At 45.8% G+C, this 144,179-nt stretch overlaps 3 protein-coding genes across 3 annotated transcripts in view; 2 read left to right on the forward strand and 1 right to left on the reverse strand.

The window, feature by feature from the left end:
• Window positions 1-6,046: 6,046 nt before the first annotated feature.
• On the reverse strand, window positions 6,047-11,267 carry SOCS4 (suppressor of cytokine signaling 4). Its single transcript, XM_038756368.1, has 2 exons — window positions 11,030-11,267; window positions 6,047-7,735 (listed from the first exon to the last, which is right to left on the reverse strand). Exon 2 carries the CDS (start codon window positions 7,654-7,656, stop codon window positions 6,541-6,543), a length of 1,116 nt encoding a protein of 371 aa, XP_038612296.1. The 5' UTR covers window positions 7,657-7,735; window positions 11,030-11,267; the 3' UTR covers window positions 6,047-6,540.
• Window positions 11,268-12,690: 1,423 nt separating this feature from the next.
• On the forward strand, window positions 12,691-77,803 carry WDHD1 (WD repeat and HMG-box DNA binding protein 1). Its single transcript, XM_038756805.1, has 26 exons — window positions 12,691-12,743; window positions 21,361-21,449; window positions 23,972-24,083; window positions 31,224-31,375; window positions 34,072-34,183; window positions 36,321-36,371; window positions 37,436-37,531; window positions 38,353-38,445; window positions 39,323-39,429; window positions 40,937-41,078; window positions 41,166-41,364; window positions 42,685-42,851; window positions 47,144-47,328; window positions 48,700-48,941; window positions 50,290-50,427; window positions 52,065-52,221; window positions 55,237-55,351; window positions 57,194-57,325; window positions 61,512-61,747; window positions 63,802-63,932; window positions 66,174-66,230; window positions 66,588-66,631; window positions 68,054-68,224; window positions 73,219-73,349; window positions 76,174-76,312; window positions 77,272-77,803. Exons 2-26 carry the CDS (start codon window positions 21,373-21,375, stop codon window positions 77,470-77,472), a joined length of 3,387 nt encoding a protein of 1,128 aa, XP_038612733.1. The 5' UTR covers window positions 12,691-12,743; window positions 21,361-21,372; the 3' UTR covers window positions 77,473-77,803.
• Window positions 77,804-100,302: 22,499 nt separating this feature from the next.
• Window positions 100,303-144,179, forward strand: part of GCH1 (GTP cyclohydrolase 1) — a 52,193-nt gene continuing 8,316 nt past the window's right edge. The window contains exons 1-4 of the mRNA XM_038756765.1: window positions 100,303-100,649; window positions 100,692-100,872; window positions 135,375-135,484; window positions 143,594-143,649. Of these exons, the coding sequence (XP_038612693.1) occupies window positions 100,593-100,649; window positions 100,692-100,872; window positions 135,375-135,484; window positions 143,594-143,649 (404 nt within the window). The 5' untranslated portion in view covers window positions 100,303-100,592. The remainder of the gene's footprint in view (window positions 100,650-100,691; window positions 100,873-135,374; window positions 135,485-143,593; window positions 143,650-144,179) is intronic.

The raw sequence follows: 144,179 nt of genomic DNA on the forward strand, positions 1-144,179 counted from the left end.
CTCATATTCTCACTTCCCACATTTCTCAATCCATCAGGTACAGAGCAGTGTACTAAGCACCGGGGAGAGGACAATATTCCAATATTCGGTAGATAGAATCCTGCCCTCAAGGGGCTTTCGGTCCAGAGCGACGGAAGCTAAGGTCGGAGGTCGATCGGCTTCGTGTCGCCCCATCCTCGTTTTTTGCGATTTACGTCACGACGAGCTACGTACGGCAGCGTAGGACTGATTTCCCGACGTCGGTACTTGGCAGAGGAGAAGCAGACGGGGAAAATCCGCAGGTGTATCAGAAGAAGCACAAAAAAATCCGTCCGGATGAAGCTACGCCGAGAAGTGGCTTAAAAGAGGACTTCCCTTCCTTATTAAAAATTCGTTTTTGCCCATCGCCAAAGGCCACCATAAACCAGTCCGCTCTTTTCCGACACAAATTACCTCGGGAGACGGGCTTCGGCCAACCTTCGAAGTACGGACGGGTAACTGGGATAAGAAAACTGACACGTAACATCGTTTGTTTCACGGAAACAGAACGCTTCGTTATCCAAACTCTGACAGACGTTTAATAAAGGACGGGGTCGCCGCGTGAGGAAGACGAAGAGGTGTTTACAACAGTGCCCAGCGCTTAGATTGGTGCTCGGCACATAGTAGGCTCCTAGCAAATAACCATTACTGTTATTATTCTTAAAAAATATTTGGGAAAAGTAGTAAGCACACCGGTAAACGGGGCAATGGCCTCGGCTGTCTCTAAAAGAAGCACAATGAGGGGAAATAGCTCATCGCGTCCTTTCTTTTGAAGTCAAGAAAGGACCTGTGGTCGGTTTCTTCTAGTTGACCTCTGTCCACTTCAGCCACTGAGATCACGAATAATAATAATAATAATAATAATAATAATAATAATAATAATAATAATATTGCTCATCGTGTCCTCGCTTTTAAAGTCAAGAAAGGACCTGTGGCCGGTTTCTTCTAGTTGACCTCTGTCCACTTCAGCCACTGAGATCACGAATAATAATAATAATAATGATATCGCTCATCGTGTCCTCGCTTTTAAAGTCAAGAAAGGACCTGTGGTCGGTTTGTTCTAGTTGACCTCTGTCCACTTCAGCCACTGAGATCACGAATAATAATAATAATAATATCGCTCATCGTGTCCTCGCTTTTAAAGTCAAGAAAGGACCTGTGGTCGGTTTGTTCTAGTTGACCTCTGTCCACTTCAGCCACTGAGATCATGAATAATAATAATAATAATATCGCTCATCGTGTCCTCACTTTTAAAGTCAAGAAAGGACCTGTGGTCGGTTTGTTCTAGTTGACTTCTGTCCACTTCAGCCACTGAGATCACGAATCATAATAATAATAATAATAATATCGCTCATAGTGTCCTCGCTTTTAAAGTCAAGAAAGGACCTGTGGTCGGTTTGTTCTAGTTGACCTCTGTCCACTTCAGCCACTGAGATCACGAATAATAATAATAATAATAATGATATCGCTCATCGTGTCCTCGCTTTTAAAGTCAAGAAAGGACCTGTGGTCGGTTTCTTCTAGTTGACCTCTGTCCACTTCAGCCACTGAGATCACGAATAATAATAATAATAATGATATCGCTCATCGTGTCCTCGCTTTTAAAGTCAAGAAAGGACCTGTGGTCGGTTTCTTCTAGTTGACCTCTGTCCACTTCAGCCACTGAGATCAAGAATAAAAATAATAATAATAATATCGCTCATCGTGTCCTCGCTTTTAAAGTCAAGAAAGGACCTGTGGTCGGTTTGTTCTAGTTGACCTCTGTCCACTTCAGCCACTGAGATCACGAATAATAATAATAATAATATCGCTCATCGTGTCCTCGCTTTTAAAGTCAAGAAAGGACCTGTGGTCAGTTTCTTCTAGTTGACCTCTGTCCACTTCAGCCACTGAGATCACGAATAATAATAATAATAATAATAATAATATCGCTCATAGTGTCCTCGCTTTTAAAGTCAAGAAAGGACCTGTGGTCGGTTTGTTCTAGTTGACCTCTGTCCACTTCAGCCACTGAGATCACGAATAATAATAATAATAATAATAATAATAATAATATCGCTCATCGTGTCCTCGCTTTTAAAGTCAAGAAAGGACCTGTGGTCGGTTTGTTCTAGTTGACCTCTGTCCACTTCAGCCACTGAGATCACGAATAATAATAATAATAATAATAATAATATCGCTCATCGTGTCCTCGCTTTTAAAGTCAAGAAAGGACCTGTGGTCGGTTTCTTCTAGTTGACCTCTGTCCACTTCAGCCACTGAGATCAAGAATAAAAATAATAATAATAATATCGCTCATCATGTCCTCGCTTTTAAAGTCAAGAAAGGACCTGTGGTCGGTTTGTTCTAGTTGACCTCTGTCCACTTCAGCCACTGAGATCACGAATAATAATAATAATAATAATGATATCGCTCATCGTGTCCTCGCTTTTAAAGTCAAGAAAGGACCTGTGGTCGGTTTCTTCTAGTTGACCTCTGTCCACTTCAGCCACTGAGATCACGAATAATAATAATAATAATGGTATCGCTCATCGTGTCCTCGCTTTTAAAGTCAAGAAAGGACCTGTGGTCGGTTTCTTCTAGTTGACCTCTGTCCACTTCAGCCACTGAGATCACGAATAATAATAATAATAATAATAATAATATCGCTCATCGTGTCCTCGCTTTTAAAGTCAAGAAAGGACCTGTGGTCGGTTTCTTCTAGTTGACCTCTGTCCACTTCAGCCACTGAGATCAAGAATAAAAATAATAATAATGATATCGCTCATCGTGTCCTCGCTTTTAAAGTCAAGAAAGGACCTGTGGTCGGTTTGTTCTAGTTGACCTCTGTCCACTTCAGCCACTGAGATCACGAATAATAATAATAATAATGATATCGCTCATCGTGTCCTCGCTTTTAAAGTCAAGAAAGGACCTGTGGTCGGTTTCTTCTAGTTGACCTCTGTCCACTTCAGCCACTGAGATCAAGAATAAAAATAATAATAATAATATCGCTCATCGTGTCCTCGCTTTTAAAGTCAAGAAAGGACCTGTGGTCGGTTTGTTCTAGTTGACCTCTGTCCACTTCAGCCACTGAGATCACGAATAATAATAATAATAATATCGCTCATCGTGTCCTCGCTTTTAAAGTCAAGAAAGGACCTGTGGTCAGTTTCTTCTAGTTGACCTCTGTCCACTTCAGCCACTGAGATCACGAATAATAATAATAATAATAATAATAATAATATCGCTCATAGTGTCCTCGCTTTTAAAGTCAAGAAAGGACCTGTGGTCGGTTTGTTCTAGTTGACCTCTGTCCACTTCAGCCACTGAGATCACGAATAATAATAATAATAATAATAATAATAATAATAATAATAAATATCGCTCATCGTGTCCTCGCTTTTAAAGTCAAGAAAGGACCTGTGGTCGGTTTGTTCTAGTTGACCTCTGTCCACTTCAGCCACTGAGATCACGAATAATAATAATAATAATAATAATAATAATATCGCTCATCGTGTCCTCGCTTTTAAAGTCAAGAAAGGACCTGTGGTCGGTTTCTTCTAGTTGACCTCTGTCCACTTCAGCCACTGAGATCAAGAATAAAAATAATAATAATAATATCGCTCATCGTGTCCTCGCTTTTAAAGTCAAGAAAGGACCTGTGGTCGGTTTGTTCTAGTTGACCTCTGTCCACTTCAGCCACTGAGATCACGAATAATAATAATAATAATAATAATATCGCTCATAGTGTCCTCGCTTTTAAAGTCAAGAAAGGACCTGTGGTCGGTTTGTTCTAGTTGACCTCTGTCCACTTCAGCCACTGAGATCACGAATAATAATAATGATATCGCTCATCGTGTCCTCGCTTTTAAAGTCAAGAAAGGACCTGTGGTCGGTTTCTTCTAGTTGACCTCTGTCCACTTCAGCCACTGAGATCACGAATAATAATAATAATATTAATGACGATGGCATTTATTAAGCGCTTACTATGTGCCAAGTCTAACTTCAAAGAGCAATTAGTAAAAGATAAAATTGGCCTTTAAAAAGGTCAAGTTTTAAAAGGGTTATCCATTTTCTTTTTGGGCGAGAACTGCCGAAAAAAGTAGATGAAATACAAGCCAAATACGAAGGTTAAAACCGGGAGAACACGTCAAGCCGGCGGCGCTTTGCTCGTGAAGGATCCTCAGTTCGACTTGGGATTTCCGACGGAGACTACCGCTTCGATCACAGGGGGTTTAATTGGGGAGTCGTGGATGAGGTTGTTCGTGGTCGTCTATCTTACTACTTAATAAAAGGAGAAGGTTGTCCAAAAAATAAAGCGACGGTAATGAAATATACGACCGTGAGTCACCTTAGAACGATTCCTGTCTTAATATCTGACAGTCAGACGCCCGCCCACGCAGAGAACGGGTCTGCTCCGGGGCGGACGGGAACGCGTAAGGGGATCTGAAAAGAAACAAAGGCCATTCCCGAATTTCAGCCCGGATTTCAAGGTTGGTGCCCGGAAACTCCCGCGTACGTGTCGGGAATTTCAGACCAACCAAGCAACCGACCACGCCCGGCTGTGTGACCCTGGGCAAGTCGCCTCGCTTCTCTGGACCTCGGTAAAATGGGGTTTAAGACCGTGAGCCCTGTGTGGGACGTGAACCGGTCCGACGTCAGCTGTGTGACTTCGGGCAGGTCACTTGACTTCTCTGTGCCTCATCTGTAAAATGGGGATTAAGACTGCGAGCCCCCCGTGGGACAACCCGATCGCCTTGGAACCTCCCCAGTGCTTAGGGCGGTGCTTTGCACATAGTAAGCGCTTAATAAATGCCATCATCATCATTAGCTTGTCTCTACTCCAGCGCTCATACGGTGCCCGGCACACAGTAAGCGCTTAACAAGTACCGTTAAAAAAAAAAAGCGGTAATGCGACACTAGTTTCCTCGAGAGTCCTAACCCGTGGATGTGAAACGCCGCTATTTGTACAACTTGTACTTCCCAAGCGCTTAGTACAGCGCTCTGCACACAGTAAGCGCTCAATAAATACGATCGAATGAGTTGAATGAATGGAAGCCGTTTCCCGGGATCAATCCCGGGCTTCCGCAGTCGGGAAGGGAACACCGTTCACCTTTGGGGAGTGGTTTCAACCCATCCAGACCCCCCGAGGAAAGCCATCTCTTTCGATGCCGGGACGGCCCCGGGTCCCAGAGGTTTGACCGACTTCCTCTTTCTTTCGGGCGGATCCCGGCTCGGGTCGAGAAGACGGGATGAAATGGGACAGAGTTGGATGGCGGAGTTTACGGAGAGTTGGGAGACGGGGGAAGTGACGTGGCCTGGCGGATAGAGCCCGGGAATCGGAAGGATCCCGGCTCCGCCCCTCGACTGCTGTGTGACCTCGGGCAAGTGACTTCACTTCTCTGGGCCTCAGTTCCCTCATCTGTAAAATGGGGTTTAAGACTGTGAGCCCCACGTGGGACAGGGACTCTGCCCCACCTGAGCAGCTAGTATCTCCCCCAGCGCTTAGTACGGCGCCCGGCACATAGTAAGTGCTTAACAAATACCGTTAAATTAAAAAAAAAAAGTTCACCTGCACGGCAAGTTACCAACGGAGGCAATGCTTCCTCAGCAGGTAAATGAGATTTCTTTCACTGCCTTAAAAATCTCGTTAATAAAGACGAACGTTAGCCAGGCGAGAAGGAGCCAGGGAGACGGGATAGTTGGGCTTCCTGGAACGTGAGAAGCTGAAATGCCTCCCAGTAATTTATAGAATAACAATAATAACGATGATGGCATTTATTAAGCGCTTACTATAAGCAAAACACTGTTCTAAGCGCCGAGGAGGTTACAAGGTGATCAGGTTGTCCCACGTGCGCCTCACGGTCTTCATCCTCATTTTACAGATGAGGGAACTGAGGCCCAGAGAAGTGAAGTGGCTTGCCCAAAGTCACACAGCTGGGATTTGAACCCACGACCTCCGACTCCAAAGCCCAGGCTCTTTCCCTAAAAAAAGATGATGATGGCGGGGAAAACATTCGGTGACCGGGGAAGAGGGACGGCCAGAGATGAATTAACGAAGGACTTTACTTTTTTTTTTAACACGCGAGACGGGGCGAGAGTTTTACAGAAACGTATAAAATACAGAATACTCCACGTTTAGTCCGCAGTGCATACAGAGCGCCAAACATGCCTGGAACGTACGCCGACACGATACAAAAGACGGATCCAAAAACGCCAGTCTAAAGACGGACCGCTGCACGGCTTCACGAGGCCGACTCCGAAAGGCTCCACGCGAGCCCGTCGAGGACGGAGGCGAACGCCAGAACCGGGGATCGGCGATGGTTCGACGGAGAGAGGGGAGAGGAGACGAACCCACCTCGGAAAAGAAACCTCCGGGGCGGGAGGGAATCCGGACGCCGGCCGCTCCCGTAGAAAAACTCAGAGTGCCTCGGAAAAGAAACCCTCGGGGCGGGAGGGAATCCGGACGCCGGACGCGCTCCCGTAGAAAAATTCGAAGCGCCGTGAAGAGGGGGGGGGGAAGAGGGACGGGGTCCCGCCCTAGATCTGGCGCTCCGGCCCGTCGATCCGGAGCACCCGGACCTTGGACTTGTAATGGTACTCTTTCAGGTAGAGTTTCAGAGCCGACGGGATGGGCAGGGCGTCCACGCCGTCGTACGTGGTGCTGTGGCAGATGACCGTCCGGCAGATGTGCTGCAGGGAGAAGGGGAAGGTCCGCTGCAGCGGCGTGGACAGCAGCGGCTCGAAGAACATACAGGAGCCGGGGTCTTTGTAGTGCTCCAGGAGGCCCGTGACGTCGGGCGAGTGGAAGACGCACGGGTCGTGGGCGTCGAAGCTGAAGTTGTGGTTCCACTGCTCGATGCGGGCGTGCAGGGAGCGGCTGTAGCGGCGGAAGCTGACCGAGAAGAGGTAGTCCTCCTGGGCCGAGTCGCGCAGCAGGAAGGTGCCCTCGGGCTTCCCGTCCAGCAGGGCCTCGGCCGCGTACTTGTCCATCACCCCCCAGTAGCAGGGGTTGTTGTTGATCCGCAGCAGGTCCGGCACCAGGCAGTGGACGTAGTCGATCTGGCTGTGATAGCGCGGGGGCGTCTCCGGCCGCGGCCCGCCGCGCGGGCGGGAGGCCGGGGGCGTCCCCGCCGCCTCCTCGTCCTCGTCCTCCTCGTCCTCCTCCTCCTCCTCCTCCTCGTCGTCCGAGCCCGCCGCCCCGGCGCCCGGGCCGGGGTCCGGCCGGGGGCTGGGCGGCGCCGTGTGGCGTTTGATGAGGTGCCAGCGGAAGGCCAGGTCGGAGCGGGGCGGGAAGGGGCACTGGTCCAGCAGGAGCTCGCTGATGTGGATCTTCCTCTTGGCCGGCAGCGCCAGGGACGCGTGGCGACCGCCGCAGGGCCGGAGGGGAAAGCACTGGCCCACGGCGTCCTGCAGCTTCTGCTTCAGGGAGCGGCCCGGGAGCCGGGGGCCGTCCGGCTCGGCGGGCTTCCCCTCCCGGGCCCCGGACGCCCCCGCCGCCGCCGCCTCCGGGCGGGCCTCCCCCCTGCGGGACCACGACAGCTTCTTGCCGCTCCACACGTAGCCGTCCTTCCGGTCGGCGCTCCGGCTGCGGGGGGTCTTGGGCCTCGCGTCCGCCGCCGCCGCCGCGGGGAGCCCGTCGGCGGGCTCCGCCATCGCCGCGGACCGCCCTTAGGGACGGCCGCCTTTCCGCGGCTCCGGCGGGGACCGTCTTCCGGGAGCCTTCCGCAGGGATCTGGAGAGGGACACCGGACAGAAAGGGAAAAAGGACAGAGGAAAAAGCCCCCGTCGACCGTGTCCTCCACACCCGGCTCCGCCACGCGACCGCCGGGGGACCCTGGGAACGTCACTTCACTGCTCTGGGCCTCGGTTCCCTCATCTGTCAAATGGGGATGGAGACCGTGACCACCCCCCAGCATGGGACGGGGACCGTGTCCAACTCGGTTATCATTCCTTTCATATTAAGTAAGCGCTTAACAAGTACCGCGATCATTATGATGATTACTTTTCCTGGGAGGGCACCGCTATTGGACGATAACAGTAATAATAATAATGGCATCAATATTATTTCATATCATTCGGGGGTTCATTCATTCGTTTGTATTTACTGAGCGCTTATTACGTGCAGAGCACTTTACTAAGCGCTTGGGAAAGTACAATGCAGCAACCGGTAGAGACAGTCCCTGCCCACAGCGGGCTACAGTAATAATAATAATGGCATCAATATTATTTCATATCATTCAGGGGTTCATTCATTCATTTGTATTTATTGAGCGCTTCCTACGTGCACAGCACTTTACTAAGCGCTTGGGAAAGTACAATGCAGCAAGAGGTAGAGACAGTCCCTGCCCACAATGGGCTACAGGGAGGCGGGGGTGTCTTATCATTCATAGAGAAGCAGCGTGGCTCAGTGGAAAGAGCCCGGGGCTTTGGAGTCAGAGGTCGTGGGTTCAAATCCCGGCTCCACCAATTGTCAGCTGTGTGACTTTGGGCGAGTCACTTCACTTCTCTGGGCCTCGGTTCCCTCATCTGTCAAATGGGGATGGAGACCGTGACCACCCCCCAGCGTGGGACGGGGACCGTGTCCAACTCGGTTATCATTCGTTTCATATTAAGTAAGCGCTTAACAAGTACCGCGATGATTACTTTTCCTGGGAGGGCACCGCTATTGGACGATAACAGTGATAATAATAATGGCATCAATATTATTTCATATCATTCGGGGGTTCATTCATTCATTTGTATTTATTGAGCGCTTATTATGTGCAGAGCACTTTAAGATTAAGACTGTGAGCCCCCAGTGGGGCAGCCTGATCGCCTTGGAACCTCCCCAGCGCTTAGAACAGTGCTTTGCACGTAGTAAGCGCTTAATAAATGCCATTATTATTATTATTATTAAAACTGTGAGCTCCTCGTGGGACAACCTGATCACCTGGTATCCCCCCCAGCGCTTAGAACAGTGCTTTGCACATAGTAAGCGCTTAATAAACGCCATCATCATTATTATTATTATTATTGGGAGAGGACGACAGAGTCGGCAGGCACGTTCCCTGCCCATTAGACAATTTTTCTCTGATCTAACGGGGGGATAAAAAAATCTCTCGACAGACCCGATCGGCTTCTTTAAATCCTGTCCCCTGGAACTGTCGGAAAACAGTTATGCCAGTTGCCACATTTACAAGTTTCTCGGGTTTTTAGGTTAATGAAGCATTAGCTTTTCCCAAGTATTTTTTTTTTTATTTTTGGCACGGGGTAGTCCTGGCAATTTTTTAAAGCTATGACCCACGCACGTCTTACTTTTGCATTCATCTTTTCCCAGTCGGCACGACACGTTCACAACTACCGGCTGTTCGGTCCTTCGTTCATTTAATAACAATAATAATGGCATTTGTTAAGCGCTTTAATCATATTTATTGAGCACTTACGGCGTGCAGAGAACAGTACTAAGCGCTTGGGACAGTACAACAGAACAATAAACAGACCCATTCCCTGCCCAAGGCAATTAGGGAAGCAGCGTGGCTCAGCGGAAAGAGCCCGGGCTTTGGAGTCAGAGGTCATGGGTTCAAATCCCGACTCCGCCAACTGTCAGCTGGGTGACTTTGGGCAAGTCACTTCACTTCTCTGGGCCTCAGTTCCCTCATCTGGAAAATGGGGATTAAGACTGTGAGCCCCACATGGGACAGCCTCATCACCTTGTCACCTCCCCAGCGCTTAGAACAGTGCTTTGCACGTAGTAAGTGCTTAATAAATGCCATTATCATTATTATTAATTTTTTTAAAAAACCACTAAAATCATTACTAAGCTGCTGTGGTTTCTTTTGACCCCCCAGGCCTCACAAACTCCCGATATCTTATGGAATGAAATAAGGCCAGATTACAACCCGCCTCACTTCTACGAGCATTTGGGTTTGATTCCCTTCCTCCCTTCGTGACTAAAGCGGCAAACTGACTTCCCGGGACGTTTTTCCATAATTTGAAAACGCAAAACACAAATAATAATGATGGCATTTGTTAAGCGCTTACTATGTGCAAAGCATGATATCTGTTGGGCGCTCACTATAATAATGATGATGGTATTTGTTAAGCGCTTACGATGTGCCAGGCGCTGTACTAATAATAATAACACTAATAATAATGATGGTATTTGTTAAGCACTTACTATGTGCCAGGCACTGTACTGATAATAACAGTAATAATAATAATAATGTTGGTATTTGTTAAGCGCTGTTAAGCGGAAGTCCAAGTTGGCAACACATAGAGACGGTCCCTACCCAACAGTGGGCTCACAGTCTAGAAGGGGGAGACGGACAACAAACCATATTAACAAAATAAAATAAATAGAATAAATATGTACAAATAAAATAAACAAATAGAGTAATATTTATATATATATTGATGATGATGATATATCATTCGTTCATTCATTCAATCGTATTTATTGAGCGCTTACTGTGTGCAGAGCACTGTACTGAACGCTTGGGAAGTCCAAGTTGGCAACATATCATCATCATCAATCGTATTTATTGAGCGCTTACTGTGTGCAGAGCACTGTACTAAGCGCTTGGGAAGTACAAATTGGCAACATATAGAGACAGTCCCTACCCAACAGCGGGCTCACAGTCTAGAAGGGGGAGACACACAACAAAACATATTAACAAAATAAAATAAATAGAATAAATATGTACAAATAAAATTAATTAATAGAGTAATAAATATGTACAAACATATACATAGTAAGCACTTAATAAATGCCATTATTATTATTACTAAGGACAGATCCCCTCTTGGCCGCCAGGTGGAGCCCGAGAGGAGGGGGGCCCCACGCTCCCCGCGCAGGCGCTCTGGCGCCCCGCCGCGGCCGCCCCGGGAACAGCAGGAGGTGGGGGGGGGGTCCAGGGAGGCAGTGCGCATGCGCGGGAGCCACGGCGGGAGGGGGAAGGGATGGGGAGGGTCCCGTGGCCCCCCCCAGCCGTGGGCCGGGCCCGGGGGGATGATGGGGGATGGGGAGGGGTCCGCGACTACCGCTCACCTGCCCGGCCGCCGCTTAACCCTCGCCGCCATCCCCCGGCCGCCGGACAAGGCGGGGAGGCCCGAGGATGGAGGCTGACTTCCGGGAAGGCCTCCTCCTCCTCCTCCTCTTCGTCGTCGTCGGCCCCGCCGCCGGGCCTTCGCCGCCACTTCCGCGTTCGACTCCTCCTCCTCTTCCTCCCTCTTCCGACTCGTCGCCTAGCAACGCGCGCCGCGACGGTGACGCGCGCCGCCGGCGCCCCCATCCTCCCTCCGCGGCAGGGGGCGGGGCCGCGCAGGCGCCTTGGTGCGAGGGGAGGGGAGCACGTGGAGGGGGAAGTCCGCGCAGGCGCCTTGGTGCAAGGGGAGGGGAGCACGTGGAGGGGGGAATCCGCGCAGGCGCCTTGGTGTCAGGGGAGGGGAGCACGTGGAGGGGGGGGAGTCCGCGCAGGCGCCTTGGTGTCAGGGGAGGGGAGCACGTGGAGGGGGGAATCCGCGCAGGCGCCTTGGTGCAAGGGGAGGTGAGCACGTGGAGGGGGGGAGTCCGCGCAGGCGCCTTGGTGTCATGGGAGGGGAGCACGTGGAGGGGGTAGTCTGCGCAGGCGCCTTGGTGTCAGGGCAGGTGAGCACGTGGAGGGGGTATATCCGCGCAGGCGCCTTGGTGTCAGGGCAGGTGAGCACGTGGAGGGGGTATGTCCGCGCAGGCGCCTTGGTGCCAGGGGAGGGGAGCACGTGGAGGGGGGGAAAGTCCGCGCAGGCGCCTTGGTGTGAGAGGAGGGGAGCATGGGAGGGGGGAGTTCGCGCAGGCGCCTTGGTGTGAGAGGAGGGGAGCATGGGGGGGGGAGTTCGCGCAGGCGCCTTGGTGGGAGGGAAGGGGAGGGCGGGGAGGGGAGAAAGTCCGCGCAGGCGCCTTGGTGTAAAGGGAGGGGAGCACGGGGAGGGGGAATGTCCACGCAGGCGCCTTGGTGTGAGGGGTGGGGAGCCACGTGGAGGGGGGAATGTCTGCGCAGGCGCCTTGGTGAAATGGGAGGGGAGCACGTGCGGGAGGGAGTCTGCGCAGGCGCATGGTTGTAAGGGGCGGGGGGCGCGGGGAGGGGGAAGGTCCGCGCAGGCGCCTTGGTGTGAGGGGCAGAAAGAGCGGGGAGGAAGAATCAATCAGTCAATCGTATTTATTGAGCGCTTAGGCAACATATAGAGACGGTCCCTACCCAGTAGTGGGCTCAGAGTCTAGAAGGGGGAGACAGAGAACAAAACAAAACATATTAATAAAATAAATAGAATAGATGTGTACAAGTAAAACAGAGTAATAATAAATAAATAGGGGGAATGTCCGCGCAAGCGCCTTAGGCTGAGGGGCGGGGCGAGGAGGGAGGGGGCGTATTCGCGCAGGCGCTTTAGGGTGCAGGGGGGCGTGGCAAGAAGAGAGGGGGCGTGTCCGCGCCGGCGCCTTGGGGAGAAGGGGGAGTGACGAGAGGGGGCGTGTCTGCGCAGGCGCCTTGGGGAGAAGGGGGCGTGGCGAGAAGGGAGGGGGTGTGTCCGCGCAGGCGCCTTGGGGATAAGGGGCGTGGCGAGAAAGGAAGGGGCGTGACCGCGCAGGCGCCTTGGGGAGAAGGGGCGTGGCGAGAAGTGAGGGGGCGTGTCCGCGCAGGCGCCTTGGGGCGAGGGGGCGCGGAGCGCGGGAAACATCCGGGTCCCCGCGCGCGGCGTCGGCTCTCGGTCCGGCTGGGTCCCGCGCGGTGAGTGCCGGGAAAACGGTCCTCAGACGAACGCTGCGCTCCACGGCTCTGGGGGAGGGGAAACTGAGGCGGTGGGTCTGCTCGCCACAAGCGCTCAGCACAGCGCTCTGCGCACAGCAAGCGCTCAATAAGTACCGTTGGGTGAATGAATGAATGCTCATCCATTCATTCCCTCAGTCGTATCTATTGAGCGCCTCTTCTGTGCAGAGCACTGTGCTAAGCGCTGCGCAGCGCGCACTGTGACGGGCAGGCCGTCAGCACGCTGTATGGTGCTAAGCTGTACTTCCCAAGCGCTCAGTACAGTGCTCTGCACACAGCAAGCGCTCAGTAAATACCGTTGGATGAATGAATGAATGCCCATCCATTTGTTCCCTCAGTCCTATCTATTGAGCGCCTCTTCTGTGCAGAGCACTGTGCTAAACGCTGGGCAGCACGCTGTATGTTGCCAGCTTGCACTTCCCAAGTGCTCAGTACAGTGCTCTGCGCACAGCAAGCGCTCAGTAAATACCGTTGGATGAATGAATGAATGCTCATCCATTCGTTCCATCTTCTGCGCTCAGTAAATACCGGTGAATGAATGAATGCTCATCCATTCGTTCCCTCAGTCATATCTATTGAGCGCCTCTTCTGTGCAGAGCACTGTGCTAAGCGCTGGGCAGCGCGCATGGTGACGGGCAGGCCGTCAGCACGCTGTAGGTTGCTAACTTGTACTTCCCAAGCGCTCAGTACAGTGCTCTGCACACAGCAAGCGCTCAGTAAATACCGTTGGGTGAATGAATGAATACTCATCCATTCGTTCCCTCAGTCGTATCTATTGAGCACCTCTTCTGTGCAGAGCACTGTGCTAAGCGCTGGGCAGCGGGCATGGTGACGGGCAGGCCGTCAGCAGGCTGTAGGTTGCTAAGTTGTACTTCCCAAGCGCTCAGTACAGTGCTCTGCACACAGCAAGCGCTCAGTAAATACCGTTGGGTGAATGAATGAATGCCCATCCATTCATTCCCTCAGTCCTATCTATTGAGCGCCTCTTCTGTGCAGAGCACTGTGCTAAACGCTGGGCAGCACGCTGTATGTTGCCAGCTTGCACTTCCCAAGCGCTCAGTACGGTGCTCTGCACACAGTAAGCGCTCAATAAATACCATTGGATGAATGAATGAATGCCCATCCATTCATTCCATTGTATGCGCTCAATAAATACCGTTGAATGAATGAATGCCCATCCATTCATTCCCTCAGTCGTATATATTGAGCGCCTCTTCTGTGCAGAGCACTGTGCTAAGCGCTGCGCAGCGCGCATGGTGACGGGCAGGCCGTCAGCAGGCTGTAGGTTGCTAAGTTGTACTTCCCAAGCGCTCAGTACAGTGCTCTGCACACAGCAAGCGCTCAGTAAATACCGTTGGATGAATGAATGAATACTCATCCATTCATTCCCGCAGTCGTATCTATTGAGCGCCTCTTCTGTGCAGAGCACTGTGCTAAGCGCTGGGCAGCGGACATTGTGACGGGCAGGCCATCAGCACGCTGTATGTGGCTAAGTTGTACTTTCCAAGCGCTCAGTACAGTGCTCTGCACACAGCAAGCGCTCAGTAAATACCGTTGGATGAATGAATGAATGCTCATCCATTCATTCCCTCAGTCCTATCTATTGAGAGCCTCTTCTGTGCAGAGCACTGTGCTAAACGCTGGGCAGCACGCTGTATGTTGCCAGCTTGCACTTCCCAAGCGCTCAGTACGGTGCTCTGCACACAGCAAGCGCTCAATAAATGCCATTGGATGAATGAATGAATGCCCATCCATTCATTCCGTCGCATGCGCTCAATAAATACCATTGAATGAATGAATGCCCATCCATTCGTTCCCTCAGTCGTATCTATTGAGTGCCTCTTCTGTGCAGAGCACTGTGCTAAGCGCTGCGCAGCGCGCATGGTGACGGGCAGGCCGTCAGCAGGCTGTAGGTTGCTAAGTTGTACTTCCCAAGCGCTCAGTACAGTGCTCTGCACACAGCAAGCGCTCAGTAAATACCGTTGGGTGAATGAATGAATGCCCATCCATTCATTCCCTCAGTCCTATCTATTGAGCGCCTCTTCTGTGCAGAGCACTGTGCTAAACGCTGGGCAGCACGCTGTATGTTGCCAGCTTGCACTTCCCAAGCGCTCAGTACGGTGCTCTGCACACAGTAAGCGCTCAATAAATACCATTGGATGAATGAATGAATGCCCATCCATTCATTCCATTGTATGCGCTCAATAAATACCGTTGAATGAATGAATGCCCATCCATTCATTCCCTCAGTCGTATATATTGAGCGCCTCTTCTGTGCAGAGCACTGTGCTAAGCGCTGCGCAGCGCGCATGGTGACGGGCAGGCCGTCAGCAGGCTGTAGGTTGCTAAGTTGTACTTCCCAAGCGCTCAGTACAGTGCTCTGCACACAGCAAGCGCTCAGTAAATACCGTTGGATGAATGAATGAATACTCATCCATTCATTCCCGCAGTCGTATCTATTGAGCGCCTCTTCTGTGCAGAGCACTGTGCTAAGCGCTGGGCAGCGGACATTGTGACGGGCAGGCCATCAGCACGCTGTATGTGGCTAAGTTGTACTTTCCAAGCGCTCAGTACAGTGCTCTGCACACAGCAAGCGCTCAGTAAATACCGTTGGATGAATGAATGAATGCTCATCCATTCATTCCCTCAGTCCTATCTATTGAGAGCCTCTTCTGTGCAGAGCACTGTGCTAAACGCTGGGCAGCACGCTGTATGTTGCCAGCTTGCACTTCCCAAGCGCTCAGTACGGTGCTCTGCACACAGCAAGCGCTCAATAAATGCCATTGGATGAATGAATGAATGCCCATCCATTCATTCCGTCGCATGCGCTCAATAAATACCATTGAATGAATGAATGCCCATCCATTCGTTCCCTCAGTCGTATCTATTGAGTGCCTCTTCTGTGCAGAGCACTGTGCTAAGCGCTGGGCAGCGCGCATGGTGACGGGCAGGCCGTCAGCACGCTGTATGTTGCTAAGTTGTACTTCCCAAGCGCTCAGTACAGTGCTCTGCACACAGCAAGCGCTCAGTAAATACCGTTGGGTGAATGAATGAATGCTCATCTATTCATTCTATCATCTGCACTCATTAGCGTTGAATGAATGAATGCTCACCATTTGTTCCCTCAGTCGTATCTATTGAGCGCCTCTTCTGTGCAGAGCACTGTGCTAAACATTGGGCAGCGCGCATTGTGACGAGCAGGCCGTCAGCACGCTGTATGTGGCTAAGTTGTACTTCCCAAGCGCTCAGTACAGTGCTCTGCACACAACAAGCGCTCAGTAAATACCGTTGGATGAATGAATGAATGCTCATCCATTCATTCCATCGTCTGCTCTCGATAAATACCATTGAATGAATGAATGCTCATCCATTCATTCCTTCAGTCGTATCTATTGAGCGCCTCTTCTGTGCAGAGCACTGTGCTAAGCGCTGCGCAGCGCGCATTGTGACGGGCAGGCCGTCAGCACGCTGTAGGTTGGTAACTTGTACTTTCCAAGCGCTCAGTACAGTGCTCTGCACACAGTAAGCGCTCAATAAATATGACTGAATGAATGAATGAATGTGGGCAGGGAGTGCGTCCGTTACAGTGGTCAGTTGTCATCTGCACAGTGCTCTGCGCATAGGAAGTGCTCTATAAATACGATTGGTTGATTAATAATAATAATTAATAATAATGGTTGTATTTGTCAAGCGCTTAATGCACGCGAAGCACTGCTCTAAGCGCCTTCGGCGATAATGATGGCATTTATTAAGCGCTTACTATGTGCCAAGCGCTGTTCTAAGCGCTGGGGAGGTTACAAGGTGATCGGGTTGTCCCACAGTCTTCACCCCGTTTTACAGATGAGGGAACTGAGGCCTAGAGAATAACAATAATAATAATGATAGCGGTTATTAAGTGCTTACTATGTGCGAAGCGCTGTTCTAAGCGCTGGGGAGGATACAAGGTGATCAGGTTGTCCCAAAGGGGGGCTCTTTAAGTAAGCGCTTAACAAATGCCATTATTGGTATTATTATTCTCTGTGCCTCAGTTCCCTCATCTGTCAAATGGGGATGGAGACTGTGAGCCCCCCGTGGGACAACCTGATCACCTTGTAACCTCCCCAGCGCTCAGAACGGTGCTCGGCACATAGTAAGCGCTTAACAAATGCCATTATTAGTATTATTATTCTCTGTGCCTCAGTTCCCTCATCTGTCAAATGGGGATGAAGCCTGTGAGCCCCCGTGGGGCAACCTGATCACCTTGTAACCTCCCCAGTGCTTAGAACAGTGCTTGGCACATAGTAAGCACTTAATAAATGCCCTTATTATTGTTATTATTATTTCATCAGCAAGGAAGTCGCGTTCTAGTTGCTCTGCACGTCTTAAAAAATAAAGCGCGGTCTCATTTTGTGTAAAATGGGGACTAAAAGTGTGAGCCCCATGTGGGACAACCTGATCACCTAACCTCTCCAGTGCTTAGAACAGTGCTTTGCACATAGTAAGCGCTTAATAAATGCCATTATCATTACTATGACTACTATATTTATTTTGTTAATGATGTGCATATAGCTGTAATTCTATTTATTCTGACGGTTTTGACACCCGTCTCCGTGTTTTGTTTTGTTGGGTGCCTCCCCCTTCTAAACCGTCTCTACGTGTTGTCGACTTGTACTTCCCAAGCGCTTAGTCCAGTGCTCTGCACACAGTAAGCGCTCAATAAATACGACTGAATGAATGAATGAATTACCCCGCGTCTCCCCCAGCGCTTAGAACAATGCTTGGCCCAGAGTAAGCGCTTAACACATACCACAATTATTATTATTATTTATTTATTTATAACCCTTTACTTAGGCCAAGGGGAATGAATGAATGAATGAATGAATGACCCCGCGTCTCCCCCAGCACTTAGAACAATGCTTGGCCCAGAGTAAGCGCTTAACAGATACCACAATTATTATTATTTATTTATTTATTTATAACCCTTTACTTAGGCCAAGGGGAATGAATGAATGAATGAATGAATTACCCCACGTCTCCCCCAGCGCTTAGAACAATGCTTGGCCCAGAGTAAGCGCTTAACAGATACCACAATTATTATTATTATTTATTTATGACCCTTTACTTAGGCCAAGGGGAATGAATGAATGAATGAATGAATGAATGAATGAATTACCCCGCGTCTCCCCCAGCACTTAGAACAATGCTTGGCACAGAGTAAGCGCTTAACAGATACCACAATTATTATTATTATTTATTTATTTATAACCCTTTACTTAGGCCAAGGGGAATGAATGAATGAATGAATGAATGACCCCGCGTCTCCCCCAGCACTTAGAACAATGCTTGGCCCAGAGTAAGCGCTTAACAGGTACCACAATTATTATTATTATTTATTTATGACCCTTTACTTAGGCCAAGGGGAATGAATGAATGAATGAATGAATGAATGAATTACCCCGCGTCTCCCCCAGCGCTTAGAACAATGCTTGGAACAGAGTAAGCGCTTAACAGATACCACAATTATTATTATTATTTATTTATGACCTTTTACTTAGGCCAAGGGGAATGAATGAATGAATGAATGAATTACCCCACGTCTCCCCCAGCGCTTAGAACAATGCTTGGCCCAGAGTAAGCGCTTAACAGATACCACAATTATTATTATTATTTATTTATTTATAACCCTTTACTTAGGCCAAGGGGAATGAATGAATGAATTAATGAATTAATTAATTAATTACCCCAGGTCTCCCCCAGCGCTTAGAACAATGCTTGGCCCAGAGTAAGCGCTTAACAGATACCACAATTATTATTATTATTTATTTATTTATAACCCTTTACTTAGGCCAAGGGGAATGAATGAATGAATGAATGAATTACCCCGCATCTCCCCCAGCACTTAGAACAATGCTTGGCCCAGAGTAAGCGCTTAAAAGATACCACAATTATTATTATTATTATTTATTTATAACCCTTTACTTAGGCCAAGGGGAATGAATGAATGAATGAATTACCCCACGTCTCCCCCAGCGCTTAGAACAATGCTTGGCCCAGAGTAAGCGCTTAACAGATACCACAAATATTATTATTATTTATTTATGACCCTTTACTTAGGCCAAGGGGAATGAATGAATGAATGAATGAATGAATTCCCCACGTCTCCCCCAGCACTTAGAACAATGCTTGGCCCAGAGTAAGCGCTTAACAGATACCACAATTATTATTATTATTTATTTATGACCCTTTACTTAGGCCAAGGGGAATGAATGAATGAATGAATGAATTACCCCACGTCTCCCCCAGCGCTTAGAACAATGCTTGGCCCAGAGTAAGCGCTTAACAGATACCACAATTATTATTATTATTTATTTATGACCCTTTACTTAGGCCAAGGGGAATGAATGAATGAATGAATGAATTACCCCGCGTCTCCCCCAGCGCTTAGAACAATGCTTGGCCCAGAGTAAGCGCTTAACAGATACCACAATTATTATTATTTATTTATAACCCTTTACTTAGGCCAAGGGGAATGAATGAATGAATGAATGAATGAATTACCCCACGTCTCCCCCAGCGCTTAGAACAATGCTTGGCCCAGAGTAAGCGCTTAACAGATATCACAATTATTATTATTATTTATTTATGACCCTTTACTTAGGCCAAGGGGAATGAATGAATGAATGAATGAATGAATTACCCCGCGTCTCCCCCAGCGCTTAGAACAATGCTTGGCCCAGAGTAAGCGCTTAACAGATACCACAATTATTATTATTATTGTTTATTTATTTATAACCCTTTACTTAGGCCAAGGGGAATGAATGAATGAATGAATGAATGAATTACCCCACGTCTCCCCCAGCGCTTAGAACAATGCTTGGCCCAGAGTAAGCGCTTAACAGATACCACAATTATTATTATTATTATTTATTTATAACCCTTTACTTAGGCCAAGGGGAATGAATGAATGAATGAATGAATTACCCCACGTCTCCCCCAGCGCTTAGAACAATGCTTGGCCCAGAGTAAGCGCTTAACAGATACCACAATTATTATTATTATTATTTATTTATAACCCTTTACTTAGGCCAAGGGGAATGAATGAATGAATGAATGAATTACCCCGCGTCTCCCCCAGCACTTAGAACAATGTTTGGCCCAGAGTAAGCACTTAACAGATACCACAATTATTATTATTATTATTTATTTATAACCCTTTACTTAGGCCAAGGGGAATGAATGAATGAATGAATGAATTACCCCACGTCTCCCCCAGCGCTTAGAACAATGCTTGGCCCAGAGTAAGCGCTTAACAGATACCACAATTATTATTATTATTTATTTATGACCCTTTACTTAGGCCAAGGGGAATGAATGAATGAATGAATGAATTACCCCACGTCTCCCCCAGCGCTTAGAACAATGCTTGGCCCAGAGTAAGCGCTTAACAGATACCACAATTATTATTATTATTTATTTATGACCCTTTACTTAGGCCAAGGGGAATGAATGAATGAATGAATGAATTACCCCGCGTCTCCCCCAGCGCTTAGAACAATGCTTGGCCCAGAGTAAGCGCTTAACAGATACCACAATTATTATTATTATTATTTATTTATAACCCTTTACTTAGGCCAAGGGGAATGAATGAATGAATGAATTACCCCACGTCTCCCCCAGCGCTTAGAACAATGCTTGGCCCAGAGTAAGCGCTTAACAGATATCACAATTATTATTATTATTTATTTATGACCCTTTACTTAGGCCAAGGGGAATGAATGAATGAATGAATGAATGAATGAATTACCCCGCGTCTCCCCCAGCGCTTAGAACAATGCTTGGCCCAGAGTAAGCGCTTAACAGATACCACAATTATTATTATTATTGTTTATTTATTTATAACCCTTTACTTAGGCCAAGGGGAATGAATGAATGAATGAATTACCCCACGTCTCCCCCAGCGCTTAGAACAATGCTTGGCCCAGAGTAAGCGCTTAACAGATACCACAATTATTATTATTATTATTTATTTATAACCCTTTACTTAGGCCAAGGGGAATGAATGAATGAATGAATGAATTACCCCACGTCTCCCCCAGCGCTTAGAACAATGCTTGGCCCAGAGTAAGCGCTTAACAGATACCACAATTATTATTATTATTATTTATTTATAACCCTTTACTTAGGCCAAGGGGAATGAATGAATGAATGAATGAATTACCCCGCGTCTCCCCCAGCACTTAGAACAATGTTTGGCCCAGAGTAAGCACTTAACAGATACCACAATTATTATTATTATTATTTATTTATAACCCTTTACTTAGGCCAAGGGGAATGAATGAATGAATGAATGAATGAATGAATTACCCCACGTCTCCCCCAGCGCTTAGAACAATGCTTGGCCCAGAGTAAGCGCTTAACAGATACCACAATTATTATTATTATTTATTTATGACCCTTTACTTAGGCCAAGGGGAATGAATGAATGAATGAATGAATTACCCCACGTCTCCCCCAGCGCTTAGAACAATGCTTGGCCCAGCGTAAGCACTTAAAAAATACCACAATTATTATTATTATTTATTTATAACCCTTTACTTAGGCCAAAGGGAAGATGCCCGCCACCCAAAAGCCAATGCGATACGGCCACACGGAGGGTCACACGGAAGTCTGCTTCGATGATTCCGGCAGGTAAGATCCTTCCCTGGTCTTTCGGCAGGAAAGCTGGGGAAATCCTTTCCTCGTCTTCCGAAAGGAAAGCCGGGGGCTGGCCTAGCGGGAGAGAATGACGTTGAGGAAATAAAAATAACTGTCGTTCCTAGCGAAGGGACCCCAGAGGGGCACGAGCGAATTTTAAAACGGTGAGGACGGACAAGTGATGTTTGCCCGGAGCTTGGGTGGACCCCCCTGCGACGACGCTCTTGGGTGGATGTGAAATGATAAATTTGGACTCCGAGGGAACCGATATTTTGAATAATAATAATAATAATAACGATAGCATTTCTTAAGCGCTTACTATGTGCAAAGCACCGTTCTAAGCGCTGGGGCTGTTACAGGGAGATCAGGTTGTCCCACGGGGGGCTCACAGTCTTCATCCCCATTTGACAGATGAGGGAACTGAGGCCCAGAGAAGTGAAGTGACTTGCCCAAGGTCACACAGCAGACATGTGGCGTCCCCCTCTCCATCCCCCCCATCTTACCTCCTTCCCTTCCCCACAGCACCTGTATATATGTATATATGTTGGTACATATTTATTACTCTATTTATTTATTTATTTATTTATTTATTTTACTTGTCCATATCTATTCTATTTATTTTATTTTGTTAGTATGTTTGGTTTTGTTCTCTGTCTCCCCCTTTTAGACTGTGAGCCCGCCGTTGGGTAGGGACCGTCTCTAGATGTTGCCAACTTGGACTTCCCAAGCGCTTAGTCCAGTGCTCTGCACACAGTAAGCGCTCAATAAATACGATTGATGTTGATGATGATGATGTCGGAGCCAGGATTCGAACCCGTGACCCCTGACTCCAAACCCCGGGCCCTTTCCACTTGAGCCACACGGTGACCTCCTTTGTGAAGTGGGGATTAAGTCTGCGAGCCCAACTTGGGACGGGGACTGTGTCCAACCCGATTTGCCTGTATCCACCCCAGCGCTTAGTACAGTGCCTGGCACGTAGTCAGCGTGGCTCAGTGGAAAGAGCCCGGGCTTTGGCGTCAGAGGTCATGGGTTCAAGTCCCGCCTCCACCACTTGTCAGCTGTGTGACTTGGGGCAAGTCACTTCACTTCTCTGAAGACTGTGAGCCCCCCCGTGGGACAACCTGGTCACCTTGTAACCTCCCCAGCGCTTAGAACAGCGCTTTGCACATAGTAAGCGCTTCATAAATGCTATCATTATTATTCATCATCAGTCGTATTTATTGAGCGCTTACTGTGTGCAGAGCACTGTACTAAGCGCTTGGGAAGTACAAATTGGCAACATAGAGAGACAGTCCCTACCCAACATCGTCAGTCGTATTTATTGAGCGCTTACTATGTGCAGAGCACTGTACTAAGCGCTTGGGAAGTACAAATTGGCAACATATAGAGACAGTCCCTACCCAACATCATCAGTTGTATTTACTGAGCGCTTACTATGTGCAGAGCACTGTACTAAGCACTTGGGAAGTACAAATTGGCAACATATAGAGACGGTCCCTACCCAACAGTGGGCTCACAGTCTAAAAGACTAACATTATTATTATTATTATTCTCTGGGCCTCAGTGACCTCATCTGTCAAATGGGGATGAAGACTGTGAGCCCCCCGTGGGACAACCTGATCACCTTGTTAACCTCCCCAGCGCTTAGAACGGTGCTTTGCATATAGTAAGCGCTTAATAAATGCTCTTATTATTATTATTTTTATTCTCTGCGTGGCAGAATAACGTTGGGTGGACGCTCGGGACGGGGCTGGGGGTCGGCTTTTCTGTGTTTTTTTGAGGGAACGTCTATCATCATCATCATCATCATCATCAATCGTATTTATTGCGCGCTTACTATGTGCAGAGCACTGGACTAAGCGCTTGGGAAGTACAAATTGGCGACATCTAGAGACGGTCCCTACCCAACAGTGGGCTCACAGTCTAAAAGGGGGAGACAGAGAACAAAGCCAAACGTATTATTTTTATTTTTATTTTTATTATTTTTATTTATTATTTTATTTATTATTTATTTATAATAAAAATAACATTTTTATTATTATTACAAGTTGGCAACATAGTGATCTTCGTGCCCCTTCCTTCCTCTCCCCCTCGTCCCCCTCTCCATCCCCCCATCTTACCTCCTTCCCTTCCCCACAGCACCTGTATATATGTATATATGGTTGTACATATTTATTACTCTATTTATTTATTTATCTTACTTGTACATTTCTATCCTGTTTATTTTATTTTGTTGGTATGTTTGGTTCTGTTCTCTTGTCTCCCCCTTTTAGACGGTGAGCCCACTGTTGGGTAGGGACTGTCTCTATGTGTTGCCAATTTGTACTTCCCAAGCGCTTAGTCCAGTGCTCTGCACATAGTAAGCGCTCAATAAATACGATTGATTGATTGACTGATTGATATTAACAAAATAAAATAAATAGAATCGATATGCACAAGCAGAATAAATAAATAAATAAATAGAGCCTATTTGATTAACGTTGTTTTATCGCGTGGGCATTCGTTTCTCTTTCTAGTTGCATCGTGACCTGCGGCAGCGATGGCGACGTGAGAATCTGGGCGAGCTTGGACGACGACGACCCGAAGTCGATTAACGTGGGAGAAAAGGCTTATTCTTGTGCCCTAAAGGTACCCAGGCTTGGCGACTACCTTCTGTTAGTAGAGAAGCAGCGTGGCTCAGGGGAAATCAATCAATCAATCAATCAATCAATCGTATTTATTGAGCGCTTACTATGTGCAGAGCACTGTACTAAGCGCTTGGGAAGTACAAATTGGCAACACATGGAGACAGTCCCTACCCAACAGTGGGCTCACAGTCTAAAAGGGGGAGACAGAGAACAGAACCAAACATACCAACAAAATAAAATAAATAGGATAGAAATGTACAAGTAAAATAAATAAATAAATAAATAAACAGAGTAATAAATATGTACAACCATATATACATATATACAGGTGCTGTGGGGAAGGAAGGGAGGTAAGATGTGTGGATGGAGGGGGGACGAAGGGTAGAGGAGGGAAGGGGCTCAGTCTGGGAAGGCCTCCTGGAGGAGGTGAGCTCTCAGCAGGGCCTTGAAAGAGCCCGGGAAAGAGCCCGGGCTCCAGAGTCGGAGGTCGTGGGTTCAAATCCCGGCTCCGCCAGTTGTCAGCTGGGTGACTTTGGGCAGGTCGCTTTCACTTCTCTGGGCCTCAGTGACCTCATCCGGAAAATGGGAATTAAGACTGTGAGCCCCCCGTGGGACAACCTGATCAATCAATCAGTCGTATTTATTGAGCGCTTACTGTGTGCAGAGCACTGTGCTAAGCGCTTGGGAAGTCCAAGTTGGCAACGTGTAGAGACAGTCCTTACCCAACCTCCCCAGCGCTTAGAACTGTGTTTTGCACATAGTAAGCGCTTAGCAAATGCCATCATTATTATTATTATTATTAAATGGTAAATTCTTTAGGGGCCTCTTATTCATTCAGTCAGTCATATTTATTGAGCGCTTCCTGTGTGCAGAGCACTGTGCTAAGCGCTTGGGAAGTCCAAGTTGGCAACATATAGAGACAGTCCTTACCCAACCTCCCCAGCACTTAGAACTGTGCTTTGCACATAGTAAGCGCTTAGCAAATGCCATTATTATTGTTATTATTATTATTAAATGGTAAATTCTTTAGGGGCCTCTTATTCAGTCAGTCGTATTTATTGAGCGCTTACTGTGTGCAGAGCACTGTGCTAAGCGCTTGGGAAGTCCAAGTTGGCAACATATAGAGACAGTCCTTACCCAACCTCCCCAGCACTTAGAACTGTGCTTTGCACATAGTAAGCGCTTAGCAAATGCCATTATTATTGTTATTATTATTATTAAATGGTAAATTCTTTAGGGGCCTCTTATTCAGTCAGTCGTATTTATTGAGCGCTTACTGTGTGCAGAGCACTGTACTAAGCGCTTGGGAAGTCCAAGTTGGCAACGTGTAGAGACAGTCCTTACCCAACCTCCCCAGCGCTTAGAACTGTGCTTTGCACATAGTAAGCGCTTAGCAAATGCCATCATTATTATTATTATTATTAAATGGTAAATTCTTTAGGGGCCTCTTATTCATTCATTCAGTCAGTCATGTTTATTGAGCGCTTACTGTGTGCAGAGCACTGTACTAAGCGCTTGGCAAGTACAAGTTGGCAACATATAGAGACGGTCCCTACCCAACCTCCCCAGCGCTTAGAACTGTGCTTTGCACTTAGTAAGCGCTTAGCAAATGCCATCATTATTATTATTAAATGGTAAATTCTTTAGGGGCCTCTTATTCATTCATTCAGTCAGTCGTATTTATTGAGCGCTTACTGTGTGCAGAGCACTGTACTAAGCACTTGGGAAGTACAAGTTGGCAACCTATAGAGACGGTCCCTACCCAACCTCCCCAGCGCTTAGAACTGTGCTTTGCACTTAGTAAGCGCTTAGCAACTGCCATCAATATTATTATTAAATGGTAAATTCTTTAGGGGCCTCTTATTCATTCAGTCAGTCGTATTGAGCGCTTACTGTGTGCAGAGCACTGTACTAAGCACTTGGAAAGTCCCAGTCGGTAACAGATAGAGACGGTCCCTACCAAAAATGGGCTCACAGTCTAGAAGGGGGAGACAAACAACAAACCAAAACATGTGGACAGACGTCACGTCGTCAGAACAAATAGAATTAAAGCTAAATGCACAACATTAACAAAATAAATAGAATAATAAATTTGTACAAGTTTAAGTTTTAGTAAATATGTACAAGTTAAAGTTGCAGGTTATCTTAAATTCATCTGAATATTATCAAGCAGTAGGGTAATAATCATAATAGAGGTATTAAGCGCTTACTGGGTGCCACGCACTGTACTAAGCGCTGGAGTTATGTTGCCAACTTGTACTTCCCAAGCGCTTAGTGCGGTGCTCTGCACACAGTAAGCGCTCAATATATACGATTGAATGAATGAATGAATGGTAACTGGGTCGGACGCCGTCCCTGTCCCACGTGGGCTCAGAGTCTCAATCCCCATTTTACAGATGAGGGAACTGAGGCCCAGAGAAGCGAAGAGACTTTAGACTGTAAATGCTTTGTGAGAGGAGAACGTGCCAACCGACTCCGGTGTTATAATGGAGAAGCAGTGTGAGTAGAGTTGGAGGATTAAAAATGAACGAGTTGAAATGTACCAGAGTAATAAATCTGTACAAACATATGTACATCTGTATATATGTGTGTACATATTTATTATTCTATGTATTTATTTTACTTGTACATATCTATTCTATTTATTTCATTTTGTTAGTATGTTTGGTTTTGTTCTCTCCCCCTTCTAGACTGTGAGCCCACTGTTGGGTAGGGACCGTCTCTAGATGTTGCCAACTTGGACTTCCCAAGCGCTTAGTACAGTGCTCTGCACACAGTAAGCGCTCAATAAATACGGTTGATTGATTGATTGAAACATTTCTCTGATGGAGACTGGACTCCAGTCAAAGATCGGAAATCCGCATCCTTGGGTTTTGGGCAACACGCGGTGGATTTGGGGCCTTGGTAAGATTTGAAATCGTTTGAAACACGGCAGGTAGTGTGGCCTACACCTCCTGTGTTGCTTAAGCAGGGTCCTTTGGACTTAATTTAGGTATTAAATGCTACCTTTGGGCAAGTCACTTCGCTTCTCTGGGCCTCAGTGACCTCATCTGGAAAATGGGGATAAAGACTGGGAGCCCCACGGGGGACAACCTGATTACCTTGTGTCCACCCCAGCGCTTAGAACAGTGCTCTGCGTGTAGTGAGTGCTTAGCAAATACCATTATTATTATCATTATTATTATTATTATTATTATTATTACCCCAGCACTTAGAACAGTGCTTGGCACATAGTAAGCGCTTAACAAATACCATCATTATTATCATCTTTATTATTATTATTATCACCCCAGAGTTTAGAACAGTGCTTGGCACATAGTAAGTGCTTAACAAATACCATCATTATTATCATCATCATTATTATTATTATTACCCCAGAGCTTAGAACAGTGCTTGGCACATAGTAAGCGTTTAACAAATGCCATCATTATTATCATCTTTATTATTATTATTATCACCCCAGAGCTTAGAACAGTGCTTGGCACATAGTAAGTGCTTAACAAATACCATCATTATTATCATCATTATTATTATTATTATTATCACTCCAGAACTTAGAACAGTGGTTGGCACATAATAAGCACTTTACAAATACCATCATTATTATCGTTATTATTATTATTACTCCAGAGCTTAGAACAGTGCTTGCACGTAGTAAGCGCTTAACAAATACGATCATTATTATCATTATTATTATTATTATTACCTCAGAGCTTAGAACGGTGCTTGGCACATAGCACTTAACAAACACCATCATTATCATCATGGTTATTATTATTATCACTCCAGTGCTTAGAACGGTGCTTGGCACATAGTAAGCACTTAACAAATACCATCATTATTATCATTGTTATTATTATTATTATCACCCCAGTGCTTGCAACGGTGCTTGGCCCATAATTAGCGCTTATTATTAATAACCATTATTATTATTATTATCACCCTAGAGCTTAGAACAGTGCTTGGCGCATAGTAAGTGCTTAACAAATACCATCATTATTATCATCATCATTATTATTATTATCACCCCAGAGCTTAGAACGGTGCTTGGCACATAATAAGCACTTAACAAATACCATTATTATTATTATTATTATTATTATTATTGTTATTATTACTCCAGAGCTTAGAACAGTGCTTGCACCTAGTAAGCGCTTAACAAATACCATCATTATTATCATCCCAGTGCTTAGAACGGTGCTTGACCCCTGTAAGCGCTTAGCAAATACCGCCATTACACTATTATCGTTATTATTATTATTATCACCCCAGTGCTTAGAACGGTGCTTGGCACCCAGTAAGCTCTTAGCAAATACCGCCATTATTTAACAAATACCACCATTACACTATTATCATTATTATTATTATCATTCCAGTGCTTAGAACGGTGCTTGGCCCCTAGTAAGCACTTAGCAAATACCGCCATTATTTAACAAATACCACCATTACGCTATTATCATTATTATTATTATCATCATCCCGGTGCTTAGAACGGTCCTTGGCACCTAGTAAGCGCTTAGCAAATACCACCATTATTTAACAAATACCACCATTACACTATTATCGTCATTATTATTATTAACACCCCAGTGCTTAGAACGGTGCTTGGCCCCCAGTAAGCGCTTAGCAAATACCGCCATTATTTAACAAATACCACCATTACACTATTATCATTATTATTATTATCACCCCAGTGCTTAGAACAGTGCTTGGCACCTAGTAAGCACTTAGCAAATACCGCCATTATTTAACAAATACCACCATCACACTATTATCATTATTATTATTATTATCACCCCAGTGCTTAGAACGGTGCTTGGCCCCCAGTAAGCGCTTAGCAAATACCGCCATTATTTAACAAATACCACCATTACACTATTATCATTATTATTATTATTATCATCACCCCAGTGCTTAGAACTGGCACCTAGTAAGCGCTTAGCAAATACCGCCATTATTTAACAAATACCACCATCATACTATTATCATTATTATTATTATTAACATCCCAGTGCTTAGAACGGTGCTTGGCCCCCAGTAAGCGCTTAGCAAATACCGCCATTATTTAACAAATACCACCATCACACTATTATCATTATTATTATTATTATCACCCCAGTGCTTAGAATGGTGCTTGGCACCCAGTAAGCGCTTAGCAAATACCGCCATCATTTAACAAATACCATCATTACACTATTATCATTATTATTATTATTATCACCCCAGTGCTTAGAACGGTGCTTGGCCCCTAGTAAGCGCTTAGCAAATACCGCCATTATTTAACAAATACCACCATTACACTATTATCATTATTATTATTATTATTATCATTCCAGTGCTTAGAACGGTGCTTGGCCCCTAGTAAGCACTTAGCAAATACCGCCATTATTTAACAAATACCACCATTACACTATTATCATTATTGTTATTATTATCATTCCAGTGCTTAGAACGGTGCTTGGCCCCTAGTAAGCGCTTAGCAAATACCGCCATTATTTAACAAATACCACCATTACACTATTATCATTATTATTATTATCATCATCCCGGTGCTTAGAACGGTCCTTGGCACCTAGTAAGCGCTTAGCAAATACCACCATTATTTAACAAATACCACCATTACACTATTATCATTATTATTATTATCATCATCCCGGTGCTTAGAACGGTCCTTGGCACCTAGTAAGCGCTTAGCAAATACCACCATTATTTAACAAATACCACCATTACACTATTATCGTCATTATTATTATTAACATCCCAGTGCTTAGAACGGTGCTTGGCCCCCAGTAAGCGCTTAGCAAATACCGCCGTTATTTAACAAATGCCACCATTACACTATTATCATTATTATTATTATTATCACCCCAGTGCTTAGAATGGTGCTTGGCCCCTAGTAAGCGCTCAGCAAATACCGCCATTATTTAACAAATACCACCATTACACTATTATCATTATTATTATTATCATCATCCCAGTGCTTAGAACGGTGCTTGGCCCCTAGTAAGCACTTAGCAAATACCGCCATTATTTAACAAATACCACCATCACACTATTATCATTATTATTATTATTATCACCCCAGTGCTTAGAACGGTGCTTGGCCCCCAGTAAGCGCTTAGCAAATACCGCCATTATTTAACAAATACCACCATTACACTATTATCATTATTATTATTATTATCATCACCCCAGTGCTTAGAACTGGCACCTAGTAAGCGCTTAGCAAATACCGCCATTATTTAACAAATACCACCATCATACTATTATCATTATTATTATTATTATCACCCCGGTGCTTAGAACGGTGCTTGGCCCCTAGTAAGCGCTTAGCAAATACCGCCATTATTTAACAAATACCACCATCACACTATTATCGTTATTATTATTATTATCACCCCAGTGCTTAGAACGGTGCTTGGCCCCCAGTAAGCGCTTAGCAAATACCGCCATTATTTAACAAATACCACCATTACACTATTATCATTATTATTATTATTATCATCACCCCAGTGCTTAGAACTGGCACCTAGTAAGCGCTTAGCAAATACCGCCATTATTTAACAAATACCACCATCATACTATTATCATTATTATTATTATTATCATCCCGCTGCTTAGAACGATGCTTGGCCCCCAGTAAGCGCTTAGCAAATACCGCCATTATTTAACAAATACCACCATCACACTATTATCATTATTATTATTATTATTATCATTCCAGTGCTTAGAACGGTGCTTGGCCCCCAGTAAGCGCTTAGCAAATACCGCCATTATTTAACAAATACCACCATTACACTATTATCATTATTATTATTATTATCATCACCCCAGTGCTTAGAACTGGCACCTAGTAAGCGCTTAGCAAATACCGCCATTATTTAACAAATACCACCATCATACTATTATCATTATTATTATTATTATCATCCCGCTGCTTAGAACGGTGCTTGGCCCCCAGTAAGCGCTTAGCAAATACCGCCATTATTTAACAAATACCACCCTTACACTATTATCATTATTATTATTATTATCACCCCAGTGCTTAGAACTGGCACCTAGTAAGCGCTTAGCAAATACCGCCATTATTACTGTTATTCACTGAACTACATTTCCAAGGAATCCTTCCGTGTCGTTTTAGAAAGGAAAACTGGTGACCGCCGTGTCCAACAACACCGTTCAGATTCATACGTTCCCTGAGGGCGTCCCAGACGGCATCTTGACTCGCTTCACCACCAACGCGAATCACGTCGCCTTCAATCGGGATGGATCGAAAATCGCGGCCGGATCCAGGTACCCTGGGCCCGATCGAGGAGGAAGACCTGGAGCTCGCCTCGGGCAGGGAACGTCGCTGATTATTGTCATATTGGACTTTCCCAAGCGCTTAGTACGCTCACTCCTTCACTCCGTCCTGTTTATTGAGCGCTTCCCGTGTGCAGAGCACCGGACTAAGCGCTTGGAAAGTCCAGTTCGGCAACCGATAGAGACCATCCCGACCCAACAACGGGCTCACGGTATTTTATTTTGTTTTATTTTATTTTATTTTATTTTATTTTATTTTATTTTTATTTTTATTTTATTTTTATTTTATTTTTATTTTTATTTTATTTTATTTTTATTTTTATTTTATTTTATTTTATTTTTATTTTTATTTTATTTTTATTTTATTTTTATTTTATTTTATTTTATTTTTATTTTTATTTTATTTTTATTTTATTTTTATTTTATTTTATTTTATTTTATTTTTTATTTAATTTTATTTTTATTTTATTTTTATTTTATTTTTATTTTATTTTTATTTTTATTTTATTTTATTTTTATTTTTATTTTATTTTATTTTTATTTTATTTTATTTTATTTTATTTTTTATTTAATTTTATTTTTATTTTATTTTTTATTTTATTTTATTTTATTTTATTTTGTTAGTATGTTTGGTTTTGTTCTCCGTCTCCCCCTTTTAGACCGTGAGCCCACTGTTGGGCAGGGACCGTCTCTATATGTTGCCGACTTGGACTTCCCAAGCGCTTAGTCCAGTGCTCTGCACCCAGTGAGCGCTCAATAAATACGATTGATTGGTAGAAGGGGGATATATACCCATTCGTTCATTCGTTCAGTCATATTTATTGAGCGCTTACTGTGTGCAGAGCACTGTACTAAGCGCTTGGGAAGTCCAAGTTGGCAACATGTAGAGACAGTCCCTACCCAACAGCGGGCTCACAGTCTAGAAGGGGGAGACAGAGAACAAAAGAAAACATATTAACAAAATAAAATAAAATAAATAGAATAGATATGTACAAGTAAAATAAATAGAGTAATAAATACATACAAACATATATACAGGTGTCAGGTGCCGTACTAAGTGCCAGGGGAGATGCAAGGTAATCAATCAATCAATCATTTGTATTTATTGAGCGCTTACTGTGTGCAGAGCACTGTACTAAGCACTTGGGAAGTACAAGTTGGCAACATCTAGAGACGGTCCCTCCCCAACAGTGGGTTCACAGTCTTGAAGGGGGAGACGGACAACAAAACAAAACATATTAACAAAATAAAATAAAATAAATAGAATAGATATGTACAAGTAAAATAAATAGAGTAATAAATACGTACAAACATATATACATATATACAGGTGCCAGGTGCCGTACTAAGCACCAGGGGAGATGCAAGGTAATCAATCAATCAATCATTCGTATTTATTGAGCGCTTACTGTGTGCAGAGCACTGTACTAAGCGCTTGGGAAGTACAAGTTGGCGACATGTAGAAACAGTCCCTACCCAACAGTGGGCTCACAGTCTAGAAGGGGGAGACAGAGAACAAAAGAAAACATATTAACAAAATAAAATAAAATAAATAGAATAGATATGTACAAGTAAAATAAATAGAGTAATAAATACATACAAACATATACACAGGTGTCAGGTGCCGTACTAAGCGCCAGGGGAGATGCAGCGTAATCAATCAATCAATCATTCGTATTTATTGAGCACTTACTGTGTGCAGAGCACTGTTCTAAGCGCTTGGGAAGTACAAGTTGGCAACATGTAGAGACAGTCCCTACTCAACAGTGGGCTCACAGTCTAGAAGGGGGAGACAGAGAACAAAACAAAACATATTAACTAAATAAAATAAAATTAATAGAATAGATATGCACAAGTAAAATAAATAAATAAATAGAGCAATAAATACATACAAACATATATACAGGTGCCAGGTGCCATACTAAGCACTGGGGGAGATGCAAGGTAATCAATCAATCAATCGATCGTATTTATTGAGCGCTTACTGTGTGCAGAGCACTGTACTAAGCGCTTGGGAAGTCCAAATTGGCAACATGTAGAGACGGTCCCTACCCAGCAGTGGGCTCACAGTCTAGAAGGGGGAGACAGAGAACAAAACAAAACATATTAACAAAATAAAATAAAATAAGTAGAATAGATATGTACAAGTAAAATAAATAGAGTAATAAATACGTGCAAACATATATACAGGTGCCAGGTGCCGTACTAAGCGCCGGGGGAGATGCAAGGTAATCGGGTTGGACGCGGTCCCTGTCCTATGCTGCGCTCGCGATTCTCTCCCCCTCGTCCCCCTCTCCATCCCCCGCATCTTACCTCCTTCCCTTCCCCACAGCACCTGTATATATGTATATATGTTTGTACAGATTTATTACTCTGTTTATTTATTTTACTTGCATATATCTATTCCATTTATTTTATTTTGTTAGTATGTTTGGTTTTGTTCTCTGTCTCCCCCTTTTAGACTGTGAGCCTGCTGTCGGGTAGGGACCGTCTCTATATGTTGCCAACTTGTACTTCCCAAGCACTTAGTCCAATGCTCTGCACACAGTAAGCGCTCAGTAAATACGATTGATTGATTGACTGATTTGTCCCCATTTTCCAGATGAGGTGAGGCGCAGAGAAGTAAAGGTTCGGAAATGACCTTGACATCCATTTTGAGCGTCCCCGTCTGTCTTTTCTGTTCTCAGTGACTTCCTAGTCAAAATCGTGGAGGTGGTGGACAGCAGCCAGCAGAAAACACTGCGAGGACACCAGGCCCCCGTCCTAAGCGTCTCCTTCGATCCACAGGACGTCTTTCTGGTAATCGGTGACGTCCCACTCCCTCCACTTCTCTGGGCCTCAGTTCCCTCATCTGTCAAATGGGGATGAGGACTGGGCGCTCTCTATGTTGCCGACTTGTACTTCCCAGGTGCTTAGTCCAGTGCTCTGCACACAGTAAGCGCTCAATAAATACGATTGAATGAAGGAATGAGTCGTGGCAGGGGGAAGAGGAGGGGGGAAAGGAGGAGGATGAGGAGAAGGAAAAGAAAAGGGAAGGAGGAAGAAGGGGAGGAGGATTCTGACCATTGTGACCCCTGTTTCCATGTTTTGCTCCGTTGTCTGTCTTCCCCTTCCAGACCGTGAGCCCGTTGTTGGGTAGGGACCGTCTCTATATGTTCCCAACTTGGACTTCCCAAGCGCTTAGTCCAGTGCTCTGCACACAGTAAGCGCTCAATAAATACGATTGATTGAATGAATGAATGTGCATATAACCCCTTTTAGACTGTGAGCCCGTTGTTGGGTAGGGACCGGCTCTATAGGTTGCCGACTTGGACTTCCCAAGCGCTTAGTCCAGTGCTCTGCACACAGTAAGCGCTCAATAAATACAATTGAATGAAATCGAGCGCTTACTGTGTGCAAAGCACTGTACTAAGCGCTTGGGAGAGTACAGTCTAGCAACGAGCAGACACATTCCCGCCCACAGTGAGCTCGCAGGCTAGACGGAGAGGCAGACATTAATATATACACATACGTGCATAAATAAATAAATTACAGATCTATATAATAATAATAATGGTATTTGTTGAGCGCTTATTATGTGCAAAGCACTGTTCTAAGTGCTGGGGAGGTTACAAGGTGATCAGGTTGTCCCACGGGGGGCTCACAGTCTTCATCCCCATTTTACAGATGAGGGAACGGAGGCACAGAGAAGTCAGGTGACTTGCCCAAAGTCACCCAGCTGACAATTGGTGGAGCGGGATTTGAACCCACTACCCCGGACTCCAAAGCCCAGGCTCTTTCCACTGAGCCGCGCTGCTTCTCTATATGTATGTGCTGTGGGATGGGAGGGAGGATGAATGAAGGAGCAAGTAGGAGCGGCGCAGAAGGGAGCGGGAGAAGAGGAGGGCTTAGTCAGGGAAGGCTTCCTGGAGGAGGTGTCCCTTCAATAAGGCTTTGAAGTGGGGGAAAACAATTATCCGTCGCATATGAGAAGCAGCGTGGCTCAACGGAGAAGAGCACGGGCATTGGAGTCAGAGGTCATGGGTTCAAATCCCGGCTCCGCCAATTCTCAGCTGTGTGACTTTGGGCAAGTCACTTAACTTCTCTGTGCCTCAGTTACCTCATCTGTAAAATGGGGATGAAGACTGTGAGCCCCCCGCGGGACAACCTGATCACCTTGTAACCTCCCCAGCGCTTAGAACGGTGCTTTGCACATAGTAAGCGCTTAATAAATGCCATTATTATTATTATTATTATTATTATATGAGGAGGGAGGGCGTCCAGACCAGAGGTGGGTTGTGGGCGAGAGGTCAGCGGTGAGATAGATGGTGAAATCCTCTGAGCTTTTCATCATCATCATCATCATCAATTGTATTTATTGAGCACTTACTGTGTGCAGAGCACTGTACTAAGCGCTTGGGAAGTCCAAGTTGGCAACATATAGAAACAGTCCCTACCCAACAGTGGGCTCACAGTCTAAAAGGGGGAGACAGAGAACAAAACCAAACATACTAACAAAATAAAATAGAGTTTTCCAAGAGATTCTTCCCCTGAGGAGAAATGCAACCATTTTTACGGCGGACCGACTTCCTTTTCTTTTAACTAAAACCACGATAAAAAAAATGGGAGTCGTCCAATTTCCACTTTCGGGTAGAATTATCCCCCGAGCATTTCGAAGAGATTCTCCTCCCGAGGAGAAATGGACCGATGCACCCGTTTTTACCGCGGACCGACTTTTCCGACCACAGCCACCGTCAAAAATGGGAATGGGCCGATTCCGGCTTTCAAACGGGAGCTCGCCGGGGGGGACGTTTTTCGTAGTTTTCTGATTTGAGCAGGCTGTTTCCCAACGGTTCCTGGCGTCGGTTGACTCTGCGAGGGACGTTTGCGGTTGGACTTGGGTTTAATTGTCGTGAAGGGGATTTTCGCTCAGGAATATTTGCGTTCCCTAATCCAGGCGTCGGCGAGCTGCGATGGGACCGTTCGAGTCTGGCGAATTTCAGATCAGGTAAATAGTTGTCCTGGATGGGGAAGGGAAATCCTCTTAGCAGCCTCTTTGCTTGTCACCCCTGCAAAATTCCTTCTCCTTAATCCCTTCCCAAACATTCCTGCCACTGAACCTCATCCTCTCCCGCCCTCTCATCTGGAGCCTTGCTCTGGCGCTCGGACAGTCAGTAGTATTTATTGAGCGCCTGCTTTGCTCAGAAAACCGCGCCGAGTGCTCAGGAGAGCACCAGCAGAGTCAGCCTGTGGGATCCCTGCCCTCCAGGAATTTATAATCTAGTTTAAAAGAAAGACACTCAGGTAATTTACAGCTCGCGGAGGGAAATGATCATTCCAAAGGCTGTTGTCAATATTTGCCGAGGTTGAAGACACAAGCAATAAAACCAAATGGATGTATTTATTCTTAATTAAAGAAACGGCGGTCCTGGCCTTCAGTTTTGGCTTTCAGAAAGTCACCGAGTCAGGCGGCTGTTGTAGATATTTAACGTGAGTTTTGTTCGATAGAAGCGGTGACGACGTCTCCGGTTGGAGGGAGCGGAGATCTCTGAGAGCGCTGAACCCCCCCAATAAAACACTCTGCTCACTTGATGATGCTTTCCTCGGGATAGGCGAAGAAAAGAGTGGCGTCTCCCCCTTATTTTCCTTTGGTCCTGCCAAGGGCCAAAGATGAAATGGGATTTCTGGTCAGCTAGTCGTCTCCCGCCAAAGTGACTCCCGCGTTTGGTCGGCTCTGATTTGAAGCAAATCGTGGTTCGTACAGAGGTGTCTCTTTTATCCATAGGTATCACCCGTTTTTGTAGCTCTTTTCAGGCCCGACCATCTCGGGCGTACCCCGTGCGATGCAACATCGACTATAATTTTAGGACAAACTCAGATTTTTAAAAACTCCGCTGCGACGTCACCCTCGGGGCCGCGATTTTTTGGGCCATTTAAGGAACGTGCCGGTACGTGGAAAACGAACGGACGGCGATATCCTCGAGCCTTATCCACGCTCCGCTTCCTTCCCGTAGGCCGGAAATCAGATTTCCGAGGAGGAGACGTCATCTGTGATTTATTCTCTTCCGCCAGATCTGTTCCGCGAGCTGGCCTCTGCTCCAGAAATGTAACGACGTGATAAACGCTAAATCCATCTGCAGGCTGGCATGGCAACCCAGTCAGGGGAAGGTAAGGGGGCTCTTTTCTCTGCAGTCAATCAGCCGGTGGGATTGAGCGCTTGTCGCGTGCAGAGCACTGTACTAAGCGCTTGGGAGAGTACGGTATAATGGAGTCGAGGGCCCGTCCCCCGTCTTCGACCAGCTTACGGTCCAGAGGGACTTTGTAACTTTTCTCCAGTCATCGGAGCCGTAGACGTTCTCGTCGGAGAGCAGTTTATACTGGGAAAGTTCAAATCCTCAAATCGGGGAGTTGATGAGGATGAGACTTTGGATGAATTTTTCCCTCTCCTTTGGACACCTACAGCTCAAAATGCTACTTAACTGGGCCCGAGCGGGAATGGCACGTGACAGATCTTTAATAATAATAATAACAATGGCATTTGTTAAGCGCTTACTATGTGCAAAGCACTGTTCTAAGCACTGGGGAGGATACAAGATGATCAGGTTGGCCCACGTGGGGCTCACAGTCTTAGTCCCTATTTAAGCCCCGAATCTGGAAAAGAAAGGAAATTAAACGTGGAATTAACGCTTCCGTTTGCCAAAAAGAGCTTCGCTACGTACTTGTCTTTGCAAAAGAGAAAGTAAATTTCGCCTCCTAAATTATTTTTCCGTCCTGGGGTAATTTATCATTTTCCATCCCGGAGTAATTTATCTTTTCGCGGAAAGACGGTCTGTTCACAGACGCAAATCAACTTCTGTTTTCCTGGTTGGGTTTCCCCCTGCCCTCAGGTACTGGCCTGAAATAAATAAAAGAAGCCCGCGAAAGTGATCGCTCTTTGTATCTTCACAGCGGACTTAGCTAAGTCAACGTGAATGTTTTTGTCTTGGTAGTTTCTGGCGGTTCCAGCGGAGAAGACGGTGAAGCTATACAGGAGAGAAACTTGGAATAATCCCTTTGATCTGTCGGATGATTTCATCTCTCAGGTAGGCGTTCTGGAGCCTGAAGAACGATCGGAGCCCTTTATAAACGTAGCTTCCCAAGAGGGGTTTGTAGACCCCTTGACTGTAAGCTCGTCGTGGGCAGGGAGCGTGTTTCCCGACTCTGTCGTACTCTTCCAGGCGTTTAGAACAGTGCTGTGCACACGGTAAGCGCTCAATAAATACCACTGGTGATGACTGTCTTTTCAGCTGTACCCCAGTCTATTCAGATAATTATCTCTTGCCCCAAAATTTACCCTCTGGCCAGGGAATGTGTTCACTAACTCTGTGTTTTTGTACTCTCCCAAGCGCTTAGTACAATAATAATGATAATAATAATGGCATTTATTAAGCGCTTACTATGTGCAAAGCACTGTTCTAAGCGCACTGGGGAAGTTACAAGATGATCAGGTTGTCCCATGTGGGGCTCACAGTCTTCATCCCCATTTCCCCCTTCTAGACTGTGAGCCCGCTGTCGGGTAGGGACCGTCTCTATATGTTCCCAACTTGGACTTCCCAAGCGCTTAGTCCAGTGCTGTGCACACAGTCAGTGCTCAATAAATATGATTGATTGATTGATTCTAGACTGTGAGCCCACTGTTGGGTAGGGACCGTCTCTAGATGTTGCCAACTTGGACTTCCCAAGCGCTTAGTCCAGTGCTGTGCACACAGTAAGCGCTCAATAAATACTATTGAATGAATGAATGAATGAATGAATGAATCAACGACGCGCCGGAACCTAATTTTTTACTCCGTCCTCCGACTTTTCCGTCTTTCCATGGACCGTTCTAGAAGGGCGCCGGGGCCTGGAGTGTTGTGGGAGGTGAGCGCTCGTCCTAAACGATCCAAAACCACTGGCTTTCGTGGTGAATCTTCTTTGTAGACGCTGAACGTGGTCACCTGGTCTCCCTGTGGAAAGTTTATAGCAGCCGGAAGCGCTAACGGCGGTATCGTCATTTGGGACGTGGAGACCCGGGCCTGCGTGGAGAGGTAGCGTTCAACATCCCCTTCTGTCCTCCCATTTTGTCCGCCTCTATCGCAGAGGCTTTCAAAAGTTCAGTCGACTTCCTCGTAGCAAAGTAATAACAATAACGGTAATTGCTAAGCGCCTGCTATGTGCCATGCAATCAATCAATCAATCGTATTTATTGAGCGCTTACTGTGTGCAGAGCACCGTACTAAGCCCTTGGGAAGTACAAGTTGGCAACATCTAGACACAGTCCCTACCCAACAGTGGGCTCACAGTCACTGTACTAAGCGCTGGGGTGAGAAGCAACATGGCTTAGGGGATAGAGCTTGGGCCTGGGAGCGAGAAAGTCAGGGGTTCTAATAATAATAATAATGATAATAATGGCATTTATTAAGCGCTTACTATGTGCAAAGCACTGTTCTAAGCGCTGGGGAGGTTACAAGGTGATCAGGTTGTCCCACGGGGGGCTCACAGTCTTCACCCCCATTTTCCAGATGAGGGAACTGAGGCCCGGAGAAGTGAAGTGACTTGCCCAAAGTCACACAGCTGACAATTGGTGGAGCCGGGTTTTTGTTTTTTTTTGATGGCATTTATTAAGCGCTTACTATGTGCAAAGCACTGTTCTAAGCGCTGGGGAGGTTACAAGGTGATCAGGTTGTCCCACAGTCTTCATCCCCATTTTCCGGATGAGGGAACTGAGGCCCAGAGAAGTGAAGTGGCGTGCCCAAAGTCACACAGCTGACAAGTGGCGGAGCTGGGATTTGAACCCACGACCTCCAACTCCAAAGCCCGGGCTCTTTCCACTGAGCCACGCTGCTTCTAATCCCGGCTTCGCCACGTGTCTGCTGTGTGACCTTGGGCAAGTCACTTAAACTCTCTGGGCCTCAGTTCCCTCATCCGTAAAATGGGGATTCATCACCATCATCATCAATCGTATTTATTGAGCGCTTACTATGTGCAGAGCACTGTACTAAGCACTTGGGAAGTACAAATTGGCAATATATAGAGACAGTCCCTACTCAACAGTGGGCTCACAGTCTAAAAGGGGGATTGAGCCTGTGAGCCCCACGTGGGACATCCTGACGACCTTGTATCTCCCCCGGCGCTTAGAACAGTGCTTGTCACATAGTAAGCGCTTGACAAATACCACAGTTATCATTATTATCACAAGCAAATCGAACTGGACACAGTCCCCGTCCCGTGTGGGGGCTCACAGTCTCAATCGCCTTGTGAGCCCGTCGGCGGGTAGGGACTGTCCCTATCTGTCGCCGAATTGTACTTTTCCAAGCGCTTAGTCCAGTGCTCTGCACGCAGTCAGCGCTCAGTCAATACGATTGAATGAAAAAATGGATTTCCCAGATGAGGTAACTGAGGCAACAGAGAAATGAAGTGACTTAGCCAAGGTCACACAGCAGACCAGCGGCAGAGCCGGAATCAGAAGCCATGCCCGCGCTCCCTCCACCACGCCGTGCTTTTTGGTTTTCCGTGTCTTAATTTGAGACTCCCCTCCCATTCCCCCGTTAACAGGATAAAACACGAGAAGGGCTATAGAATCAGCGGCCTGGCCTGGCATCCGAGCCGGGGACAGATCGCTTATACCGATGCCGAGGGGAACCTGGGGCTGTTGGAGAACGTCGGCGAGGGCGAGAGGAAGAAACCGAGCATCGGGGTAAGGAGACGGTCGCCTCGAAGAGACGTCTGAACGGGCTCGGGCGTCCCGGAGCCCGGATTCGATCCCGGCGTTATCTGCTTTCAGGCCCCCGGCGCGGCGGAAAAGGATTACAGCGATCTCTTCGACGGGGACGACGACGATTTCCCCAGCGGGGACCGAGCGGAGTCCCAGTCCACCCCGAAGAGAGGGGTGGAGGACGACGAAGACGACGACGACCCGATGCTGGCTCCCAGTCACCCCCGGCATCGGAGTACCGTTCTAGAGGACGACGAGAACTCAGCCGGTACGTGTCGCCGGAGACGCTCCTCCGTTCGTTCATGCGGTCGTATTTATTGAGCGCCTGCCGTGTGCAGAGCACCGGACTAAGCGCTTGGGAAATCCAGGTTGGCAACATCTAGAGACGGTCCCTCCCCGACAGCGGGCTCACGGTCTAGAAGGGGGAGACAGACGACAAAACAAAACATGTGGACAGGTGTCAAGTCATCAGAATAAATAGAAGTAAAGGTAGATTCATCCATTTATTCAATCGTATTTATTGAGCGCCTACCGTGTGCAGAGCACCGGACTAAGTGCTTGGGAAGTCCAAGTTGGCAACATCTAGAGACGGTCCCTACCCAACAGCGGGCTCACAGTCTAGAAGGGGGAGACAGACGACAAAATAAAACATGTGGACAGGTGTCAAGTCATCAGAATAAATAGAAGTAAGGGTAGATTCATCCATTCATTCATTCATTCAATCGTATTTATTGAGCGCCTACTGTGTGCAGAGCACCGGACTAAGCGCTTGGGAAGTCCAAGTTGGCAACATCTAGAGACGGGCCCTACCCGACAGCGGGCTCACAGTCTAGAAGAGGGAGACAGACAACAAAACTAAACATATTAACAAAATAAAATAAATGGAATAAATATGTACAAATAAAATAGAGTCATCCATTCATTCAGTCGTATTTATTGAGCACCTACTGTGTGCAGAGCACTGGACTAAGCGCTTGGGAAGTCCAAGTTGGCAACATATAGAGACGGTCCCTACCCAGCAGTGGGCTCACAGTCTAGAAGCAGCGCGGCTCAGTGGAAAGAGCCCGGGCTTTGGAGTCAGAGGTCATGGGTTCAAACCCCAGCTCTGCCAATTGTCAGCTGTGTGACTTTGGGCAAGTCACTTAACTTCTCTGTGCCTCAGTTACCCTATCTGTAAAATGGGGATTAAGACTGTGAGCCTCACGTGGGACAACCTGATCAACTTGTATCTACCCCAGCGCTTAGAACAGTGGTTTGCACATAGTAAGCGCTTAACAAATACCAACATTATTATTATTATTATTATTATTATTAGAAGAGGTCAGCTGTGTGACTTTGGGCAAGTCACTTCACTTCTCTGGGCCTCAGTTCCCTCATCTGGAAAACGGGGATGAAGACTGGGAGCCCCCCGTGGGACAACCTGATCACCTCGTAACCTCCCCAGTGCTTAGAACAGTGCTTTGCACATAGTAAGCGCTTAATAAATGCCATCATCATTATTATTATTACTGTACAACAATAAACAGACCGCGCCGTCCCGTCCCCCTTCCCGTTGCGAGTCTCTAATTTTCAGGCTTTCACGTTCTAGACGGTGCTTTGCTGAGCGCCGGTTTCCGTCCCGACAAGGAGGGAGAGGAGGGTGACCGGGCGGGAGGTCCGCAACGCCGGCCGCTCTACGACGGACCGGTGCCCACCCCCCGTCAAAAGCCATTCCAGTCCGGCTCAACTCCCTCCCACCTCACTCACCGCTTCATGGTAAGCCAGCTTCTGGTAATAATAATTGTAATTACGGTATTCGTTAAGCGCTTACTGGGTGCCAGGCTCTAGATCCAGTCAGTCATTCATTCAATCAATTGTATTTATTGAGCGCTGACTGTGTGCAGAGCACTGGACTAAGCGCTTGGGAAGTCCAGCTTGGCAACATATAGAGACCCAACAACGGGCAGTGGGATGGATACAAGCAAATCGGGTTGGACACAGTCCCCATACCCATTTTCTGGTAATAATAATAATAATTACGGTATTTGTTAAGCACTTACTGTGTGCCAGGCTCTATATCCATTCATTCATTCATTCAATCGTACTTATTGAGCGCTGACTGTGTGCAGAGCACTGGACTAAGCGCTTGGGAAGTCCAGCTTGGCAACATATAGAGACCCAACAACGGGCAGTGGGATGGATACAAGCAAATCGGGTTGGACACAGTCCCCGCCCCACGTGGGGCTCACAGTCTCTATCCCCATTTTCCAGTAATAATAATAATAATAATTACGGTATTTGTTAAGCACTTACTGTGTGCCAGGCTCTATATTCATTCATTCATTCATTCAGTTGTATTTATTGAGCGCTTACTGTGTGCAGAGCACTGGACTAAGCGCTTGGGAGGTCCACGTTGGCGACATATAGAGACGGTCCCTACCCAACAACAGGCGGTGGGTGGATACAAGCAAATCGGGTTGGACACAGTCCCCGCCCCACGTGGGGCTCACAGTCTCTATCCCGATTTTGCGGTAATAATGATAATAATAATTACGGTATTCGTTAAGCGCTTACTGTGTGCCAGGCTCTATATCCATTCATTCATTCATTCAATCATATTTATTGAGCGCTGACTGTGTGCAGAGCACTGGACTAAGCGCTTGGGAAGTCCAGCTTGGCAACATGTAGAGACCCAACAACGGGCAGTGGGGTGGATACAAGCAAATCGGGTTGGACACAGTCCCCGCCCCACGTGGGGCTCACAGTCTCTATCCCCATTTTCCGGTAATAATAATAATAATAATAATAATTACGGTATTTGTTAAGCACTTACTGTGTGCCAGGCTCTATATTCATTCATTCATTCAGTCGTATTTATTGAGTGCTGTGTGCAGAGCACTATACTAAGCGCTTGGGAAGTCCAGCTTGGCAACATATAGAGACGGTCCCTACCCAACAACGGGTGGTGGGTGGATACAAGCAAATCGGGTTGGACATGGTCCCCGCCCCATGTGGGGCTCACAGTCTCTATCCCCATTTTCCGGTAATAATAATAATAATAATTACGGTATTTGTTAAGCGCTTACTGTGTGCCAGGCTCTATATCCATTCATTCATTCATTCAATCGTATTTGTTGAGCACTGACTGTGTGCAGAGCACTGGACTAAGCACTTGGGAAGTCCAAGTCGGCAACATCTAGAGACGGTCCCTACGCAGTAACGGGCGGTGGGTGGATACAAGCAAATCGGGTTGGACACAGTCCCCGCCCTACGTGGGGCTCACAGTGTCTATCCCCATTTTCCGGTAATAATAATAATCATCATCGATCGTATTTATTGAGCGCTTACTGTGTGCAGAGCACTGGACTAAGCGCTTGGGAAGTCCAAGTCGGCAACAGATAGAGACGGTCCCTACCCAACAACGAGCGGTGGGGTGGATACAATCAAATCGGGTTGGACATGGTCCATGGTCCCCATCCCACATGGGGCTCACAGTCTGTATCCCCATTTTCTGGTAATAATAATAATAATAATAATAATAATAATTACGGTATTAAGCATTTACTGTGCCAGGCTCTATATTCATTCAATCATATTTATTGAGCGCTTCCTGTGTGCAGAGCAGTGGACTAAGTGCTTGGGAAGTCATCATCATCATCAATTGTATTTATTGAGCGCTTACTGTGTGCAGAGCACTGTACTAAGCGCTTGGGAAGTCCAAGTTGGCAACAGATAGAGACGGTCCCTACCCAACAGCGGGCTAAAGTCGGCAACAGATAGAGACGTTCCCTACCCAACAGCGGGCGATGGGGTGGATACAAGCAAATCGGGTTGGACACGGTCCCCGGCCCACCTCACAGTCTTGATCCCCATTTTCTGGTAATAATAATAATAATTACGGCTTTTGTTAAGCACTTACTATGTGCCAGGCTCTGTATCCATTCATTCATTCATTCAATCGTATTTATTGAGCGCTTCCTGTGTGCAGAGCACTGGACTAAGCACTTGGGAAGTCCAGCTTGGCGACAGATAGAGACGGTCCCTACCCAACAGCGGGCGGTGGGGTGGATACAAGCAAATCGGGTTGGACAACGGTCCCCGTCCCACCTCACAGTCTCGATCCCCATTTTCCAGACGAGGCAACTGAGGCCCAGAGAAGTGACTTGGCCAAGGTCCCACAGCAGATAAGTGGTAGAGCCGGGATTAGAACCCATGACCTCCTGATGCCCAGGCCTGGGCTCCAGCCACTTTGCCATGCTGCTTCTCTTCCCGGTCTGTCCTCCACCAACCCGTCCGTTAGAACAGAGACGGCCGAGACGTTCCCTTTCATTCATTTATTCATTTAATTGTACTTATTGAGCGCTTACTGTGTGCAGAGCACTGGACTAAGCGCTTGGGAAGTCCAAATCGGCAACATATAGAGACGGTCCCTGCCCAACAGCGGGCTCACAGAATAGAAGGGGGAGACAGACAACAAAACAAAACATGTGGACAGGTGTCGAGTCATCAGAATAAATAGAATTAAAGCTAGATGCACATCATTAACAAAATAGAATAGTAATAATAATAATAATGATGGCATTTATTAAGCTCTTACTATGTGCAAAGCACTGTTCTAAGCGCCGGGGAGGTTACAAGGTGATCAGGTTGTCCCACGTGGGGCTCACAGTCTTCATCCCCATTTTCCAGATGAGGGAACTGAGGCCCAGAGAAGTGAAGTGACATACCCAAAGCCGCACAGCTGACAAGTGGCGTGGCCGGGATTTGAACCCACGACCTCTGACTCCAAAGCCCGGGCTCTTTCCACCGAGCCGCGCTGCTTCTCCAAAATTTTCCGCTTCCCCTAATGGATAGAGCCCAGGCCTGGGAGTAAGGAGGACTGAGTTCTAATCCCGTCCCTGCCACTTGTCTGCTGTGCGAATTTGGGCAAGTCACTTAACAACTCCGTGCCTCAGTTCTCTCGTCTGTAAAATGGGGATTAAGAAGGTGCTAAGCGCGCGGGAGGGGACGGTAGAACAGCGTCGGGAGGCACGTTCCCTACAAGCGGGCAGCTTTTTTGCACGTTTAGGTGTTAGAGAAGCAGCGTGGCTCAGGGGAAAGAGCCCGGGCTTTGGAGTCAGAGGTCATGGGTTCAAATCCCGGCTCCGCCAGTTGTCAGGTGGGTGACTTTGGGCGAGTCACTTCACTTCTCCGGGCCTCAGTTCCCTCATCTGGAAAATGGGGATGAAGACTGTGAGCCCCCCCATGGGACAACCTGATCACCTTGTAACCTCCCCATCGCTTAGAACAGTGCTTTGCACATAGTAAGCACTTAACACATGTTATTCTTCTTCTTCTTCTTCTTCTTCTTCTTCTTATTATTATTATTATTATTATTATTATTAAGGCCCCTTGGGACGTTTCCGGAAAATTAAAACCCGCCAAAGGCTTGACTTCTTAAATTCGGGTTCGTCCCTCATTTCCCTTCACATCCCTGTTTTTTAGCCACGTGACCGTCTCTGGCACATAGTAAGTGCTTAACAAATGCCATTATTATTAATAGTAGTTGTAATAGCAAGCGCTCAAATGCGTTATTAGTAGTAGTCGTAGTAATAAGTGCTTAACAAATACCATTATTATTATTGAGAAGCAGCGTGGCTCATTGGAAAGAGCCCGGGCTTGGGAGTCAGAGGTCATGGGTTCAAATCCCGGCTCCGCCAATTGTCAGCTGTGTGACTTTGGGCAGGTCACTTCACTTCTCTGTGCCTCAGTTCCCTCATCTGTAAAATGGGGATTAAGACTGTGAGCCCCCCGTGGGGCAACCTGATCACCTTGTAACCTCCGAGCGCTTAGAACAGGGCTTTGCACATCGTAAGCACTTGATAAATGCCATTATCATCATCACCGCCTTCCCATTTTAGACTGTGAGCCCGCTGTTGGGTAGGGACCGTCTCTATGTGTTGCCAACTTGGACTTCCCAAGCGCTTAGTCCAGTGCTCTGCACACAGTAAGCGCTCAATAAATACAATTGATTGATTGATTGATTCCTTAAGCGATTCTCGGTGGCTTTTTTGTTTATTCTGGGTCAGGTGTGGAATTCGATCGGGATCATCCGCTGCTATAACGACGAGCTGGATCACGCCATAGATGTGGAATTTCACGACACGTCCGTCCACCACGCGACACACCTGTCCAACAATCTCAACCACACCCTCGCCGCCCTTTCCCACGAAGCCATCTTGTTGGCGTGTGAGAGCACGGGGGAACTCGCGAGGTAAATTCAAGGCAACCCCCCCTTCTCCTGGGTGGTACCCCTTCTCTCTGATCAGTGATCAAATTACTATTCTATTTATTTTATTTTGTTAATATGTTTCGTTTTGTTGTCTGTCTCCCCCTTCTAGACTGTGAGCCCGTTGTTGGGTGGGGACCGTCTCTATATGTTGTCAACTTGGACTTTCCAAGCGCTTAGTCCAGTGCTCTGCACACAGTAAGCGCTCAATAAATGCGATTGAATGAATGAATGAATGACTATTTTATTTGTACATATTCTATTTATTTTATTTTGTTAATATGTTTTGTTTTGTTGTCTGTCTCCCCCTTCTAGACTGTGAGCCCGCTGTTGGGTAGGGACCGTCTCTATATGTTGCCAACTTGGACTTCCCAAGCGCTTAGTCCAGTGCTGTGCACACAGTAAGCGCTCAGTAAATATGATTGAATGAATGAATAACTATTTTATTTGTACATATTTATTCTATTTATTTTATTTTGTTAATATATTTTGTTGTCTGTCTCCCCCTTCTAGACTGTGAGCCCGCTGTTGGGTAGGGACCGTCTTTATATGTTGCCAACTTGGATTTCCCAAGCGCTTAGTCCAGTGCTCTGCACACAGTAAGCGCTCAATAAATACAATTAGGTGAATGAATGAATTACTCTATTTTATTTGTACATATTTATTCTATTTATTTTATTTTGTTGATCTGTTTTGTTGTCTGTCTCCCCCTTCTAGACTGTGAGCCCACTGTTGGGTAGGGACCATCCCTATATGTTGCCAACTTGGACTTCCCAAGCGCTTAGTCCAGTGCTCTGCACACAGTAAGCGCTCAATAAATACGATTGAATGAATGAATGACTATTTTATTTGTACATATTTATTCTATTTATTTTATTTTGTTAATATATTTTGTTCTCTGTCTCCCCCCTCTAGACTGTGAGCCCGCTGTCGGGTAGGGACCAACTCTATGTGTTGCCAACTTGGACTTCCCAAGCGCTTAGTCCAGTGCTCTGCACACAGTAAGCGCTCAGTAAATACGATTGAATGAATGAATGACTCTATTTTATTTGTACATATTTATTCTATTTATTTTATTTTGTTAATATATTTTGTTCTCTGTCTCCCCCTTCTAGACTGTGAGCCCGCTGTCGGGTAGGGACCGTCTCTATATGTTGCCAACTTGGACTTCCCAAGCGCTTAGTAAGCACAGTAAGCGCTCAGTACGATTGAATGAATGAATGAATCTCTACCAGAAGAAAACCTCCTATGAAACGCAGTCCAGTAGACATTCTGCTTCAACGTTGCCTATCGGAAGTATCAGATGTAAGCGCTTTTCTTGGTTTTTTTTCTTCTTTCCTTCCGCGTTGGTTTTAGCAAGCTCCACTGCCTGCATTTTAGTTCCTGGGATTCAAGCAAAGAATGGACAGTGGACATGCCCAAGGACGAGGAAATTCAAGCCATCTGCCTGGGTCAGGGCTGGCTGGCGTCTGCTACCAGCGCCTCACTCGTTCGAATTTTCTCCATCGGAGGCGTCCAGAAAGAGATCTTCAGCCTCCCCGGGCCCGTGGTGTCCATGGCGGGACACGGAGAGCAGCTCTTGATCGTCTATCACAGAGGTAGCCCGAAGCTCCGGCTTTGAGGTCGGCCGATCGCCGGGAGAGTCACGGGGAGACGGAGTGGTTAGACCCCTCTCGTTTCCTGCCCACGGCGAGTTTACAGTCTGGACGGGATGGGGGTACGATCTGGGAAGATTCGGAATGAACCCGGGAAGGCTTCCTGGAAAGGGGGGCTATGTGAGCGCGGTTGGAAGCGGGGTCCCGGAAGAAGAGACAGAACCGTTTGATCGCGCGTGGTCATCTTTGACTCAGTCGTATTTATGGAGCGTTTATCATCATCCTCAATCGTATTTATCAAGCGCATACTGTGTGCGGAGCACTGTACTAAGCGCTTGGGAAGTCCAAATTGGCAACATATAGAGACAGTCCCTACCCAACAGTGGGCTTGCAGTCTGAAAAGGGGAGACAGAGAACAAAACCGAACATACTAACAAAATGAAATAAATAGAATAGATATGTACAAGTAAAATAAATAAATAAATAGAGTAATAAATCTGTACAAACATATATACATATATACAGGTGGTGTGGGGAAGGGAAGGAGGTAAGATGGGGGGGATGGAGAGGGGGAGGATGGGGAGAGGAAGGAAGGGGCTCAGTGTGGGAAGGCCTCCTGGAGGAGGTGAGCTCTTGTAAGGTGGCGAGCCCCTTCCCCTTTCGAGGAAGTCCTATCTGACGTGGATTGGCTTTTCGGCAGAGGGTAAGGTAGACTTTCTTGGACGATGATGAGGATGATGATAACTGTCAGACGCTTACTAGGCATCACGCACTGGGCTAAGCACTGGAGTTAGACCCAAGCTCATCAGGTTGGACACAGTCCCTGTCCCATGTGGGGCTCACAGCATTCATTCATTCATTCAGTCGTATTTATTGAGCACTTACTGTTCAAGGAGGGCCTTGAAGGGAGGAAGAGAGCTAGCTTGGCGGATGGGCAGAGGGATTGGGGGCATTCCAGGCCCGGGGGATGACGTGGGCCGGGGGTCGACGGTAAGACAGACGAGAGCGAGGTACGGGGAGGAGATTAGCGGCGGAGGAGCGGAGGGTGCGGGCTGGGCTGGAGAAGGACAGAAGGGAGGGGAGGTAGGAGGGGGCCAGGGGATGGATGGACAGCCTGGAAGCCCAGGGTGAGGAGTTTCGGCCACTCAAACGCTCAAATGGTGAGCGTTTATGTTGCCAACTTGTACTTCCCAAGCGCCTAGTACAGTGCTCTGCACACAGTAAGCGCTCAATAAATACGATTGATGATGATGATGATGATGATGAGCGTTTGCAGTACTAAGCGGTTGGGAGGGGACAAGACGCGTTCCCTGCGCTGAAGGGAACAGCTTCCGCCTTCTTCCCTCACTAGGAACTGGTTTCGATGGGGATCAGTGCCTGGAAGTACAACTCCTGGAACTGGGAAGCAAGAAAAAGCAGGTTTTGCGTGGCGAGCCCCTTCCCCTTTCGAGGAAGTCCTATCTGACATGGATTGGATTTTCGGCAGAAGGTAAGGTAGACTTTCTTGGACGATGATGAGGATGATATCTGTCAGACGCTTACTAGGCGTCACGCACTGGGCTAAGCGTTGGAGTTAGACCCAAGCTCATCAGGTTGGACACAGTCCCTGTCCCACGTGGGGCTCACAGCATTCATTCATTCATTCAATCGTGTTTATTGAGCGCTTCCTGTGTGCAGAACACTGTACTAAGCACTTGGGAAGTACAAGTTGGCAACATACATATAGAGATGGTCCCTACCCAACAGTGGGCTCACAGTCTTTTGACAGATGAGGTCACCGAGGCCCGGAGGAGTAACTGAGGCCCAGCTCACAGTAGACAGGTGGCGGAGCCGGGATTTGAACCCAGGTCCTTCCGACCCCCACGCCGCTAGGCCGCTCTGCTTCTCAGTCCTGGCTCTAAATCCCATGTGACAGTTTTCCGGTTCTCCATGGTTTTCCAGCGAACCATTTCTCACCGTCCCTAAACGCTCTTTTGGCCCGGAGAGTTTCTTGACGGATAGAAACGCCAGACCTGAAGCGTGGCTCAATGGAAAGAGCCCGGGCTTTGGAGTCCGAGGTCACGGGTTCGAATCCCGGCTCCGCCACATGTCTGCTGTGTGACCTTGGGCAAGTCACTTAGCTTCTCTGAGCCTCAGTGACCTCATCTATAAAATGGGGATTGAGACTGTGAGTCCCACATGGGACAACCTCATCACCTTGTATCCCCCCCAGTGCTTAGAACAGTGCTTTGCACATAGTAAGCGCTTAACAAATACCATCATTATTGTTATTATTATTATTAAACACGAACTTTGAGTGGCTTGCATATGCGAGTCCTTTTTTTTCACGGATACGCCGTGACATTAGACCTCAGGCGTTACCCTTTCCTGACCTTCCAGAAGGACTCTCCCCTGGTCGGAAATGTAACGGTATTGGGTAGGGACTGTCTCTATATGTTGCCAACTTGTACTTCCCAAGCGCTTAGTACAGTGCTCTGCCCACAGTAAGCGCTCAATAAATACGATTGATGATGATGATGATGGATAATGAAGCATTTTGAAATTCAGGATGAGGAATGGGGGTCTTGGAAAGATTTCACCTGAGGATCTAACTAGGTGGGGGAATCCCGAACTATCTCAGAAAAGCCACAAAGAGAGTATTAATTGCCCGGGAACTTTCCCCCCTCCGGGAGTCTAGACAGAAATTTAACGGATCGATTTTGAAAAAGCCTCAGTTTCCGCAGTGTAGTCTTCTACCGGGGTCACCAGATACTACAGTGTCTTTGCTCTGTTCAGATAAATTGCCACTTTCTCTTCGATTTATAAACGCAAAAGTATCTACTAGACACGATTTTCGGGTGGAACATCTCTTCTGCGGTACTCGTGAAGCGCTCGCCGTGCATCAGGTTCATTCAGTCGTATTTATTCAGCGCTTGCTGTGTGCAGAGCACTGTACTAAGCGCTTGGGAAGTACAAGTTGGCAACATATCCTTCAAATACTTTTCTAAAGCTCTGGGGTAGATGCGCGATCCCTGCCCCACGCGGGACAAAAAAGTCTAAGTAATCTCTACTGTTTCCGAAGGCGTTTTCATTGTGATTTCCGCCCTCCCTGTCTCCCAAATAACTTCATTCCCGTTCCCGGGGCAGGGACTCCCTGTTCGGTGGATTCCGAGGGCACCGTGAGGATGCTAAACAGACGCTTCGGGAACACCTGGGCCCCGATATGCAGCACCCGGGAACACTGCAAAGGAAAGTCCGATCATTACTGGGTCGTTGGGATTCACGAAAACCCCCAGCAGTTGAGGTGGGTCGTTGAAAACAGTGATAATAATGAATAATTTCGGTATTTGCTAAGCACTTACGAGGTGCCGGGCACTGTACTAAGCGCCGGGGGGCGGGGGTAGATAAGCAACAAGTCTGCCGTTTTTTTTTAATTTTTTAAAAATATATCTTCAGAATAACCGCCCGTGCTTTTTCATCATCATCATCATCATCATCATCAATCGTATTTATTGAGCGCTTACTGTGTGCAGAGCACTGTACTAAGCACTTGGGAAGTACAAGCTGGCAACATATAGAGACAGTCCCTACCCAGCAGTGGGCTCACAGTCTAAAAGCCTGCGCTTTGGAGTCATGGGTTCAAATCCCGACTCCGCCAGTTGCCAGCTGTGTGACTTTGGGCAAGTCACTTCCCGTCTCTGGGCCTCAGTTTCCTCATCTCTGAAATGGGGCTGAAGACTGGGGAGCCCCCCGTGGGACAACCTGATCACCTTGTAACTTTCCCAGCGCTTAGGACGGTGCTTGGCACATAGTAAGCGCTTAATAAAGGCTATCATTATTATTAAGTAGCAGAGTCAGGATTAGAACCCGGGTCCTCTGACTCCTCAGCCCGACCTGCCTCCACTAGGCCACGCCGCCCCTCCAGCGCCGTTGGATTTTATTTAGTTCAGGAGTTTCTAACCGTCGCTCCTGCCCGTAATCGCCCCGGGCAGCCGGTTCATCTGATTTCAAGTCGCGTGATCTGGCTATCACAGCATTTAACGGCCGTGCGGAGCCACTCAGAAAAGCCGCCGTCACTTCCTCCGCACGGAGAAGAGGGCAGGAGGTTCTCCCAAAACACACCAAACTGTCCCCTCCGCCCCCCGACTCCGAATTTTCCAAATAGAGATTTAGTCCGGCCTTGAAGCCGGCTTCAGGAATTGGAAGGGCAAGAATTTTGCTTGCCCTTGGCACGCTCGTTACCGTAATAATAATAAGAAGAATGGCATTTATTAAGCGCTTACTATGTGCAAAGCACTGTTCTAAGCGCTGGGGATCAGGTTGTCCCACGGAGGGGGCTCACAGTCTTCACCGCCGTTTTCCAGATGAGGGAACCGAGGCCTGGAGAAGTGAAGTGACTCGCCCAAAGCCACCCAGCTGACAGTTGGCGGAGCCGGGATTTGAACCCATGACCTCTGATTCCAAAGCCCGGGCTCTTTCCACTGAGCCACGTTGCTTCCCTCCTCTGGGCCGCCGTTACCTCATCTGGGAAAACGGGGAGGACGGCTCCGAGCCCCAGATGGGGCAGGGACCGTGTCCAATCCGGTTTGCTTGTATTCATTCAGTCCTATTTATTGAGCGCTTACCGTGTGCAGAGCACTGGACTAAGCGCTTGGGAAGTCCAAGTTGGCAACATCTAGAGACGGTCCCTACCCGACAGCGGGCTCACAGTCTAGAAGGGGGGAGACAGACAACAAAACAAAACATGTTAACAAAATAAAATAAATAGAATAAATATGTACAAATAAAATAGTAATAAATGCGTTCAAACATATATACATATATACAGGTGCTGTGGGGAGGGGAAGGAGGTAAGGCGGGGGGGATAATTCACAGGACAAGTCAAAAACCTACTCTAGAGAAGCAGCATGGCTCAGTGGGAAAGAGCCTGGGCTTTGGAGTCAGAGGTCCTGGGTTCAAATCCCGGCTCCGCCGATTGTCAGCTGTGTGACTTTGGGCGAGTCACTTCACTTCTCTTTGCCTCAGTTCCCTCATCTCTAAACTGGGGATGAAGACTGTGAGCCCCCCGTGGGACAACCTGATCACTTTGTAACCTCCCCAGCGCTTAGAACAGTGCTTTGCACATAGTAAGCGCTTAATAAATGCCATTATTATTACTCTGGTAGGTGTGAATAGCAGGAATAAATATTATTATTGTTGCTATTGCTAATAATTGTGGCATTCGTTAAGCGCTGACACTGTACTAAGCGCCGGGGTAGATACGAGCAAAGTGGGCTGGACACAGTCCCTGTCCCCCGTGGGGCTCACAGGCTTCAACCCCATTTGACAGACGAGGGAACTGAGGCCCAGAGACGTGAAGTGACTTGCCCCACGTCACACAGCGGTCAAGTGGTGGAGTCGGGATTAGAACCCAGGACTCCAGGCGTTACATCCACCCCAGCGCTTAGCACAGCGCCTGGCGCGGGGCGGGTCCTCAACAAACGCCCCGGCCGTTATGAAAAACGCCGATTTTTGCCTTCAGATTGGTTCTGAGGTGTCCGAGGCAATGGGAATGCAAAACTTGGAAAGCACTTCTTTGTAAATTTGCGTCTACTTATTCATTTCCTTCCCGAGCGCACCCGTTCCCAATGACATTTTCAAAGCCCAACCTCAAATTTGGTGGTTTGAGAAGAGCCTTCGGAAGCTCACTTGCAAATAACAACCCCCGTGTCCTTTTTAAACAGTTGTCGAAATTGGAAAAAGCTCCCCTTCGGATTTCGTCATCTCCTACAGGGCTTTGAAGTGTGTCAATAGGTAACGGAGAACAGTCCCTTGCAAAGGAAAACTTGTTTATTTAAAGGATTTGGGAACAGAACATGAGTGAGCCCGCTATTGGGTAGGGACCGTCTCTATATGTTACCCACTTGGACTTCCCAAGCGCTTAGTCCAGTGCTCTGCACACAGTCAGCGCTCGATAATCAATCAATCAGTCGTATTTATTGAGCGCTTACTATGTGCAGAGCACTGTACTAAGCGCTTGGGAAGTACAAATTGGCATCACATAGAGACAGCCCCTACCCAACAGTGGGCTCACAGTCTAAAAGGGGGAGACAGAGAACAGAACCAAACATACCAACAAAATAAAATAAGTAGGATAGAAATGTACAGGTAAAATAAATAAATACGATTGAATGAATGAATGAATGAATAAAATCTCTAGGAATAATTCCTTTTCCTATTTTTTATTTTTTCAATCTTGATTTTCCAGATTTAGGGAGTACTTTTGACTAGCAGATGACGGTCTTTTTTTTTTTTCCCCCGCCTTTCCCCCCGTTGACAGGTGCATTCCTTGCAAAGGATCGCGGTTTCCTCCTACGCTTCCACGCCCTGCGGTAGCAATTTTGTCATTTGAGCTTCCCTACTGTCATATTGCAACGGAGAAAGGGCAAATGGAGGTATGCGGTGAGGAGGGGAGGGGGGAATACTACTACTAATAATAATAATGATAGCATTTATTAAGCGCTAACTGTGTTCTAAGCGCTGGGAAGGTTACAAGGTGATGAGGTTGTCCCACAGGGGGGCTCCCAGTCTTCATCCCCATTTGACAGATGAGGGAACTGAGGCCCAGAGAAGTGAAGCCACTTGCCCGAAGTCACACAGCTGGCAATTGGCAGTCGGACTCCAAAGCCCGGGCTCTTTCCACTGAGCCATGCTGCTTCTCTAACCACTTTAGGCCCATTTGCTAGAGGTCAACTACAACCTTAACCCGTTTTTATTTTGAATTTACCGTTCGGCTGCTTAAAGTCGTTCCTGTTCACTTGTATTTGATAAAAAAAAAAAAACCTCCCCCGGCTCCTCAATTTCAGTTCTTCGACACGGTAAAACGTTAATTCCAACCACTCCGATCGGAGACTGGCGAGCGTTTAGATCGGGGGTGGCCAGCCCTCATGAACAGAAGACCAGGGAACGTGTCCTCCAACTCCCATCTCTCAAGCGTTTACTACAGTGCTCACAATAAGCGCTCAATAAAAACCGTTAATTTATTGATAGATAACACAGCACACGTTCACAGAGCCTCACGGCAAGGGCAAAGAGGAGCCATCCCCGATTTCGACCCCCTTTTAAGAGGAAACAACTTGCGGTTAGCCTTCACTGCTTTTGCAAAAATTCAACATCACCTCCCAAGCCAACCGCAGGAAAAGTGGAATTTGAAAACGGTCTGTCTATAACTTGGGAATGTCTGAAATGCCTCAGCGAGTTTTGATAAACGGATCATGCTGACCGCATTTCCCCGTATCCATAACCGGTTTGGCACGTCAAACCATTTAACGCCAGATGATCGCAATCCTCTAGACTGCAGACTCATCGCGGGGGCAGGAAATCGATCAATCAATCAATCGTATTTATTGAGCGCTTACCGTGTGCAGAGCACTGTGTGCATAGAGGAAATGCATCTATCAACTCGTGATAGTGTATATTCATTCACTCAGTCGTACTTATTGAGCGCTCACTGTGTGCAGAGCACCGTACTAAGCGCTTGGGAAGTCCAAGTTGGCAACATCTAGAGACGGTCCCTACCCACCAGCGGGCTCACAGTCTAGAAGGGAGAGACAGACAACAAAACAAAACATATTCTACACAGCGTAAGTCAATCAATCAGTTGTATTTATTGAACGCTTACTGTGTGCAGAGCACTGTACTAAGCACTTGGGAAGCAAGTTGGCAACACATAGAGACGGTCCCTACCCAACAGTGGGCTCACAGTCTAGAAGCCCTCAGTAAATACGATCGATTGATAATTCAGTCACTAATTCTTTTCCCAGATCCAAGCAGGTAAAGGGAGATAATTCGGGAAAACAACGTATAGCTTTCAGATTAGTATGCTAGAATAAATATGTTCATTCAGTCGTATTTATTGACTCCCTTTTATCTCCCCCTTTTAGACTGTGAGCCCACTGTTGGGTAGGGACCGCCTCTATATGTTGCCAGCTTGTACTTCCCAAGCGCTTAGCACAGTGCTCTGCACACAGTAAGCGCTCAATAAATACAATTGATTGATTGAGCGCTTACTGTGTGCAAAGCACCGTACTAAACGCCCGGGAGAGTACAGTAGAACAATAAACAGACACATTCCCTGCCCGCAGTGAGCCCACAGTCTAGGGGGGAGGCGGACATTAATATTCATAAATGAATACACACATATATAGATTACAGATATATACATAAGTGCTGTGAACGATGTGAAGTGGAATAAATGGATATAATTCATACGGGATTTCTTTTTTTTTCCTCCTAAGGAACAATTTTGGCGTTCGGTTCTGTTCCACAACCACCTAGACTACTTATCCCAAAACGGCTACGAATTTGATGAAAATGCCCAAAATCGGGCCACGAAGGAACAGCAGGAGCTCCTGATGAAAATGTTTGCCGTAAGTACAACGCCCGGGCAGTTCGCTTTTGAAAGGGAAAAACCCCCGTGTGCAGTGCGCCTTCGAGCACCTTGTCGCGGCCAGACCGGAGTCTTAACCGAAGCGGTGCCTTTCGTTCATTCATTCATTCATTCATTCATTCATTCATTCAATCGTATTTATTGAGCGCTTACTGTGTGCTGAGCGCTTCGGAAGTCCCTGTTGGCAACATATAGGGATGGTCCCTGCCCAACAGCGGGCTCACAGTCTAGAAGGGGGAGACAGACCACAAAACAAAACATGTTGACAGAGTAAAATAAATAGAATAGATATGTCCAAGTAAAATAAATAAAGTAATAAATACGTACAAACATATATACAGGTGCCTTCTCGTCACCGAATCATGGGAGGAGTTAGACTGTGAGCCCACTTTTTAGACTGTGAGCCCACTGTTGGGTAGGGACTGTCTCTATGTGTTGCCAATTTGTACTTCCCAAGCGCTTAGTACAGTGCTCTGCACACAGTAAGCGCTCAATAAATACGATTGATGATGATGATGAAAAAAGTTAGCGCCAGGTTTCCGGGAGCCATTCGGTCCTTCCGACTGCTCCGGGGGCCGGGCGGATCTACCTACGGCCCAGGTGACCGGACTCGAGGGCAGTGGGATTTTCGCCGGGAGGCTTCGTGCAGATGAATCCACTTCATGCATTCATTCAATCGTATTTATTGAGCGCTTACTGTGTGCAGAGCACTGGACTAAGCGCTTGGGAAGTCCAAGTTGGCAACAGAGACAGTCCCTACCCAACAGTGGGCTCACAGTCTAGAAGGGGGAGACAGAGAACAAAACCAAACAGATTAACCAAATAAAATAAATAGAATAAATATGTACAAATAGAATAAATGTGTACAAATCATCATCAATCGTATTTATTGAGCGCTTACTATGTGCAGAGCACTGTACTAAGCGCTTGGGAAGTACAAATTGGCAACATCTAGAGACAGTCCCTACCCAACAGTGGGCTCACAGTCTAAAAGGGGGAGGCAGAGAACAAAACCAAACATACTAACAAAATAAAATAAATAGGATAGATAGGTACAAATAAAATAGAGTAATAAATATTAAGAGCTTACTATGAGCCAAGCACTACGGTGGATACAAGCAAATCAGGTTGGACAGAGGCTGTCATTCATCTGTACAAGCGCTTAGTCCAGTGCTCTGCACACGGTAAGCGCTCAATAAATACGATTGAATGAATGAATGAATGAATGAATTGTCCCATTCGTGTCTGAGGGGCGGCCGCCCTTCCTTTCTTCCTTTTTCTAATGGTGTTCGTTAAGCGCTTACCATGTGCCAGGCGTTGTACGAAGCGCTGGGGGAGGTACAAGCACGAGAAGCAGCGTGGCTCAGTGGAAAGAGCCCGGGCTTTGGAGTCAGAGGTCATTTATTTATTTATTTCACTTGTACGTATCTATTCTATTCATTTTATTTTGTTAAGATGTTTGGTTGTGTTGTCTGTCTCCCCCTTCTAGACTGTGAGCCCGCTGTTGGGTAGGGACCGTCTCTAGATGTTGCCAACTTGTACTCCCCAAGCGCTTAGTACAATGCTTTGCACACAGTAAGCGCTCAATAAATACGATTGATTGATTCAAATCGCCGCTCTGCCAATTAGCTGGGTGCCTTTGGGCAAGTCGCTTCACTTCTCTGGGCCTCAGTGACCTCATCTGGAAAATGGGGATGAAGACTGTGAGCCCCCCCCCGTGGGGCAACCTGATCACCTCATAACCTCCCCAGCGCTTAGAACAGTGCTTTGCACATAGTAAGCGCTTAATAAATGCCATTATTATTTTATACAAGCTAATTGGGTTGGACGCAGTCCCTGTCCGCTCACAGTCTTCACCCCCATTTTACCCATGAGACAACTGAGGCTCAGAGAAGGGAAGCGACTTGCCCAGGGTCACACAGCGGACGGGCAGAGAAGCAGCGTGGCTTGACGGAAAGATCCCCCGCTTAGGAGTCAGAGGATGCGGGTTCTAATCCCGGCTCTGCCACCCGTCTGCCGTAGGCCACTCACTGCTCTGTGCCTCAGTTCCCTCATCTGTAAAAAATGGGGATGAAGACTGTGAGCCCCACGCGGGACAACCCGACGGCCTAGCGCTTAGAACGGTGCTTGGCACATAGTAAGCGCTTAACAAATACCATCGTGATTATTATTAAGTGGCTGCAAGGAGATTAGAAACTGAGTCCTCCGGGTAGGGACCGTCTATATGTTGCCAACTTGTACTTCCCAAGCTCTTAGTACGGTGCAGTGCACGCAGTAAGTGCTCAATAAATACGGTTGAATGAATGAATGAATGAATTCCCGGGCCCGGGCTCTCCCGGCGAGGTGGGATTAAAGTTGTCACGGAGCCCGGGCAGGCTGGACACAGGAGGGGGAGTTTGCTGATCTGTTCCGCGCTGTTGTGAAATATGTTTGTTCTCACTGGTTTGGCAATGTTTAGAAGGGCCTGTTACGTTAGCTGGCACATAGTAAGCGCTTAACAAATGCCATTATTATCATTGTCATCATTATTATTATTATTAGCTCTCTCCGGTTACGTTTTGCTTCCGACCTTCTGGACCCTTTCAAGGACATCCCAAGCAGCGCAGGGTCAGATGGACCGTCAGGTTTTAATTCTGAGGATTGCAGGGTCCGGAGATGCAACCTCAAAAGGAAAGATTCGCTCGACTTCTCAACACGCCATTCTGTTGGTGGGGGGCAGTTTCTCATTCATTCATTCATTCAATCGTATTTATTGAGCGCTTACTGTGTGCAGAGCACTGGACTAAGCGCTTGGGAAGTCCAAGTTAGCAACATCTAGAGACGGTCCCTACCCAACAGTGGGTTCACAGTCTAGAAGGGGGAGACAAAGAACAATCAATCAATCAATCAGTTGTATTTATTGAGCGCCTACTGTGTGCAGAGCACTGGACTAAGCGCTTGGGAAGTCCAAGTTGGCAACATATAGAGACGGTCCCTACCCAGCAGTGGGCTCACAGTCTAGAATCAATCAATCAATCAATCGTATTTATTGAGCGCTGACTGTGTGCAGAGCACTGGACTAAGCGCTTGGGAAGTCCAAGTTGGCAACATATAGAGACGGTCCCTACCCAACAGTGGGCTCACAGTCTAGAATCAATCAATCAATCAATCATATTTATTGAGCGCTACTGTGTGCAGAGCACTGTACTAAGCGCTTGGGAAGTACAAGTTGGCAACATATAGAGACGGTCCCTACCCAACAACGGGCTCACAGTCTAGAAGGGGGAGACAGACAACAAAACAAAACATGTGGACAGGTGTCAAGTCGTCAGAACAAATAGAATTAAAATTATATGCACATCATTCACAAAATAAATTCATTCATTTTCATTCAGTCGTATTTATTGAGCGCTTACTGTGTGCGGAGCACTGTACTAAGCGCTTGGGAAGTACAAGTTGGCAACATATAGAGACAGTCCCTACCCAACAGTGGGCTCACAGTCTAGAAGGGGGAGACGGAGAACAAAACCAAACATATTAACCAAATAAAATAAATAGAATAGATATGTACCAGTAAAATCAATCAATAAATAGAGTAATAAATCCGTCCGAACATATATACATATATCCAGGTGCTGTGGGGACCTGTAGACATGTCTTCTAGACTGTGAGCCCGCTGTTGGGTAGGGACCATCTCTAGATGTTGCCAACTTGGACTTCCCAAGCGCTTAGTCCAGTGCTCTGCACACAGTAAGCGCTCACTAAATATGATTGATGATGATGATGTTGGGTAGGGACCGTCTCTAGATGTTGCCAACTTGGACTTCCCAAGCGCTTAGTCCGGTGCTCTGCACACAGGAAGCTCTCAATAAATACGACTGATGATGATGATGTTGGGTAGGGACCGTCTCTAGATGTTGCCAGCTTGGACTTCCCAAGCGCTTAGTCCGGTGCTCTGCACACAGTAAGCGCTCAATAAATACGATTGATGGATTGTGGGGAGGGGGAGGAAGTAAGGCGGGGGAGGATGGAGAAGGGGAAGAAGGGGAGGACTCGATTTATCCGCCCCTGGAGACGGCAGGAGTGTGAAGCCCAGAGGCGTCAGAGATGAGCGCGGCCTCGTCCCTTGCCCCCATTTCTCCTCCGCCTACAATCCGTCCGTCCCCTCTCGTCCTTCCCCTCGCCAGCTTTCGTGTAAACTGGAGCGTGAATTTCGCTGCACGGAGCTCGCCGGGCTGATGACCCAAAACGCCGTGAGTCTGGCCATCAAATACGCCTCCCGCTCTCGGCGGCTAATATTAGCCCAGCGGCTCAGCGAGTTGGCCGTGGAGAAGGCGGCCGAACTGGCGGCGGCGGCCGAGGAGGAGGAGGAGGAGAGAGGCGGTGAGCGGCAGGAGGATTTCCGGAGCAAGCTGAACGCCGGGTGAGAGTGTGCTTTCAAAGAGACGCCTCGGTTTATCTTCATTGCTTCGATACGCTTCCGGAGTTTCTGGAACAGCCGCAGTTTCTAGCCTGTGAGCCCACTGTTGGGTAGGGACCGTCTCTATATGTTGCCAACTTGGACTTCCCAAGCACTTAGTCCAATGCTCTGCTCACAGTAAGCGCTCAATAAGTACGATTGAGTGAATGAATGAATGACTCTATTTTATTTGTACATATTTATTCCATTTATTTTATTTTGTTGATATGTTTTGTTTTGTTGTCTGTCTCGCCCTCCTAGACTGTGAGCCCGCTGTTGGGTAGGGACCGTCTCTATATGTTGCCAACTTGGACTTCCCAAGCGCTTAGTCCAGTGCTCTGCTCACAGTAAGCGCTCAATAAGTACGATTGAGTGAATGAATGAATGACTCTATTTTATTTGTACATATTTATTCCATTTATTTTATTTTGTTGATTTGTTTTGTTGTCTGCCTCGCCCTTCTAGGCTGTGAGCCCACTGTTGGGTAGGGACCGTCTCTAGATGTTGCCAACTTGGACTTCCCAAGCGCTTAGTACAGTGCTCTGCACACAGTAAGCGCTCAATAAATACGATTGAGTGAATGAATGAATGACGATTTTATTTGTACATATTTATTCTATTTATTTTATTTTGTTGATATGTTTTGTTTTGTTGTCTGCCTCGCCCTTCTAGACTGTGAGCCCGCTGTTGGGTAGGGACCGTCTCTAGATGTTGCCAACTTGGACTTCCCAAGCGCTTAGTACAGTGCTCTGCACACAGTAAGCGCTCAATAAGTACGATTGAGTGAATGAATGACTCTATTTGTACATATTTATTCCATTTATTTTTTGTTAATATGTTTTGTTGTCTGTCTCGCCCTCCTAGACTGTGAGCCCGCTGTTGGGTAGGGACCGTCTCTATATGTTGCCAACTTGGACTTCCCAAGCGCTTAGTACAGTGCTCTGCACAAGTAAGTGCTCAATAAATACGATTGATTGATTAATGATGTGCTTCTAGCTTTACTTCTATTTATTCTGAAGACTTGACCCCTGTTCTCATGTTTTGTTTCATTGTCTGTCTCCCCCCTTCTAGACTGTGAGCCCGCTGTTGGGTAGGGACCATCTCTATATGTTTCCAACTTGTACTTCCCAAGCGCTTAGTACAGTGCTCTGCACACAGTAAGCGCTCAATAAATACGACTGAATAAATGAATATGTGTTTGTACATATTACTCTATTTTACTTGTACATATTTATTCTATTTATTTTATTAATATGTTTTGTTTTGTTGTCCGTCTCCCCCTTCTAGACTGTGAGCCCGCTGTTGGGTAGGGACCGTCTCTATATGTTGCCAACTTGGACTTCCCAAGCGCTTAGTACAGTGCTCTGCACACAGTAAGCGCTCAATAAATACGATTGGATGAATGAATGAATGGACTAAGCGCTTGGGAAGTCCAAGTCGGCAGCCTATAGAGACGGTCCCTACCCTACAGCGGGCTCACAGTCTAGAAGGGGGAGACAGACGACAAAACAAAACATGAGGACAGGGTCAAGTCATCAGAATAAATAGAAGTAAAGCTAGAAGCACATCATTAATCAATCAATCAATCGTATTTATTGAGCGCTTACGGTGTGCAGAGCACTGTACTAAGCGCTTGGGAAGTCCAAGTTGGCAACATCTAGAGACAGTCCCTACCCAACAGTGGGCTCACAGTCTAAAAGGGGGAGACAGAGAACAAAACCATACTAACAAAATAAAATAAATGGAATAGATATGTACGGGTAAAATAAATGAATAAATAAATAGAGTAATAAATCTGTACAAACATATATACATATATACAGGTGCTGTGGGGAAGGGAAGGAGGTAAGATGGGGAGGATGGAGAGGGGGACGAGGGGGAGAGGAAGGAAGGGGCTCAGTCTGGGAATGTGTGGCATTTTTCCGGAGAGCCACGCTAACGCGATGCCCCAGCGTATCGTCATTAGCTCGGTATCTTTTGGACGGCCAAGCTAATGGAGAAGGTTGCGTGTTTTTTAGGTACAGTAACACAGCCACGGAATGGCGCCTACCCCAGTCCAGAAGCCACCGGCCAGAGGACGAGGAGGAAGACGGTGACGAAGCCAGTGAGGTCGAAGAGGCGGAAGAGAAACCGGAAACGCCTAGGAATAGTAAGACGCGTTTTCAGAGAAGCGCCGGAATTCCTTTCACGTTTTTCATCGCTTAAAGCCGTATTAGGGTCACATCACATTCATTCATTCATTCATTCAATCGTATTTCTATTACTGTATTTATTTTATCTTGTTAATGCGTTTGAATGAATGAATGAATGACTCTATTTTATTTGTACATATTTATTCCATTTATTTTATTTTGTTAATATGTTTTGTTGTCCGTCTCCCCCTTCTAGACTGTGAGCCCGCTGTTGGGTAGGGACCGTCTCTCTATGTTGCCAACTTGGACTTCCCAAGCGCTTAGTCCAGTGCTCTGCACACAGTAAGCGCTCAATAAATATGAATGAGTGAATGAATCTCCTCCAAGAGGCCCTCCCCGATGACGATGGCATTTCTTAAGCACTTACTATGTGCAAAGCACTGTTCTAAGCGCTGGGGGGATACAAGGTGATCAGGTTGTCATCATCATCATCATCAATCGTGTTTATTGAGCGCTTACTGTGTGCAGAGCACTGGACTAAGCGCTTGGGAAGTACAAGTTGGCAACATATAGAGACGGTCCCTACCCAGCAGTGGGCTCACAGTCTAAAAGAGGGAGACAGAGAACAAAACCAAACATACTAACAAAATAAAATAAATAGAATAGATATGTACAAGTAAAATAAATAAATAGGTTGTCCCACGGCGGGGCTCACAGTCAATCCCCATTTTCCAGATGAGGGAACTGAGGCACAGAGAAGTGAAGTGACTTGCCCACAGCCACCCAGCTGACAGTTGGCGGAGCCGGGATTTGAACCCATGACCACTGACTCCAAAGCCTGGGCTCTTTTCCACTGAGCCACACTGCTTCTCAATTAAGTCATCTCAATTAAGTCGTCTTTTCCCAAAGTCCCTTTCCCTTCGGCGTTGCTCGGCGCTTGGCTCCGTACCCTTTGGACACTTAATATTCATCCTACCACAGCATTTGCGTACATATCGTAACATTTATTTATATTGCTGTCCTTATCCCCTCCTCTAGACTGTAAGCTTGTTGTGGGCAGGGAACGTGTCTATCGACTCTGTATATTGTACTCTCCCAAGCGCTTAGTACCATAAGAGCTCAGTAAATCCCATTGATTGCGTCCCGGATGAGCGGCACATAATAAGGACTTAATTATCAACACCCTAATCAACCATATACGGTAAAAGGAAATGGAGGAAATGGACAGCGATAAGGGGAAAGTGCGTGAGGGAGAAGAAACCAAGACTTTTTCTTTTAATTTGGTTTGATTCTCCTATGTTTTTAACGCCCATCTTAGTTCATTCAATCGTATTTATTGAGCGCTTCCTGTGTGCAGAGCACTGGACTAAGCGCTTGGGAAGTCCAAGTTGGCAACATCTAGAGACGGTCCCTACCCACCAGCGGGCTCACAGTCTAGAAGGGGGAGACAGACAACAAAACAAAACATATTAACAAAATAAAATAAATAGAATAAATATGTACAAATAAAATAGTCATTCATTCATTCAATCGTATTTATTGAGCGCTTCCTGTGTGCAGAGCACTGTACTAAGCACTTGGGAAGTCCAAGTTGGCAACATCTAGAGACGGTCCCTACCCAACAGCGGGCTCACAGTCTAGAAGGGGGAGACAGACGACAAAACAAAACATATTAACAAAATAAAATAAATAGAATAAATATGTACAAATAAAATAGAGTCATTCATTCATTCAATCGTATTTATTGAGCGCTTCCTGTGTGCAGAGCACCGTACTAAGCGCTTGGGAAGTCCAAGTTGGCAACATCGAGAGACGGTCCCTACCCAACAGCAGGCTCACAGTCTAGAAGGGGGAGACAGACGACAAAACAAAACATATTAACAAAATAAAGTAAATAGAATAAATATGTACAAATAAAATATTCATTCATTCAATCGTATTTATTGAGCGCTTCCTGTGTGCAGAGCACTGTACTAAGCGCTTGGGAAGTCCAAGTTGGCAACATCTAGAGACGGTCCCTACCCAACAGCGGGCTTACAGTCTAGAAGGGGGAGACAGACGACAAAACAAAACATATTAACAAAATAAAATAGTTGTCACCTTCCCGTCACCCATTTGCTTTTTGGTGGGTGTGAGTCCGGTTAGGTGAAAGTGGCATCCGCAGGGTTTTTATTTGTTTTCGGTGGCGGTTAGAACGTAACGTTCAGTACATTTCGATGTCAAGCTGGTAAAGGACTTTCATTTTATTTGTTCAGTAGGACAGAATCCAGTCTGTAAAGGCGTCGAGTCACCCGAAGCCCCGGCTCTCAAATCAGGTGCGGATAACCACTTAGCTCCCCTCGCCAGTGAGCGAAACTTTATTTTTAAACGGTAAAGAGACTTAGAGTGTCGCGCTAACATTATCTCTTCCTCCATATCTGTCTCATCATCATCATCATCATCATCAATCGTATTTAGCGCTTACTGTGTGCAGAGCACTGGACTAAGCGCTTGGGAAGAACAAATTTTCATAGCGTAAAATCCTGGGACACGGTATTTTAGATTTTTAAAGCGGCCCCCGAGGCACGTGTGTGTTTACGGTTTTCCAGGGTAAAGATGTTTAATCTGATCCTACAGGCGACGCGGTAACATCAATTTCAGTGGTTTTTCTCTCTTTCCGATCGTAATGAAAGGTGCGATTATATCCAGCAACCAAGGACGAGTGAATCCCTTCAAGGTAAGAGGCTCCTAAGTGATCGATTTTCTGGCCCTTAAAGATGATTTGCAAAGTTGGCAGCAATCTAAACGCCACATAGCTCTTACGTTCCTGTCTGATTCGCTCAATTTCTTCCTCTTCTCTGGAATATAATTCGGTATCATTGTCCCCCGCCAGCTCTTTGAGTCCAAGTTGCGTGTCGTGTCCTCTCCCGGTCGCTTAGTACAGCGCTCTGCAGCCTGTAGATGCTCATTAAATCCGATCATTATTATTATTATTATTATTCAGTCATGTCAGCCATTAATAATGTAGCATCAATACTAATTATATAATAATAGTGGTATTTGTTAAGTGCTTGCTACGTTCCAAGCAGTATTCTAACTCCTGGGGCAGACGCAAAATCACTATTCATTCATTTAATCGTATTTATCACGCGTTTACCGTATGCAGAGCACTGTACTGAGCGCTTGGAAAGTACAATTCGGCAACTGATAGAGACAATCCCTCCCCAACAACGGGCTCACAGTCTAGAAGGGGGGAGACAATGAAACAAAACAGGCATCAATATCATTAGGTCCCCTATGGGGCTGTCCGTCTAAGCAGGAGGGAAGGCAGGTGGTTCAGTGGCAAGAGCCCGGGCTTTGGAGTCAGGTCATGAGTTCGAATCCCGGCCCCGCCACATGTCTGCTGTGTGGCCTTGGGCGAGTCACTTCACTTCTCTGAGCCTCAGTTCCCTTATCTGTAAAATGGGGATTAAAACCGTGAGCCCCCCACCGGGGACAACCTGATCACCTTGTATCCCCCCAGCACTTAGAACAGTGGTTGGCACCTAGTAAGCGCTTAACAAAATGCCATCATCCTCATCCCCGTTTTGCAGACGGCGGAAGCAAGACAACAGGGGAAGCGAAGGGACCCGGCCAAGGTCACACAACAGGTGTGCGGCGGAGGCAGGATTCGAACCCAGGCCCTCCGACTCCCAGGCTGGGGTGCCCTTTTTTAGGCCCCACTCTTGCCCGGGATTGATTAGACTTTTAGACTGTGAGCCCAATGTTGGGTAGGGACTGTCTCTATATGTTGCCAATTTGTACTTCCCAAGCGCTTAGTACAGTGCTCTGCACATAGTTCTCTGTCTCCCCCTTCTAGACTGTGAGCCCACTGTTCCCCACAGCACCTGTATATATGTTTGTACAGATTTATTATTCTATTTATCTTACTTGTACCTATCTATTCTATTTATTTTATTTTGTCAGCATGTTTGGTTTTGTTCTCTGTCTTCCCCCTTCTAGACTGTGAGCCCAATGTTGGGTAGGGACTGTCTCTCTATGTTGCCAATTTGTACTTCCCAAGCGCTTAGTACGGTGCTCTGCACACAGTAAGCGCTCAATAAATATGATTGATTGATTGATTGATTAGATGACCTTTCCGTTCCCGGGTGTCTCGCAGGTATCAGCCGGCGCGAGAGAAGCAGGCGTGACTGGAAACGGGGTCCGGCCTTCGAACATTTTAGATAACATGAACAAACTCTCCCGGAAATGGACGGCGGCCGCTCGGACGGCGAGCAAGGAGAAACCCGTGGTTATAAAGCCCCTCGCCCCGAAGCCGAAGTCCAAGCAGGTGACGTCTCTGTTCACCCTGGGTTTGCCCCTTGACCCCGGTGAGGGGGGGGGTTTACGAGGCGTCTAATTCTGGCGGATTATTCCCAACCCGGGAGGCGTTCTCGTCCCCCTCTCCATTCCCCTCATCTTACCTCCTTCCCTTCCCCACAGCACCTGTATATATGTTTGTACAGGTTTATTACTCTATCTTGTACCTATCTATTCTATTTATTTTATTTTGTTAGCATGTTTGGTTTTGTTCTCTGTCTCCCCCTTCTAGACTGTGAGCCCACTGTTCCCCACAGCACCTGTATATATGTTTGTACAGGTTTATTACTCTATCTTGTACCTATCTATTCTATTTATTTTATTTTGTTAGCATGTTTGGTTTTGTTCTCTGTCTCCCCCTTCTAGACTGTGAGCCCACTGTTCCCCACAGCACCTGTATATATGTTTGTACAGGTTTATTACTCTATCTTGTACCTATCTATTCTATTTATTTTATTTTGTTAGCATGTTTGGTTTTGTTCTCTGTCTCCCCCTTCTAGACTGTGAGCCCACTGTTCCCCACAGCACCTGCATATATGTTTGTACAGATTTATTACTCATTTATTTATCTTGTACATATCTATTCTATTTGTTTTATTTTGTTAGCACGTTTGGTTTTGTTCTCTGTCTCCCCCTTCTAGACTGTGAGCCCACTGTTCCCCACAGCACCTGTATATATGTTTGTACAGATTTATTACTCTATTTATCTTACTTGTACATATCTATTCTATTTATTTTATTTTGTTAGCATGTTTGGTTTTGTTCTCTGTCTCCCCCTTCTAGACTGTGAGCCCACTGTTCCCCACAGCACCTGCATATATGTTTGTACAGATTTATTACTCATTTATTTATCTTGTACAGATTTATTACTCTATTTATCTTACTTGTACATATCTATTCTATTTATTTTATTTTGTTAGCATGTTTGGTTTTGTTCTCTGTCTCCCCCTTCTAGACTGTGAGCCCACTGTTCCCCACAGCACCTGTATATATGTTTGTACAGGTTTATTACTCTATCTTGTACATATCTATTCTATTTATTTTATTTTGTTAGCATGTTTGGTTTTGTTCTCTGTCTCCCCCTTCTAGACTGTGAGCCCACTGTTCCCCACAGCACCTGTATATATGTTTGTACAGATTTATTACTCTATCTTGTACATATCTATTCTATTTATTTTATTTCGTTAGCATGTTTGGTTTTGTTCTCTGTCTCCCCCTTCTAGACTGTGAGCCCACTGTTCCCCACAGCACCTGTATATATGTTTGTACAGGTTTATTACTCTATCTTGTACCTATCTATTCTATTTATTTTATTTTGTTAGCATGTTTGGTTTTGTTCTCTGTCTCCCCCTTCTAGACTGTGAGCCCACTGTTCCCCACAGCACCTGTATATATGTTTGTACAGGTTTATTACTCTATCTTGTACATATCTATTCTATTTATTTTATTTTGTTAGCATGTTTGGTTTTGTTCTCTGTCTCCCCCTTCTAGACTGTGAGCCCACTGTTCCCCACAGCACCTGCATATATGTTTGTACAGATTTATTACTCATTTATTTATCTTGTACATATCTATTCTATTTGTTTTATTTTGTTAGCACGTTTGGTTTTGTTCTCTGTCTCCCCCTTCTAGACTGTGAGCCCACTGTTCCCCACAGCACCTGTATATATGTTTGTACAGATTTATTACTCTATTTATCTTACTTGTACATATCTATTCTATTTATTTTATTTTGTTAGCATGTTTGGTTTTGTTCTCTGTCTCCCCCTTCTAGACTGTGAGCCCACTGTTCCCCACAGCACCTGCATATATGTTTGTACAGATTTATTACTCATTTATTTATCTTGTACAGATTTATTACTCTATTTATCTTACTTGTACATATCTATTCTATTTATTTTATTTTGTTAGCATGTTTGGTTTTGTTCTCTGTCTCCCCCTTCTAGACTGTGAGCCCACTGTTCCCCACAGCACCTGCATATATGTTTGTACAGATTTATTACTCATTTATTTATCTTGTACATATCTATTCTATTTGTTTTATTTTGTTAGCATGTTTGGTTTTGTTCTCTGTCTCCCCCTTCTAGACTGTGAGCCCACTGTTCCCCACAGCACCTGTATATATGTTTGTACAGGTTTATTACTCTATCTTGTACATATCTATTCTATTTATTTTATTTTGTTAGCATGTTTGGTTTTGTTCTCTGTCTCCCCCTTCTAGACTGTGAGCCCACTGTTCCCCACAGCACCTGTATATATGTTTGTACAGGTTTATTACTCTATCTTGTACATATCTATTCTATTTATTTTATTTTGTTAGCATGTTTGGTTTTGTTCTCTGTCTCCCCCTTCTAGACTGTGAGCCCACTGTTCCCCACAGCACCTGTATATATGTTTGTACAGATTTATTACTCATTTATTTATCTTGTACATATCTATTCTATTTATTTTATTTCGTTAGCATGTTTGGTTTTGTTCTCTGTCTCCCCCTTCTAGACTGTGAGCCCACTGTTCCCCACAGCACCTGTATATATGTTTGTACAGGTTTATTACTCTATCTTGTACATATCTATTCTATTTATTTTATTTTGTTAGCATGTTTGGTTTTGTTCTCTGTCTCCCCCTTCTAGACTGTGAGCCCACTGTTCCCCACAGCACCTGTATATATGTTTGTACAGATTTATTACTCATTTATTTATCTTGTACATATCTATTCTATTTATTTTATTTTGTTAGCATGTTTGGTTTTGTTCTCTGTCTCCCCCTTCTAGACTGTGAGCCCACTGTTCCCCACAGCACCTGTATATATGTTTGTACAGATTTATTACTCTATCTTACTTGTACATATCTATTCTATTTATTTTATTTTGTTAGCATGTTTGGTTTTGTTCTCTGTCTTCCCCCTTCTAGACTGTGAGCCCACTGTTGGGTAGGGACTGTCTCTATACGTTGCCAACTTGGACTTCCCAAGCGCTTAGTACGGTGCTCTGCACACAGTAAGCGCTCAGTAAATACGATTGATTGATTGATTGATAAAGAAGAAGGTAGATTCCATCGCTGGAGGTCTAGCGATCCGCCCGGGGTTTCAGTCATTCATTCATTCCGTCGTATTTATTGAACGCTTACTATACTAAGTGCTTGGAAAGTCCGATTTGGCAACAGATAGAGACACTCCCTACCCAACGACGGGCTCACGGTCTAGAAGGGGGCATCATCATCATCATCATCAATCGTATTTATTGAGCGCTTACTATGTGCAGAGCACTGTACTAAGCGCTTGGGAAGTACAAATTGGCAACATATAGAGACAGTCCCTACCCAACAGTGGGCTCACAGTCTAAAAGGGGGCTCACAGTCTAAAAGTGGGCTCATAGGCTCACACGGGGCAGACGGACAACAAAACAACACACGGTAAGCGGTCAATAAATACGATTAAATGAAACAAAACAAGTAGGCATCGACAGCAATCCATTTTAGGCCGGCCACTACCCTTGGCCCGTCCCGGCCACCTTTGGTAATAATAATAACGGGTATTTAAGCGCTTACAATATGTCAAGAACCATTCTAAGCGCTGGAGTAGATACCCCATTTGGGAGGAGAGCCCACATGGGGCTCGCAGTCTTAATCCCCATTTTACGGATGTGGTAACTGAGGCCCAGAGAAATGAAGAGACCTGCCCAAGGTCACCGTGGGCAAACGAGTGGCGGAGCCGGGATTAGAACCGGGATCCTTCTGATTCCCAGGCCTGGGCTCTATCCGCTAGGCTACACTGTTTCCCATTCCTCGATTCCCAACCAGGCTGGGTTAATAATAATAATAATAATGATGGCATTTGTTAAGCGCTTACTATGTGCAAAGCACTGTTCTAAGCGCTGGGGGGGATACGAGGTGATCAGGTTGTCCCGCGTGGGGCTCACAGTCATCATCCCCATTTTACAGATGAGATAACTGAGGCTTCTAGACTGTGAGCCGCTGTTGGGTAGGGACTGTCTCTATGTGTTGCCGACTTGCACTTTCCAAGTGCTCTGCACACAGTAAGCCCTCAATAAATACGATTGATTGATTGATTGAGTGACTTGCCCAAGGCCACACAGCAGACATGTGGCGGAGTAGGGATTCGAACCCATGACCTCCGACTCCAAAGCCCGGGCTCTCTCCACTGAGCCACAGGTCTCGCTTTGGATATGTGTCCCTGCAGACCATGAGGAGTCGGGGCGGGGAATGGGATGTGACGGGCCTTAGAAGTCCTCTTTAATAAACTGGAAATTCATTCGATCGTATTTATCGAGCGCTGACTGTGTGCAGAGCACTGTGCTAAGCGCTTGGGAGGGAACAATAGAACAACAAACAGACACATTTCCTGCCCACAGCGAGCTCACGGTTTAGAGGGGGAGACGGACGTGAATAGAAAAAAGTAAATTTGAGAGATACGGCCATATGTGGTGTGGGGTTGGGAGGGGGGATGAAGAGAAGAGGAAGGTGGGGATTTAGTCAGGGAATAATAATAATAATAAAAATAATAATAAATAATAATAATAGAATTTATTAAGCGTTTACTATGTGCAGAGCACTGTTCTAAGTGCTGGGGCGGATACAGGGTGATCAGGTTGTCCCACGGAGGGCTCACAGTCTTAATCCCCATTTTCCAGATGAGGGAACTGAAGCCCAGAGAAGTGAAGTGACTGGCCCACAGTCACCCAGCTGACAATTGGCGGAGTCGGGATTTGAACCCATGACCGCCGACTCCAAAGCCCGGGCTCTTTTCCACTGAGCCCCGCTGCCTCTCTTTCCTGCTTCCAGGAAGACCTCCTGGAGGAGATGGGCCTTCAATGAGGCTTTGAAGCCGAGGGAGAGGAATTGGCTTTCGGATTTGAAGAGGGAGGGCATTCCCGGGCGGGACGCGGGCGAGGAGTCGGCGGCGGAAGTCGCTGGTGGATTGTCGGAGTGGAAATGCGTATTTCTTAGGCCCTGGCAGCCAATTTTTTCCACACCCGCACCCCTAAAACGGACGCGACGGCGGAGGCGGGCGAGGAAAAGTCGGAAAATCCGGTGTCCGAAAGCCCGGTGGCTCCTCCTGAGAATATTGAAATCAAAAGGTGAGTGCCCACGGGGATCGTTCAGCCGCTCAATCAGTCACTGATATCTAATGGCCGCTTCATTCCTTCGATCCCATTTATTTGATTTTGGGTAGGGACCGTCTCTATATTCATTCAATCATATTTATTGAGCGCTTACTGTGTGCAGAGCACTGTACTAAGCGCTTGGGAAGTACAAGTTGGCAACATATAGAGACGGTCCCTACCCAACAGCGGGCTCACAGTCTAGAAGGGGGAGACAGACAACAAAACAAAACATATTAAAATAAAATAAGTAGAATAAATATGTACAAGTAAAATAAATAAATAGGGTAATAAATACGTACAAACATATATACATCATCATCATCATCATCAATCGTATTTATTGAGCGCTTACTATGTGCAGAGCACTGTACTAAGCGCTTGGGAAGTACAAACTGGCAACATCTAGAGACAGTCCCTACCCAACAGTGGGCTCACAGTCTAAAAGGGGGAGACAGAGAACAAAACCAAACATACTAACAAAGTAAAATAAATAGAATAGATATGTACAGATAAATTAAATAAATAAATAATATATTATTTATATGCTGCCAACTTGGACTTCCCAAGCGCTTAGTACAGTGCTCTGCACATAGTAAACGCTCAATAAATACGATTGATGATCATTCGGCACTTACTGTGTGCACAGCACTGTACTGTGGGCCCCGGGAGAGCGCAGTAGAACGAGAAACAAACAGACCCATCCCCTGTGCGTCTATTTTTAATTCTATTTGTTCTGACGACTTTGACGCCTGTCTCCGTGTTTTATTTTGTTGCCCGTCTCCCCCTTTTAGACTGTGAGCCCGCTGTTGGGTAGGGACCGTCTCTATATGCTGCCAACTTGGACTTCCCAAGCGCTTAGCACAGTGCTCTGCACACAGTCAGCGCTCGATAAATACGATCGAATGAATTTCCAGTTTATTAAAGAGGGCTTCTAAGGCCCGTCACATCCCATTCCCCGCCCCGACTCCTCATGGTCTGCAGGGACACATATCCAAACCTTGTATCCGTCCCAGCGCTTAGAACAGTGCTTTGCACATAGTAAGCACTTAATAAATTCCATTATTATTATTATTATTCCCTGACTAAACCCCCACCTTCCTCTTCTCTTCATCCCCCCTCCCAGCCCCACACCACATATGGCCGTATCTCTCAAATTTACTTTTTTCTATTCACGTCTGTCTCCCCCTCTAAACCGTGAGCTCGCTGTGGGCAGGAAATGTGTCGGTTTGTTGTTCTATTGTCCCCTCCCAAGCGCTTAGTACAGTGCTCTGCACACAGTCAGCACTCAATAAATACGATTGAATGAATTTCCAGTTTATTAAAGAGGACTTCTAAGGCCCGTCACATCCCATTCCCCGCCCCGACTCCTCATGGTCTGCAGGGACACATATCCATAGCGAGACCTGTGGCTCGGTGGGAAGAGCCCAGGCTTTGGAGTCAGAGGTCATGGGTTCGAATCCCTACTCCACCACATGTCTGCTGTGTGGCCTTGGGCAAGTCACTTAATCAATCAATCAATCAATGGTATTTATTGAGTGCTTACTGTGTGCAGAGCACTGTACTAAGCACTTGGGAAGGCAACACATAGAGACAGTCCCTACCCAACAGCGGGCTCACAGTCTAGAAGCCTCAGTGACCTCATCTGTAAAATGGGGATGATGACTGTGAGCCCCACGCAGGACAACCTGATCACTTTGTATCCCCCCCAGCGCTTAGAACAGTGCTTTGCACATAGTAAGCACTTAACAAATGCCATCATTATTATTATTATTATTATTATTATTATTATTATTAACCCAGCCCGGTTGGGAATCGAGGAATGGGAAACAGTAAGCGCTCAATAAATACGACTGAATGAGTGAACGAAAGCAGCCCAGAGGTCTTGAAGTTGCCGTCTTGGACTTCTCCCACGGGATGGGTTTTTAGGCTGGCCCGGGACAGCTTGTACTTGTAACGTGTGCTTCCCAAGCGCTTAGTACAGTGCTCTGCACACAGTAAGCGCTCAATAAATACGATTGATGATGATGATGACACCCTCCCTCTTCGTATCCGACAATAACTCTTCCTCACTGAAGGCCCCGTCTCCTCCAGGAGGCCTTCCCTCAGTAAGCCCTCTTTTCTTTTTCTTCCACTCCCATCTCCCCCGACTCATTCCCTTTATTCCTTCATTCAATCGTATTTATTGAGCGCTTACTGTGTGCAGAGCACTGTACTAAGCGCTTGGGAAGTCCAAGTTGGCAACATTTAGAGACAGTCCCTACCCAACAGCGGGCTCACAGTCATTCATCTCCCCTCCCAGGTCCGCTGGCACACAGTCAATCAATCAATCAATTGTATTTATTGAGCGCTTACTATGTGCAGAGCACTGTACTAAGCGCTTGGGAAGTACAAATTGGCAACACATAGAGACAGTCCCTACCCAAAAGTGGGCTCACAGTCTAAAAGGGGGAGACAGAGAACAGAACCAAACATACCAACAAAATAAAATAAATAGGATAGAAATGTACAAGTAAAATAAATAAATAAATAAATAGAGTAATAAATATGTACAACCATATATACATATATACAGGTGCTGTGGGGAAGGGAAGGAGATAGCCGGAATTATATTTATTCATTGAATAATATTTATTCATTGAGGGCTGGGAATGGGTCTCTCCCAAGCGCTCAGCACACAGAAAGCGCTCAATAAATATGATTGACCGGTTACTAAAAGCAAAAGCCTGTAAGGCCAAGTGTTATTTACTTAAAATACCTCCCCAACCGTCCCAAAATTTCTGCTTTGTAAATATCTTAGACCCCGGACGGGCTTCCAGTTGTGGCTCGAGGAGAACAGAAAAGACATCTTGGCTGATAATCCTGGTTTGTCCGAAGAAGCGGATATTATAAAAGAAGGCATGAGTCAGTTCAGACTGCTGTCAAGCGAAGAAAGGATGGTAAGAGAAACTATTTTCGCCCTTTCAATTCCGGCATATTCTTTTATCTTTCCATACCCCTTCTCTTTGATCAGTGATCAAATTACTATTCTGTTTATTTTATTTGGTTAATATGTTTTGTTTTGTTGTCTGTCTCCCCCTTCTAGACTGTGAGCCCGTTGTTGGGTAGGGACCGTCTCTGAACGTTGCCAACTTGGACTTCCCAAGCGCTTAGTACAGTGCTCTGCACACAGGAAGCGCTCAATAAATACGATTGTATGAATGAATGAATGAACAGATGAATGAACAGACACATTCCCTGCCCACAACGAGCTTACAGTCTAGAGGAGGGGGAGACGGACACGAATAGAAAGAAAGGACGGATGTGGACGTAAGCAGTGTGGGGCTGGGAGGAGGGATGAAGAAAGGGAGCCAGTCAATCAATCAATCAATCGTATTTATTGAGCGCTTACTGTGTGCAAAGCACTGTACTAAGTGCTTGGGAAGTACAAATCGGCAACATCTAGAGACGGTCCCTACCCAACAGTGGGCTCACAGTCTAAAAGGGGGAGACAGAGAACAAAACCAAACATACTAACAAAATAAAATAAATAGAATAGATATGTACAAGTAAAATAAATAAATAAATAGAGTAACAAATATGTACAAACGTATATACATATATACAGGTGCAGTGGGGGAAGGGAAGGAGGTAAGATTCTCTTCCGCTGAATCCATGGTAAAGTCAGATGGGAACTTAAAAAAAAAAATCCATGGTAAAGTCAGATGGGAACTTAAAAAAAAGGGAGGGGGGGAAGAGAAAGAATAAGAATTTCGGGCCTAATGGGAACGCCACAGTTACCCGGACATGAGTTCCTGGTATTCCTGAATGGAAAAGCGGCGTTTCCGAATATCTCTGAGCTATATCATCCGGGAATTCATTCACCTGGGATTTTTTTCTTTCCCGCTTATTTCTCCAGGGATGGGCGGACAAGGCCAAAGGAGGAACCGCAGGCGATGAGGCCGAAGCCAAGAAGCGGAAACGTTCAGCCGGCGAAAGAAACGAGCAAGAGAGCCCGAAAGAGACATCCAAGGAGGACTCGAGTCTGTCCAAAAAGCGGAGACCTCTGGACCTCTCCGCCAGTCAGAAGCTCTCGGCCTTTGCGTTTAAGCAGGATTAAATCCACGGATCGACAGGATTCCTGTCAAAACACTTTTGAAAAAAACCCGCCCTTCCTGCGGGAAGCGTGGTAACGTGTGCGGGAAGGAATTTGTGAAAACGACGAGCTGTGACTGCACGGAGTGGGGCGGAAACTGCCGAAATGGCTCGTCGTGTTGGAGAATCTGGACGCGGATTCTTCCAAGCGGGATTTGAAGTTATACGTAAATATATCATTCTGTAGATAAGTCCTTTTTGCATTGTTTCTCTGCTTTTCAAGTTTTCCAGGCGTTCAAACCTCCGTTGCATCTGGCAAACATCAGCTGTAAAAAAAAATAAATAAAAATTAAAGGGTTGATGTTGCAAACCGAGCCCGGCCGAATCCCTCCGAATATTTCCGGTTACGCGGTTGAACGGAAAGATATACCGGAGCTGCGGAACTCAACAGACGCACCGTGCTCTTCGTTATCTCTGGAAAATCAAATAGAGGTGTGAGTGAACGCTTAATATTATATACGTAATTGTTGCGGAGGCGACGGCAATTTGGTAAGTTTTGATTCCAAGAACAAACTGATTCTGATAGGAAAGCAGTATAACTTCTGTGGGTGTAAAAGGTTACGTTTGACATATTATCAAGTTTCAATTGTGTTTCAATCTAACGCTCGTACCGAAGGGAGTGATCGACCAGCGATTCCGCACATAGTAAGCGCTCAATAAATATGATTGATTGATTGATGGGGTCAAGAACTTCCTATTGAGGGAAGCAGCGTGGCTTAGTGGAAAGAGCCCGGGCTTGGGAGTCAGAGGTCATGGGTTCAAATCCTGGCTCTGCCAATTGTCAGCTGTGTGAATTTGGGCAAGTCACTTCACTTCTCTGTGCCTCAGTTACCTCATCTGTAAAATGGGAATTAAGACTGTGAGCCCCCCATGGGACAACCTGATCACCTTGTAACCTCCCCAGCGCTTAGAACAGTGCTTTGCACATAGTAAGCGCTTAATAAATGCCATTATTATTATTATTATTATTATTATTATTATTATTATTTGAAATTCACGGAAGCTTGACAGTTCCTGGGATCTGCAGGAAACTTCAATCCCAGCCTCCCCCAGATCCAACGAGCGTATTAAACCGATTGACGCCCCAAAACACAATGTTTTCCGGACAAGAAAGGCCATTTGAGCCCCAACTTCCTGCCTGCTATTGCTGCGGCCTTGGTGACCCAGAAAAATCGGGAGCTTCAACTTTTTTTTTAACGGACTTCGTTGAGAGCTTCAACTTTTTTTTAATCAATCAATCAATCAATCGTATTTACTGAGCGCTTACTGTGTGCAGAGCACTGTGCTAAGCGCTTGGGAAGTACAAGTTGGCAACATATAGAGTTTTTAATGGACTTCGTTGAGCACTTACTATGTAGTAAATAATAATAATAACGGCGGTATTTGTTAAGCGCTTGCTCTGTGCCGGGCACTGTTCTAAGCACTGGGGTAGATGTAAGAAGATATAAGATATGGAGAAGATAAAAGATATTGAGAAGCAGCGTGGCTCGGGGGAAAGAGCCCGGGCTTTGGAGTCAGAGGTCATGGGTTCAAATCCCGGCTCCGCCAATTGTCAGCTGTGTGTCTTCGGGCAAGTCACTTCACTTCTCTGGGCCTCAGTTCCCTCATCTGGAAAATGGGGATTAAGACTGTGACCGCCCCCCGCCATGGGACAACCTGATCACTTCGTAACCTCCCCAGCGCTTAGAACAGTGCTTTGCACATAGTAAGCACTTAAAAAAATGCCATTATTATTATTATTATTGCGTCTTTGCTTTGAGAAGCGGCGTGGCTCAATGGAAAGAGCCCGGGCTTTGGAGTCAGAGGTCATGGGTTCGAATCCCGGCTCCGCCACATGTCTGTGTGATCTTGGGCAAGTCACTTCACTTCTCTGAGCCTCAGTTCCCTCATCTGTCAACTGAGGATGAAGACTGTGAGCCCCCCGTGGGACAACCTGATCACCTTGTTAACCTCCTAGTGCTTAGAACAGTGCTTGGCACATAGTAAGCGCTTAACAAATGCCATCATTATTATTTATTATTATTATTTAGCGGGTGGGGAGTGAGAGAGAGGCGATGATATTCTATTTATTTTATTTTGTTAGTATGTTTGGTTTTGTTCTCTGTCTCCCCCTTTTAGACTGTGAGCCCACTGTTGGGTAGGGACTGTCTCTAGATGTTGCCAACTTGGACTTCCCAAGCGCTTAGTACAGTGCTCTGCACACAGTAAGTGCTCAATAAATATGATTGAATGAATGCTAAGGCGGTGACCAAAGGAAAGAGTTCTCCTCCGCTTCAGAGCCCACAGGCGTTATCTTATCACCTCTGTTCCTCTTCTTCAGGCTGAATCCCCTAAATTCGTATTATCTCTCTCCAGGCTGTTCTAAAATGACTGTATATCCCCAAGGGTTCAGGGGCAGCCGCTCAGAGAGCTAAAAAGCTTACATTGGTAATTTGCAGTTAATAATAATAATAATAACGGCATTTATTAAGCGCTTACTATGTGCAAAGCACTGTTCTAAGCGCTGGTGGGAGGATCATTTTCTTTACATCGTTTACAGCGTGCAGGGGCAGACGGTAATCTGGGACCAGGCTTCGAATTTGTTGACAAGTTGCTGGAGAATCAATCAACCAGGGGTATTTATTGAGCACTTACTAGTCGTGCATTCAGTCGTATTTAGTGAGCGCCTACTGTGGGCTGAGCGCTGTCTTTATCGCTTAAGAGAAGACGACAATGAACGGACCCATTCCCTGCCCGCAGCGAGCTAACAATCTAGAGGGGAGGAGATGGACATTCATAGGCAGAAATAATTTATTGAGGACCTCGCTTAAGACTCAAAAATCTGTCAAAATGTATTACCGCGGCTTCGGTAACCCAGAAAAATCTGGAGCTTCAACTTTTTTTTGTAATGGAATTCACTGAGCACTTACTATGCAGTAAATAATAATAATAATCAATCAATTGTATTTATTGAGCGCTTACTGTGTGCAGAGCACTGTACTAAGCGCTTGGGAAGTCCAAGTTGGCAACATCTAGAGACAGTCCCTACCCAACAGTGGGCTCACAGTCTAAAAGGGGGAGACAGAGAACAAAACCAAACATACTAACAAAATAAAATAAATAGAATAGATATGTACAAGTAAAATAAATAGAGTAATAAATCTGTACAAACATATATATATATATATACAGGTGCTGTGGGGAAGGGAAGGAGGTAAGGTGGGGGGATGGAGAGGGGATAATGATGGCATTTATTAAGCGCTTACTCTGTGCAAAGCACCGTTCTAAGCGCTGGGGAGGTTACAAGGTGATGGGGTGGTCCCACGGGGGGCTCACAGTCTTAATCCCCATTTTCCAGATGAGGGAACTGAGGCCCAGAGAAGCGAAGCGACTTGCCCAAAGTCACCCAGCTGACAAGTGGCGGAGCCGGGATTTGAACCCATGACCTCTGACTCCAAAGCCCGGGCTCTTGCCAAATAACAGTAATGGTGGTATTTAGTTGAGCGTATCTCTGTATCACCCGGGTTTCAGCAGTCTGGACAAGATTCGTAGTATCGCAGATAGTTGTCACAGAGACTTCTGCCAGGATTATTTAATCAATCAATCATATTTATTGAGCGCTTACTGTGTGCAGAGCACTGGACTAAGCGCTTGGGAAGTCCAAGTTGGCAACATATAGAGACGGTCCCTACCCAACAGTGGGCTCACAGTCTAAAAGGGGGAGACAGAGAACAAAACCAAACATACTAACAAAATAAAATAAATAGAACAGAATTTACGCACTTGGGACTCTAAAAAATCAAACAGGCACCCAAACTCTCCCCTCCTTCCCCCCGCAAAAAAAAAAACCCAATCCCAAAACAAACCAAATAACTGGTTTATTCATCCCTTTTAGACTGTGAGCCCACTGTTGGGTAGGGACCGTCTCTATGTGTTGCCAACTTGTACTTCCCAAGCGCTCAGTCCAGTGCTCTGCACACAGTAAGCGCTCAATAAATACGATTGATGATGACGATCCCTTTCGGCTGGCGAATTTTCACTCTCCTCGACGTCCGTTTCGCAAATCACCGCCCGGTTCCGCGTCCCGCTGACCTTTTCCAGTGGAAAACGTCAAAGTCGGTGTCCCAAAGCCCTGTATTAGCGAGCCCCGTCAGTTAAGCCGTAAATAGCCTTTTTCCTCCTTGACCGTGGCGATTGGCGGAAAGATGGGAAGAGCAGTTGCTCTTTTGCTTCCCACCGAAAGATACTGTTGTATCTGAAATTCCATTTGGATTCGGGAAGACACGGGATCCCGGGTGGCCACTAACGCTAATCAGTTCCATTCCCCCAAACGGATATTAGGTTGTTTTTTTAATAGTGCTTATTACGTGCCAGGCACTGTACTAAGTGCTGGAATAATAATAATAATAATAACAGCATTTATTAAGCGCTTACTATCCCTTCCCCACAGCACCTGTATATATGTATATATGTTTGTACATATTTATTACTCTATTTATTTTACTTGTACATATCTATTCTATTTATTTTATTTTGTTAATATGTTTGGTTCTGTTCTCCGTCTCCCCCTTCTAGACTGTGAGCCCACTGTTGGGTAGGGACCATCTCTATATGCTGCCAGCTTGTACTTCCCAAGCGCTTAGTACAGTGCTCCGCACACAGTAAGCGCTCAATAAATATGACTGAATGAATGAATATAAGTCAGTAGACACATTTCCTGCCCACAGTGAGCTTACAGTCTAGTACTAGTAGTCTCAATCAATGGCATTTATTGAGTGCTGACCATGTGCAGAGCACTGTACTAGGTGCTTGGGAGAGTCCACTATAACAGAGTCAATATCAGTCAGTCAATCGTATTTATTGAGCGCTTACCGTGTGCAGAGCACTGTACTAAGCGCTTGGGAAGTACAAGTCAGCCACACAGTCAATAGGCAGTCTTCGGTGGGGGTAGGGATCACTTACATCCTTGACTAAGTGTGGGTTTGTTCTGCAAATTTCAAAATCCCAAGGTGTAATAATAATAATAATAATAATAATAATGGCGGCATTTGTTGAGCGCTTACGACACGCAAAGCACTGTTCTAAGCGCCGGATAAAGACAAGACCGTCAGCTCATTTTCCCAAAGCCGATGAAAACCCAACATTCATTCAGTCGTATTTATTGGGCGCTTACTGTGTGCGGAGCACTGGACTAAGCGCTTGAGAAGGACAAGTTGGCAATATAGAGAGACGGTCCTCGGGGCTCAAAAGGAGACCCTTTGACGCTGTCTGCTTTGCCTGTGAGTGACAGGAAATTTACCTGAATTTGTTCAATCGATCAGTCAATCAATCAATCAATCGTATTTATTGAGCGCTTACTGTGTGCAGAGCACTGGACTAAGCGCTTGGGAAGGACAAGTTGGCAGTATAGAGAGACGGTCCTCGGGGCTCAAAAGGAGACCCTTTGATGCTGTCTGCTTTGTCCGTGAGTGACGGGAAATTTACCTGAATTTGTTCAATCGATCAATGAATCAATCAATTGTATTTATTGAGCGCTTACTGTGTGCAGAGCGCTGGACTAAGCGCTTGGGAAGGACAAGTTGGCAATATAGAGAGACGGTCCCTGGGGCTCATAAAGGAGACCCTCTGACGCTGTCTGCTTTTCCCGTGAGTGACGGGAAATTTACCTGAATTTGTTCAATCGATCAACCAATCAATCGTATTTATTGAGCGCTTACTGTATGCCGAGCACTGGACTAAGCGCTTGGGAAGGACAAGTTGGCAATATAGAGAGACGGTCCCCGGGGCTCAAAAGGAGACCCTTTGACGCTGTCTGCTTTGCCTTTGAGTGACAGGAAATTTACCTGAATTTGTTCAATCAATCAATCAATCGTATTTATTGAGCGCTTACTGTGTGCAGAGCACTGGACTAAGCGCTTGGGAAGGACAAGTTGGCAATATAGAGAGACGGTCCCCGGGGCTCAAAACGAGACCCTTTGACGCTGTCTGCTTTGCCTTTGAGTGACAGAAAATTTACCTGAATTTGTTCAATCAATCAATCAATCGTATTTATTGAGCGCTTACTGTGTGCAGAGCACTGGACTAAGCGCTTGGGAAGGACAAGTTGGCAGTATAGAGAGACGGTCCCCGGGGCTCAAAACGAGACCCTTTGACGCTGTCTGCTTTGCCTTTGAGTGACAGGAAATTTACCTGAATTTGTTCAATCAATCAATCAATCGTATTTATTGAGCGCTTACTGTGTGCAGAGCACTGGACTAAGCGCTTGGGAAGGACAAGTTGGCAATATAGAGAGACGGTCCCCGGGGCTCAAAACGAGACCCTTTGACGCTGTCTTCTTTGCCTTTGAGTGACAGGAAATTTACCTGAATTTGTTCAATCAATCAATCAATCGTATTTATTGAGCGCTTACTGTGTGCAGAGCACTGGACTAAGCGCTTGGGAAGGACAAGTTGGCAGTATAGAGAGACGGTCCCCGGGGCTCAAAACGAGACCCTTTGACGCTGTCTGCTTTGCCTTTGAGTGACAGGAAATTTACCTGAATTTGTTCAATCAATCAATCAATCGTATTTATTGAGCGCTTACTGTGTGCAGAGCACTGGACTAAGCGCTTGGGAAGGACAAGTTGGCAATATAGAGAGACGGTCCCCGGGGCTCAAAACGAGACCCTTTGACGCTGTCTGCTTTGCCTTTGAGTGACAGGAAATTTACCTGAATTTGTTCAATCAATCAATCAATCGTATTTATTGAGCGCTTACTGTGTGCAGAGCACTGGACTAAGCGCTTGGGAAGGACAAGTTGGCAATATAGAGAGACGGTCCCCGGGGCTCAAAACGAGACCCTTTGACGCTGTCTTCTTTGCCTTTGAGTGACAGGAAATTTACCTGAATTTGTTCAATCAATCGTATTTATTGAGCGCTTACTGTGTGCAGAGCACTGGACTAAGCGCTTGGGAAGGACAAGTTGGCAACATATAGAGACGGTCCCGACCCAACAGCGGGCTGTTCAAGATGTCTGTTGCCAGGAGACAGAGCCTGGTGAAGAAATAACTGTATTGATCCCCGGTTAATGGTGACTTTAAGCAAATAAGACAACAGATAAGGCCGCACAAGCATTACTTGAGTTTCTCTAAATAGAAACCAAAGAGTTGCCCTCGTTGGATTCCGAAAATAAAGGATAATAGGAAAAATGGAAGGCCAGCCCTGATTATCTTTAGGATGATTATCTTTTAGACTGTGAGCCCACTGTTGGGTAGGGACCGTCTCTATATGTTGCCAACTTGGACTTCCCAAGCGCTTAGTCCAGTGCTCTGCACACAGTAAGCGCTCAATAAATACGATTGATTGATTGATTGATTCTAGACTGTGAGCCCACTGTTGGGTAGGGACCGTCTCTAGATGTTGCCAACTTGGACTTCCCAAGTGCTTAGTACAGTGCTCTGCACACAGTAAGCGCTCAATAAATACGATTGATTGATTGATTGATTGATGAATGGAGCCAAAGGATCTCCTCGTCCCTGTGACTCGATTGTGAGGTTTTTTTTTTAACAAAAATTTGGAATCGATAGTTCATTCATTCAGTCAGTCATTCAACCGTATTTATTGAGCGCCTACTGTGTGCAGGGCGCTGTAGGGAAGTCCAAGTTGGCAACACATAGAGACGGTCCCTACCCAACAGCGGGCTCACAATCAATCAATCAATCAATCAATTGGGCTCACAGTCTAGAAGGGGGAGACGGACAAGCAATCAATCAATCGTATTTATTGAGCGCTTACTGTGTGCAGAGCACTGGACTAAGCGCTTGGGAAGTCCAAGTTGGCAACATATAGAGACGGTCCCTGCCCAACATCATCATCATCATCATCAATTGTATTTATTGAGTGCTTACTGTGTGCAGAGCACTGTACTAAGCACTTGGGAAGTACAAATTGGCATCATATAGAGACAGTCCCTACCCAACAGCGGGCTCACGGTCTAGAAGGGGGAGACAGAGAACAAAACCAAACATATTAACAAAATAAAATAAATAGAATAGATATGTACAAGTAAAATCAATAAATTAGAGTTATAAATCTGTACAAACATATATACATATATCCAGGTGCTGTGGGGAAGGGAAGGAGGTAAGACGGGGGGATGGAGAGGAGGACGAGGGGGAGAGGAAGGAGGGGGCTCAGTCTGGGAAGGCCTCCTGGAGGAGGTGACAAAACCAAACATATTAACAAATTAAAATAAATAGAATAAATATGGACAAATAAAATAGAGTAATAAATCCGTACAAACATATATACATCTATACAGGTGCTGTGGGGAAGGGAAGGAGGTAAGATGGGGGGATGGAGAGGGGGACGAGGGGGAGAGGAAGGAAGGGGCTCAGTCTGGGAAGGCCTCCTGGAGGAGGTGACAAAACCAAACATATTAACAAATTAAAATAAATATAATAAATATGGACAAATAAAATAAATCGAGTAATAAATCCCTACAAACATATATACATCTATGCAGGTGCTGTGGGGAAGGGAAGGAGGTAAGATGGTGGGGATGGAGAGGGGGATGAGGGGGAGAGGAAGGAGGCGGCTCAGTCTGGGAAGGCCTCCTGGAGGAGGTGACAAAACCAAACATATTAACAAATTAAAATAAATAGAATAAATATGGACAAATAAAATAAATCGAGTAATAAATCCCTACAAACATATATACATATATACAGGTGCTGTGGGGAGGGGAAGGAGGGGGAGAAGTTGGCGGGCTGAAAACGGGGGATAGTCCTGTTTGAGCAGAGCTGGGAAACTGGGAATATTGCTCTTGTGCGGAATGTTTCCCCTGAGGATTTGGGTGTCTGTAAAATTTCCCCAATCACGTAGACAGGAAAATCCATAACGATCCAACAGTAATAGTATTAATTGAGATGAAAATGTACAAACACTGTACTGAGTGCTGGGGTGGCTACCCCGTGGGGCTCCCAGTCTTCATCCCCATTTTGCAGATGAGGAACTGAGGCGCAGAGAATAATAATAATAATGGCATTTGTTAAGCGCTTACTATGTGCCAAGCACTGTTCTAAGCGCTGGGGGGATACAAGGTGATCAGGTTGTCCCGCGTGGGGCTCACAGTCTTGATCCCCATTTTACAGATGAGGGAACTGAGGGGCAGAGAAGTGAAGTGACTTGCCCAAAGTCACCCAGCTGACAAGTGGCGGAGCCGGGATTCGAACCCACGACCTCTGACTGCCAAGCCCGGGCTCTTTCCACTGAGCTACGCTGCTTCTCGGGTTGTGTCTGTTTATTGTTGCCTTGTTCCAAGCGCTTAGTACAGTGCTCTGCAGGCGGTAGGCGCTCAATAAATACGACTGACCCGACTCACTTGTGAACCCCATGTGGGACAGGGATCGTGTCCAACCTGATTAGCTTGTATCTGCCCTGGCGCTCAGTACGGTGTCTGGCATATAGTAAGCGCTTAACGAATGATGCAAAAAAAAAAAACAAAAACAAAGATAAAAACGATTAGAACCGAGCACCCGAATGGAAGAAATGATAGATTCTCCTCGTTCGGCCTCAGTCTGGTCCAAAGTGACTTGCCCAAAGTCACCCAGCTGACAAGTGGTGGGGCTGGGATTCGAACCCATGACCTCTGACTGCCAAGCCCGGGCTCTTTCCACTGAGCCACGCAGCTTCTACTATGTGACAGGCGCTGTACTGAGCGCTGGTGTACACACATGGGGCTCCCGGCCTTAATCTCCATTTAACAGATGGGGTAACCGAAGCCCAGAGAAGTTAAGTAACTTGCCCGAGGTCACCCAGCAGACAAGCAGCGGAGCCAGGATTCGAACCCAGGGCCTCTGACTCTCCGGGCCCTGTTTTTTCCACTTTTGCAAGCAAAGGGAGTACTGAGATACAATCTCCAGCCCTGGGCCATAGTACTCTAAATTAAATTCCGGGCAGTTTTTATATCATTTTAAAGACATTCATTTTAATATTTTATGGCTGCCGCCTTTGCGGTCCCTAATATTTCCTTTCTCGGCAGCTCTAGGGAAGGGCCAGTCTCAAAGTTGGATTTTTTTTTTCTAATTACATTCTGAATATTTTTTCCCTGCAGAAAAAATAGAGGGAGGCTGTAAGCCCGTTGTTGGATAGGGACCGTCTCTATCTGCGGCCGAATTGTACTTCCCAAGCGCTTAGTACAGTGCTCTGCACCCAGTAAGCGCTCCATGAGTACGATTGAATGCATGAATAACTATGGAAAGAGAAATTTGTAATGAAGGGGGATGTTCTCCAATACAGATAATCCAGACCCCCATTTCTCCAAACGGTGCTTTCTCGAGAAGCAGCGTGGCTCGGCGGAAAGAGCGCGGGCCTGGGTTCGAATCCCGGCTCCGCCATTTGGCAGCTGGGTGACTTTGGGCAAGTCACTTCACTTCTCTGGGCCTCAGTTCCCTCCTCTGTAAAGTGGGGATTAAGACTGTGAGCCCCCCGTGGGGCAACCGGATCACCTTGTATCCTCCGCGGCGCTTAGAACAGTGCTTTGCACATAGTAAGCGCTTAATACATGCTATTATTATTATTATTATTATTATTATTATTAAAACAAAAGGATCTCGTTAAACCTAATGCCTTAAAGGTTTGTTTGTGGGTTGACAAACAACCCACCTTCTAGACTGTGAGCCCACTGTTGGGTAGGGACTGTCTCTATATGTTACCAACTTGGACTTCCCAAGCGCTTAGTACAGTGCTCTGCACACAGTAAGCGCTCAATAAATACGATTGATTGATTGACAGTCTTCATATCGGAGATATTCTCAACATCTCAAGTGTTCACCCAAAAGCAACGTGGTCTAGAGGAAAGAGCACAGGCCTGGGACTCCGAAGGACCTGGGTTCGAGTCCCGGCTCCGCCACCGATCTGCTGGGCGACCTTGGATAAGTCGCTTTACTTCTCAGTGCCTCAGTTACCTCATCTGTAATAATAATAATAATAATAATAGCGTTTATTAAGCACTTACTATGTGCAAAGCACTGTTCTAAGCACTGGGGGAGATACAAGGTGATCAGGTTGTCTCACGGGGGGGCTCACAGTCAATCCCCATTTTACAGATGAGGGAACTGAGGCACAGGGAAAGTCTCTAGACTCTAAGCTCGTCTGCAGACTGTCAGCTCGTTGTGGGCAGGGAATAATAGTAATAATAATGGCATTTATTAGGCGCCTACTATGTGCAAAGCACTGTTCTAAGCACTGGGGAGGTTACAAGGTGATCAGGTTGTCCCACGGGGGGCTCACAGTCTTAATCCCCATTTTACAGATGAGGGAACTGAGGCCCAGAGAATAATAATAATAATAATGTTGGTATTTGTTAAGCGCTTACTATGTGCAAAGCACTGTTCTAAGCACTGGATGGTATCTGTTAAGCGCTTACTACGTGCAAAGCACTGTTCTAAGCTCTGGGGAGAGTCCAAGGTGATTAGGTTGTCCCATGGGGGGCTCTCAGTTTTAATCCCCATTTTCCAGATGAGGGAACTGAGGCCCCGAGAAGTGAAGTGACTTGCCCAAAGTCACCCAGCTGACAGTTGGCGGAGCCAGGATTTGAACCCACGACCTCTGACTCCAAAGCCCGGGCTCTTTCCACTGGGCCACGCTGCTTCTCCATAAATATGACTGACCGACTCACTTGTGAACCCCAGGTGGGACAGGGATCGTGTCCAACCTGATTAGCTTGTCGCTCAGTACGGTGTCTGGCGCGTAGTAAGCGCTTAACAAATGATGCAAAAAAAACCAACCAAAAACAAAGATAAAAACGATTCGAACTGAGCACCCGAATGGAACAAATGAAAGATTCGCCTCGTCCAAGCTGAAGAAACCGCGTTGCCCCACGGAGTTCGAATGGTCTCCCAGGAATATTACTCCAACAGTGCCGTTGGGATTGAAATAACGCAAAATTTCATTTTCAATTCCTCCTTCAGGAGATAACAAGAGCAGAGACGGTCGACAGGATATTGGAGCGGATCAACCAGGCAGCTCCTGTCCCCGAACCATTTATTCCCGAGCGGCTTAAAAGCCGGCCGCAGGGAAGGCCGCGTAATAAGATTTTATGAGGTTTAAACTCAATTTTGATTTAAAGCGGGCCCCTCCAGACCCGAATCAGGGGCGAATCAGAGCCTTGATTGAAAGATTTCACGTACCTCGGGAAAGGTCAAGTGTTCAGTCTGGGCTGGCCACATCCATTGCCAATTTTTCAGGTCGGGAAGCCGGCCTGTGAATCATTTTTCCCACCCTCGACTTCGATTCCTCCGTGACGCCAATAACACCCTTAAACCGTCATCGTCATCATCAATCGTATTGATTGAGCGCTTCCTGCGTGCAGAGCACCGGACTAAACGCTTGGGAAGTCCAAGTCGGCAACATCTAGGGACGGTCCCTACCCCGCAGTGGGCTCACAGTCTAAAAGACAGTCTAAAAACCGTCAGGTGTTGTTTGTTTTTAATGATGATGGCATTGATTGATTGATTCTCTGGGCCTCAGTTCCCTCATCTGTAAAATGGGGATGAAGACTGTGAGCCCCCCGAGGGACAACCCGATCACCTTGGAACCTCCCCAGCGCTTAGAACAGTGCTTTGCACATAGCGCTTAACAAATACCATTATTATTATTATTATTATTATTATTTATTAAGTGCTTACTATGTGCAAAGCACTGGGGAGTTTACAAGGTGATTGGGTTGTCCCACGGGGGGCTCACAGTCTTCATCCTCATTTTACAGATGAGGGAACTGAGGCCCAGAGAAGTGAAGTGACTTGCCCAAAGTCACCCAGCTGACAAGTGGCGGAGCTGGGATTTGAACCCATGACCTCCGACTCCAAAGCCCGGGCTTTTTCCACTAAGCCACGCTGCTTCTCTTTTTAATGGTACTTGGGAAGCACTTACCACGTGCCGAACGCTGTACGAAGCGCTGGGGCAGATAGAAGCTAATCGGGGGGGACACATCCCCGTCCCCCCCGTGGGGCTTACAATCCTAACCCCCAGATGAGGGAACTGAGGCCCAGAGAATAATAATAAATAATAATAATAATAATAATAATAATGATGGTATTTGTTAAGCGCTTACTATGTGCCAAGCACTGTTCTGAGCGCTAAAGTGAAGTGACTTGCCCAAGATCACAGCAGCGTGGCTCAGTGGAAAGAGACTATGTGCAAAGCAATCAATCAATCGTATTTATTGAGCGCTTACTGTGTGCAGAGCACTGGACTAAGCGCTTGGGAAGTACAAATTGGCAACATACAGAGACAGTCCCTACCCAACAGTGGGCTCACAATCTAAAAGCGGGAGACAGAGAACAAAACCAAACATACTAACAAAATAAAATAAATAGAATAGATATGAAGTTAAATAAACAAATAAATAAATGGAGTAATAGAGTAAAAAGCACCGTTCTAAGCGCTGGGGAGGTTACAAAGCGATCAGGTTGTCCCACGGGGGGCTCCCAGTCTTCACCCCCATTTTCCAGATGAGGGAACTGAGGCCCAGAGAAGTGAAGCGACTTGCCCAAAGTCACACAGCTGACAAGCGGCGGAGCCGGGATTTGAACCCATGACCTCTGACTCCAAAGCCCTTGCTCTTTACACAGTAGGTGCTCAATAAATACGATTGATTGATTGATTGATAGTAAGCGCTCAACAAATACCATCTGCGTCTGCAGAATACGACATGAGGTTAGAAAGCATCGCTGGGCCATCTTCAAATGGTGTATGTTAAGCGCTTACTATGCCAAGCACTGTACTAAGCGCAGGGATAGACCCCAGCACCTCTGGTTGGAGACAGTCCGTGTCTCACATGGGACCCTCAGTCTTCATCCCCATTTTCCAGAAGAGGGAACTGAGGCCCAGAGAAGCGACTCGTCCAGGGACACACAGCAGACAAGTGGCGGGGCCGGGATTGTTCGTTCATTCAATCGTATTTATTGAGTGCTTACCGTGTGCCAAGCACTGTACTGAGCGCTTGGGAAGTTGGCAACACATGGGGACGGTCCCTACCCAACAGCGGGCTCACAGTCAGACCTTCGACCTCAGTGCTCTGCACCCAGTAAGCGCTCAATAAATACGATTGATGATTGGTAATTCTTAATCATCATCATCATCATCAATCGTATTTATTGAGCGCTTACTATGTGCAGAGCACTGTACTAAGCGCTTGGGAAGTACAAATTGGCAACATATAGGGACAGTCCCTACCCAACAGTGGGCTCACAGTCTAAAAGGGGGGAGACAGAGAACAAAACCAAACATACTAACAAAATAAAAGAAATAGAATAGATATGTACAAATAAAATAGAGTAAAAAAATATGTACAATCAATCAATCAATCAATCGTATTTATTGAGCGCTTACTATGTGCAGAGCACTGGACTAAGCGCTCGGGAAGTACAAATTGGCAACACATAGAGACAGTCCCTACCCAACAGTGGGCTCACAGTCTAAAAGGGGGAGACAGAGAACAGAACCAAACATACTAACAAAATAAAATAAATAGAATAGATATGTACAAATAAAATAGAGTAAAAAAATATGTTCAATCAATCAATCGTATTTATTGAGCGCTTACTATGTGCAGAGCACTGGACTAAGCGCTTGGGAAGTACAAATTGGCAACACATAGAGACAGTCCCTACCCAACAGTGGGCTCACAGTCTAAAAGGGGGAGACAGAGAACAGAACCAAACATACCAACAAAATAAAATAAATAGGATAGAAATGTACAAGTAAAATAAATAAATAAATAAATAAATAGAGTAATAAATATGTACAACCATATATACATATATCCAGGTGCTGTGGGGAAGGGAAGGAGGTAAGATGGGGGGGATGGAGAGGGGGACGAGGGGGAGAGGAAGGAAGGGGCTCAGTCTGGGAAGGCCTCCTGGAGGAGGTGGAAGGCACCAATGTACACAGGGTGACTTTGGGCATTCGGCTTTTTTTCCCCCCGAGTTAAAAAGGATTTCATGTTCTCTGCGAGTCGAAGGGTTAGAGGAAGATTAATATTGAAGTTTGCTTCAAATGTACCCAAAATGATATTTAGGCACAAATTGTACCTTAAGAAGCTTCGGGCCAAACACTCAAATGGCCTTAACCACCGTGTCTGACCCGAAAATATCCCAGGAAGGAAATGGAAGTTTTATACAATTATAAGGGGGCGAGGCGGTTTGATTTGTTAGTCTCTAGGCAACTAAAACGGGAATATGTTCCGTGACATGGGGTTTTCGTTCAACTTGGAAGTTGCCAACGTCTCCCTTTAAATGAGCCGGCGGGTGGCATCGATTAACCGGCATCATTTAAGCGCTTAGTACGGTTCTCTGCACACAGTAAGCGCTCAATAAGTACGATTGATTGATCATTTATTGAACACCTTACCACGTTCAGAGCACTCTTTGGAGAGTACGAGAGGCAGAGGTTGTAATACCTGCCCTCCAAGAGCTTCCAATATAGAAAACAAAAAAAAAATTCCTCCTCGTTCATTCATTCAATCGTATTTATTGAGCGCTTACTGTGTGCAGAGCACTGTACTAAGCGCTTGGGGAGTCCATCTAGAGACGGTCCCTACCCGACAGTGGGCTCACAGTCTGACCATTAATTCAGTTCACTCAAGCCATTTGAGAAGCAGTGTGGCTTAGTGGCAAGAGCCCGGGCTTTGGAGTCAGAGGTCATGGGTTCAAATCCCGCCTTCGCCACTTGTCAGCTGGGTGACTTTGGGCAAGTCACTTCACTTCCCTGTGCCTTAGTTCCCTCATCTGGAAAATGGGGATTAAGACTGTGAGCCCCCCATGGGATAACCTGATCACCTTGTAACCTCCCCAGCGCTTAGAACATAGTAAGTGCTTAACAAATACCATCATCATTATTATTATTATTCCATTTGATGACTGTCCTAGATGCTCTTTGATAGTCTTCTGCTTTCTAGAAATTGGGAATATGCAGTAAAGCTATTCTAGAGTAACCAGGCCAAGAAGCAGCGTGGCTTAGTGGGAAGAGCCCGGGCTTTGGAGTCAGAGGTCATGGGTTCTAATCCCGCCTCTGCCACTTGTCCGCTGGGTGACCTTGGGCAAGCCGCTTAACTTCCCCGGGCCTCAGTTACCTCATCTGTAAAATGGGGATTAAGACCGGGAACCCTACGTGCTATCACCTGATTGCCTCATCTCCCCCAGTGCTTGGCACATAGTAAGCACCAAGCGTGGCTCAGTGGAAAGAGCCCGGGCTTTGGAGTCAGAGGTCATGGGTTTGAATCCCTCCTCTGCCAATTGTCAGCTGTGTGACTCTGGGCAAGTCACTTCACTTCTCTATGCCTCAGTTCCCTCATCTGGAAAATGGGGATTAAGACTGTGAGCCCCCCGTGGGACAACCTGATCACCTTGTAACCTGAACAGTGCTTTGCACATAGTAAGCGCTTAATAAATGCTATCATTATTATTATTATTTGTTCTGACGACTTGACACCTGTCCCCATGTTTTGTTTTGTTGTCGGTCTCCCCCTTCTAGACCGTTAGCCCGTTGTCGGGTAGGGACCGTCTCTAGATGTTGCCGACTTGGACTTCCCAAGCGCTTAGTCCGGTGCTCTGCGCACAGTAAGCGCTCAATAAATAAAAATAATAATCACCGATCACCTTGTATCCTCCCCAGCGCTTAGAACAGGGCTTTGCACGTAGCAAGCGCTTAACAAATGCCATTATTATTATTATTATTTGGCACATAGTAAGGGGCTTAACAAATCACAATTTTTTTTTGCCTCAGTTTCCCCTCCTTTAAAAGGAGGTGAACGTTTTCGCTCCTTTTGTGGCAGATGTGAGAATCTGCGAAGGACTTTGGAGGTCTCCGGTCAAAATGACTAGGTAAGCACAGAGTATTCCAGAAATCGATTCGATTTCAAGACTCTCAACTTCACCTTTGGCCCCAGGTCATAAATTTGCTGCAAATGAAGCAATAACCTCACGGTGTAGCAAACAGAGCAGGAGGCTGGGGGTCAGAAGGAACTAGATTCTAATCCCGGCTCCGCCACTTGTCCGCTGGGTGACCTTGGGCCAGTCGCTTCACTTCTCTAGGCCTCGGTGACCTCATCTGGAAAATGGGGATGAAGACCGGGAGCCCCATGGGGGACTCCTCTGTTTGCTTGTTGTTGCTTTTTCAAAAAATGGTATTTGCTAAGTGCGCACTGTGTGCCAAGTCCGGGGGTAGAGACGAGATTTTAGACTGTGAGCCCACTGTTGGGTAGGGACTGTCTCTCTATGTCACCAACTTGGACTTCCCAAGCGCTTAGTCCAGTGCTCTGCACACAGTAAGCGCTCAATAAATACGATTGATGATGATAATCGGGTCGCTCACAGGGTAAGAAGGAAGGGCAGCGTTTGACAATCAATCATATTTATTGAGCGCTTACTGTGTGCAGAGCACTGGACTAAGCGCTTGGGAAGTCCAAGTTGGCAACATATAGAGACAGACCCTACCCAACAGCGAGCTCACACTCTAGAAGGGGGAGACAGAGAACAAAACCAAATATATTAACAAAATAAAATAAATAGAATAGATATGTAGAAGTAAAATAGAGTAATAAATATGTACAAACATATATACAATCGAGGAATGGCAACCTATAGAGACAGTCCCTACCTAACATCAGGCTCACAGTCTAGAAGGGGGAGACAGAGAACAAAACCAAACATACTAACAAAATAAAATAAATAGAATAGATATGGACAAGTAAAATAAATAAATAGAGTAATAAATATGTACAAACATATATACAATCGAGGAATGGCAACATATAGAGACAATCCCTACCCAACAGAGGGCTCACAGTCTAGAAGGGGGAGACAGAGAACAAAACCAAACATATTAACAAAATAAAATAAATAGAATAGATATGGACAAGTAAAATAAATAGAGTAATAAATATGTACAAACATATATACAATCGAGGAATGGCAACATATAGAGACAATCCCTACCCAACAGCGGGCTCACAGTCTAGAAGGGGGAGACAGAGCACAAAACCAAACATATTAACAAAATAAAATCAATAGAATAGATATGGACAAGTAAAATAAATAAATGGAGTAATAAATATGTACAAACATATACAGTCGAGGAATGGCAACATATAGAGACAATCCCTACCCAACAGCAGGCTCACAGTCTAGAAGGGGGAGACAGAGAACAAAACCAAACATATTAACAAAATAAAATAAATAGAATAGATATGGACAAGTAAAATAAATAGAGTAATAAATATGTACAAACGTATACAATCGAGGAAACTGAGGCCCAGAGAAGTGAAGTGACTTGTCACCCTCCCCACAGCACCTGTACATATAATAATAATAATAATAATAATAATAATAATAATGATGGCATTTATTAAGTGCTTACTATGTGTAAAGCACTGTTCTGAGTGCTGTTTGTACAGATTTATCACTCTATTTATTTTACTTGTCCGTATTTACTATTCTATTTATTTCGTTAATGAGTTGCAGGTAGCTTTATTTCTAGCTAGAAGCAGCGTGGCTCAATGGAAAGAGCCCGGGCTTTGGAGTCAGAGGTCATGGGTTCGAATCCCTCCTCTGCCAATTGTCAGCTGTGTGACTCTGGGCAAGTCACTTCACTTCTCTATGCCTCAGTTCCCTCATCTGGAAAATGGGGATGAAGACCGTGAGCCCTCCGTGGGACAACCTGATCATCTTGTAACTTTCCCAGCGCTTAGAACAGTGCTTTGCACATAGTAAGCGCTTAATAAATGCTATCATTATTATTATTATTTGCTCTGACGACTTGACACCTGTCCCCATGTTTTGTTTTGTTGTCGGTCTCCCCCTTCTAGACCGTGAGCCCGTTGTCGGGTAGGGCCCGTCTCTAGATGTTGCCGACTTGGACTTCCCAAGCGCTTAGTACAGTGCTCTGCACACAGGAAGTGCTCAATAAATAATAATAATGATAGTAATGGCATTTTATTAAGCACTTCTAGACTGTGAGCCCACTGTTGGGTAGGGACCGTCTCTAGATGTTGCCAACTTGGACTTCCCAAGCGCTTAGTACAGTGCTCTGCACACAGTAAGCGCTCAATAAATACGATTGATTGATTGATTGAATCAGGGGCACACTGGACCCCTGGGGAACCAGGGGCCCAAGGGATCCCGGAGAAACAGGGGTGTACTGAACCACCGGGGCAATGAGGAGCACACAGGGACCCCCGGAGTACCCGGGGAGCACTGAACCAAGTGGGGTTTGGGGGCACATAGGGTATTGGCTCAGTGGAAAAGGGCATGGGCTTTGGAGTCAGAGGTCATGGGTTCAAATCCCGGCTCCACCAATTGTCAGCTGTGTGACTTTGGGTAAGTCACTTCACTTCTCTGGGCCTCAGTTACCTCATCTGTAAAATGGGGATTAAGACTGTGAGCCCCCCATGGGACAACCTGATCACCTTGTAACCTCCCCAGCGCTTAGAACAGTGCTTTGCACATAGTAAGCGCTTAATAAATGCCATCATCATTATTATTATTATTATTGGGAGTGCACAGAGGAATGACTCTATTACTCTATGTATTTATTTTATTCGTACATATTTATTCTATTTATTTTATTTTGTGAATATATTTTGTTTTGTCATCTGTCTCCCCCTTCTAGACTGTGAGCCTGCTGGTGGGTAGGGACCATCTCTAGATGTTGCCAATGTGGACTTCCTAAGCGCTTGACACACAGTAAGCGCTTAATAAATATTTATAAGTGTTATCATTAGTAGTAGTATTATTATAAGTAATATAAGTATTTATTAATAACGATGGCATTTATTAAGCGCTTACTATGTGCCAAGCACTGTTCTAAGCGCTGGGGAGGTTCCAAGTTGATCAGATTGTCCCACGGGGGGCTCACAGTCTTAATCCCCATTTTCCAGATGAGGTAACTGAGGCCCAGAGAAGTGAAGTGACTTGCCCGAAGTCACACAGCTGACCGTTGGCGGAGCCGGGATTTGAACCCATGACCTCTGACTCCAAAGCCCGGGCTCTTTCCTCTGAGCCACGCTGCTTCTCGAAAATGGGGATGAAGACTGTGAGCCCCCCCGGGGGACAACCTGATCACCTTGTAAATTCCCCAGCACTTAGAACAGTGCTCTGCACACATTTAGTGCTTAATAAATGCCATTATTATTATTAATAAAATAGAGTAAATATGTACAAATAAAATAGAGTAATAAATCTGTACAAATATATACAGGTGGTGTGGGGAGGGGAAGGGGTAGGGCGGGGGGCGGAGGGGAGGAAAAGGGGGCTGAGTGTGGGAAGGCCTCCAGGAGGAGGTGAGCTCTCAGTAGGGCTTTAAAGGGAGGAATCAGGAATAGTATCAGCCCCCCCCCGATCCCCCCAGGAACGAGGGGTGCACGGGATTCCCAGGGGATCAGGGAGCAGAATAAGAAGCTTTGTGGCTCAGTGGAAAGAGCCCAGGCTGGGGAATCACAGGTCATGGGTTCTAATCCCACCCCGCCACTTGTCAGCTGTGAGACTTTGAGCAAGCCATTTAACTTCTCTGGGCCTCAGTGATCTCACCTGTAAAATGGGGATGAAGACTGTGAGCCCCACGTGGGACAACCTGATGACACTGCAATCTTCACTTCTCTGGGCCTCAGTGACCTCATCTGTAAAATGGGGATGAAGACTGTGAGCCCCCCCCCCCCCCCCGTGGGACAACCTGATCCCCTTGGAACCTCCCCAGCGCTTAGAACAGTGCTTTGCACATAGTAAGCTCTTAATAAATGCCATCATTATTATTATTATTGTATCTCCCCCAGCGCTTAGAACAGTGCCTGGCACCTAGGAAGTGAAGCAGCGTGGCTCAGTGGAAAGAGCCCGGGCTTTGGAGCCAGAGGTCATGGGTTCAAATCCCGGCTCCGCCGACTGTCAGCTGGGTGACTGTGGGCAAGTCACTTCACTTCTCTGGGCCTTAGTTCCCTCACCTGGAAAATGGGGATGAAGACTGTGAGCCCCACGTGGGACAACCTGATGACACTGTAATCTTCACTTCTCTGGGCCTCAGTGACCTCATCTGTAAAATGGGGGTTAAAACTGTGAGCCCCCCTGTGGGACTGCCTGATCAGCTTGTAACCTCCCCAGCGCTTAGAACAGCGCTTTGCAAATACTAAGCGCTTAATAAATGTCATTCTTATTATGATTTTTAGACTGGGAGCCCACTGTTGGGTAGGGACCGTCTCTCTATGTTGCCAACTTGGACTTCCCAAGCGCTTAATACAGTGCTCTGCACACAGTAAGCGCTCAATAAAGACGATTGATTGGTTGATATTGTATCTCCCCCCAGCGCTTAGAACAGTGCTTGGCACCTAGTCAGCGCTTAACAAATGCCATCATTAGTTTCACTTTTTTTTTTGGAATGATTCCCAGGGCAACAGGAGTGCACTGAGCCATCTGGGGTACCAGGGGGGGGCCGGGGCGCAGGGGATGATGCCCTTGCATGAAGGATGCCCAGGGTGGCAGGGTGGCAGGGGGTCCCGGGGGATCAGAGGGTGTCGTGGGGCGGATCCCGGGGTCTCCCCGCCCCCTGCCCGCCCCCTCCCCTCCCCTTGGGCAGCTGGGGCCGGGAGGGAGGGAGAAAGAGAGAGACACAGGGAGGGAGAGGGAGAAAGAGGGTGGGAGAGGGCATCTCCGCCTGCTCCAACCGGGCTGCGCCGGGCAAGGCTGGGCACAGCTGGGCAGGGCAGGGCCGGGGGCTCCCACAGCTCCCCCAAACCCAGGAAAAACAGGAGCCCCCCAGAAGCGACTCAAAAGCCCCCCAGGAGATCCCGGAGCCACCCAGGAGAGCCAGCAGCCCCCCAGAAGAGACCCAGGAGTTCCAGAAGCCCCCACCCAGAGGAGACGCAAGAAATCCAGGAGCCCCCCCAAGGACTCCCCTCCCAGGAGCCCTCCAGAAGAGACCCAGGAAACCCAGGAGAGACCCCCCCCCCCCAGGAGATCCAGAAGCCCCCCTTGAGCCCCCCAGAAGAGACCCAGGAAATCCAGGGGAACCCCAGGAGCCCCCTCCCAGGAACTCTTCAGAAGAGACCCAGGAAACCCCGGAGCCCCCCAGGAGGGACGCAGAAGCCCCCCAGGGGATCCCGGAGCCCCCCAGAGGAGACCCAGGAAACCCAGGTGATCCAGAAGCCCCCCAGGAAACCCCGGAGCCCTCCAGGAGAGACCCAGAAGCCCCCCCAAGAAACCCAGGAGATCCAGAAGCCCCTCAGAAGAGACCCAGAAGAGACCCGGCAGATCCAGGAGCCCCCCCAGAAGAGACCCAGGAGCCCCCCAGAAGAGATCCAGGAGCCCCCCAGGAAACCCAGGAGATCCAGGAGAGACTCAGAAGAAACCCAGGAGATCTAGGAGTCCCCCAGAGGAGACCCAGGAGATCCAGAAGAGACTCAGAAGGGATCCAGGAGCCCCCCAAAAGAGACCCAGGAGATCTACGAGCCCCCCAGAGGAGACCCAGGAAACCCAGGAGCCTCCAGAAGAGATCCAGGAGCCCCCCAGGAAACCCAGGAGATCCAGGAGAGACTCAGAAGAGACCCAGGAGATCTAGGAGTCCCCCAGAAGAGGCCCAGGAGATCTAGGAGCCCCCCCAGAGGAGACCCAGAAGATCCAGGAGACCCCCAGAAAACCCAGGAGATCCAGGAGCCCCCCCAGAGGAGACCCAGAAGATCCAGCAGACCCCCAGAAAATCCAGGAGGGACTCAAAAGAGATCCAGGAGTCCCCCCAAAAGAGACCCAGGAGATCTAGGAGCCCCCCCCCCCCCCCGAGGAGATCCAGGAGTCCCCCAGAAAACCCAGGAGATCCAGGAGGGACTCAGAAGAGACCCAGGAGATCCAGCAGCCCCCCAGAAGAGGCCCAGGAGATCTAGGAGCCCCCCAGAGGAGATCCAGGAGCCCCCCAGAAAACCCAGGAGATCCAGGAGGGACTCAGAAGAGACCCAGGAGATCCAGGAGCCCCCCCCAAAAGAGACCCAGGAGATCTAGGAGCCCCCCCAAAGAGACCCAGGAGATCCAGGAAAGCCCGAAGCCCCCCAGAAGAGAGCCAGGAGGTCCCGGGTCCCCCCCTCTGCGCGATGGAGCGAGGCAAAGGCCGCAGCGTGCAGCACAACGGGACGGGGGAGGGTCCCGGGGTCGTGGAGCAGGAGGAGGAAGAGGAGGAGGAGGAGAAGAAGAAGAAGGAGGTGGCGGCGGCGGGGGGCGGCGGCGGCGGCGGCCCGGCCTTGGCGGCCGCCTACGACACAGTCCTGCGATGCCTGGGCGAGGACCCCAACCGCCAGGGCCTCCTGGGGACCCCCTCCAGGGCCGCGGCTGCCATGCGCTTCTTCACCAAGGGATACCGGGAGACCATCAAAGGTCAGCCCCCCCAAACCCACCCCCAGACTCACCCCCAGCTCCTCGCCCCTCGGCGCCGGCCTCTCATCCCAATCCTCCTCCTCCTCCTCATGATAATCCTAATCGTGTTAGGCCTTGTTAAGCGCTTACCAGGTGCCAACACTGTTCTAAGCGCTGGGGGGGGGATAACCAGGTCATCGGGTTGGCCCCCGTGGGACTCCCGGTCTTCATCCCCACTACTTTACAGATGAGGGAACTGAGATAATAATAACAATGTTGGTATTTGCTAAGCGTTTACTGTGTGCTAAACGCTGTTGATGATAATGATGGTATTTAAGCGTTTACTGTGTGCTAAACGCTGTTGATGATAATGATGGTATTTAAGCGCTTACTATGTGCCAAGCACCGTTCTAAGCGCTGGGAGGGATAACCAGGTCATCAGGTTAGCCCCCGTGGGGCTCCCGGTCTTCATCCCCACTTTACAGATGAGGGAACTGAGATAATAATAATAATAATGTTGGTATTTGCTAAGCGCTTACTATGTGCCAAGCGCTGTTGATGATAATGATGGTATTTAAGCGCTTACTATGTGCCAAGCACCGTTCTAAGCGCTGGGAGGGATAACCAGGTCATCAGGTTGGCCCCCATGGGGCTCCCAGTCTTCATCCCCACTTTACAGATGAGGGAACTGAGATAATAATAATAATAATGTTGGTATTTGCTAAGCGCTTACTATGTGCCAAGCGCTGTTGATGATAATGATGGTATTTAAGCGCTTACTATGTGCCAAGCACCGTTCTAAGCGCTGGGAGGGATAACCAGGTCATCAGGTTAGCCCCCGTGGGGCTCCCGGTCTTCATCCCCACTTTACAGATGAGGGAACTGAGATAATAATAATAATAATGTTGGTATTTGCTAAGCGCTTACTATGTGCCAAGCGCTGTTGATGATAATGATGGTATTTAAGCGCTTACTATGTGCCAAGCACCGTTCTAAGCACTGGGAGGGATAACCAGGTCATCAGGTTGTCCGCCGTGGGGCTCCCGGTCTTCATCCCCACTTTACAGATGAGGGAACTGAGGCCCAGAGAATAATAATAATAATAATAATAATAATAATAATAATAATGTTGGTATTTGCTAAGCACTTACTATGTGCCAAACACCGTTCTAAGCATTGGGAGGGATAACCAGGTCATCAGGTTGTCCCCCGTGGGGCTCCCAGTCTTCATCCCCACTTTACAGATGAGGGAACTGAGGCCCAGGGAATAATAACAATCATGTTGGTATTTGCTAAGTGCTTACTATGTGCCAAACACTGTTGATGATAATGATGGTATTTAAGCGCTTACTATGTGCCAAGCACCGTTCTAAGCGCTGGGAGGGATAACCAGGTCATCAGGTTGGCCCCCGTGGGGCTCCCAGTCTTCGTCCCCACTTTACAGATGAGGGAACTGAGGCCCAGAGAATAATAATAATAATGTTGGTATTTGCTAAGCGCTTACTATGTGCCAAGCACTGTTAATAATAATGATAATAATAATGGTATTTAAGCACTTACTATGTGCCAAGCACCGTTCTAAGCGCTGGGAGGGATAACCAGGTCATCAGGTTGGCCCCCGTGGGGCTCCCAGTCTTCATCCCCACTTTACAGATGAGGGAACTGAGGCCCAGAGAATAATAATAATGTTGGTATTTGTTAAGCGCTTACTATGTGCCAAGCACTGTTCTAAGCCCTGGGGGAGATACGAGGTCACCAGGCTGTCCCACCTGGGGCTAATAATAATAATAATAATAATTAAGGTATTTGTTAAGCACTTACTATGTGCCAGGCACTGGTCTGAACGCTGGGGTTGATACAAGGTCACCAGGCTGTCATTCATTCATTCAATCGTATTTATTGAGCGTTTACTATGTGCAGAGCACTGGACTAAGCACTTGGGAAGTACAAGTTGGCAACCTAAGTTGCCAAGTTGGCTGTCCCACCTGGGGCTAATAAGAATAATAATAATTGTGGCATTTGTTAAGCGCTTACTATGAGCCAGGTGCTACTCGAACCGCTGGGATAATCCTAATAATGGTGGTATTTGTTAAGCGCTTACTATGTGGCAAGCACTGTTCTAACCGCTGAGGTAGATACAAGGTCATCAGGGTTGTCCCACGTGGGGCTAATAATGATAATTATGGCATTGGTTAAGCGCTTACTATGTGCCAGGCATTGTTCGAAAAGCTGGAGTAATCATAATGATATTTAAGTGCTTACTATGCACCACGCCCTGTTCTAAGCGCTGGGAGAGATAATAATAATAATGGCATTTGTTAAGCGCTTACTATGTACAAGGCACTGTTCTAAGCGCTAGGGTCGACACAAGGTGATCAGGTTGGCCCCCCGTGGGGCTCAAGGTCTTCATCCCCATTTTCCAGACCAGGAAACTGAGGCCCAGAAAAGTGAAGTGACTTGCCTGAAGTCACCCAGCTGACAAGTGGCAGAGTCGGGATTAGAACCCATGACCTCGGACTCCCAAGCCCGGGCTCTGTCTCCCCCTTCTAGACTGTGAGCCCACTGTTGGGTAGGGACCGTCTCTATATGTTGCCAACTTGGACTTCCCAAGCGCTTAGTACAGTGCTGTGCACACAGTAAGCGCTCAATAAATATGATTTGATTGATTGATTTTTGCTGGGATAGATAGAAGGTAATCAGGTTGTCCCACGTGGGGCTAATAATAATAATACGACTAATAATTGTGGCATTTGTTAAGTGCTTATTATCTGCTGGGTCCCAAGTGGGTCAGACTCTGCGTCCAATTTGCTTGGATCCACCCCAGCGCTTAGTACAGTGCCTGCCACATAGAAAGTGCTTAACAAATACCATCATAGTAATATAATAATAATAATCATGGCATTTGTTAAGCACTTAGTAGGTGCAATAATAATCATTATTATAGAACTAGCAATTGATGTGCGGTGTAGACCCCAAGACAGGGAAAGTCCTTTAGGGTAAGTCAGTAGTATTTATTGAGCGCTTACTGCATGCAGAGCTCTGTACTAAACGCTTGGGAGAGGACATTATATCAGACACATTTCCTGCCCACGAGGAGCCCACAGTCTACTACAGTGTAAGGGGTTCTAATCCCCGCTCTGCCACTTGTCTGTTGTGTGACCTTGGGCCTGTCACTTTCCTTCTCTGGGCCTCATCTGTAAAATAATAATGATGGTATTTGTTAAGCGCTTACTATGTGCAAAGCACTGTTCTAAGCGCTGAAATGGGGATGGAGACTGTGAGCCCCAAGTGGAACAGGGACTGGGTCCGATCCGATTTGCTTGGATCCACCCCAGCGTTTAGTACAGTGCCTGGCACCCAATAAGCGCTTAAAATAGCTTAATTAGTATTATTGTTATCATTATTATAGTCTAGAGGGGGACGCAGACAAGAATATCAATAAATATTTTAGACTGTGAGCCCGTTGTTGGGTAGGGATTGTCTCTATCTGTTGCCAAATTGTACTTCCCAAGCGCTTAGTACAGTGCTCTGTACATAGTGACTTTGGGCAAGTCACTTCACTTCTCTGAGCCTCAGTTGTAAAATGGGGATGAAGACTGTGAGCCCCCCGTGGGACATCCTGATCACCTTGTATCCTCCCCCAGCGCTTAGAACAGTGCTTGGCACGTAGTAAGTGCTTAACAAATACCATCATTATTATTATTATTATTAATAAGCGCTATTATATTATAATAACATAATAACATTATTATATGTTGCCAACTTGTACTTCCCAAGCGCTTAGTCCAGTGCTGTGCACACAGTAAGCGCTCAATACGATTGAATGAATGAATGAAAAGCGCTCAGTACGATTGAATGAATGAATGAAAAGCGCTCAGTACGGTTGAATGAATGAATGAAAAGTACTCAAGAAATGCGAATGAATGAATGAATGAGGCTATGGGGGGGCTGCGCCTCCTATTGGTCGCGGAGGGGAACCTCAGGCGCTCGGATTGTAGCAAGGGATTTGGAAAATAATAATAATAATAATAATAATAGTATTTGTTAAGTGCTTACTATGTGCAAAGCACTGTTCTAACCGCTGGGGTAGATACAAGGTAATCAGGTTATCCCACGTGACGCTCACAGTCTTCATCCCCATTTTCCAGATGAGGTCACTGAGGCCCAGAGAAGTGAAGTGACTTGCCCCAAGTCACCCAGCTGACAAGTGGCGGAGCCGGGATTTGAACCCAGGGCCTCTGACTCTAAAGCCCGGGCTCTTTCCACTGAGCCACAATGCTTCAATAAAAATCAACTTTAAATTCTAATCAAAGCTAGCAATTTTGGGGCTTTTAAAAATGGTTTTAATCAATCAATCAATCATATTTATTGAGCGCCTACTGTGTGCAGAGCACTGGACTAAGCGCTTGGGAAGTCCAAGTTGGCAACATATAGAGACAGTCCCTACCCACCAGTGGGCTCACAGTCTAAAAGGGGGAGACAGAGAACAAAACCAAACATACTAACAAAATAGAATAGATATGTACAAGTAAAATAAATAAATAGAGTAATAGAGTAATAAATATGTACAAACATATATACATATATAAGCACTTACTACGTGCCAAGCACTGTTCTAAGCGCTGGGGTAGATCCAGGGTTATCAGGCTGGACGCAGTCCCTGTCCCACTTGGGGCTCACGGTCTCAGTATGACGGTGGCATTTGTTAAGCGCTTACTATGTGCCAAGCACTGTTCTAAGCGCTGGGGAGGTCCCAAGGTGATCAGGTTGTCCCACCTGGGGCTCCCAGTCTTCATCCCCATTTTCCAGATGAGGGAACTGAGGCCCAGAGAAGTGAAGTGAGTTGCCCAAATCACCCAGCTGACAAGTGCTTTGCACATAGGAAGTGCTTAATAAATGCCATCATTATTATTATTGTGTGGAACCGGGATTAGAACCCACAACCTCTGACTCTCAAGCCAAGGCTCTTGCCACTAAGCCACACTGCTTCAGTAGGAGAGAGACCAGACTTTAAGCTCGTGGTGGGCAGGGAGTGTGTCTGTTTATTGTTAGACTGTGAGCCCACTGTTGGGTAGGGACCGTCTCTATAAGTTGCCAACTTGTACTTCCCAAGCGCTTAGTACAGTGCTCTGCACACAGTAAGCGCTCAATAAATACGATTGATTGATTGATTGTTGTAGCTTACTCTTCCAAATGCTTAAACTGTAAGCCCGCTGTGGGTCGGGATTGTCTCTCTCTACTGCTATATTGTACTTTCCAAGCGCTTAGTACAGTGCTGTGCACGCAGTAATAATAATAATAATGATGATGGTGTTAAGCGATTTGTACTTCCCAAGCACTTAGTCCAGTGCTCTGTAAGCGCTCAATAAATACGATTGAAGGAATAAATACGACTGAATAATAATGCTGGCTTTTGTTAATCAATCAATCAATCATATTTATTGAGCGCTTACTGTGTGCAGAGCACTGTACTAAGCGCTTGGGAAGTACAAGATGGCAACATATAGAGGCAGTCCCTACCCACCAGTGGGCTCACAGTCTAGAAGGGGGAGACAGAGAACAAAACCAAACATACTAACAAAATAAAATAAATAGAATAGATATGTACAAGTAAAATAAATAAATAAATAGAGTAATAAATATTCACAAACATATATACATATATACAGGTTAAGAGCTTACTATGTGCCAAGCACTGTCTGAGCTTAAGCGCTTAATAAATGCCATAATTATTATTATTACTGCAGTGCTCTGCACACAGTAAGCGCTCAATAAATACGATTGAAGGAATAAATACGATTGAATAATAAAGATGGCTTTTCTTAAGAGCTTACTATGTGCCAAGCACTGTTCTGAGCTTAAGCGCTTAATAAATGCCATAATTATTATTATTATTGCAGTGCTCTGCACACAGTAAGCGCTCAATAAATACGATTGAAGGAATAAATACGACAATAATAATGATGGCTTTTGTTAAGAGCTTACTATGTGCCAAGCACTGTTCTTAGCTTAAGCGCTTAATAAATGCCATAATTATTATTATTATTGCAGTGCTCTGCACACAGTAAGCGCTCAATAAATACGATTGAAGGAATAAATACCATTGAATAATAATGATGGCTTTTGTCAAGAGCTTACTATGTGCCAAGCACTGTTCTGAGCTTAAGCGCTTAATAAATGCCATAATTATTATTATTATTGCAGTGCTCTGCACACAGTAAGTGCTCAATAAATATGATTGAATAAATACAATTGAATAATAATGATGCCTTTTTTTAAGCGCTTACTATGTGCCAAGCACCGTTCTGAGCTTAAATGCTTAATAAATGCCATAATAATAATAATTATTATTATTGCAGTGCTCTGCACACAGCCAGCACTCAATAAATATGGTTGAATGAATAAATACGATTGAATAATAATGATGGCTTTTGTTAAGCGCTTACTATGTGCCAAACACTGTTCTAAGTGCTGGGGAGGATACAAGGTATCAGGTTGGCCCATGTGGGGCTCACAGTCCCACATAGCTGACAAGAGCTTTGCACATAGTAAGTGCTTAACAAATGCCATCATTATTGTTGTTGTTATTATTATTATTATTATTATTATTATTATTATTATTATTATTATTATTATAGGTTGATATGTACAGATGTGCTGTGGGGCTGGGGTGAAAAATCAAGATGCTTATGGGGTATGGGTCCAAAACGGATCTTAACTCGGGACTCAAATTTATTTGCAAGGGACTTTTCAGTTTTTACCTCCCTCCTTTCCCCTCAAAAAGAGAAGCGGCGTCGCCCAACGGACAGAGCCCAGGCCTGGGAATCAGAAGGTCCTGGGTTCTAATCCCGGCTCCGCCCCTTGTCCGCTGTGTGACCTTGGGCAAGTCACTTGGCTGCTCTGGGCCTCGGTCACCTCGTCTATCGACTGGGGATTCGATTAGAAGCAGCGTGGCTCAGTAGGAAAGAGCCCGGGCTTTGGAGTCAGAGGTCATGGGTTCGAATCCCAGCTCTGCCACCTGTCAGCTGGGTGACTTTGGGCAAGTCACTTCACTTCTCTGGGCCTCAGTGACCTCATCTGGAAAATGGGAATGAAGATTGTGAGCCCCCCGTGGGACAACCTGATCACCTTGTAACCTCCCCAGTGCTTAGAACAGTGCTTTGCACATAGTAAGTGCTTAATAAATGCCATTATTATTATTATTATTATTATTATTATCTGTGAGCTCCACGTGGGACAACCTGATCACCTTGTAACCTCCCCAGCACTTAGAACAGTGCTTTGCACGTAGTAAGCGCTTAATAAATGCCATTATTATTATTATTATTATCTGTGAGCCCCCCGTGGGACAACCTGATCACCTTGTAACCTCCCCAGCGCTTAGAACAGTGCTTTGCACATAATAAGCGCTTAATAAATGCCATTATTATTATTATTATTATTATCTGTGAACCCCCCATGGGACAACCTGATCACCTTGTAACCTCCCCAGCACTTAGAACAGTGCTTTGCACATAGTAAGTGCTTAATAAATGCCATTATTATTATTATTGTTATTCGTGAGCCCCCCGTGGGACAACCTGATCACCTTGTAACCTCCCCTGCGCTTAAAACAGTGCCTTGCACATAGTAAGCGCTTAATAAACGCCATCATTGTTATTATTATTATTATTATCTGTGCACCCCATGTGGGACAGGGACTGTGGGACAGTCTTTTAGACTGTGAGCCCACTGTTGGGTAGGGACGGTCTCTATATGTTGCCAACTTGGACTTCCCAAGCGCTTAGTCCAGTGCTCTGCACACAGTAAGCGCTCAATAAATACGATTGATGATGATTGCATCCGACCCGGTTTGCTGGTGTCCATTCCGGCGCTCAGTACGGTTCCCGCTTTAACGAACACCGTGCAAAAAGAATCCAAAACGAATGGGAAAGAGGGATTGCCCAAAGATTAGTCACTCCCCAAACCTTGAGGCCGCTGGAAGCGGGATTCAGGGTGATGTAGCTTGTTGGCGAGGGAAATAAACTTCTCCACACCTCATTTCCCTCCTGCCCTTCGCCCCCGCCAAGCACACATTGTCCGCCGAGCGAACGCTAAAAGGAAAAGGGTGGAGAAGGCCCAGAGAGGAAACGCTACTATTTCCCCCCCGATGTGGGGAAACTGAGCCCTTTGTTCTCTGCTAATTCTGGGATTCTGCGGAGGGCGAAGAGTTTCGAGCTGCAGATGGCAACAGGGCGAAGAACAAAGATGGTACTTTGAAGGCCGTGGCGAGAAACGTGGTGAATTTCTGACTTTGGGCAGCAGTAATTTCCCGCTGATAATAATAATAATAATAGATGATGGCATTTGTTCATTCATTCATTCACTCAATCGTATTTATTGAGCTCTTACTGTGTGCAGAGCACTGGACTAAGCGCTTGGGAAGTCCAAGTTGGCAACATCTAGAGCCGGTCCCTACCCAACAACGGGCTCACGGTCTAGAAGGGGGAGAGAGATGACAAGACAAAACTTATTAACAAAATAAAATACATAGAATAGGATTTTGATCACTGATCAAAGAGAAGGGGTACCACCCAGGAGAAGGGGGGGTTGCCTTGAATTTACTAAGCGCCTACTGTGTGCAGAGCACTGGACTAAGCGCTTGGGAAGTCCAAGTTGGCAACATCTAGAGACGGGCCCTGCCCAACAACGGGCTCACAGTCTAGAAGGGGGAGACAGACGACAAAACAAAACTTATTAACAAAATAAAATACATAGAATAGGATTTTGATCACTGATTAAAGAGAAGGGGTACCACCCAGGAGAAGGGGGGGTTGCCTTGAATTTACTAAGCGCCTACTATGTGCAGAGCACTGGACTAAGCGCTTGGGAAGTCCAAGTTGGCAACATCTAGAGCCGGTCCCTGCCCAACAACGGGCTCACGGTCTAGAAGGGGGAGACAGACGACAAAACAAAACTTATTAACAAAATAAAATACATAGAATAGGATTTTGATCACTGATTAAAGAGAAGGGGTACCACCCAGGAGAAGGGGGGGGTTGCCTTGAATTTACTAAGCGCCTACTATGTGCAAAGCACTGTTCTAAGCGCTGGGTAGTCTGACATAACTTCCCGAGCGCTTAGTACAGTGCTCTGCACATAGTAAGCGCTCAATAAATACGATTGATGATGATGATGATGATGATGATAACTAGGCAGGGCAGCAGGTGTGTCCGGATTAAATCTCTGGAGCCCTTTGTTCCCGTCTATCACATGTTAATTCTGTATGGTGCTTCTTAAGTGCTTCCCCTGGCTCATGACCTGAGAAGCAGCGTGGCTGAGTGGAAAGAGCCCGGGCTTTGGAGTCAGAGGTCATGGGTTCAAATCCCGGCTCCGCCAACTATCACCTGTGTGACTTTGGGCAAGTCATTTCACTGTGCCTCAGTTACCTCATCTGGAAGATGGGGATTAAAACTGTGAGCCCCCCGTGGGACAACCTGTTCACCCTGTAACCTCCCTGGCCCTTAGAACAGTGCTTTGCAATCAATCAGTCGTATTTATTGAGCGCTTACTGTGTGCAGAGCACTGTACTAAGCGCTTGGGAGAGTACAATAAGACAGTAGACGGACACTTTCCCTGCCCACCACGAGCCTCCCACCTCCAGTGCCTTGTCTTTCCTTCTCTTTCCTTGCCCGAGTGAGAGATCAGAAGCCAAAATGAAAGGTTTGAAACAAAGAAAGGTATTTCACCGTGACTGGGAGTCAGAAAAGTCAGGAAGTCAGGAATTTATTTGTACATATTTATTGTATTCATTGTATTTTGTTAATATATTTTGTTTTGTTGTCTGTCTCCCCGTTCTCGACTGTGAGCCCGCTGTTGGGTAGGGACCGTCTCTAAATGTTGCCAACTTGGACTTCCCAAGCGCTTAGTACAGTGCTCTGCACACAGCAAGCGCTCAATAAATACGATTGAATGAATGAAAACGCTTCATATCACCGCATACGACGATTCTTCTATCTCCCTAACTGATTTAATTTCTAGGCGGGCCTCATCAATGATTTGAATGTCAAGGACGGACTAAAATGGAAGAAAAAAAAAGAAAACAACTAAATTATTGTCACCGGTTGGTCAGTGGAAAGATAACTGGCGTTTCTATCCTTGCTGCACTGTTCGGAGCGCTCGTTTAGAGGAAGCGATTGATTTATTTTTTAAAAAATTGCATTTATTAAGCACTTGCTATGTGCAAAGCACTGTTCTAAGCGCTGGGGAGGTTACAAGGTGATCAGGTTGTCCCACTGCGGCCTCACAATCTTAATCCCCAATCCACTCAAGTGGATTTTGAGTGAGTTTGAATTTAATTCCAAGGAAACAGGGCCAGGCCTAAGAGGAGCGAGGTGATTTTCACGCCCGTTGATGTCAACTCCTGGAAAGCCACTCCCGGGCAATGCAGGGTTATTATTCTCTTAAATAACTTTCTGAGAAATTGCAACCGGCTCCGTTCTGAATGTTAAAATCTGATCCGAGGAAGAGTCTGCTGGTAGCACGAGTTATAATACTGTTTTAAGTTCCTTCTCTTAAAGGGTTGGAGGCAAAAAAAAAAAACCCCAACAACCCAAATGCACACTCAGGTGACATTTCTCCCGGGGGAAAATGTACGGAAAAGCTTTTTACGTGGTTGGCAAGAGACAGCGTGGCCTAATTGAAAGATTACAGGCCCGGGAGTCAAGAGACGCCACTTCCCATTCCAGCTCGGCCACCAATTCCTTTTTTTGGGCCTCGATTTCCTCATCTGTCACCTGGGAACAAAATGATGATGATGGCATTTGTTAAGCGCTTACTACGTGCAAACCGCGGTTCTAAGTGCTGGGAGATACAAGGTGATCAGGTTGTAATAAAAACAAAATGATGATGATGATGGCTTTTGTTGAGCGCTTACTACGTGCAAAGCACTGTTCTAAGCGCTGGGAGGTACAAGGTGATCAGGTTGTAATAAGAACAAAATGGCTTTTGTTGAGCGCTTACTACGTGCAAAGCACTGTTCTAAGTGCTGGGAGATACAAGGTGATCAGGTGGTAATAAGAACAAAATGATGATGATGATGGCTTTTGTTGAGCGCTTACTACGTGCAAAGCACTGTTCTAAGCGCTGGGAGATACAAGGTGATCAGGTTGTAATAAGAACAAAATGATGATGATGATGGCTTTTGTTAAGCGCTTACTACGTGCAAAGCGCTGTTCTAAGCGCTGGGAGATACAAGGTGATCAGGTTATAATAAGAACAAAATGATGATGATGGCTTTTGTTAAGCGCTTACTACGTGCAAAGCACTGTTCTAAGCGCTGGGAGATACAAGGTGATCAGGTTGTAATAAGAACAAAATGATGATGATGATGGCTTTTGTTGAGCGCTTACTACGTGCAAAGCGCTGTTCTAAGCGCTGGGAGATACAAGGTGATCAGGTTGTAATAAAATGATGATGATGGCTTTTGTTAAGCGCTTACTATGTGCAAAGCACTGTTCTAAGCGCTGGGAGGTACAAGGTGATCAGGTGGTAATAAGAACAAAATGATGATGATGGCTTTTGTTAAGCGCTTACTATGTGCAAAGCGCTGTTCTAAGCACTGGGAGATACAAGGTGATCGAGTTGTAATAAGAACAAAATGATGATGATGATGGCTTTTGTTAAGCGCTTACTACGTGCAAAGCACTGTTCTAAGCGCTGGGAGATACAAGGTGATCAGGTTGTAATAACAAAATGATGATGATGATGGCATTTGTTAAGCGCTTACTACGTGCAAAGCACTGTTCTAAGCGCTGGGAGATACAAGGTGATCAGGTTGTAATAAGAACAAAATGATGATGATGATGGCTTTTGTTAAGCGCTTACTACGTGCAAAGCACTGTTCTAAGCGCTGGGAGATACAAGGTGATCAGGTTGTAATAAGAACAAAATGATGATGATGATGGCTTTTGTTAAGCGCTTACTACGTGCAAAGCGCTGTTCTAAGCGCTGGGATATACAAGGTGATCAGGTTGTAATAATAACAATAATGGCATTTTTTAAGCGCTTACTCTGTGCATTTGTTAAGCGCTTACTATGTGCAAAGCGCTGTTCTAAGCGCTGGGAGATACAAGGCGATCAGGTGGTAATAATAACAATAATGGCATTTATTAAGCGCTTACTCTGTGCATTTGTTAAGCACTTACTATGTGCAAAGCACTGTTCTAAGCGCTGGGAGATACAAGGTGATCAGGTTGTAATAATAATGGCATTTATTAAGCGCTTACTCTGTGCAAAGCACTGTTCAAGGTGCTGTAATAATAATAATGACATTTATTAAGCGCTTACTCTGTGCAAAGCACTGTTCAAGGTGCTGGGGAGGATATCTCCTCTCCGATTTGGGGGCAATCGGTTTTATCGAGTGCTTATTGTGCGCAGGGCATTCATTCATTCATTGTCGTATTTATTGAGCGCTTACTGTGTGCAGAGCACTGTACTAAGCGCTTGGGAAGTCCAAATCGGCAACATCTAGAGACGGTCCCTACCCAACATAGGGCTCACAGTCTAGAAGGAGGAGACAAGACAACAAAACAAAACATGTAGACAGGTGTCAAAATCGTCAGAACAGAGCAATCAATCAATCAATCGTATTTATTGAGCGCTTACTGTGTGCAGAGCACTGGACTAAGCGCTTGGGAAGTACAAGTTGGCAACACATAGGGACAGTCCCTACCCAACAGTGGGCTCACAGTGTACTAAACGCTTGGGAGAGTCCAATAAAACGGACTTTTAGACTGTGAGCCCACTGTTGGGTAGGGACTGTCTCTATATGTTGCCAATTTGTACTTCCCAAGCGCTTAGTACAGTGCTCTGCACATAGTAAGCGCTCATAAATACGATTGATGATGATGATGATGACTTGGTTGGCGTGTTTCCCCCGCCCACAAGGAGCTTACAGTCTAGAGAGTTCCCTGTGGGATAAGAAATGTGTCGGACGGATTATCTTTCATACTAATAAAAATAATGTTGGTATTTGTATTATTATTATTATTATTATTATTTCATCTACTCCAGCTTCTTAGACGTTCCAGAAGGCAGAGCCCCTGAAATACTTCTGATTCCTTTTTTTTTTTAATGTAGAAACTAAGTCAGTTAGATGAGTATGGGCTCGTCAGATTTCTTCAGGGGACAGGGTGATAATCTTATTTGTTTACCCTTTCAGGATCTGTCAGGAAGGATTAAGAGCCTTTATTTAAGGCCAGGGTTAATTCACAAGAACATTCGAAAAAAATGCCAAATGCCGAGATGATCTAAAACAGTTCCCTATTTAAATAATACAAATTATGGTATTTGTCAGTGCTTATGTGTAATAAGGGTAATAATGACGGCATTTATTAAACGCTTACTATATGCAAAGCACTGTTCTAAACACTGCTAATAATGATGGCGTTTATTAAGCTCTTACTATGTGCAAAGCACTGTTCTAAACACTGCTAATAATGATGGCGTTTATTAAGCGCTTACTATGTGCAAAGCACTGTTCTAAACTGCTAATAATGATGGCGTTTATTAAGCGCTTACTATGTGCAAAGCACTGTTCTAAACACTGCTAATAATGATGGCGTTTATTAAGCGCTTACTATGTGCAAAGCACTGTTCTAAACACTGCTAATAATGATGGCGTTTATTAAGCGCTTACTATGTGCAAAGCACTGTTCTAAACACTGCTAATAATGACGGCGTTTATTAAGCGCTTACTATGTGCAAAGCACTGTTCTAAACACTGCGAATAATGATAGCGTTTATTAAGCGCTTACTATGTGCAAAGCACTGTTCTAAACACTGCTAATAATGATGGCGTTCATTAAGCGCTTACTATGTGCAAAGCACTGTTCTAAACACTGCGAATAATGATGTCATTTATTAAGCGCTTACTATGTGCAAAGCACTGTTCTAAGCACTGCTAATAATGATGGCGTTTATTAAGCGCTTACTATATGCAAAGCACTGTTCTAAACACTGCTAATAATGACGGCGTTTATTAAGCGCTTACTATGTGCAAAGCACTGTTCTAAACACTGCGAATAATGATGGCGTTTATTAAGCGCTTACTATGTGCAAAGCACTGTTCTAAACACTGCGAATAATGATGTCATTTATTAAGCGCTTACTATGTGCAAAGCACTGTTCTAAACACTGCTAATAATGACGGCGTTTATTAAGCGCTTACTATGTGCAAAGCACTGTTCTAAGCACTGCTAATAATGACGGCATTTATTAAGCGCTTACGATGTGCAAAGCACTGTTCTAAACACTGTTAATAATGATGGTGCTTATTAAGCCCTTACTATGTGCATAGCACTGTTCTAAGCACTGCTAATAATGACGGCATTTATTAAGTGCTTACTATTTGCAAAGCACTGTTCTAAACACTGCTAATAATGATGGCGTTTATTAAGCGCTTACTATGTGCAAAGCACTGTTCTAAACTGCTAATAATGATGGCGTTTATTAAGCGCTTACTATGTGCAAAGCACTGTTCTAAGCGCTGGGGAGGTTACAGGGTGATTCATTCAATCATGTTTATTGAGCGCTTACTGTGTGCAGAGCACTGTACTAAGCGCTTGGGAGGTACAAGTTAAGTACAGGGGCGATCAGGTTGTCCCACAGGGGGGCTCACAGTCTTAATCCCCATTTTTCAGCTGAGGTAACTGAGGCCCAGAGAAGTGAAGTGACTTGCTCAAAGTCACACAGCTGACCATTAATTCATTCATTAATTGTATTTATTGAGTGCCCACTGTGTGCAGAGCACTGTACTAAGCGCTTGGGAAGTACAAGCTGGCAACATATAGAGACGGTCCCTACCCAACAATGGGCTCACAGTCTAGAAGGGGGAGACAGACGACAAAACAAAACACGTGGATTTATATATGTTGCCGACTTGTACTTCCCAAGCGTTTAGTACAGTGCTCTGCACACAGTAAGTGCTCAATAAATACGATTGAATGAATGAATGAACTGTGGTCCCACCGCGGGGCTCACGATCAAAGAATGAGGAAGGGGAAAGAGGAAGGGCATAAGAAGGATGAAACACTAAAATCACAAAAATGGTGTTATATGTAGCACGACGTAGCGGCTAGAGCCCGGGCCTGGGCCTCAAAGGGCATGGGTTCAAATCCTGGCTGCGCCAATTGCCAACTGTGTGACTTTGGGCAAGTCACTTCACTTCTCTGGGCCTCAGTTCCCTCATCTGTAAAATAGGGATGAAGACTGTGAGCCCCCCGTGGGACAACCTGATCGCCTTGTAACCTCCCCAGCGCTTAGAACAGTGCTTTGCACATAGTAAGCGCTTAATAAATGCCATTATTATTATTATTATGGGTTCTGATCCCACCACTCGTTTGCCGTGTGACCTTGGCCAAGTCACTTCACTGGGCCTCAGTTCCCTCATCTGGAAAATAGGGATTGAGCCTGTGAGCCCCTCGTGGGACAGGGACTGCGTCCAACCCCGTTTGCTTGGATCCACCCCGGTCCCTATTACAGTGCCTGTTACATAGTAAGCGCCTAACAGATAGCATAATTATTATTATTTCTACGCAGGAGGGATAGGATGTAGAGGCTAGAGTCACAACCTTTCCGAGGGCCAAGTGTTGCGTTTTCACGCCTTTTGACCGTTTGAAGTAGTGCTTAAAACAGTGCTATGCACATAATAAATGCCATTATTATTATTATTATTAATTATTATTATTGTTAATAATGCCAAATGCCAGTGCTTAATAAATGCCATTATTATTATTATTATTATTGGTTCTGATCCCACCACTCGTTTGCCGTGTGACCTTGGCCAAGTCACTTCACTAGGCCTCAGTTCCCTCACCTGGAAAATAGGGATTGAGCCTGTGAGCCCCTCGTGGGACAGGGACTGCGTCCAACCCCTTTTGCTTGGATCCACCCCAGTCCTTATTACAGTGCCTGTTACATAGTAAGCGCCTAACAGCATAATTATTATTATTTCTACGCAGGAGGGATAGGATGTAGAGGCTAGAGTCACAACCTTTCCGAGGGCCGTGTTGCGTTTTCACGCCTTTTGACTGTTTAAAGTTTGAAGTAGTGCTTAGAACAGTGCTATGCACATAATAAATGCCATTATTATTATTATCATCATTAATTATTATTAATAATGCCAAATGCCAGTGCTTAATAAATGCCATTATTATTATTATTATTATTGTTATTATTATTATGGGTTCTGATCCCACCACTCGTTTGCCGTGTGACCTTGGCCAAGTCACTTCACTGGGCCTCAGTTCCCTCATCTGGAAAATAGGGATTGAGCCTGTGAGCCCCTCGTGGGACAGGGACTGCGTCCAACCCCTTTTGCTTGGATCCACCCCGCTCCTTATTACAGTGCCTGTTACATTGTAAGCGCTTAACAAATAGCACAATTATTATTATTTCTACGCAGGAGGGATAGGATGTAGAGGCTAGACCTTTCCGAGGGCCAAGTGTTGCGTTTTCACGCCTTTTGACCATTTGAAGTTTGAAGTAGCACATAGCAAAGCACATAGTAAGCGCTTAATAAATGCTATTATTATTATTATTAATCAATCAATCAATCAATCGTATTTATTGAGTGCTTACTATGTGCAGAGCACTGTACTAAGCTCTTGGGAAGTACAAATTGGCAACACATAGAGACAGTCCCTACCCAACAGTGGGCTCACAGTCTAAAAGGGGGAGACAGAGAACAGAACCAAACATACCAACAAAATAAAATAGGATAGAAATGTACAAGTAAAATAAATAAATAAATAAATAAATAAATAGAGTAATAAATATGTACAACCATATATACATATATACAGGTGCTATGGGGAAGGGAAGGAGGTAAGATGGGGGGATGGAGAGGGGGATGAGGGGGAGAGGATAATAATAATAATAATTATTATTATTATTATTATAACTACAGCGGGTGCCCCTCTCTGGAAAATTCATTTATCCAAAGCTGGGGTCTGGGAGATGGATATTGTAGTTCTTAATCTCTCCCTTTATCCGAAACATTAACCTTTATGAAACGGTGTCCTTTTTTCTTTCCTCCCTTCCTATCTCCCCGACAGTTGTTTGTGGAACAGAGTCAATATTTGCACTGCCTTCCCCCTTTATTTTGCAATAATTGGAATCTTAGATCACATCCTGGTGACTTTTTATTAGATCCACAGTTCGCGGGGGGTCAGGTTTGCTTCTGCCTTTGCTCATCTCCGCTTTATTGTTGTTTTTTGTTTTCCGGATCTTCTGATTTTAAATCTCTTTTACAAGGTAGTCTTCGTGTGGGGTCAGGAAAAGGAGAGAGGGTCTAGCTGAGAGTGTACGCTGAGCTTCAGGCTCTGGACCGATTAAAAATGCTTTCCTGTGTCAATAATAATAATATTTATTTTATTTTGTTAATATAATAATAATAATAATGGTATTTGTTAGACTGTGAGCCCACTGTTGGGTAGGGACTGTCTCTATATGTTGCCAATTTGTAATTCCCAAGCGCTTAGTACAGTGCTCTGCACACAGTAAGCGCTCAATAAATACGATTGATGATGATTTGTTAAGCGCTTACTATGTGCAAAGCACTGATCTGAGCGCTGGGGAGGTTACAAGGTGATTAGGTTGTCCCACAGTCTTCATCCCCATTTTCCAGATGAGGTCACTGAGGCCCGGAGAAGTGAAGTGACTTGCCCAAAGTCACCCAGCTGACAGTTGGCGGAGTCGGAAATGCTTTCCCGTGTCACTAATAATATTTATTTTATTTTGTTAATATAATAATAATATGGTATTTACTAAGCGCTTACTATGTGCAAAGCACCGATCTAAGCGCTGGGGAGGTTACAAGGTGATTAGGTTGTCCCACGGTTTTCATCCCCATTTTCCAGATGAGGTCACTGAGGCCCGGAGAAGTGAAGTGACTTGCCCAAAGTCACCCAGCTGACAGTTGGCGGAGTCGGAAATGCTTTCCCATGTCACTAATAAGATTTATTTTATTTTGTTAATATAATAATAATATGGTATTTGCTAAGCGCTTACTATGTGCAAAGCACTGATCTAAGCGCTGGGGAGGTTACAAGGTGATTAGGTTGTCCCACAGTTTTCATCCCCATTTTCCAGATGAGGTCACTGAGGCCCGGAGAAGTGAAGTGACTTGCCCAAAGTCACCCAGCTGACAGTTGGCGGAGTCGGAAGTGCTTTCCCGTGTCACTAATAAGATTTATTTTATTTTGTTAATATAATAATAATATGGTATTTGCTAAGCGCTTACTATGTGCAAAGCACTGATCTAAGCGCTGGGGAGGTTACAAGGTGATTAGGTTGTCCCACGGTTTTCATCCCCATTTTCCAGATGAGGTCACTGAGGCCCGGAGAAGTGAAGTGACTTGCCCAAAGTCACCCAGCTGACAGTTGGCGGAGTCGGAAATGCTTTCCCGTGTCACTAATAATATTTATTTTATTTTGTTAATATAATAATAAGATGGTATTTGCTAAGCGCTTACTATGTGCAAAGCACTGATCTAAGCGCTGGGGAGGTTACAAGGTGATTAGGTTGTCCCACGGTTTTCATCCCCATTTTCCAGATGAGGTCACTGAGGCCCGGAGAAGTGAAGTGACTTGCCCAAAGTCACCCAGCTGACAGTTGCGGAGTCGGGATTTGAACCCACAGCCCCTGACTCCAAAGCCCGGGCTCTTTCCACTGAGCCACGATATGTTTTGTTTCATTGTCTGTCTCCCCCTTCTAGACTGTGAGCCCACTGTTGGGTAGGGACCGTCTCTAGATGTTGCCAACTTGGACTTCCCAAGCGCTTAGTACAGTGCTCTGCACACAGTAAGCGCTCAGTAAATATGATTGATTGACGATGATAATTACGATATTTAAGTGCTTATTGTGTGCCAGACACTGTACTAAGCAATGGGATAGATACAAGCTAATCAGGTGGGATCCAGTCCCTGGCCCACGTAGGGCCCATGGTCTTCCCTTCCCATTTTCCAGATGAGGTAACTGAGGCCTAGAGAAGCGAAGCGACCCGCCCGAAGTCACGCAAACAGGCAAGTGGCGGCGCCGGGATTAGAACCCAGGTCTTATATGTGGCTCAGTGGAAAGAGCCCGGGCTTTGGAGTCAGAGGTCGTGGGTTCAAATCCCAGCTCCGCCAATTGTCAGCTGGGTGACTTTGGGCAAGTCACTTCACTTCTCTGGGCTTCGGTTCCCTCATCTGGAAAATGGGGATGAAGACTGTGAGCCCCACGTGGGACAACCTTTTCATTCAATCGTATTTATTGGGCGCTTACTGTGTGCAGAGCACTGTACTAAGCGCTTGGGAAGTACAAGTTGGCAACCTGATCACCTTGTAACCTCCCCAGCGCTTAGAACAGTGCTTTGCACATAGTAAGCGCTTAATAAAGGCCATCATTATTATGATATGTACCCCAGTGCTTAGAACAGTGCTCTGCACAAAGTGCTTAACAATTACCATTATTATTATTAGAGTGCTCTATCCATTGTAAGCGCTTAACAAATACCATAATTGTTGTTATTATTAAGTGCTGTGCACATGAGAAGCAGCGTGGCTCAGTGGAAAGAGCCTGGGCTTTGGAGTCCGAGGTCATGGGTTCAAATCCTGGCTCTGCCAATTGTCAGCTGTGTGACTTTGGGCAAGTCACTTCACTTCTCTGGGCCTCAGTGACCTCATCTGTAAAATGGGGATTAAGACTGCGAGCCCCCCGGGGGACAGCCTGTTGACCTTGTAACCTCCCCAGCGCTTAGAACAGTGCTTTGCACATAGTAAGCACTTAATAAATGCCATCATTATTATGATATGTACCCCAGTGCTTAGAATAGTAAGCCCTTAACACCATAATTATTTTTAGTGTTCTGCACATAGTAAGCACTTAACCCCATAATTATTATTATTACAGTGCTCTGCACATAGTAAGCACTTAACTCCATAGTTATTATTATGACAGTGCTGTGCACATAGTAAGCACTTAACACCGTAAATATTATTACAGTGCTCTGCACATAGTAAGCACTTAACACCGTAATTATTATTATTATTATTACAGTGCTCTGCACATAGTAAGCACTTACCATAATAATAATAATATTACAGTACTCTGCACATGGTAAGCACTTAACACCATAATGATTATTATTACAGTGCTCTGCACATAGTAATCACTTAACACCATAATTATTATTATTATTACAGTGCTCTGCACATAGGAAGTAATTATTATTATTATTACAGTGCTCTGCACATAGTAAGCACTTAACACCGTAATTATTATTATTATTACAGTGCTCTGCACATAGTAAGCACTTAACACCATAATTATTATTATTACAGTGCTCTGCACATAGTAAGCACTTAACTCCATAGTTATTACAGTGCTGTGCACATAGTAAGCACTTAACACCGTAAATATTATTACAGTGCTCTGCACATAGTAAGGACTTAACACCGTAATTATTATAATTATTATTATTATTACAGTGCTGTGCACATAGTAAGCACTTAACACCGTAATTATTATTATTATTATTACAGTGCTCTGCACATAGTAAGCACTTACCATAATAATAATAATTATTATTACAGTACTCTGCACATAGTAAGCACTTAACACCATAATGATTATTATTACAGTGCTCTGCACATAGTAATTACTTAACACCATAATTATTATTATTATTACAGTGCTCGGCACATAGTAAGCACTTAACACCATAATTATTATTATTACTACAGTGCTCTGCACATAGTAAGCACTTAACACGATAATTATTATTACTATTATTACAGTGCTCGGCACATAGTAAGCACTTAACACCATAATTATTATTATTACTACAGTGCTCTGCACATAGTAAGCACTTAACACCATAATTATTATTATTATTACAGTGCTCTGAACATAGTAAGCACTTAACACCGTACTTATTATTATTACAGTGCTCTGCACATAGTAAGCACTTAACACCATAATCATTATTATGATTACAGTGCTGTGCACATAGTAAGCACTTAACACCGTAGTTATTATTATTACTATTACAGTACTCTGCACATAGTAAGCACTTAACACCATAATGATTGTTATTACGGTGCTCTGCACATAGTAAGCACTTAACACCGTAGTTATTATTATTACAGTGCTCTGCACATAGTAAGCACTTAACACCATAATCATTATTATGATTACAGTGCTGTGCACATAGTAAGCACTTAACACCGTAGTTATTATTATTACTATTACAGTACTCTGCACATAGTAAGCACTTAACACCATAATGATTGTTATTACGGTGCTCTGCACATAGTAAGCACTTAACACCGTACTTATTATTATTATTATTACAGTGCTCTGCACATAGTAAGCACTTAGCACCGTAATTATTATTATTGTTATTACGGTACTCTGCACATAGTAAGCACTTAGCACCATAATGATTATTATTACGGTGCTCTGCACATAGTAAGCACTTAACACCGTACTTATTATTACAGTGCTCTGCACATAGTAAGCACTTAAGTACCATATTTTTATTATGATGATTATTATTCTTACGGCGCTCCGCACACAGAAGCACTCAGTCTAGTGGGGGGGTTCTACAAATCCTCTCTCCCGGACTCAGTTATGGGGGGATTCATGAGCCCAGGTGTCCAGGCTAGCTGGGAATGCTCATCTGGAGGGCAAATTCCGGGCAGGCTGCTCCCATGGCAACGAGGTCCCTCTTTCCATGACGTCCAATCTTCCAAAGATTCCGCATCCACAGCTGGGGGCTTCTGCATGAACCTTTGCTTTCAAATCCATGGCTCTCCCTCCTCAGCCGGGTGACCTTGGACAAGTCACTTCTCTGGGCCTCGGTCCCCTCATCTGTCAAATGGGGATGAAGTCTGTGAGCCCCACCGGGGACAACCTGATGACCTTGTATCTCCCCCAGCGCTTAGAAACAGTTCTTGGCACATAGTAATCAATCAATCAATCAATCAATCAATAGTAAGCGCTTAACAAATACTATTATTATGATTATTACTACTGTTATTACCGTGAGTTGTCCCCACCGTTGAGGCTTTGAGAGATGAGTTGCCACTGAGTCGATGGCAGCTTGTGAACGCCCACTCTGGACGCGACATCACCCTAGTCAGTCGATCCTATTTATTGAGCGCTTCCCGGATGCGGAGTGCCGTACTAAGCGATTGGGAGAGTACTAATCCCGGCTCCGCCACTCGTCTGCTGGATGACCTTGGGCAAATCACTCCTCGGGGCCTCAGTGACCTCATCTGGAAAATGGGGATGAAGACTGTGAGCCCCACGTAGGACAACCTGATCACCTTGTAACCTCCCCCAGCGCTTGGAACAGTGCTGGGAACGTAGTAAATAATAATAATAATAATAATGTTGGCATTTGTTAAGCGTTTACTATGTGCAAAGCACTGTTCTAAGCGCTTGGGGGGATACAAAGTGATCAGGTTGGCCCACGTGGGTCTCACAGTCTTAATCCCCATTTTACAGATGAGGTAACCGAGGCTCAGAGAAGTTAAGTGACTTGCCCAAGGTCACACAGCAGACATGTGGCCGAGTCGGGATTCGAACCCATGACCTCTGACTCCAAAGCCCGTGCTCTTTCCACTGAGCCACGCTGCTTCTCTAATAATAATGATAATAATAATAATAATAGCATTAAGCACTTACTATGTGCAAAGCACTGTTCTAAGCGCTGGGGAGAAATACCAAAGTTATTATTATTGTTGTTATTATTAATATCAGCGCTCGGGAGAATACGACATAGTAAGTGTTTAACAAATACCATTATTTGAATGGTAGAGAAGCAGCGTGGCTCAATGGAAAGAGCCCGGGCTTGGGAGTCAGAGGTCACGGGTTCTAATTCTGGCTCCGCCACGTCAGCTGGGTGACTTCGGGCAAGTCACTTCACTTCTCTGGGCCTCAGTTTCCTCACCTGGAAAATGGGGATGAAGACCGTGAGCCTCACGTGGGACAACCTTGATCGCCTTGTATCCCCCCCCAGCGCTTCTAACAGAGCTTGGCACATAGTAAGCGCTTAACAAATACCATCATCATCATTATTATTATTGTTAACAAATGCCATAATTATTATTAATTACTCAAGACACAAGGTGAATTTTGAAGAGGAGGCCGGAACAACTGCCAGGTGGAGGCATAAGGAGGCACGAGAAGCAGCGTGGCTCAGTGGAAAAGAGCCCGGGCTTCGGAGTCAGAGGTCATGGGTTCAAATCCCGGCTCTGCCAATTGTCAGCTGAGTGACTTTGGGCAAGTCACTTCTCTGGGCCTCAGTTCCCTCATCTGGAAAATGGGGATGAAGACTGTGAGCCCCCCGTGGGACAACCTGATCACCTTGTAACCTCCCCAGCGCTTAGAACAGTGCTTTGCACATAGTAAGCGCTTAATAAATGCCATTATTATTATTATTCTTGTTATTATTATAAGGGCTTAAATAGCAGAATGTGTCAGTAAGTAGGTCTCAGTGCTCACAGAGAGCGGAGTACAGAGGCACGTTCAAACAGGAAATGATTCAAAAGCTTCCTCAAAGAAGGCCGTTGATCTAAGGGTAGTTTGCTTTCCGAGGCCTCTCGGGGAAGCTGCACCTGCTCCTTTCTTGGCGGGGTATAAAACCCACCCCCTCCATTATTCATTTTCAAATAATCTCCAACGAGGTCAGAAAGGGCCACTCGACATCAAAGATGATTCGGGCCTGGCCTGCCGCTAAATGCAAATGGTGGCCTTCGTCAGCTTCACGCTCCCTCGTCCGCGCTGGCAGGAAACCGACTCCGGTTCCCTCCGTTGAGGAAAATCTGGCGATGCCCTTTCTGGATTCAGAAGTTGGGAAGCGGCGTGGCCTAGTGGGTAGGGCCAGGGCCTTCTGTTCCAATTCCGGCTCCGCCACTTCAATCAGTCGTATTTATTGAGCGCTTCCTGTGTGCAGAGCACTGGACTAAGCGCTTGGGAAGTCCAAGTTGGCAACATATAGAGACGGTCCCTACCGTCTCTGTGAGTGGGCTCACAGTCTAAAGGACTAAAAGACCGCCACTTGTCAGCCGGGTGACTGATCACTAATAATAATAATAATGATGATCATCATCATCAATCGTATTTATTGAGCGCTTACTGTGTGCAGAGCACTGGACTAAGCGCTTGGGAAGTCCAAGTTGGCAACATATAGAGACGGTCCCTACCCAACAGTGGGCTCACAGTCTAAAAGACAAAAAGACCGCCACTTGTCAGCCGGGTGACCGTTCACTAATAATAATAATAATAATAATGATGATCATCATCATCAATCGTATTTATTGAGCGCTTACTGTGTGCAGAGCACTGGACTAAGCGCTTGGGAAGTCCAAGTTGGCAACATATAGAGACGGTCCCCACCCAACAGTGGGCTCACAGTCTAAAAGACCGCCACTTGTCAGCCGGGTGACCGATCCCTAATAATAATAATGATGGTATTTGTTAAGCACTTACTATGTGCAAAGCACTGTTCTGAGCGCTGGGGAGGATACAAGGTGATCAGGTTGTCCCATGTGGAGCTCACAGTCTTCATCCCCTTTTTACAGATGAGGGAACTGAGGCGCAGAGAAGTGAAGTGACTTGCTGACAAAGACTGTGAGCCCGCTGTTGGGTAGAGACTGTCTCTGTGTGTTGCCGACTTGTACTTCCCAAGCGCTTAGTCCAGTGCTCTGCACACAGTAAGTGCTCAATAAATACGATTGATTGATCGATTGATTGATTGGTAGCATTTCCACGGGTTTGATGGCCTGGTCTTCTTTAGTCCACGGGCCGCCTGCCCTCCCCGGCTGAGAAGACCGGCCCGGATCTCTCTGCCGGAGGACACAGAGATCTCTGGGCCCGGACACCTGGCGCCAAACCGTCACAAAGGTCACCAAATTACCTACCGACGTCACAGACAGGAGCTGACCGCTCAGCGAAATAGGTCGAACTCTGGCCAGGACTAAGGCCAAGGTCAGGACGGGCTTGGGGTGGGAGCAGGAGAGGCCGAAACGCTTAAGCCTGACTCAAATGGGGAGCGGGAGAAGGCTTAGTACAGTGCCCTGCACATAATATTCATTCATTCCTTCGTTCAGTCGTATTGAGCGCTTACTGTGTGCAGAGCACTGGACTAAGCACTTGGGAAGTCCAAGTTGGCAACATCTAGAGACGGTCCCTACCCAACAGCGGGCTCACAGTCTAGAAGGGGGAGGCAGACAACAAGACAGAACATATTCACGAAATAAAATAAATAGAACAAATGTGTACAAATAAAATAAGTAGAGTAATAAATCCGTACAAACATATATACATATATACAGGTGCTGTGGGGAGGGGAAGGAGGTAAGGCGAGGGGGAGAGGAAGGAGGGGGCTCAGTCTGGGAAGGCCTCCTGGAGGAGGTGAGCTCTCCGTAGGGCGCTCAATAAATACGATTGAATGAATGAATGAGACGAGAGATTAGTCAGGGAAGGCCTCCCGGGGGAGGTGTGATTTGTTTTGTTTTAGAAGGGCTTGGTAGATGGGAAGCCGGATGGGCAGTGGGGAGGGAAGTGTCACTTTGATCACAGCATGCTGTTCTTCCTGCTTCTAACATCATTAATAATAATAATAATGGCATTTATTAAGCGCTTACTATGTGCAAAGCACTGTTCTAAGTGCTGGGAAGGTTACAGGGTGATCAGGTTGTCCCACGGGGGGGGGGGGCTCACAGTCTTCATCCCCGTTTTCCAGAGGAGGGAACTGAGGCCCAGAGAAGTGAAGCGACTTGCCCAAAGTCACCCAGCTGACAAGTGGCGGAGCCGGGATTAGAACCCAAGACCTCGGGCTCCCAAGCCCGGGCTCTTTCCGCTAAACCACGCTGAGTAGAACTGACGGGATTTTGGGGTGGAAAGAGGGAAGGAGGCGAGAATCACACCAAGGTCCCGGCCTTGTGAGAGACGGGGAGGATGACAGGGTGCTCCACAGTCGGGGGGAGAGTTTGGTAGAGGAGAGGGTTTAGGTGGAGAGAGGTAGAGTTCGGATTTGGACACGTTGAATTGTATTTACTGAGCGCTTTCCGTGAGTGGAGCACTGTACTAAGCGCATGTTGAGCTTGAGGTGTGGATGGGGCCTCGCGGAGAAGGAGAGAAGTCGGGGCTGGACTGGTGGATTTATTTCTAGATCTATATCATCATCAACTGCATTTGTTAAGCGCTTACTAGATAATAATAATAATAAATCATGATAATAATAATAACGGCATTTATTAAGCGCTTACTATGTGCAAAGCACTGTTCTAAGCACTGGGGAGGTGACAAGGTGATCAAGTTGTCCCCCGGGGGGGCTCACAGTTTTAATCCCCATTTTACAGATGAGGGAACTGAGGCCCAGTGAAGTGACTTGCCCAAAGTCACACAGCTGACAGTTGGCGGAGCCGGGATTTGAACCCATGACCTCTGACTCCAAAGCCCGGGCTCTTTCCACTGAGCCACGCTGCTTCTCAGGCACTGAGGCACAGAGGAGTGAAATGACTTGCCCCAAGTCACACAAAAGACAAGTGGCAGAGCCAGGATTAGAACCCACTACCTCTGACGCTTAAGACCGGGCTCTTTCCACTGAGCCAAGCTGCTTCTCAAGTATTAATCAATCAATCGTATTTATTGAGCGCTTACTGCGTGCATAGCACTGTACTAAGCAAGTATTAATGTATGTGTACTTAGTACTTCTTATGTACTAAGTGCTTGGGAGAGTCCAGTTCAACGGAATTGGTAGATTTTGGGAGTCCTCCACGAAGCTCTGGTAGTTGAATACAAATAATAATAATGATAGTATTTGTTGAGCGCTTACTATGTAGAACAGTGCTTTGCACATAGTAAGCGCTTAACAAATACCATTATTATTATTATTATTATTACTAACTGCTTGGGAGAGTCCGATACGAGAGTTGGTAGATTTGGGAGTCCTCCATGAAGCTCTGGTAGTTGAATAATAATAATAATAATGATAATGATGATATTTGTTGAGCACTTACTATGTACTAAGTGCTTGGGGGAGTCCAATACGAGAGTTGGTAGATTTGGGAGGCCTCCCTGAAGCTCTGGTAGTTGAATAATAATAAGCGCTTAGTCCAGTGCTCTGCGCACAGTAAGCACTCAATAAATACGATTGAATGAATGAATGAATAATGATAATAATGGTAATGGTTGAGCGCTTACTCTGTACTAAGTGCTTGGGAGAGTCCAGTACAACAGAGTTGGTGGATTTGGGAGTCCTCCACAAAGCTCTGGTAGTTGAATAATAATAATAATAATGATGATGATGATGGTATTTGTTGAGTGCTTACTATGTACTAAGTGTTTGGGAGAGTCCAGTACATCAGATTTGGGAGTCCTCCACAAAGCTCTGGTAGTTGAATAGTAATAATAATAATGATGATGATGGTATCTGTGGAGCGCTTACTATGTACCAAGTGCTTGGGAGAGTCCAATACAACAGAGTTGGTAGATTTGGGGGTCCTCCACAAAGCTCTGGTAGTTGAATAATGATAATAATAATGATAATGATGGTATTTGTTGAGCGCTTACTTCTACTAAGTGCTTGGGAGAGTCCAATACAACAGAGTTGGTGGATTTGGGAGTCCTCCTTGAAGCTCTTGTAGTTGAATAATAATAATAATAATGATAATAATAATAATAATAATGATAATGATGGTATTTGTTGAGCGCTTACTTGTACTAAGTGCTTGGGAGAGTCCACTACAACAGAGTTGGTAGATTTAGGAGTCCTCCACAAAGCTCTGGTAGTTGAATAATAATAACAGTAATGATGGTATTTGTTGAGCACTTACTATGTACTAAGTGCTTGGTAGAGTCCAATACAACAGAGTTGGTGGATTTGGGAGTCCTCCACAAAGCTCTGGTAGTTGAATAATAATAATAATAATGATGATGATGGTATTTGTTGAGCACTTGCTATGTACTAAGTGCTTGGGAGAGTCCAATACAACAGAGTTGGTAGATTTGGGGGTCATCCACAAAGCTCTTGTAGTTGAATAATAATAATAATAATGGTATTTGTTGAGCGCTTGCTATGTACTAAGTGCTTGGGAGAGTCCAATACAACGGAGTTGGTGGATTTGGGAGTCCTCCACAAAGCTCTGGTAGTTGAATAATAATAATGATGGTATTTATTGAGCGCTTGCTATGTACTAAGTGCTTGGGAGAGTCCAATACAACAGAGTTGGTAGATTTGGGGGTCATCCACAAAGCTCTGGTAGTTGAATAATAATAATAATAATAATAACGGTATTTGTTGAGCACTTGCCATGTACTAAGTGCTTGGGAGAGTCCAATATAACAGGGTTGGTGGATTTGGGAGTCCTCCATGAAGCTCTGGAAGTTGAATAATAGTAATAATGATGGTATTTGTTAAGCGCTTACTATATGCCAAGCACTGTTGTAGGCGCTGGGGGAGATACAAGGTCTTCAGGTTGTCCCCCGTGGGGCTCACAGTCTTCATCCCCATTTGACAGATGAGGGAACTGAGGCCCAGAGAAGTGAAGTGACTCGCCCAAGGTCACACACCAGACAAGTGGCGGAGCCGGGATTAGAACCCACGTCCTCCGACTCCCCAGCCCGGGCTCTTTCCATTCATTCATTCATTCGATCGTATTTATTGAGCGCTTACTGTGTGCAGAGCACTGTACTAAGCGCTTGGGGAGTCCAAGTCGGCAGCATCTAGAGACGGCCCCTACCCAACAGCGGGCTCACAGTCTAGAAGGCGGAGACGGACAACAAGACAGAACATATTAACAAAATAAAATCAATCAATCAATCATATTTATTGAGCATTTACTGTGTGCAGAGCACTGTACTAAGCGCTTGGGAAGTCCAAGTTGGCAACATATAGAGATGGTCCCTACCCAACAGCGGGCTCACAGTCTAGAAGGGGGAGAGAACAAAACCAAACATATTAACAAAATAAAATAAATAGAATAGGTACGTACAAGTAAAATAGAGTAATAAATATGTACAAACATATATACATATATAAGAATAGAATAAATAAATAGAATAGATATGTACAAGTAAAATAGAGTAATAAATATGTACATATATACAGAATAGAATAAATAAATAAATAGAATAAATATGTACAAGTAAAATAAATACATAAATAGAGTAATAAATATGTACATATATACAGAATAGAATAAATAAATAAATAGAATAAATATGTACAAGTAAAACAGAGTAATAAATATGTACATATATACATATATACAGAATAGAATAAATAAATAGAATAAATATGTACAAGTAAAATAAATAGAGTAATAAATATGTACATATATACATTTATACAGAATAGAATAAATACATAAATAGAATAAATATGTACAAGTAAAATAGAGTAATAAATATGTACATATATACATATATACAGAATAGAATAAATAAATAGAATAAATATGTACAAGTAAAATAAATAAATAGAGTAATAAGTATGTACAAATAAAAGAGTAATAAATACGTACAAACATATATACATTGATGGCAGGTAAACCCGTGGTGGGAAGGGAACGCATCTGCCAACACGGTTGGATCGGATTATCCCAGGCGCTTAGTACAGTGCTCTGCACACAGTAAGCGCTCATCTACTCTTCTAGACTGTGAGCCCACTGTTGGGTAGGGACCGTCTCTAGATGTTGCCAACTTGGGCTTCCCAAGCGCTTAGTACAGTGCTCAATAAATATGATTATTGATTGATTGATTGATCGATCTATGATGAGAAGCTCCCCAAGAGAGGGATGGTAAATTGAAACTGGAGCGACGAGAGGTGCTTAGTGAAACTATTCAGTTGGGGAACTCAGTACACTGGCTGGTTTTACTGCCTTCCCTAAGGGCAAGCGCACCCTTAGAGAGCTAATAATAATAACAATTATTAGTAATAATAATAATAATGATGGCATTTATTAAGCACTTACTATGTGCAAAGCACTGTTCTAAGTGCTTGGGGAGGTTACAAGGTGATCAGGTTGTCCCACGGGGGGGCTCACAGTCTTCATCCCCATTTTCCAGATGAGGGAACTGAGGCCCAGAGAAGTGAAGTGATTTGCCCAAAGTCACCCAGCTGACAATTGGCGGAGCCGGGATTTGAACCCATGACCTCTGACTCCAAAACCCGGGCTCTTTCCACGGAGCCACGCTGCTTCTCTAATAATAAGAGCCAGCAGGATGTGCTGTAGTTCATTTATTTATTTATTGTATTGTATTGTATTATTGTATTGTTTATTTATTTATTGTAGTTCATTTATTTAAAGGATGTCGTGGCTCAGTGGAAAGAGCCCGGGCTTTGGAGTCAGAGGTCATGGGTTCAAATCCCGGCTCCGCCAGCTGTCAGCTGTGTGACTTTGGGCGAGTCACTTCACTTCTCTGGGCCTCAGTTCCCTCAGCTGTAAAATGGGGATGAAAACGGTGAGCCCCCCGTGGGACAACCTGATCACCTTATAACCTCCCCAGCGCTTAATAAATGCCATTATTATTATTATTATTATTAAATTTGTAGTGCCACAGGGGAAAAGCGACGGCCGACGTGTGCGTCGAGCGATTCTAGGCCGACTTTTAACCCGACGAATGTGCCGGGCGATCTCTGCTCGGCCTCCGTCGGTGGCGACCGGCCTTGTGGATGAAAAAGAGGAACAACCGAAAACCAGAAAGGCAAATCCCCGTTTCCAGGGTTACCTGCTCCCTGCTGATAGCACGCAGGAAATTAAAACCATCCGCCGTCGGATTCCGTCTTTATAAGCCGCAGATGGTGGTGAGCAGATAGACGCGGGTGTAAAGAAGATAAAAAGTCAACACGGCGGGCGTGACTTCACTCCTGGATGCTCATTCATTCATTCAGTCGTATTTATTGAGCGCTTACTGTGTGCAGAGCACTGTACTAAGCGCTTGGGAAGTCCAAGTTGGCAACGTCTAGAGACGGGCCCTACCCGACGGCGGGCTCACGGTCAAACTCGAAGGAGAACGTCGGCTGGGATTTTTCTGAAATGAATTTCGCGCCGGACCACGGGTTGCCGGGCGGGTTGAAGAACGATGATGATAATCATGATGAAAATGATGATGATAATCAATCAACCGTATTTATTGAGCGCTTACTGTGTGCAGAGCACTGGACTAAGCGCTTGGGAAGTCCAAGTTGGCAACATCTAGAGACGGTCCCTACCCAACAGCGGGCTCACAGTCTAGAAGATCAATCAATCAATCAATCAGTCGTATTTATTTTTCTGAAATGAATTTTCTGAAATGAATTTCGCGCTGGACCACGGGTTGCCGGGCGGGTCGAAGAACGATGATGAGAATCATGATAAAAATGAGGATGATAATCAATCAATCGTATTTATTGAGCGCTTACTATGTGCAGAGCACTGTACTAAGCGCTTGGGAAGTCCAAGTTGGCAACATCTAGAGACGGTCCCTACCCAACAGCGGGCTCACAGTCTAGAAGATAATCATCATCATGTTGCAGAGAAGCAGCTTGGCTCAGTGGAAAGAGCATGGGCTTTGGAGTCAGGGATCATGGGTTCGAATCCCAACTCCACCACATGTTGGCTGTGTGACCTTGGGCAAGTCACTTAACTTCTCTGGTCCTCAGTTCCCTCATCTGGAAAATGGGGATTAAGACTGTGAGCTCCCTGTGGGACAACCTGATCACCTTGTATCCCCCCCAGCGCTTAGAACAGTGCTTTGCACATAGTGAGCGCTTAACAAATGCCATCGTTATTATCCAAACTAATCAAGTTGGAAACAGTCCTTGTCATTCATTCATTCAGTCGGTCGTATTTATTGAGCGCTTACTGTGTGCAGAGCACTGAACTAAGCGCTTGGGAAGTACAAGTCGGCAACTTACATATATGTCCCACACGGCGTTCACAGTCTTAATCCCGTTTACAGATGAGGTAACTGAGGCCCAGAATTCATTCATCCATTCATTCAATCGTATTTATTGAATACGAGCGCTTGAATTGAATTGAATTTATTGAATTGAGCGCTTACTGTGTGCAGAGCACTGTACTAAGCGCTTGGGAAGTACAAGTTGGCAACATATAGAGACGGTCCCTACCCAACAGCAGGATCACAGTCTAGAATAATAATAATAATAATAATAATTATAATAGCATTTATTAAGCGCTTACTATGTTATATATATAGTTAATATATATATGCGGGCTCACAGTCTAGAATAATAATAATAATAATAGCATTTATTAAGCGCTTACTATGTTATATATATAGTTAATATATATATATGCGGGCTCACAGTCTAGAATAATAATAATAATAATAATAATAATAATAATGGCATTTATTAAGCGCTTACTATGTTATATATATAGTTAATATATATGCGGGCTCACAGTCTAGAATAATAATAATAATAATAATAATAATAATAATGGCATTTATTAAGCGCTTACTATGTTATATATATAGTTAATATATATATCTATATTAAGCACTGGGGAGATTACAAGGTGAGAATAGTGAAGTGAGTTGCCCAAGGTCACCCAGCAGGCAAGTGGCGGAGCGTGAATTAGAACCCAGGTCCTTCGGACACCCGGGCTCTAACCGCCAGGCCTCATTTCTTCTCCAGTGCAGCTCTTTGAGGTAACCTGAGGTTTTTTGAGCACTTACTTACTTGATAACACCCCCTCAACCCAAAGGGCTGATGAATCTTGTTTTTAATTAGACTCCCGGAGTCACAGGCAGAGTCGGCGGCGAAGGCAATTTGTTCCAGGGAAAACCAATTACTACTCGGGTGGCTGTTTCTACCTTCCTTCTTAAATGCCGCCGAGTCGCCTTCCATTCGCAGGGCTCTTTCTCCCGTAAAGATTTCTTGGTAAAAATACAGAAGCGGTTTATTGTTGCCGCCTTCTGAGTACATAAAAACCGTGTATATATAAGAAGTCGTCTTTGATCAAGCAAGGAAGCAAAAACTCCTCACTCTCGGCTTCAAGACTGAACTCCTTGTCTTCCCTCCCAAACCCTGCCCTCTCCCTGACTTTCCCATCACTGTTGACGGCACTAATCAATCAATCAATCATATTTATTGAGCATTTACTGTGTGCAGAGCACTGTACTATCAATCAATCAATCATATTTATTGAGCACTTACTGTGTGCAGAGCACTGGACTAAGCGCTTGGGAAGTCCAAGTTGGCAACATCTAGAGATGGTCCCTACCCAACAGTGGGCTCACAGTCTAAAAAGGGGGAGACGGAGAACAAAACCAAACGTACTAACAAAATAAAATAAATAGAATAGATATGTACAGGTAAAATAAATAGAGTAATAAATCTGTACAAACATATATACATATATACAGGTGCTGTGGGGAAGGGAAGGAGGTAAGATGGGGGGATGGAGAATTTATTTTGTTAATGATGTGGATCTAGCTTTAATTCTATTTGTTCTGACAATTTTGACCCCTGTCCATGTGTTTTGTTTTGTTGTCTGTCTCCCCCTTCTAGACTGTGAGCCCGTTGTTGGGTAGGGACCGTCTCTATATGTTCCCGACTTGTCCTTCCCAAGCGCTTAGTACAGTGCTCTGCACACAGTAAGCGCTCAATAAATCTGATTGAATGAATGAATGGTCTGCTGTGTGGCCTTGGGCAAACCACTTCTCAGAGACACAGTTCCCTCATCTGTAAAATGGGGATTGAAACTGCGAGCGCCACGAGGGACAGGGACTGCGTCCAACCTGATTTTCTTGTATCCACCCCAGCGCTTAGTACAGTGCCTGCCACACAATAAGTGCTTAACAAATATCATCATTATTACTATGATTATTCTCTGTCCCTCAGTTCCCTTGTCAGTAAAATGGGGATTGAGACTGTGAGCTCCACGTGGGACAGGGACTGCGTCCAACCTGATTTTCTTGTATCCACCCCAGCGCTTAGTACAGTGCCTGCCACACAATAAGCGCTTAACAAATACCATCATTATTACTATGATTATTCTCTGTCCCTCAGTTCCCTCATCAGTAAAATGGGGATTGAGACTGTGAGCTCCACGTGGGACAGGGACTGCGTCCAACCTGATTTTCTTATATCCACCCCGGCGCTTAGTACAGTGCCTGCCACACAATAAGCGCTTAACAAATACCATCATTATTACTATGATTATTCTCTGTCCCTCAGTTCCCTTGTCAGTAAAATGGGGATTGAGACTGTGAGCCCCACATGGGACAGGGACTGCGTCCAACCCTATTGGCTTGGATCCACTTCGGCGCTTAGTACAGTGCTTGGCATACAGTAAGCGCTGAAGAAGACCATTATTATTATTATTATTATTGTCAAGGGGCAGAGCAAGGCTGACGGCTCGGTGTGGGCAGGGATTGTCTCTCTGTGTTGCTGAATTGTACTTTCCAAGTGCTCAGCCCAGTGCTCCGCTCGCTATAAGCGCTCAGTAAGTAGGGCCGAATGAACGTTTTGTTGCAGATGTCCTGAACGATGCCATATTCGACGAGGATCACGACGAGATGGTGATCGTCAAGGACATAGACATGTTCTCCATGTGTGAGCACCACTTGGTGCCGTTCATCGGAAAGGTAACGTCAACTTCTTCTCCGGGGCGGCGGGCGGCTTCTTCAGTCGGGCCTGGGACTCCGCACGCTCTTTAGAGCTTTGGATGGCATTTATTAAGCGCTTCGTTTAGGCCGGGCACTGTACTAAGCGTCGGGGTGGCTGCAAAACCCCATTGTATTCATTCATTCAGTCGTATTTACTGAGCGCTTACTGTGGGCAGAGCACTGGACTAAGCTCTTGGGAAGTACAAGTTGGCGGCCTATAGTAATAATAATAATAATTAAGCGCTTACTATGTGCCAAGCACTGTTCTAAGCGCTGGGGAGGTTAGAAGGTGACCAGGTTGTCCCACGGGGGGGCTCACAGTCTTCACCCCCATTTTACAGAGGAGGGAACTGAGGCACGGAGAACTTAAGTGACGGTCCCTACCCAACAACGGGCTCACGGTCTGGAAGGGGGAGACAGACGACGAAACAAAACCCGTGTACCGGTGTCAAGTCGTCAGAATAATTAGAATTAAAGCTAAATGCGCCTCGTTAACAAAATAGAATAGGAAATATGTACAAGTCAAATAAATAGAGTAATAAATCTGTACAAACATATATGTATATATATATCTGTACAATCTGTACAAACATATATACAGGGAGGGGAAGGAGGAGGGATGGGGAGGAGGAGAGTTGTAGACCGTGAGCCCGTTGTTGGGTAGAGATTGTCCCTGTTTCTTGCTAAACTGTACTTTCCAAGCGCTTAGTACAGTGCCCTGCACCCAATAAACGCTCAATAAATATGATTGAATGAATATAGATCAATCAATGGCGTTTATTGATCCCTTCCTATGCGCAGAGAACTGTTTTTAAGTGCTTGGGAGAGCACAGGAGAATTGTATTTTTACACTACAGTGTTGTACAGCGCTTTGCACACACTAAGCTAGACTGTGAGCCCATTCATTCATTCATTCAATTTATTGAGCGCTTGCTGTGTGCAGAACACTGTACTAAGCGCTTGGGAAGTCCAAGTTGGCAACTGTTGAGTAGGGACCGTCTCTATCTGTTGCCAACTTGGACTTCCCAAGCGCTTCCCTCTCTTGACCCCACCTCACCTTCTAGTTATCGTCCCATATCCCTCCTACCATTCCTTTCCAAAGTCCTTGAACGAGTTGTCTACACGCGCTGCCTAGAATTCCTCAACAACAACTCTCTCCTCGACCCCCTCCAGTCTGGCTTCCGTCCCCTTCATTCCACGGAAACTGCGCTCTCAAAGGTCACCAATGACCTCCTGCTTGCCAAATCCAACGGCTCCTACTCTGTCCTAATCCTCCTCGACCTCTCAGCTGCCTTTGACACTGTGGACCACCCCCTTCTCCTCCACACGCTATCTGACCTTGGCTTCACAGACTCCGTCCTCTCCTGGTTCTCCTCTTATCTCTCCGGTCGTTCTTTCTCAGTCTCTTTTGCAGGCTCCTCCTCCCCCTCCCATCCTCTTACGGTGGGGGTTCCCCAAGGTTCAGTGCTTGGTCCCCTTCTGTTCTCAATATACACTCACTCCCTTGGTGACCTCATTCGCTCCCACGGCTTCAACTATCATCTCTACGCTGATGACACCCAGATCTCCATCTCTGCCCCTGCTCTCTCCCCCTCCCTCCAGGCTCGCATCTCCTCCTGCCTTCAGGACATCTCCATCTGGATGTCCGCCCGCCACCTAAAGCTCAACATGTCGAAGACTGAGCTCCTTGTCTTCCCTCCCAAACCCTGCCCTCTCCCTGACTTTCCCATCTCTGTTGACGGCACTACCATCCTTCCCGTCTCACAAGCCCGCAACCTTGGTGTCATCCTCGACCCCGCTCTCTCATTCACCCCTCACATCCAAGCCGTCACCAAAACCTGCCGGTCTCAGCTCCGCAACATTGCCAAGATCCGCCCTTTCCTCTCCATCCAAACCGCTACCCTGCTAATTCAAGCTCTCATCCTATCCCGTCTGGACTACTGCACTAGCCTTCTCTCTGATCTCCCATCCTCGTGTCTCTCTCCACTTCAATCCATACTTCATGCTGCTGCCCGGATTATCTTTGTCCAGAAACGCTCTGGACATATTACTCCCCTCCTCAAAAACCTCCAATGGCTACCGATCAATCTGCGCATCAAGCAGAAACTCCTCACCCTGGGCTTCAAGGCTGTCCATCCATCCCCTCGCCCCCTCCTACCTCACCTCCCTTCTCTCCTTCTACTGCCCAGCCCGCACCCTCCGCTCCTCCACCACTAATCTCCTCACCGTACCTCGCTCTCGCCTGTCCCGCCATCGACCCCCGGCCCACGTCATCCCCCGGGCCTGGAATGCCCCCAATCCCTCTGCCCATCCGCCAAGCTAGCTCTCTTCCTCCCTTCAAGGCCCTGCTGAGAGCTCACCTCCTCCAGGAGGCCTTCCCAGACTGAGCCCCTTCTTTCCTCTCCCCCTCGTCCCCCTCTCCATCCCCCCCATCTTACCTCCTTCCCTTCCCCACAGCACCTGTATATATGTATATATGGTTGTACATATTTATTACTCTATTTATTTATTTATTTATTTTACTTGTACATTTCTATCCTACTTATTTTATTTTGTTGGTATGTTTGGTTCTGTTCTCTGTCTCCCCCTTTTAGACTGTGAGCCCACTGTTGGGTAGGGACTGTCTCTATGTGTTGCCAATTTGTACTTCCCAAGCGCTTAGTACAGTGCTCTGCACATAGTAAGTGCTCAATAAATACGATTGATTGATTGATTGATTGATTAGTACAGGGCTCTGCACACAGTAAGCGCTCAATAAATACGATTGATTGATTGATTGATTGACAGCGCTCAAAAAATACGACTGAATGAATGGAGAATTAGCAGACACGTTCCCTGCCCACTGGGAGCTTACAGTCTAATCAGGTTGGGCATAGTCCCTATAATAATAATAATTATTATTATAATAATGGCATTTGTTAAGTGCTTACTATGTGCAAAGCACTGTTCTAAGCGCTGCACTGTTCTAAGCTTATACCCCCCTGGCCCCACAGCAAAAAGCGCTTGGCACATAGTAAGCGCTCAACGAATACCATCATCATTATTATTATTATGTCTATATCTGTAATATGTTCATATTAATGTCTGTCTCCCCCTCTAGCTCACTGTGGGCGGGGAATGTTTCTGTTATATTGTCGTGTTGTCTTCTCTGAAGCGCTTAGTACAGTGCTCTGTTTGTACAGATTTATTACTCTATTTATTTTACTTGTACATATTTACTATTCTATTTATTTTGTCAATGATGTGCATCTAGCTTTACCTCTATTTATTCTGATGACTTGACACCTGACAACGTTTTGTTGTCTGTCTTCCCCCTTCTAGACTGTGAGCCCGTTGTTGGGTAGGGACCGTCTCTATATGTTGGCAACTTGTACTTCCCAAGCGCTTAGTACAGTGCCCTGCACACAGTAAGCGCTCAATAAATATGATTGAATGAATGAATGAATGCTCTGGACACAGTAAGCACTCAAAAAATCTGATTCATTCATTCAATCGCGTTTATTGAGCGCTTAGTATGTGCAGAACACTGTACTAAGCCGTTGGGAGAGTACAATAATAAGAACAAACGGACACATTCCTGCCCACAATGAGCTTACAGTTTTGAGGGGGACACATTAACATAAATAAAATATAAATATAACATAAATAGATAAGTAAACGGCCGATCTATACCTAGGTGCCGTGGGGATGGGAGGGACGATGAATAAAGGAGCAAGTCAGAGCAGCGCAGAAGGGAGTGGGAGATGAAGAGAGGAGGGCACAGTCAGGGAAGGCTTCTTGGAAGAGATTCATTAATTCGTTTGTATTTATTATTTATTCAGTCGTATTTATTGAGTGCTTACTGTGTGCAGAGCACTGGACTAAGCGCTCGGGAAGTCCAAGTCGGCAACATCTAGAGATGGGCCCTAGCCGACAGCGTGCTCACAGTCTAGAAGGGGGAGACAGACAACAAAACAAAACGTATTCACAAAATAAATAGAGTAAATATGTACAAATAAAATAAATAGAGTAATAAATACGTACAAACATATATACATAGAAGTGATTTTCCCAAAGCCCCCCAGCAGGCAAGTGGCGGAGCCGGGATGAGAACCCAGGAACCACCTCCTACCGTCCGTCGTGCCTTGGGGGCACCCGGGTTCATTCATTCAATCGTATTTATTGAGCACTTACCGTGTGCAGAGCACTGGACTAAGCGCTTGGGAAGTACAGGTCGGTAAAATCTAGAGATGGTTCCTACCCAACAGTGGGCTCACAGTCTAGAAGGGGGAGACAGACAACAAAACAAAACATATTAACAAGATAAATAAAATAAATATGTACAAGTAAAATAAATACAGTAATAAATCCGTGCAAACATATATACTTATATACAGGTGCTGTGGGGAGGGGAAGGGCAGGGAGGAGAAGGAGGATGGCACGCCATTCATTCATTCAATTGTATTTATTGAGCGCTTACTGTGTGCAGAGCACTGGACTAAGCGCTTGGGAAGTACAAGTCGGCAACATGTAGAGATGGTCCCTACCCAACAGCGGGCTTACAATCTAGAAGGGGGAGACAGAGAACAAAACAAAACATATTCACAAAATAAAATAAATCAATAAATAGAGTAATAAATCTGTACAAAAATATATACATATATCCAGGTGCTGTGGGGAGGGGAAGGAGGTAAGGCGGGGGGGATGGGGGGAGGGAAATAATGATGGCATTTATTAAGCGCTTATGTTGCCAACCTGTACTTCCCAAGCGCTTGGTACAGTGCTCTGCACACAGTAAGCGCTCAATAAATACGATTGAATGAATGAATGAATGAATGAAAAGGGCTTACTATGTGCAAAGCACTGATGCTGAGCACTCAGCATCAGGCTCCCAGTCTTCATCCCCATTCTCCAGATGAGGCAACTGAGGCCCAGAGAAGTGAAGTGGCTTGCCCAAAGTCACCCAGCTGACAAGTGGCGGAGCGGGGATTTGAACCCACGACCTCTGACTCCAAAGCCCGGGCTCTTTCCACCGAGCCACGCTGCTTCTCTGGTCGCCAGGCCACGTGGAGATGGCGGAGGGGGTTTTGCGGGCCTCAGGGGGGCTCACCCCTCCAATCAATCAATCAATCGTATTTATTGAGCGCTTACTGTGTGCAGAGCACTGTACTAAGCGCTTGGGAAGTCCAAGTTGGCAACATATAGAGACAGTCCCTACCCAACAGTGGGCTCACAGTCTAAAAGTTTCATTCATTCATTCACCCTTCACCCACCTTCATTCACATTCATTCACCCTCTAGGTGAAGGCGGCCGAGCGTGACAAAGTTCACGGGGATTTTCCCTCTTCCATCTTCAATATCGGGAGGACTTTACCCTGTAAATACGCCCCGTCGGCCTTTAAACATTAACGATCTCCAGACCTGACTTCTCGCGCTGCTCAAGAATCCGGCCACGGGGGCTCAGGCCTGGAAAGGTGCCGGAGAGCGATCGATCAATCAATCAATCGTATTTATTGAGCGCTTACTGTGTGCAGAGCACTGTACCAAGCGCTTGGGAAGTCCAAGTTGGCAGCACGTAGAGACGGTCCCTACCCAACAGCGGGCTCACGGTCTAGAAGGGGGAGACAGACCACAAAACCAAACCTATTAACAAAATAAAATAAATAGAATAGATATGTACAAGTAAAATAAATTAGAGTTATAAATATGTACAAACATATACACATATCCCCTCTCCATCCCCCCACCTTACCTCCTTCCCTTCCCCACAGCACCTGTATATATGTTGGTACAGATTTATTACTCTATTTATTTATTTTACTTGTACATATCTATTCTATTTATTTTATTTTGTTAGTATGTTTGGTTTTGTTCTCTGTCTCCCCCTTTTAGACCGTGAGACCACTGTTGGGTAGGGACTGTCTCTAGATGTTGCCAACTTGGACTTCCCAAGCGCCTAGTACAGTGCTCTGCACACAGTAAGCGCTCAATAAATATGATTGATTGATTGATTGATTGATTGCGGGGAAGGGAAGGAGGTAGATGGGTAGGTAGGAGGGAAGGAGATGGCGGCGGCCTGAGGAAGGGGAGATGGGGACGGGGAGGAGTGTGTCCATGGATGAAGGATTGGAAAATCTGGCCCGCCCGCTGCAAAGCAGCATGGCTCAGTGGAAAGAGCCCGGGCTTTGGCGTCTAGAGGTCATGGGTTCAAATCCTGGCTCCTCCAACTGTCAGCTGGGTGACTTTGGGCGAGTCGCTTCACTTCTCTGGGCCTCAGTTACCTCATCTGGAAAACGGGGATTAACACTGTGAGCCTCCCGTGGGACAACCTCATCACCTTGTAACCTCCGCGGCACTTAAAACAGGGCCTTGCACATAGTAAGCGCTTAATACCATTATTATTATTATTCATTCATTCATTCAATCGTATTTATTGAGCGCTTACTGTGTGCAGAGCACTGGACTAAGCGCTTGGGAAGTACAAGTTGGGAACATATAGAGATGGTCCCAATCAATCAACCAATCGTATTTATTTAGCGCTTACTATGTGCACAGCACTGGACTAAGCGCTTGGGAAGTCCAAGTTGGGAACATATAGAGATGGTCCCTATCAATCAATCGATCAGTCGTATTGAGCGCTTACTGTGTGCAGAGCACTGTACTAAGCGCTTGGGAAGTACAAGTTGGCAACACATAGAGATGGTCCTTACCCAACAGGGGGCTCACAGTCTAGAAGGGGGAGACAGAGAACAAAACCAAACATACTAACAAAATAAAATAAATAGAATAGATATGTACAAGTAAAATAAATACATTTTTAGCCAACAGTGGGCTCACAGTCTAGAAGGGGATAATAATAATGGCATTTATTAAGCACTTACTACATGCAAAGCACTGTTCCAAGCGCTGGGGAGGTTACAAGATGATCAGGTTGTCCCACGGGGGGCTCACAGTCTTAATCCCCATTTTACGGATGAGGAAACTGAGGCCCAGAGAAGTTAAATGACTTGCCCAAAGTCACACAGCTGACAACCGGTTATTATTATGTCCTCAGAGGGAAACGGGGGCTGTTGTTTTATTTCCCCCTCCCGGGGCCTATCCGGGTCGAAGATCCCCTTTCGGGTTTCCGAGATCCTGCCGGCCGGAACCCGGGCCCGGGCGTCAGATGGACCTTGGTTTTAATCCCGGTTCCGCCACTCTTACCGTGTGGCCTTCAGAAAGTCAATCAATCAATCGTATTTATTGAGCACTTACTATGTGCAGAGCACTGTCGCTTAAATGCTCTGGGCCTCAGTTTCCTCTTCTGGAAAACAGGGATGAATAATAATAATAATAATAATGATGGCATTTATTAAGCGCTTACTATGTGCAAGGCACTGTTCTAAGCGCTGGGGAGGTTACAAGGTGATCAGTTTGTCAGGGATCACAGTCTTAACCCCCATTTTCCAGATGAGGTAACTGAGGCACAGAGACTTGCCGAAAGTCACCCAGGTGACGATTGGCAGAGCCGGGATTCGAACCCATGACCTCTGACTTCAAAGCCCGTGCTCTTTCCACTGAGCCCCACGGGCTTAGTTTGCAGATCGAGGCCTGCGCTTAGAACAGTGTTTGATACAGAGGAAGCGCTTAACAAATACCATCATTCTCATTATTATTGCCTTGTAACTTGGCTAATAGTTTGCAGATCGAGTCCAGCGCTTAGAACAGTGTTTCATACAGAGGAAGTGCTTAACAAATACCATCATTCTCATTATTATTACCTCGTAACTCGGCTAATAGTTTGCAGCTCGAGTCCAGCGCTTAGAACAGTGTTTGATGCAGAGGAAGCGCTTAACAAATACCATCATTCTCATTATTATTACCTCATAACGCGGCTAATAGTTTGCAGATCGAGTCCGGCGCTTAGAACAGTGTTTGATGCCGAGGAAGCGCTTAACAAATACCATCATTCTCATTATTATTACCTCATAACTCGGCTAATAGTTTGCAGATCGAGTCCGGCGCTTAGAACAGTGTTTGATACAGAGGAAGCGCTTAACAAATACCATCATTCTCATTATTATTACCTCGTAACTCGGCTAATGACTTCTTTTCCTCCTCCGACCCGCAGGTTCATATAGGCTACCTCCCTAACAAGCAGGTCCTCGGGCTCAGCAAGCTTGCGCGGTAAGTACATGGCCGGGGGACGTGAGGTGTAATAATAATAATCAATCAATCAATCAATCGTATTTACTGAGCGCTTACTGTGTGCAGAGCACTGTACTAAGCGCTTGGTAAGTACAAGTTGGCAACATATAGAGACGGTCCCTACCCAACAGTGGGCTCACAGTCTAAACAATAGATATGTACAATAATGGTAATAATGGTATATGTTAAGCGCTTACTATGTGCCAAGCACTGTTCTAAGCCCTGAAGCAGATAATAATAATAAAAATGATACTTGTTAAGCGCTTACTCTGGGCCGGGCCCTGTTCTAAGCGCTGGGGTGGATATAGGTGGGGTGGATAGAAGAGAAGCAGCGTGGCTCAGTGGAAAGAGCCCGGGCTTGGGAGTCAGAGGTCATGGGTTCGAATCCCGGATCTGCCACATGTCTGCCGTGTGACCTTGGACAAGTCATTTAACTTCTCTGAGCCTCAGTTCCCTCATCTGTACAATGGGGATTAAGATTGTGAGCCCCCTGTGGGACAACCTGATCA

The sequence above is a fragment of the Tachyglossus aculeatus genome, chromosome 14, assembly GCF_015852505.1.
Source record: "Tachyglossus aculeatus isolate mTacAcu1 chromosome 14, mTacAcu1.pri, whole genome shotgun sequence".
Taxonomy (NCBI): Eukaryota; Metazoa; Chordata; class Mammalia; order Monotremata; family Tachyglossidae; genus Tachyglossus; species Tachyglossus aculeatus.

Bases quoted from the DNA above. Each gene is read 5' to 3' on its own strand.
- SOCS4 (XM_038756368.1), bottom strand. From the start codon at position 7,656: ATGGCGGAGCCCGCCGACGGGCTCCCCGCGGCGGCGGCGGCGGACGCG.
- WDHD1 (XM_038756805.1), top strand. From the start codon at position 21,373: ATGCCCGCCACCCAAAAGCCAATGCGATACGGCCACACGGAGGGTCAC. The intron at 31,376-34,071 runs GTACCCTGGGCC...TTCTGTTCTCAG, and splicing joins AAAATCGCGGCCGGATCCAG to TGACTTCCTAGTCAAAATCG. The intron at 38,446-39,322 runs GTAGGCGTTCTG...TCTTCTTTGTAG, and splicing joins CGGATGATTTCATCTCTCAG to ACGCTGAACGTGGTCACCTG.